The sequence below is a fragment of the Sarcophilus harrisii genome, chromosome 2 (genome assembly GCF_902635505.1).
Source record: "Sarcophilus harrisii chromosome 2, mSarHar1.11, whole genome shotgun sequence".
Lineage (NCBI taxonomy): Eukaryota > Metazoa > Chordata > Mammalia > Dasyuromorphia > Dasyuridae > Sarcophilus > Sarcophilus harrisii.
The window spans coordinates 659,090,065-659,234,243 of NC_045427.1; the positions used below are offsets into that span (position 1 = coordinate 659,090,065).

The window sequence follows — 144,179 nt, forward strand, 5'->3', positions numbered from 1 at the left end:
AGCTGTCTACCCGACGTGGGAAGCTAAACTATGGAGAAGAGGATAGAGATAAGGAATCAGTAATAGTCATCTGACTCAAAGCCAACATCTGAGACATCTGTCTCACATCTGCTTCCTGTGCCAAACCCACCGTGCCATCTACTAATGGTCAAAGCACAGGAAAGGGGAAAACATCATGTAACGCGTTCCCTTTATTTCTTAGTTTGGCAATGGGAAAAGGTGAGATTTGGTCCTTAGTTTGAGAACAAAAGTGCTTACGTTCAAAATGCTGCGACTTAAATCATATAACTAGCTGCAAGGAATTTGAATTATGAAACTGACTTCATATTGTCTCATTGCCTGAAGCTGAGAACAGCAAATATTCCAACCCAATGAATTTTATCTTTTTGAAGAACCAGATAGAAGTTCAAAGCCTCCTTCACAAGATACATCACTGTAATTAATGCAGGAAGCATAAAATTGTAGCCCCATCATACACTGGAAAACTGTCAGGTAAGACTTAATTAAATGGGAGAGTGAAGTGCAAGTGATTCTATAAAAGATATTAATTATCACATTTAATTCATTAGGTCGTATTATCAGACTCGGTCCCACTGGGATTCCTTACACTCGTCTATAATTATTTTCAGAAATAACAGTCTATATCATAGCTTGTTAATAACTTTATAATAAAAATTAAAAATAAATAAAGCAAACTTTGAACTAGCTGAAGTTTATCTGAATATTTTAAGGGATTTCATGGTGTATGACGAGACATCTGAGAAATCATTCCATGTGTGAAAAACTTAACCTCATTCCAAATACCCTCAAAAAAAAAAGATATATCACTTCCTTCTCTAAGAAAAGATATGACAATGGAGTCAGAATGAAAGTCACAAAAACTTTTCTCTATAATGGGAAAAGAAGTCTATAAATTCTCATATTTTCTTCCAAACTTAAAAATGATGAGTGCAAATAAAACATTCTATTCAAGCCAAAAATATATTTGTTTTTACTATATGGAAGAGACCATCCTAATGGCTGGGAATACAGAAATGAACAGAGTGTCTGTAAGATCTTACATTCTACTTGGGTATGGGTGTTAGTGATATGTCTGTTCAACTCCCAACATAGAAGCCTGGGCAGCGACCACGTAATAATGCAACCACATAATTGAGTTACATGGTCACTCATATGAACATATGCCACAAAGAAGATAGAAATTTGGCTGGAGTTCATGGAGAGAGGCCAGAGAAACAAAAGGAAGGAAAAGAGTATTTATAGAAGGCATGAGGTAACAGAGGTAAACATTTCCTCAGCCAACCTCTTCATTCCTCATCACAAGAGTAGGTCATAAGTACTTATATGTCATGGAAGAGGGGCCACTGGAGTCAGTGATAACTGAAATAGAAGTCTTCCCTCCAAAACAAAACAATCAGCTGAGAAGAGAGGTTCATGGCTTGGGGATGAAAAACTGTGAGACAACAGGCAAGTCCCTTAATTTCCCTGGATCTCATGTTTAAATAATGAGATTATAGTAGATAGCTTTTGAAGTCTTTTCCATCTCTGAGTCTATGAATTGACCAGATCAGATCTTTACTATGACATTAATTAGAAGAGATTGTTCTTGTACAAATCACATCAGTGCAGTCCTCAAATGTGTTTACCCCTTCAAACCATTTGACATTCTTTCCTGCACCCGTCTCTATATTCCCCTTAGGTTTTCATTTTTCCAACATACTGGAGCCATTTTACATTATGTGAATACCAGGGAAATTCTCCGTGTGCTCGTCTCTTGTTCTCCCCTTTCTATCAAGGACTGCTCAGTTGCCCTCTGCACTCATGGTCATACTCCTAGTTCAGTTCAGTCTCTTTGACTCCCCAGTTCCCCTCAAAGAATAGTTCTGGTGCCAATCCCTGCATGAAGCCAATCCCCCCAGATAAGTTGGATGCTCTACAGTTTGAGAACCACTTGAAATTATTGTGTATCCTTTATTCATCTGTCAACAAGTATCTTCTGTAAGTCCCTGGAAGGCAGCTATTCTTGTATTTGGGTCTTTGGCACCTAGAGAAATGATCTTCACCAAACATACAATTAACACACATGTATTGACTTGAATTGATTGCCAAAGTAGCTGATATCTTTTGCTCTATTTTTCATACTAAACATCTCTACTCATTTTTGATTCCTACTTAAATCTATCCTGACTTTTCTATTGTCCATTGGATTCCCTGTAGTTGGATTTTTTTCAAAAATAAAGTATTGGATAATTTGGAATCATCAGGCTCTGGTATTGGGCAGCTGTTTGAGATAGTTTTAAAAAAGAAATACGTAGTATTCATTATATGGATTTTCTTGAAATGGAAATTTATTTGATTGTGTCCACTTAATAGTATTTTATTTTTCCAATTGTATGTAAAGATAATCTTCAATATTCATTTTATAAGATTTTGAGTTCCAGATTTTTCTCCCTTACTCTTCCCAGTCCTCCTCCCCAAGAAAGCAAGCAATCTAATATAGGGTATACATATAGAGTCATGTTAAATACATTCCCACTTAATCATGTTGTGGAAAAAAAAATCACAACAATAACAAAGAAAACAGAGAAAAAAAAGGTTAAAAAAGTTTGTTTCAATGAGCATTCAGAATCCATAGTTCTTTCTGGGGATGTGGTCAGCATTTTCCATCATGAGCTTTTTGGAATTGTCTTGTATCATTACATTGCTGAGCATAAGTAAATCTTTCCTAGTTCATCATCATACGATGTTGTTTTCATTGTGTACAATGTTCTTCTGATTTTGCTCACATCACTCACCAATCAGTTCATGAAAATCTTTCCAGGTCATTCTTAAATTTTCCTGGTCATCATTTCTTATAGCACAATAATATTCCATTACATTCAGATACTCATTCAGTCATCCCTCAATTGATGGACATTCTCTAAATTTTCCATTATTTGCCAGCACAAAAGAATACTACAAATATTTGCGTGCATGCATAGCTTTTCCCTCTTTTTATGATCTCTTCAGAATACAGTAGTAGTTTGCTGGATCAGTGGTACACACAGTTTGATTGCTTTAGGGCATAGTTCCAAATTGCTTTCCAGAAGAATATTGGGTCTCAACACCACCACCAACATATCAATATTCTATTCTCACCACATTTCCTCCAATATTTGTCATTTTTCTTTTCTGTCATATTAGTCACTCTGATAAATATGAAATGGTACCTCAGAATTATTTTAATTTTCATTTCTCCAATTAACAGTGACAGAGCATTTTATAGAAAGCTTTATTTCTTCATCTGAAATCTGCTCATGTTATCATTATCAATTGGGAAATGACTAGTATTCTTATAAATTTGACTCAGTTCTTTATCTAGTTTAGAAATAAAGCAATTTTCAGAAACATTGGCTTAAAAAAAAACAGCTGATTTTCTTCTTACCTTGGTTGCACTGCTTTTGTTTGTTCAATAGCTTTTTTGTTTTAATTTAATGAAATCAAAATTATCCATTTGGGATTTCATAATGTTCTCTATCTCTTGTCATAGATTCTTCCCTTCTCCATAGACCTGACAGGGAAATTATTCCTTGTTTTCTTAATTTACTAATGGCTTCACTTTTTATGTGTAAATCATGTTCCCATTTTTATCTCATCTTTGTAGCTGGTTGAGATGAATTTAAAAAGTATTTCTGAAACGTAACCCAAGTCATGGCAATCTTTATTCATTACAAGTACAATTCATAATCCAGCTATTGTACATTAACAACTACACAAGATAATTTTACTGGACAAAAAGATTATGGAACTTGGGCATGGAGTTTTGAGAGAGAGGGCCTCGCACTGAATTTACAGAAATCAACAGTTCAAGATTTAGATGGCTTTAGAAAAGGCACTTTTAAATTTAAAGTGATTATTGCCAAGTATAATTTTAACTTAATTGTGTATATTTCACTCACTATTTGAGAGAGAATCTTACAACTTTATGGATCAGTTCAGGATTCATTGGTCTCTCAGACTCTGTTCAGATTCATAGTGTATGGATAGTATATTCTGTGACCATGAGCTGCATTGGAGAGCTGATGCTTGGGGAAGTCTTGTGGGAAAATGTAAAATGAAAAGCCTATAACCCTAAAACAAGACTCTAAAGACAATAAATACCTAGTTCTCTGATTAGGACAGTAACAAACATCAAAGAGTCTTCCTTTTAGGGTACTCTGACCTATTTTCAGAACAAGCAATAAGACAAAAACCACAGCAGACTGATGAACATGGACTGTCATTGATGTTGTATAGTAATTGAAGTGAGTCATTATAGCTTCAGAATTTTTCTTTTCAAAGTATTTAAAATTAAAGCATCTGAACACTATTCACTATATTGTTATCAGTTCAACCACACTAATTTCTTCCAAATAATGTAGATTTTTTTTAATGCAGATACAATTAGATAGATAGAGATGTTAATGATGTAAACATTAGTCAATTGATTGTGATAAACAGCTGGTGACTCCAAACCCTTCATATTTTATCACCCTATATGTAGAAAGCATACCCAATTAATGAACTGCTTGTTAAAAGTCATCGAGTCCAGTGGAGCCCTTGACCTATCTCTATGATAAACTATTTCTTAATTCTATTCCTAGACCACCATCTTTACTTGTCAAATTTATAATGCAAAATGTATTTTTATGTTACTCATACTACAAAAAAGCACAATAAAATAAAGTGAGAAAATCATAATTTAATTCGTACTGCGTTCTACCTTAGTTCTCTCTCTGGAGATAGATGGCATATTTCATCATGAGTTCTTTGGAATTATATCATTGTATTGATGATCACAGTAGTCAAATCTTTCACAATTCATCATCATTACCACGTTGCTATTACTGTGCATAATGATCTCCCAGTTCTTCTCACTTCACTTTGTATCAATTCATATAGGTTTCAGATCGTGTCTAAAATCATTCCCTTGGTCATTTCTTATAGCACAATAGTAACTCATCATAATCGTAATCCACAGCTTGTTCAGCCATTCACCAACTACCAATTCTTTTCGACGTCAAGAAAAGCTGCTTATACATACTTGTATGTATAAGTTCTTTCCTCTTTTCTTTTATCACATTACCTTACAGACCTAATAGCAATATTGTTGAGTCAAAAGAAGTACAAAGTTTTATAGCCTTTTAAACCTAGCTCCAAATTTTTCTCCAGAAGGGTTGGAACAGTTCACAACTGTACCAACAGTGCATTAATATACCTAATTTCCCTATCTCCTCTAAAATTTGTCATTTCTGATAGGTGTGAAACAATATCTCAAAGTTAATTTAATTTATATTCCTTAATTAATAGTGATTTAAAGCATTCTTTTATATGACTAGATAAATTTGATTTTTCTCTTTCATATATTTTGAACATTTATCAACTAAGGAATAGCTCTTATTTTTCTTAATTTGGCTCACATCTCTATTCATTTGAGAGATGAGATTTTTATTAGAGAAAATTACTTTTAAAAATGTTTATGTTACTTCATTGCCAATGGTACCTATTAACAAAATGAAAATTCTCCGATTATGTTTTTGTCATTAGGTCAACTTTTGCTTTGTCTGAATATAATTGCTACGCATATATATATATATATATATATATATATATATATATATATATATATATATATATTTTTTTTTTTACTTCAGCCAAAACATTAGATCCTGCTCCAGTGCTTCATTGTCACTCTGTGTTTTTTTTTCTTTTACAATGGTATCTCTTGTGAAGAACATATTGCTGGATTCTAATTTCTAATTCATTCTGTTATCCATTTTCATTTTATGGGTGAGGCTATCCCATTCATATTTATAATAATGATTATTGTGTATTTCCCTCCATCCCATCCATTTATTTCTCTCCCTTTTGTTTTATCCTGTCCCTCCTCAAAAATCTGTTTGACTTCTGCTTCAGGTAAATTACCCTTTCTTTTGTCACCCCATCTTTTTTCTCTTAACTGACAATAAAACAGAGAGAAAGGGGGTAAGACAGAAATTTTATACACACTTAGGTGTGTATAAAAATCATTTCTCAATCTATTCATTTCTCAATCAATTCATAGTCATGTCCTCTGTTTGTGAGGCCTCCATTCTAATGGTCCTTAATTGATAAAGTTCTTAAGAATTAAAATTAAATAAGTAAATTGTCTATTAATATATTTAATATTATTATTAATATATTATTATATATATTATATTAAATATATCATGCAATCCCATTTGGAATAGAAACAATTTTAATCTATTGAGTCTCATATTGATGACTCTCTTGTTTATGTTTTTATGCTCAATTATTGTTTGAATAACAAATTTTCTTTTTAGCTTTGATCTTTTCAGCAAGAATGCTTCAAAAGCCCTCTTTTTTTGTTAAATATCCATTTCCCTCTTAAATGATTACAAGGAAGAATTACCTATTTAGTAAAACAGATTATAATGCTAAGTCTTTTGCTTTCATATTCCAAGGTCTTCACTTTTATAATGTGGAAGCAACTAAATTTTATATATCCTGTACCTCTTTCTTTATACATTGTTGTCCAAGTTCATGATTTGGTCTTCCTTGCCATCATAATATCTGTTTTTGGTCATATTCCTTGAGACAGGTAGGTAGTGCTGTGCAATAAAGTGCCCAGACTGGAGTCAGGTAGACTCCTCCTCTTGAATTTTAATTCACCTTCAGATACTTACTGTGTGACCATGGACATACTTAACGTTTTTTGCCTTAGTTTCCTAATCTGTAAAATGAACTGGAAAAGGAAGTGGGGATCACAAAGAGTTGAATAAGACTGAAGAACAAATGAAAAACAACATTTTTTTGTTATTTGCCTTCTTTTCTATTCTGGTTCTTGACTTTAAACTTTGGGTTAAAGATGGGTTTTCCTTAACAAAGGATGGGAACGTCTAGTTAATAGCCCCAGCCTTTCTCATGCTACTGTTTTCTGGAGTTCTACAAGATTTCAGTGTATCCAAGGTGGTGCGATCTGGAGATAAGTGTGACCACTCTCCTAGTCTGGTCTTTGACCAGGAAGGGCCCCTGCTCCTCTGCAGCCACAAACAGCAGCACTTCTTTTGGACTTAGAGCTGTATCCAGGTCCTCTTGTGGACACAAGCACCAGTATTCCTCTCTGTCTTGAAACTGGGACTGGGACCCTGCCCCTGTGACCCATCTTAAGTACTCATCCCTTCATGGAATCGTGATCCAGAGCACCTCTGGACTGAGGCCCTCAAAGCTGCCATTGCTGCCACGATAGCAAACATCTCCAATGCCCACCATAGGCTTACCCTGCTTAGGCTCTGAATTAGCCTCATTTTCTCCTCACCCAGGTTTGATTGGGCTGGAATAATGTGTCACCTGGGCCTTTTTTTTTTAAACTCTGCCCTTAAAAAAATTGATGAGGCATTATTTTAAAGTTTGGAGGACAATGCCATCTTGGCTTTACCTCTCTGGTGTACTTTGAATCACTGCAATTTGATTTCTTCATGGATCATGGTGTCTCCATATTTGGAGCCATAATAAAATCACAGGAGAAACTAATGTTTAAAAAGATTCATTTTTTGCAGCAGTGAGTAGCTTACACTCATTTCTAAGTCTGCAAGCTTTCCCAAATACCATCTAGCCTCCTGACAGCTTTCTCCTGCTCCACTGTGGGCCCAGCTCGATGTCCATCTGCAGATCCTGTCTAGGAGGATCTAGTGATATAGAATCTCAGTGGACCCATCCAGCTGAAGCTGGCAATCTGTGCAAGACACACTATCCGCCTGCCTCAACTTGTTCTCCACTGATACGGATGGTAAAAATGGATGTCTTTTTAATAATGTATGGATTTCTCTGAAGAGGCTTTTCAATGTGCAAGGGCTCAATGAAATTAATAAATCATATATAAATAGAAGCATTTTGGAAAATCTTGGCGTTGAAAAGGAAACCTCCTATTTAGATCCCAGGAAAAAAAAATCTAGAAGCAAAATAATATCCTTTGGTTGTGGTCTAGATATGTGGTTTTGGTGAGGTAAGGAACTTCCACTGTGGGATTCTTTCCATTGAGGTAAATCATCATCTTTGCTGGAGATGATATGTCTTCAATATGTTTGTTCTTAACTTTCCCAAAATTAATGTACGATTGATGGGTACCCATTACACAGAATTTTATGATTTCCTGATTGATATTCCAGCCATAAATTTATATTCTTTAATTTATTTAATCCATCTTTAATCCAGCAGACTACTTCTCTTCAGCCATGTCTTTGGACATGACAGACCCTTTTGCCAACTGGCACGGCTTCCTATTGTCTATGAGGCCCAATACAGAGTCCTTAATATGGCCTTGTGGACTCTTTCCCAACTGGTGCCAACCTCTTCAATGGGACTTTGCCTTTGATTGTTGTCCTACTGATGTTCTGTTTCACTCGGGCTTCTGACTTCATTGTTCCAAGAAATCCTAATGTAGAAGCCCCTTTTACCAAAGCAAAATTTGTCCAAGTTCAACAAAACATTAGATAATATATATCAGAGACAGGACTTGAATCCAGGTCTTCCAGACTCTAAGATGAGGACCTCTACGTACTATAGCAGGATGCTTCTCAGTGAACGCTTTAGAAAGCAGAATTCTTCCTATTTTAGAATAAATGCTTTCAATATGTCATAGCAATTAGATTTTTCAGGACAAGGAAAGAATCACAATGAAAAATGTAACTTAACTAGTACTATGATACACATATATTTTCATACAAATAAGAGAGGTTGATGGCTAAGGCAAAAACAGAGATTGAGACAAACAGAAAAAGATATAGAGTGGAAGGAGACAGAGAAAAAGAGAGAGAAACAAAAGGAGAAAATGGAGATAGAAACAGAAGGAGAGGTAGGAGAGAAAACAGAGATAGAGAAGAGAGAGATCCATCTTCAAGTGAAAAGGACCTGGATTTGTTTTTGTTTTGTTTTATTTTGTTTTCTGACATGCTCACTGGAACAACTACTTATGGACTTTAGCAAGAAGATTTTTCTTAGTGAAACGCTCTTGTACAAGAAAATCATATTTATACCAACACACACACATTTTTTATCTTTATATTCCCTCTACACAGTGCAATGCCTGACACAAACTTAGTACTTAATAAGTCCTTATTTACTGACTCAATTACAGATACAGAAAAAATATATCTTTGTGTGGAAATTGTTGTGAAGGCAATATGTCACTATGCTTTACCTCTGGTAGACCTTTTCTGCTCTTTTTATGAGAGGATGATAGTGATTCAAGGAGACTGAGAGGCAGTTGCTATTCTCTGACCTCCCCACTGAGGGGCCATAGAGTTGTCTGACCTCTCTCCTCTCCCCTCTGCCTCCGATTTATTTTCCCAGTCCACAAGCAACACCTGTGTCAGTAAAGGCTGCTTTGTATCTCCTTCAGATGTTACGATTCACAGTTGTGGAGGATCTCAGAGAATTGACCTGCCCCTTACAGTACACTTAGGCATGGTCCTTAACAAGAAATGATGGAACCAATTGGAAAAATATTAAATGCTCTTGGATAGGGCGAGCAAATATAATAAAGATGACAATATTACCTAAACTAATCTATTTATTTAGCGCTATACCAATCAGACTCCCAAAAAACTATTTTAATGACCTAGAAAAAATAACAACAAAGTTCATGTGGAAAAACAAAAGGTCAAGAATTTCAAGGGAATTAATGAAAAAAAAATCAAATGATGGTGGCTTAGCTGTACCAGATCTAAAATTATATTATAGAGCAGCAGTTACCAAAACTATTTGGTATTGGCTAAGGAATAGATTAGTTGATCAGTGGAATAGATTAGGTTCAAGGGATAAAACAGTCAACAAATATAGCAACCTAGTCTTTGACAAACCCAAAGATCCCAGCTTTTGGGATAAGAACTTACTGTTTGATAAAAATTGCTGGGAAAATTGGAAACTAATATGGCAGAAACTAGGCATTGATCCATACTTAACGCTGTACACCAAGATAAGGTCAAAATGGGTTCATGACCTAGGCATAAAGAATGAAATTATTAATAAATTAGAGGAACATAGGATAATTTACCTCTCAGACCTGTGGAAGGGGAAGGTCTTTATGACCAAAGCAGAACTAGAGATCATTACTGATCACAAAATAGAAAATTTCGATTATACCAAACTGAAAAGTTTTTGTACAAACAAAACTAATGCAGACAAGATTAGAGAATTGACTCAAATTTATAACAATACAAGCCATTCCCCAATTGATAAATGGTCAAAGGATATAAACAGACAATTTTCAGATGAAGAAATTAAAGCCATTTCTAGTCGTGGGGGAAAAAGGCTCTAAATAACCATTGATAAAAGAAATAGAAATTAATCCAATTCTGAAGTACTACTTCATTTCTCTCAGGTTAGCTAAGATGTTAGTAAAAGATAATAATAAATGTTGGAGAGGATTTGGGAAAATTGTGACATTAATACAATTGTTGGTGGAGTTGTGAACTGATCCAACCATTCTGAAGAGCAATTTGTAACTATGCCCAAAGTGCTATCAAACTGTGCATACTCTTTGATCCAGCAGCATTTCTATTGAACCTGTATCACAAAGAGATAATAAAGGAGGGAAAGAGAACCACGTGTGCAAAAATGCTTGTAGCAGCCCTTTTTGTGGTGGCAAGAAACTGGCAACTGAGTGGATGCCCATCAATGGGAGAATGGCTGGATAGGTTATGATACATGAATGTTAGGGAATATTATTGTTCTATAAGAAATGATCATGAGGATGATTTCAGAGAAGCCTGGGGAGATCTATATGAATGGATGCTAAGTAAACTGAGTAGAAGCAAGAGAACACTCTATATTACAACAAAAGGTTATGTGATGATCAACTCTGATGGACATGACTCTTTTCAACAATGAAGTGATTCAGGCCAATTCCAATAGATTTGTGATAGAGAGAGCATCTGCACCCAGAGAGAGGTCAATTGGAACTGAATGTGGATCACAATCTAGTATTTTCACTTTTTGTTGTTGTTGTTGTTGTTGTTTGATTGGTTTTTTCCTCTCATTTTTTTCTCTTTTGATCTAATTTTATTTGTGCAGCATAATAAATGTGGGAATATGTTTAGAATTGGACACGTTTAACCTCTATTGGATTAGTTGCTGTCTAAGGGAGGAGAGGGAGGGAGGGAAGGAGAAAAATCTGGAATATTTTACAAGGGTGGATGTTGAAAACTGTCTTTCCATGTATTTTTGGGAAAAATCTATTATTATTTAAAAAAAAGAAATGATGGAATTCTTGGGAAGAAATAGTTATTCCACTTTAGAATTTTTGATTGAGAAATAAAGGAAAGACAGTTAATCAGTCATACATGCTATATTTTAGGACAACTGTAAGCAAAAGATGCAAAAAAAAGTAGTAAGAATTTCATGACCTTATGTTTTACAGGAGAAGCCTTTTCTCCAAGTAGTAGAAACCTTTTTTAAGTGAATATTAATAGTACAAAAAAAGACAATTCTGATGAGTAGAAAAAGAGAAAATGGGCAAGTGGTCCAAAGACCCATCAAAAAAACTTGCTAACAGACTTAGATTTTTTTTAAATACAGGAGATGGAATGAGGTAATGGAGCATGAGGAGAAAAAATCCTATAGGAGTGGTTCCAAGAAAGCTATGGCTGGTGAAGTCATTGAAGAAGGAAGTCGTATAGACAGATGATTAATTGATACGTATATCAATTAATATATATATATATTAGTATTTATATATATATATATATATGTGCATGCACATGCATATCTGTGTGTATATTTTATGTATGATAAGTGTACATATTTAATATATTTTAGATATATACATAAATATACAGATACAAATGTATATGCATGTGTGGTACTCTCTTAGGAAGTGCTTCAAACCTATTAAATTGGCTAATGGATCAGAAAATGAAAATGACAAATGGAAGGAAAGTGGGGAAAATGAGATAGTAATGCATTGTTATTGGAATTATAAACTGAATCAACTATTATGTCTGAGACCTATAAATTTATGCTTATCCTTTGACTTAAAAAATAGCACTACTAAGTATGTCTCCCAAAAGAGATTGCTTATAAAAGGAAAAGGACCTATATATACAAAAATAATTTTAGCAGCTCTTTTCTCAGGGCAAAGAACTGGAAATTGAGGGGATGCTCATCAATTGGGGGAATTTGTAGAAAAATGGTGATATGTGATTATGTTGGAATACAATTGTGGCCTCTTATCAATATTTCATTTCTAAAAGGTTTCTATTATTTGGAGAAAAGACCTCCTATAGAACTATATTATCTTATAATATGCATATTCTGTCTATGGTAAGTATATATACTTAATGTTTTACAGATACAGATACAGATACAGATAGATGCAAATGTGAATCAGGGAGAATAAAAGAAATGAATTAAAAGACAGAGACTGATTCTTATAGGAAGAGACAAAGATATGCCATATGACAATAAAAAGGCTCAAATTTTCATGCTTCTATTTTCTCTACTAAGGAATAGAATCTTTGAATTGGACCTTGGAACAGAACAAAATAACTAAGAGGGAATTGAGAGTAAGTTAATCAGAGATAACAAAGACTTTCTAGCTGACCTTGTCTGTCTGAGTCAATAACCCAAGATGAGCCAAATCCAAGGGTACTGCAGGAGCTGTCCAAGTTAATTGCTGAACCATTAAAAGACCATGTCCTAGTGGAGAGGCAAGGCGAGACTGTACATGAAAACTGTCACCATGAGCCTTTTTTAAAAATAAATAAAATAAAATAAAGAGAGAAGAAAATAGATTCTATAGTCTCACGTCCTGTACATGGCATTCAGATCACAATGTAGGCATGCAAAAGAACCTGATTGAAATGTGACCCTCAAGACCTAAAAATGTTTTTGCTGCTTTCAGAATTCCCCATTTAGTTGTCTGAGTGACAAGCAAACTTCTGGCTCATCAATCAGAGATTCGCAAGTTCAGAACAGACAGGTAAACGTGTGCAGTGCCTAAAGTGCTGACCTTGCTGAACTTGGATTCAAAAAGACCCATATTAAAGTCCTTCTGGCATCCCAAGTCACCTGCATGGGGAAGGATTATCTGTTAGAGATCCCTGAGGGTTCAATATCCTCTGTTACAAAAAAAGAGGAGATTACAAAGGGTTGGCTGCTGACTATATCTTAGTGAAAACAATCTCTCTTTGGCCATAAAATCACTGGAATCATTGCACTTCAAAATTTATAAAGCACTTCTTATGTATCAGTTAATATCCAGAAACTATAGTTCTAGGGGAATATGTTTTTGTTTTGTGTTTTGGTTTCTTTGTTTGTTTTTGTTTGCTTTTATTTATTTTTTTTAGCCTGCATCTCCATTATTGGAAGAGGCAGCTACAACAAAGAGAGTAAAACAATCTACACAGGTGATGATTTTCTTCTTTAGTCTTTTATCTAACGAGTTCAGCATAACCACAGGCAATGTTCAGTGCTTCAAAATGGTCTGAAATTAGGTTAATGGTTTGTAGCAAGCAAGTTCTAGGGCAGACACTTCTGTCCTCCTCCCTAACTGCTTCATAGTGATAATTCTGCTACCACACCCTGAGTCACCTGGCTAGTATTTAGTCTAGAAAAAATTTGTACCCTAAGATACATATTTGATCATCAGTCAATAATTAATCTTGATATTTAAAATTAATAAAAGTCCAATTCATCCCAAACTATTAAACCAAGCAAAGAACTAGATGCGATAACAAACTCTGACAAGAACAACAGTTACAAAGACATCTACTAGGTTAAGAGCAAATATATCAACAAAGGTACCATCAAACTTCACTCCTATGGATAAATCAGCAAATAACCAGATCTCCTTTCTGCAACATTTTAAAATTTACAAAACCTTACATCCGCCTGATAGTCTGGGTACTGATCTCTGAAGAACATAGGACTGTATACTTAAGGCCATGGAATCCATTATCTTCTCTTTTTTATTTGTCCAGCCAAATGCATGCATTTACCTGTGTATCCTTACCCATAAGTCTTTATGTTTGTTTGTACCTCTTCCCTGACTTGATGGGTTGAGTTATTAGGACATCTGTGGTGATGTGCATTTTTTTGTCTTTAATTCTAAGACCGATGGAAGGGAATGGAGAATACTCGAGTTCTTATTCATGGCTGAAATGATTCATTTCATGATGAATGATTTAATAAGTATCTCCAAACAGCTGGTTTCACCATTTATCCTAATCAGAGAAAATTCCTTATGAACATTTTAAAATCAGGTTGTTTCTGCTAACATTTCACAAAGTAAATAAATACTTTTTCTAGGAAGCTTCTTGGGTGACTTTCTGGTCAATTTTATTAGACTCTGATTCACACATAACCATTTGGGAAAACAGATGCAGCCATGTGACACAGAGTGTGGCAGCAGAATTACTAATACAAACAATATAGGGAAGAGGACAGGTATTTTCCTAGAAAGTGTCTGCCTACTGCTTGCTTGCCACAAACTCATTAACTAATTTCAGGCCAGTCTGAAGCATAGTTATGCTGAGTTATTAGATGAAAGATTGAAGAAGGAGGAAATCACAACCTCTGTGGATTATTTTACTCTCTTGATTGTTAGCTCCCTCTTCCAATAACTGAGTTGCATGATGAAAAAAATAAATAAATAAAAGCAAACAAACAAAAACAAAACACAAAAAAACAAACACACACACTAAACAAAATACAAACTGCCTAAGTTGTTCAGGAAGGACAGATATTAAGAATTCACAGGTATTTATTCTGCGAGAGAACCTAAAAAAGCACATAGCAATAAAAATGGACAGTGGGCATATGTTTTAGAAAAACAGGTCAATATCTGGCAAAAAAAAAAAATAGTGAGAACTAATGAATATAAAGAGTGAGTAGAAATTCTTCTGAGAAGGCAAAAGCCCACACTAGAGAAATCCTAATGAAGACCAATGCCTTCCCCAAAGATAAAATATGTTCATTTTTATAGTTTCTTCTTGAAAAGGGACCCAATAACATGGGAATCTGGTCTTTGATTGTTAGAGATTTTAGATTGACTTTGCTCATTTGCAGAGCTGAGCATAGCATTAGACACGAATAAAGTTGCTTTTGAACTTTGTCATGTTGAGAAAGCAATGGGAGAAAGTAAGTTAGGAATTTCCATTTGTGTCTCTGTCATATATCTAGCAAAGGATGGCATACATAAAAAGTGTTTACTAAATGCTTGTTGGGTTGGATTGGCAACAATCATAAGAAAACAAAAAATAAAGAACTTTTTAAAGTCAAAGTTGGTCGAAATCCAGCCAAAATATCCAGTTATGGGTTTGGATGAATTTAAATCTTGATTTGAGGTATGTAACTTAAGACAAATATAAATGTCAGTTTATTTAACACAACTCTTAAAAGTCTAACTTTAATAGATAATAATGTTTCTGCCTTAGTTTTTCTTCCCATCTCCAATCATCCAGTCAGGCCATCACAGCATCTTCTTGTTCTCATTCACCTACTCTTCCCCATCCTGGACCAGTCAGTCTAACACTTCCCTGAGATTCAGACCACTCTAATCAGGTCTCCCAAAATCCAGACCTCAGGTTCTGAAAAAAGAAGGAATTGTTCTCTAGGGCCCACCCTAGTTGACTGGCACCTATTTCAAAGCTAAGCTGTTTAACCCCCTGTATTTCTTGGCTGACCCAAGACAACACTTCATCTTCACATTTCATGCATCAACCGTATCACTGACCTGGGAGTATTGACTTAATAGCACCCTAGATATACGATCCAATTACAATTACACTTTCCACCTCTCAAGAACCAAACTTCCTTCTAGGTGCATATCTCCCCTGTATACCAAATGAAGAGATGAGTTCAGAGATGCCTTACAGTTCTAACATGAATCTGCCCATGATACCATTGCCCTTGCTGTTATTTTATTTAATTTGTTAAATATGTCCCAATTACACATTTTAATAGGGTTCCTATGACACAGTGGACTGTTGCAGGCTTGTGTTTGACCCCTTTGGGTTAAATAATAACATATTTAGATAGACTTAAAATTGGAGAGAGACCACACTCAAAGACTAGTGATTGATAGATTAATGTCAGTCTGGAGGGGTTTTTAATGGAGTCCAATAGGTACTCCATCTCTAAGTCTATTCTGGTCCTAATGATTACTGGCATAATTCCTCATCATGGGAGATTTATGGAGCTCTGAGGGGAGAGATAATATATTGTCTCAATATTTTGTGTGTATGTGTGTAGGTATGTATGCATGCATGTATATTAATAGGCTAGACATCTGAACTTGAAAATATAAAATTGATCAGGAGTAAAATACCTTGTCTAGCTGAAAGGTTCTAAGCTTATTTGCAAATAGAATATATGACAAAACAGAAACCTGGGGTTTTAACGATCAGTGGGTTCAATATGAGAAAACAATGGGCCATGGGAGTCAGAAAAGATTATGGCATTTTAGGTAAGAAAGGGAGGATACTGAGTGAGGGATGTAATAACTCTATTGGATTATCAGAACACTACTAGCTTAGTGGATTCTATTCTGTACACCACAACATCCATATGAAAGTCGGAGATACCTAAGGTCTTTGATTATTGTACCTACAGTGTTGGGGATCACACTTGAGGTTTTTGTTGTTTTATGACCTGCTTAGCTTCTGAGGGAAGGGCTTGGAGCAAAGCATGGAAGTTGAAGCCAAAAGATTTGGACGTATTTGGAATAAAATTATCATGAATTTAAACTGTCCTAAATATGTTCATAATGCATGTGGAATTAGTTGGCCCTACAGAAAAGATCATCAGCCTCAAAGGAAGTCTTTCAGAAGTGTCATAACCTTTTGTTAATCATGTCTTCTTTGTTTTAGAGAGTTGTAAAGGGAGAATCTGATATTCCTCTCTATTTGGGGATTCTAGGTACCATTTTCTTTAGCAATTTCAACGCCTGGTCCATGGGAGCTACATAATATATGTCTGCAGAAGAACCATTTGTCTAAGAACCTGTGATTTTAATGTCAGTACCTGACTATAAGAATAATGGCTGGTAGGTGACATTGTCTATACTGAGCACTTTAAAGTTAGCCAAGGGTTTTAATATAGTAGCTCATTAAATTAACACAAATCCCACAGGAGATAAAAGTGATAGAATTATCCCAATGAATAGGTGAATAAACAGAGTCTTATAGAGCTCCTGAAATTTGTCAATGATTTCCAGCTGGTAGCAGAATTGGGATATCTGGTTTGTTTCTGTGTGTGTGTGTATGTGTGTATGTGTGTGTGTGTGTATGTATGTGTAGTTTTTATTTCTGTTTTTTTCCTGATTCTAGGTCTCAACCTCTCTCCACAGCAACAGGAAGCCAAAGGAAAGTTTGGTCAAAGCTCATAATATATGTGCAACCTGGTTTTCTATCTTATGCATGGTTAGAATTTAACTGTTAGAAGTTCACCAGGAATATTATTGTTCTGTAAGAAATGACCAGCAGGATGATTTCAGAAAGGCCTGGAGAGACTTACACGAACTGATGCTGAGTGAAATGAGCAGGACCAGGAGATCATTATATACTTCAACAACAATGCTATATGATGATCAATTCTGATGGACATGGCCCTCTTCAACAATGAGATGAACCAAATCAGTTCCAATAGAGCAGTAATGAACTGAACCAGCTCTGCCCAGCGAAAGAACTCTGGGAGATGACAAAGAACCATTACACTGAATTCCCAATCCCTCTATTTTTGTCTGCCTGCATTTTTGATTTCCTTCACAGGTTAATTGTACACTGTTTCAAAGTCTGATTCTTTTTGTACAGCAAAATAACTGTATAGATGTGTATACATATATTGTATTTAACTTATACTGTAACACAATATTGGTCAACCTGCTATCTGGGGTAGGGGATGGGGGGAAGGAGGGAAAAATTGGAACAAAAAGTCTTGCAGTTGTCAATGCTGAAAAATTACCCATGCACATATCTTGTAAATAAAAAGCTATAATAAAAAATAAATAAACAAATTAGAAGAACATAAAAAAAGTTCACCAGGTTTACATGTTAATTGCATTTCATGAGGAATACAACATATTTGGAACAATATTGAAATTGTGTTCAAAGATCACAATCATAAACAATAGCTGCGTTTACAAGGAAGGGAAGCCTAACAGTATACAACATTCAGGAGTCCCCATGTGCCAGATGCAAGTTGTCCATCTCATAGTGATCTACATTTGAATGTGGTTCCTTTAGTAGAAGAAAATAGCTTGGAAGAAGATAGATCTAGATTTGAAAGATTCCATCAAGTCCAATCCCTTCTTAGTTGATAGAAGAGAAATCTGAAGTTTAAAGAGAAGTGTCTTGACCAACGTCATACAGATAAAATCTGAGGAAATATCAGAATTCAGCCCTTCGTAAAGATAAGTCCAGCATTTTCTCCATGCTTCCTAAAATAGGCATATCAAGTACTCAAAGATTGCCCAGAAAAACGTTTTTTTGAAATATTTTCCCCATAAAACCTTATTTTTGTTTCTAAAATTATGTCTTATTTCTTATTGCTTGCTCCTAAAATTCATCTTTCACTCAGCTCCTCATGTTAACTTTCCAGTGCACAGATATGAACATACTATCCTTCTATTCAAAGACATTTGATGCTCCCTATTGCCAAGCAGGTAAACCACAAAGATCTCGTTCCCATGTTCTGTCTCAAATCAACCTTGACATTGTAAAGGAAACTTAACTCCCTTTGTGGGTCTTACCTTGGTGCCCACCTGGATGTTTGCCTAACATACTCTCTACATTTGCACTGTCTTCTCTCCGTGTCCTCACCTACTGAGAATTTTTTCTTCCTTTATTGGCCAAATCCGCTGTCATATCCTCCAGGGAATTATTGATGTACACAAAAGCTGGCAGTACCTCAACTCCCCCAGTTCCATCTCTCATCCCTTCTGTTAATCTCTCTTAAGAACTGGTCACACTCTAACTCTTAATGTGCAGTTTTGTGAGCATTTTATATTCGCCTAATTAGATTGTCATATGCTTGAGTACAGAAATTGTTCCATTTTCCCCTTTATATCTTCATGGCCTAGCAGAGTATCTTACACTTAGTAGATAGGTGTCAAAATATGTATTTGCATGTCAATTTTTAGAGAAGAAAGAGCGTTCAACATATGGACCCAAGGGATAGAAATGCACTTAACTTCTCCAACAAATCTTTACTTTGTCACCATGAACACTCTTCGTTTCCAAAGGAATTCTCACAGCCCAGGGATCATAGGTAGTTTTAAGCTGTCAAATAATGTGTCATGTTCATATTGAACTTGAGGCCTATCAGAACATCAAACTGACAAGTCTCCATTCTCCCATCCTGAATTTACAAAGTCGATTTTGAACTTGAGATTCTATCATCATATTTATCCACATTTTATTTTATTGGTTTCAGCCTAATGTTCTTGTTCCTTAAGATCATTTTCAAATCTTAATCCTTCTATCAAAGAAGAGAATGAAGCAATAGAAAGATTTTATAGAAAAAGATTATAAAGATAGAAATAGTGAAAATTAAATAATTAGATAAGAAATGAGAAAGCATGAGGAGTTGGAGATAATAGGTTGTGGCTGGAAGGCTAGTAGTGTCCTAGAGATTTGTAGATACAGTAGGAAGAAAGGATGATTTGGGGCAGGGGGAAGGCAATGACTTCAGGTTTTGACAAGCTGAATTTAAAATGTTGGTGAGATATCCATTTCTAGGTGCCCAATAGATGGCGAAATGAATCTGAAGCTTTGGAAAGAAGTTAGTGATGGATGAGTAGATCTGAGAATCATTGACACAAATATGATAATTGAACACATTCAAGGATATTCCTTTTATAGGGATGTCATGAGAAGAGTGAAAATTTTAAAATAGTCCTAATTGTCTTGAGAAATAAGCAATTTTCTTGAATAAGATATAAAAAGGGAGTGTCATTGAAGAAAACATTGGGATAGTAGATTGGCACCAGAGTATAAAGGCATAATGAAGTGTTTGAATTTTATTTAATCGTCAACAGGGAGCTATGCAAAGTTCTTACATATGGCAGAATCAAAAGCACGGCAGCGTTTAAGAAATGGTAATTTGCTGATATAAAAAAGTATAAAAGGGAGGCAAGAGAGACTAAAGGTGACATAATTTACAAGGCTTAGAGTTACAATTCCATGTGGGAGGAGAAAAGGACTGAAAGTTGTACATAGTAGGAATCATAAAAATGATTAGAAGTGAAAAAGATGGCAAAGAAAACATTGACAGAACTTGAGGATGCAGGAGAGTTGCTGAGTCAGGGAGAAGTGAAGATTCAACTCAAGCGCAAAGATTGGATACTTGACAGAATAGTGGGGGAATAAGGAGCAAGTGAAAGATGGAAGATGGAAGGAGAGATTGGTTAGGGCATGTGGAGATGGAAATATGGTTTGAGATATGGCTTGTTTTCTCAACTGGGTTCCCTACAGAATGCATTTAAAGAGTGCACCAGCAGGCAGCACACTTAAAATCCATTCATCCACAAAAATGAGAACAGGGCTTTTAATCTTGCATCTGTCAGAGATGAACAACAGAACAGTGATGGCTCCATGTTATTTATGGAATCTCCCTACGATAGTGGGAACAAATTCCCTCTTGACATTCTATAGATTTAATGCCTTCAAATGCAGTAGTTTGCTACCAATTTAATCTAAAGGTTAACAAAAGAGTATAGAGTTATAAATTACTCACTTAGACTTTGTTTCCAAACTAAATACTGACAAGGTATTAGTGTCATCCTCAAACCTTCCACCTAACAAAGAAAAAGCCCCATCGCCATCTTATAGCCCCAGCAGCTTTAAACTCAGGTATTTCAGCTTGTTATATGTTCAGCATTTTCCCAAGTGATCATCCACTACAGGAAGCAATGGTATTTCTTGTTATCAATCTTACATAATTGATGACTCTAGTTCTTCATTTTAGCATTATCCAGTCTTACTGACACACACACACACGGAAGTCGGCTTGTGCATTGGTAGTCATCAGTGTCTGAATAACTAGATGACATTTTGTTTTTCTGCTATGAGCTAAAGAAGGAAAGTCAGCTCCCAATGATCTGTTGGAGCAGAAGCCTCATTGATGCACTGCAGCATTTGAACTTCTTGGAAATTGTTGACCATGGATTTTTCCCTTGACCTAAATCACTTCTGGTCCCAAAATGCGGGGAAGAAGGGGATGGGAGGAAGGGCAGATTCAATGATTCTGAAGGTGATGTTCTTGTCAAATGAGTGAAAAAAATATCCAAACAAAGATTGTAAATACTCAAGCACCGATGATGTTCAGTACTTCTTATTTAATCTACCTAACAGAAAATTCCATCCTTTCCCCTTTGTAAAAGCAATTCAGATGAATTAAGTGGTTTTGGTTATGGTAGTATTGTTAAGTGGTATTTCTTATTATTATAATGTCATGTCTGAGACTTGTGGTCTGTTCCGAGGTCATATTTCATAAAACATCTCGATAAAATATAAAATGCTCCCATAGGAAGGCAGTTGGGATTGGGAAGAGGCTGAAGTCCATGACCCAGGAAAATTATGTGAAATAATGACAAGACAAGACTTAGAACACAACATGATCTGTCTTCAAATGCAGGAAGGAAGGGGAAGGACTGTGAAAATAAGTATGGTAGATGGTATAGGGTGCTAAACGTGAAGTAATGAGGATCTGGATTAAAATCTTGCCTTAGACACTTACTAGCTGGGTGACATCTTGGACAAGTCACTCAATCTTCTGTGCCTCAGTTTCCTCCCATGTAACATGAGTGACTTAACTTTTTGAACCCAAATCTTCCCTTCAATATCATTGTATAATTTAAGATAATACTTGTTTGATTCAGCCTCAGACTACATAATGTGGAGAAAGAGAGGGGGAAAAAAGATGAATAGGATTTATTATAAGAAAACACTAAAAATGCAGCAATTCTAAATAGAATGGGATACTTTGGGTAATAGTCTCATTCCATGGGAGTTTTCAAGCATAGCCAGATGATCATAAGCCAGCTATGGAGTAGATACGATTTTGGGGGTGGGAGGGAGGGCAGATTAAAGAAGACGGTCACTGAGGTCCTGGCTAACTCTGTGATACAGGGACATAAGTGATTGCAGAATTTATCATGTAGCACCACAGAATAACCCAGGTTGATGTCATCCCACTGCTCAACTCTGAGTTCCATGAGGGTTTGGCCATCATTCATGACTGTCCTTTTCGGCCATCATTCATGTCCTTGGGGCAGGACCTGGCTCAGCAATTCATGCTGGATTAATATACTGTTGATTTTAGTTGGTTTTTCTTTAAACTAAGCATTTTAAGGCAATTGAAGGAACACCAGATTGTGCAGCCTATGGCCGGTTCTCAGTGCTTCACAAGAGAAATAATTACCTCCCTTCAGATTTAGGGGGAAGCTGAGGCATCATCGGACCCCAGGAGTCTGAATAAGATTCTCTCTTACAATGTGCCTGAAGGAAACTAGCCTTCAGCAGTCAGATGTGTGTGTGCTTGTGCATATGTGTGTGTGTGAAAGAAACTGAGACACAATACACACACCTACTAAATATAGATATATTTATGCATATGTGTGTTTGTTTATATACATAACTATGAATTCACATATAAACATATATAAACAAATGTCAAATATTTATGTACATACACATACCTCTAAATATATGAATATGCATAGAAATATAGATATGTCATGTCATGTGTGTATGTAGTTTTCAATGAATAAATTGATTTTATTCAATGAAGAAATATTGATTTTCTCTCTCACATAGTCCAGAAATAATTATTCCCACTACTAATAATTTAAGGTACAAACCAACTCAAGGACACTCCAATCCAGCTCTGCCCAGGCTCAGCCATCTTAGCATGGCTTCTAGCACACTACACCAGTGATAATGCAGAAACATCGAGCCATCTGGCCAAGGGGGAGTCAGAGCTTTGGGGAGGCAAGGAAGGGATTCCAGACTCCAGGAAAGCACAGACTTGGGTTCACCAACCAGGAAAGAAAAGGCCAACCAGCCCAGGCAGGAAAATGGCGGACTGTATGATGGCTCACTGTGCTGACATGGGGATGGGCAATAAGAATGCTCGGGCAGCCCCTTGCTAAAAGCTGGATAGGAAGCACAGGATGAGAAGAAGAGATGGGGATCTCCTTTGGGGCGGAAGAAGCTAACTGTCCCAGCCCCCCCAAACTGCAGAAGGTCATAAGCACCTAATTCGAGCAAAATGGACAATTCTTGCTCCTGATTTTGCCACTTTCCATCTCTTTCATGAAGAATGGGAGCTCCATCGCTGCTTTGCTGAATTTAAAATGTAAGACCGTGTTGTTATCAAAGGCTGTAGGTGTTTGATAAACCAATAGGACGCTGTTCAAGTTATCACTTACAGTCTGACCATGATGCGTGTTTGACTGCAGGTCCTGTGGAAAACCTTTTTCCTCAGGCTGAGGCTTCTAATGAGGGGCAGACTGCCATCACCAGGCCAGGGGCGTCAGATCCAATCTGTCACTTGATCCTGATGGCCAGGATGGACATTTGGAAGGCTCCTTTAGTCAGAGAAGGCAGCGTCTCTTGGCTCTCCATGCCTTGCCCCAGTTCCAGGCCACAGAACACTAGCTATAACTCTCCTGGAAGATCTGAAAGGCCAGCCATGTCCCTGATCTGCTGGGAGCTGCCCAACAGCCCTGTAAAGTAAGCCCTAACAGTATTATCATCCCCTTACAAATATGACCTGTGAGTCCCGGAGATTTTGAGTCCTGCCAGTGATTGCACAGTCATTAAGCATCAGTGAATGAATCTGAATCCAGATTCCTCTTGCTCTCAAGCTCAGTGTGAATACAACTATCTATAATAAGCTGCCTTCCTAGCACAGTGTTAGTTAGGGGAAAGGTGCTGGGAAAGTGCTCACTGCACTACCTCCCCACCCAGATCTTAGCCTCCTCCATCCTTCAGGAGTCTTGTTGAATGACTGCTTTGATGCCATTTTCCTGCCTGGGCTGGTTGGCCTTTTCTTTCCTGGTTGATGAACCCAAGGCTGTGCTTTCCTTGCCTCCCCAGAGCTCTGACTCCCCCTTGGCCAGACGGCACCATCTGCACTGTCATTTGCTGTGCTACAGTCTGGCTCTGGGGCTCACTTCTTGCTACATCCCTATTTCAATTAGTTCTGTGGACTTCACACACACACACACACGGACTGAAAGCCAAGGAAGTTGTTCCATTTTTCAGGGATGAGACGCTTCTCTCTGTGAGAGGAAGGATCACATTGTTCTGAACCTGTTTCCCGCTGTGAGCCCTTTTTCAGATTTTAAGTCTCCCCTAAGGACACATCAACAAACTAGAATAATATAACGCAAAAAATAATACAAGAAACTGCCCAGAAGTTCTGAACATATTAAAAATGGGATCCAATTTAAAAAATCCATTAATCCCTTCCAAAAGCAGAGAGGGGGAGAGACCTGAAAAGTTCAAGGCAAACAGAGGTCAACTTTGGTAATTCCAATGACAAACAATAAAATTATGCAAATTAGCAGAAAAAATATTTTCAAAGAGTAAATGAAAGGAAATTTTAATTTGGCAGCCACCAGAAACCATGGAAAGTGATGAATAATACCTTTCAAAGAGCCAAAGTGTTTACTATTCCCTAAAAGAGCCTTACCCTATTGTCCTGATCTCAATGAAAAATTATGTACATTCAGTGAAAAAAGATGTTTGATGTTTTCAAAAATAATCAATAGAAATATAACTACAGTGAACAAATACAGCAAGCATGGTCAACAACAACATTAAAAAAGGAAAAAGGGAGGGATAATTAGGTTTCTTTCTCAAAGTACAAGGAATCAAGGTTTAAAGGCAAAGGCAAATACAGACAACAGAGGGAAAAGGTAAGAAACATCATGAGCTCAATCTCACATCATTCTCCTTCAGATGAATGCAAAATATGGGGTCATATAAAAGGGAGAGGGAAGGAAGACCATAGAAAAGAAAAGGAAAATAATTCCCAAAGCCTCTAGGAATGGGCAGGTAGGTGGCAGTTTTCTTGAATTCAAAGGTGGCCTCAACCTTTATTAGCTGTGTAATTGTGGACAAGTCACTTCACCTTATTTAACTCAGTTTCCTCAACTGTAAGATGAGCTGGAGAAGGAAATGACAAACCAGGCCAGGATCTCGACCAATGAAACCCCTTTGGGATCAAGAAGAGATGCATAAGACTGAAATGACTGAACAACAACAAATCTCTTAGGGAAAAGAGAATATGATAGACAATGGGTTTTGAGGCAAAAAAAATGATATTGAAAAGGGGGGAATGGAAAGGGAAAGTTATTTTCTGCGGTGAGCATGGAGACCACTAAAGAATTTCTCTAAGAGAGATGGGATCCTTTTAATGGGTACAATCAGAAGGGCTTTGGTTCCTCTTCAGGAAAAGAGGAATCAGAACTCGTAGAGGAAATTTGTGTACTAAACAAGTGGGACAGCATGGACCCAGAAAGAGAATTGGATAGCAAATTAAGGAAAATGGCTTTAGAGAGAACAAAGACTTATAATAAACTACAAATCAAGAATGTAGGAAATGTCCTACCAGGGACAGGAAAATCCTCTACCTCATTCAAAGCTCTCAGTTTGTCTAAGAGATCTACAAGGCTATAAAATGGAAACTGTTGGAAAACAACCCCAGAGGGGGCATTACTTGACTTGGAGAAAAAATGAGGGAAAATGGAGGTAAGTAGATTAAACAAGAACAAAAAAGTGATTGAGTGAACCTCCCCAACTTCAGAAGAGGAACCAGCTGGACAGGTGTGCTTAAGAGGAGGAAAAGACTTTTTTTTCCCAAATAGATGAAGCTAAATAGCAAAAAAGACCTGGACTTGTGTCCTTGTCTTTTAAATATTAACTTTTGGATAGGATTGGGAGAAACCAAAACTTATTTTTGTCAAAACTTAGCTTTATATGCATCTAGACCTGAACAATATGTGATAAGTGAGTGCAGAAGCATCCAGCAAGCAGACCTTCTTGGGAACCTTGCACACTTATTCAGGAACATGCACACACACATATACACACACACTCACATATACAAACACACACACTCACACATACAACGTGCACACACACGTATACACACACACACACACACACACACATACACACATACACACAATCTAGCCTAGGAACGGGACTTACTAGGTGAATCACCACGGAACACCTGCAAAGATGATGAGGGGGGAGGTCCGGCAGGCCGGCCCTTTTCACTTCTGCTAGAGTTGCCACTATGTTCAATGAGTAGAGTCCGCCTTGGACTTGCTCTTCCAACCAGCCCATCTGCACCCAGAGGAGGCCCAGGCTTGGTAAGTTTGGGAGAACATTCTTATATTCTTCTGGGACACCATTCCTCTAGGAAATTTTGATGCTATATGGGTGCATAGTGGGGGGGGTCTCAGCACCACAGGTAGAAACCCAGCAGGAAGCTGAAAGTGAAAAAGAAGGCAAGTCCTTGCGACTCCCCTTTGTTCCCTGAGGGAGCTCCCGAGATCCTTTCACAGTGATCTGGGGACAGAGCTCGGATTATCTTGGGAGGGCGCTCACACAGTCAATTGTGTAATTTCATGGCCGTTTTGGGGGCTCTGCCCTTCCCTAACTCATCACCCTCCCCTTGCCCTCTGAGGCCCCAGTCACAATCTAAGGGGTCTTGGGCCCACTGGAAAGCCGTAAGAAGTTCTAGTGGGCTGTCCTATGATTTCAGCAAACCAGTATTATCATAAAACCTGTCAACAGCCAGGGCATTTTCAAAGCTAACCCGGAAACGCAGTAAACCCTGAAAGCCGTCTTCCTGAAAGAGTTCTTTCATGCCGGTCTGGTTTTGAAAATCAGCAATTTCGAGATCATCCGTGACCTCGGGGTGCTTTACCCCAAAGTGTTTTGGACAAACTAGAGAGTGGAGCCAGAGCCATGCAGAGCAGCCTTCCCCAGCAGGTGGTCCCTACTCTTGCATATTTTCCCATAAAATAAACTTGCTCTTATCTCAAGTTCTTATTTTATCCTTTTTCTCCAAGAAAGAGAGAGGACAAGTAATCTTTGCTTCCATTTCCATGAATTACACGATGCCACGGAACCACAGTAACATGTTTAATTAATTTATTCACACAATGTCTCTTCCCATTATGGGATAGGGGAGCGAGGAAGGCTTGTTAGCAGCAAAAACGCATGTGAAAAATAAAACGCTAAATTGTTCTATAGCGAGTAGCAAACGGTGTTCTCTCCAGCCTTTGGAAAAGAATACAGATACCATGAGCCCAGAGCCCAGCAAAGAAGCTTGAACAAGAAAACATTATGCTAATTCACAGAATAATTCAGGCCCTAGGATTTTTCCAATAACATAAGCTTTGCTTACAGTCAACAGCACACACCTGCAAAAGATAATAAAAAGAACAACTCCAAAGTCAAACAATACATGAGGGTGAGACAAAATGTAACTTCCACAGGAGGAGAGCAAGTGTATTCTTGTGGATGGCGAAAAATAGAGCCCTTTTAAGAGTCCTCATTACAAAGTGGGAAGGGGACTGGGGAGTCAAATTAATATACTCAGAACAAGGTTTCTAATCTCAACTCCACTTTTCAAAAAGTCATTAAAATAAAACATTGATGTTAATATATACCCAGATTGGGAGTGGTTTTTTACTTTTAGTCCATTTCCCCCCCATTACTGTAACTGGTTTTTAAAATGAATGTCTTTAAAATATAAAATATAGGAGGAAAAACATCCAAGACAATCAGTCAAGTGACCTGTTGACAGGAGAACAGGTGGGGAACAATGATTTCTATTCTTCGCTCCCAAATAAAAGAAGCACCTGGAGACTGGTGAGTCTGGTGGAGAGTACAGTCTCTATGGTAGTGTCAGAGGCTCTAGTAGATCCAGAAGAGATCAAACAGCTTTAGAGGAACAACTAGAGCCGCAGTGGAAATGGTGGCCATGAGGCCTGCGTGGGGATGGGGCAGGGTAAGGAATGGGAGGCAAATGGAGGCCATAAATTCCCATTCACTGCAACCAAGTGAATTCAGAAGGGGAGAAGGCACAGCTGAGATAAAGGATGGATGACCACATCATCTTGAATTAGCGACAAGCTCTGCTCCGGCTTTATTCAAAGAGAAGGATCTGGCGCAAATCCTGAAGACTAAGTGATCACTTCTTTTACAAGGAGAGAAAAAAATCACTTTCTTTGCAGTTTTCATAACCCTGCAGGAGAGAATGCCTCCCCTTTACTTTCCCTAGCTTTTAGGGAATCTCTGAGCATTTTTCCCCTTCAATTTACTATTCTGTTTGTCACAAAAATAAAATCTCCCTCAAACAGCTGTGAATAAAGAAAAAAGCAAAAATATGAGGGGTGATAAAAGACCATCGCATGTGACTGATCTTGAAATCATAAGTCATTTATTACATCCCAAACCTAGTGATTCCAGAGACTGTCAGACTTGCCAATGACCCAATGTGTCATCCAACACCTATTTAAATTTCTTCAGAAGACTCAAATTTATGCCCGTGGGACTTCTCAACAGCCCTTAGGTCCCAGTTCAATTGTCACTTCCATCATGAAGCCAACCAAGAAGACTCAAAACCAAGCCATTTATGCCTCCTCTGACTACTTCAGAGTAGTATTTTCTCTCATCCTAGGGACACACAATACAGCACCTTATGTTAGAGTTAACCAGAAATCAGAAATTGCATATTCAGTGATCTTTCTGTATCAATTAGCAATTAAAAGTATTAGTAACTGACCTTTATCTGGTGATTCAAAATCTGCCCAGCACCTTGCACAGGTTAATTCATTTGTGTCTCATGACAAACTTCCGCAATATTATTATTTTCATTTTTGAAGTGAGTAAATTTAGGCTCAGCGAGCTTAAATGCTGTCCTGTGGTTATACAACCAAGAAGTGTCAGAGATGAAATTTGAACCTGAGCCTAACTGGCTCTGCTTTGAGCATTTTTTTTTTAATTTAATGCTGTCTCTCAGCAATTAACTGCCTCTAGTCATCAATACTCATCTCAAATGTTTTTAACTGGGTTAAGAGAAAGCAGAAGAGTACTTTACACCAAGTTCTACCCAGAAAAAAAAAATGAGTTTGGGAAAATGGGATCTAATAGGAGTCATATGTGAGGAGGACATATATTTCTCCTTGCTAATATGACAGGATTCTTTCAGGTCAAGATTGTTATCCCTTGCAAAAAACCATTACCTTCAGAGTTTTTTTCAGAGTCTATATACTCCTGTTGAATGCAGCCCTGAAAAGTTCTCTCTAATCCTTTTGTTCTTCTCCCACCTTTTTTCCTCCTTGTCTTTTACCTTCACTTACTGACTCTGGTGACATCTGAAGACTTATTGCCCATTGCCAAAAATGTGCCAAGAACATTGGTACTTAACACATTTTGGGAATTGTATTATCACTAATATCATATTAAGTCACTGCTCATAATTTGAATTAATATAGTAAAAGTGATAATATTCCTCAAATTAATTTACAAATTTATTATCATATAAAAAATAAACCAATGAGGATTTTTGGAGAGTTAGACACTAACAGTATTTATTTGGGGAAAAAGGAAAATCTAGAATTTCAAGGGGAAATAATGGGGGGGAAATGGACTAAAAGTAAAAAGGAATATTCAGACCTCAAGTTTATTATAAATGACTAAACATCCAAATTATTTGATAGTATTTCAAAATAGAATAGTTAAAGAGTGAAACTGAAAAATTAATGAGATTTTTAAAATACAAATTCAATAAGTCATGTTCCAATAAACCTAACAGCCTAAATTGTTAGCCAAAAAGAACTTCTTATTTAATGAGAACTGCTGGGAAAAACAATTATAGATGGCAAAAATAAACAAAAAAAGAAAAATATATAGATTCAGACCAACATCTTATACCAACTTCCATCAACTACAAGTTGATATACAAACAAGAATTTTGTTATCCCTGACTTTTTCTTCATTATCTTGCAGCTGATTATAGTTGAAACAGTAGAAGTTCATATAAGATAGTTGTTTGTAGAAGTCCCTTAAGCATCACACTGTCAACATATCCAATAAAAAAAAAGAGTATCTCTTCCCTCAAAATCTACCCAACCTTCCCTAATTTCCCTAATCCAGTGACCAGGGCTCTCAATGTTCAAGCCTTTGACTAAATATTCTTCCTTGGCTCATACTGAATCTATTGCAAGTCTTAGAATTTCTACCATCACTATATTTTCCATATCTATCCCTTATTCTCTACTTTAACAAGTCTGATCCAAGTTCAGATACTCATAGATGCTTCAACCCTAATAGAGCAATAGTTCCCTACTTGCTCTTCTTGCCTCCGGTAAGTTTTACATTGTGCGATTGTATGTATTTAAATGGAGAGAGTAGACATTATGGAATACCTCTGCTGAAAAAAAAATCCACAAAAATTCCCTTTTTCTTCAATGTAAAATAAAGTCACTCACACTAAGTTTCAAAGCCTGTGTCCCGCTTGCCTTTCCATTCTTTAATTACATTACTCACAACATGCTTCCCATTTTTATTCACCTTGTTCTTAAGTGCCTCCATGACTTTGTCCAGCCTAGACCCCATGGTTCAAATTATGTTGCTATGTCATGTTCACTTTGTTGTGGCTTATGTCCACACATACATATACATGCATATAGTCATTTTTCTTTTAATTTCATTTATTATTAAATTTTATTTCATGACCAAACATTAGTTGTTTGCTTGTTTATTTTTTCTTCCTGGCACTGGATATTTCTGATACTATATCTTCCATTATTTGTTTCAGCATGAGAGTATTCTAACACATACACACACACACACACACACACACCATATATATATATATATATATATATATATATATATATATATATGCCATAATTTGTCTAACTATCCTCCATTTGATCCAAGTTTCTAGTTCTTTGCCACCACATACACACACACACACACACACACACACACAAGCCTATATTAATAATAGTGTAAGTTTAATAAGATTTTTCCTTTGCCTTTATCTCTGGATTATAAACCTAGTAGACTAGTACTGAAACAAAGAACATAATGCAGTTTAGTAAATTTGGAGGCAGAGCTCCAAATGCTTTTCCCAATTGGCTGGTTCAGTTTATGGTTCCAACAATAGTGCAGCTATGTACCTATTTTGTTTAATTTGTTTGGGTATTGTGTGTTCCAATCTATTCTACTACTCAATTTTTCTATTTTATTTAACCACTAATAAGATGCTATCTGTATCCAGAGAAAGAATTGATAACTAGAAGTAAGCATGAAAAAAATTGTACATGTTTATACCTATTTGTGTCAAATAGTAGCCATCTTTAAGATAGGGGGATAGAAGGTAAAATTAAAAAAAAAAAGAAATTTACATGACAATTTTGTTGTATATTTGAAAGGAATAGGAAGCTGTGCATAGTACATTTTTAGTTAAATGTGCAATCATTTTTTATTGTACTATTTTTTTACAAAAAATGTTCGTTTTATTCCACAAATCTAAAATCAGATCTGATAATACTAATAGAAAACACCCAGGGTGTCTTCACAAGAGTTATCACAGGAGAATCTTAGGTGTCATGGCTGCACCTTCTCATTTGACCTGGGGTTTGTTTTTCACATTTATCTACAAAGAAGGCACGTGCTCTCCCCGGCTGCTATGTGGCCGATCTTTACCCAATTGTATTAGAGCCTCCGTGGTGCAGACTAAATCCCAGCCCATCATCTTTGCCCACAAAACCACTTCCACTCTCCACATTAACTCTACTGCGTTCACTTGAACAGTCCTGAATGTTGCAGCACCAAGGGCGCTTTTCTGCTTATATATTTTTAACTCTCTTTTATGTTGAGCAGCATAAGAACATTACCATTTCACTCCCCAATAAAAAGCAAATGAGATGTAACTGATCATGCTAACAGCCCCAGCAATGGCCACTGAGACTCCCCATTTCTTTAGCTGAATGCCGCCGTCTGTACATCCGTACACAGGACATGGAGCTATGGTTTCAGTAAATCTAATGTAAGCACAGTTTAAGAACATTAAGGAGCACCTTTATGAGGAAAATGTATTCCATAATAACTTTAGCTTTTTTTCTTAAGTCTACAATTTACTCCGTTAATAACACGAGGAGAATACATTCTCTGAACCTTATATAAACAATGAAATCCTAACGAGTATTATAAGGCAACAGACATTTTAACAATCTAGCCCGGTTTCATTTCAGTGACTTAGAGCTGCAATGAACCTTAGAGCTTTAGACCAAACACTTCATCTTCAGGTAAAGAAACTGAGACTCAAGAAAGGATTCTGCAATAATCCATACACTTAGTAAAAACAAACAAACAAACAAAATTTAAAAAGAAAAATAATAAAAAAAAAGCAATAACAGAGCTTAGGTTGAAATGTAGGTCCTCCGACTTTAAAACTTTATGCTTTTATGATTTCAGGCCATATGTTCCTTGGCTCAGGCTCAGATTCGTTCAACCAATAATTCAGTGAAGATCCGATGAGCAACCCTAAACATGTGTTTTGTGTAGGCTGTGTCACCAAGGGTGCTGACACTCCCAACTGTCACTCCTGCTCTACACATAGTATCACAGGATACAAAGAAAATTAAACCAAAAATGAGAACTCTAAGCTACATTTTATAGCTTTCATTCTGATTTGTGAAAAATATTTGCCAGGGACATTGAGATCTTTTTATGGAAAACTGGTAAAACATATTACAAAGGTGGCTCGTGAAAGCAGTCAGTCATCTGAGTGCCTACTATGTCCTAGGAACTATACTAATTACTGGCAATACAAAAAAAGGCAAAAACTGTCCCTGCTCTTAAAGATCTCACATTTGAATGGGAGAAAGAAACATTCATAATTGATTAGATAAATGAAGAAGATGGAATGGAAATAAAGATTAGTGGAGAAGATGGAAAATAACCTCAGAAGACATCTACAAGAGGTACTAGGGTGGGGCTTCATCTACAATGGGTCATTTCAAGCAAAGTCCATCTCCTCTTCTGACAGGGTTAGTAGACTCATAAATGTAGAAGCTATCACTTTCCTAAAATTCAGCAACACATTTGTTAAAGATTTTCATGATGTCCTTGCAGCCAAGGTGAAGAGATATGGGCTAAATGAGAGCACAGTCATGTACATTTAGAATAGTTTGATACTTTGCCCATAAACAGTCATCATTGTGCCAATGTCAAGTTCCAGAGAACTTCAATTGACTGCTCTAGTTCAGTGCCTAGGAAGCCAAAGGCTATTATTAGTCACTTGAATGGAGGCACATTTGGTATTTTAACACATTTGCAGATGCCTTAAAATAAAACTAGCAAAGCTGGCTACTGTTAGATGGGAGAATATCCAAAAAGGTCTCAAAAGAAGACAACATTCAGAAAAGCTAATCTCATCAATTTAGTGAAAATCAAAATACTGTCCAATTCATGAATTCAAAAATTAATTTCATTTAAGAAATTTTGGACCTTTCTATTTGAAAGGAGGTTATAGAACTGAAAAAGGTTTTGGCAGAAAACTGTGTAGACTAGCATCTTATACTATATAGAGTAATTAAACTTGACACAGATAATAACTCTACTATTTAATAAGCAAAGTAGAAAAAATAAAGCAGAACAGAAATGGAGTGAATCCTTTCAAACTTCAAGGCCAGAGGAAGAATTCATTATTCAACACAGAATAGAGAGCATAGGAAATGAGGGAAAACAGGTAAATTCAAATAGATAAAATGTATGTATTTGCACTAACTCAGTGGAACCATAAGAAGAAAAAATATCAGATAGTCGAAATGTTTCCTCTCTTACATCTCTTATACATAAATACACATATGCATACATGTAAGGATGTGTGTATATTATTATATGTATATGCATGTGTATAGATTACCTATGTGTGCAATAAAGACAAAGATTGATAGTTATTCATTAATACAAATATAGTCAAAGAAAATGGAAAACTTCAAAAAATAAGATAGAGGGGCAGCTAGATGGCACAGTGGATAGAGTACCGGCCCTGAAGTCAAGAGGACCTGAGTGCAAATTCACCCTCAAACACTTAATACTTGCTAACTGTGTAACCCTGGGCAAGTCACTTAATCCCAATATCCTCAGCAAAATAACAGTAATAATAAGATAGAAACTTTTAGTAGCATATAAAAATATTCCAAATTATTTACAATAAGAGAAATGCAAAATAAGGCAGTTATGGGGCATAGTGAATATAGCAAATGACTTAGAGCAAGGAAGTATGAGTTTGAATCTGATTCAGATGCTTCCTGGAAGTGTGACACTGGGCAAGTCATTATTGAACATTTATCTGGCTCAGGTTTCTTATTTGTAAAATGTGGTTAAAAAAATAGAATCCATGTCCCTTAAAGCTGTTATTTTTTCTTAAGGAAGACACATATAAACACGTATATATATATATATATATATATATATATATATATATGACTCTATATCCATTCACACAAATATATATGTATATACATACATATATATGTATATGTGTGTATATACATACATATATATGTATATGTGTGTATATATATACATATATATGTATATATATATACACATACATACACACATACACACATAGATATTAAATGCCAGCTATAAAATTTGGTTACTTCCAGAAATTATCTCATCCTCATCAACTTGGCAAACAATGTAAATACTAAAATAATTGGTGGTGGTGTATCTATAGATAAAACAGGCAAATTAATACAATGTGGGTCAAACTAAAGTTTAGTTCATCTATTCAATAAAACAATTGAGGATTATGGAAGAAAAGGCACAAAAGAAATTCACTCACTAGCACCTTGTAATAACACTACCTTACACAGAAGTTAAAGAGATAAATGACACAAAGTAAAATAATTTTTATTGGTAGTTGGTAGAGAGATAAATAAATAGATACACAGACAGACAGACCACAACCTTGTGTTTTTATTTTGTTTCTATTGTGTATGCATGCATTGCATATACACACATGCATACATATGTACATACTCATGCATGTTTTCTGGTATTAACAATAACTAGAAACAATGAAATGGTCTGTTAATTGAGTATCTGAGCAAATTGTAGAATGTGAATACTACAGACTATTCATTTTTTTTCCCACAAGGAACTTGGAAAGGAAGTAAGTTAGAGACACATAGGAAGAAATTTGTGAATTGGTATGTAGTGATGGCATGGAGAATGAAGAATGGTGTAAGCCAGAGCTTCTCCATTGTTTTATATATATCATGGACCCCTTGTGTAGTCATTCTAGTTGACCCAACTTCTTGGATGACATCTTTTTTTTTAAATAATTGAAATAAATTCTACATTTCTGTTAGAGGTTATTGGAAATCTCTTTTTATTTTTATTCCCTAACTTTACTCCACTTCTTCTATTCCCATAGTCCCCAAAATTATAATCTTTGTTCTAGATAATGACTATAAAATTTAAAAGTAGACATTAAAGGACAACAGAATTCAGATCAAGTATCAGGTAAACAAATACACTAATTTCCCCTGTAGAAAACTATGACTTATAGCTATGAAACAGACCATACCCTATTAACTTTAGAAAAACTACCAATTTTACTTAACTTTTTTGAGGGAAGGCAGTATAAGGAAGGATAATATTTTAAGGTAGTAGGAGGATGAGTTTATTAGTTCTCAACCCTTGTGTTAAACACAATTATTTAAATTAAACCCTAAAATGGAAATTGCAGTGAATGCTAATTGAGTCTAGCTCAACAGCACTAGGTAAGAAACAATAAATGCCAGGATTCCTGGGCTGCGTAAAGAGGCTTTCTGCCTCCAGAACATGTGCCAGGCAATTTTGGTTGTCTTCCTGGATTAAATTCTACTAAAGTTGCATCCCTTCTGTCTTTGCCTTCCCTCTTGATCAGTGCTTGTGTGTTGAACTGTTATTCCCATCAAGACGATTCCAATGCTATAATGTGCAACCCTAATCCGATTCTTTAGCTGTCTAATCCCATGTTATTTTTTATCTATCTTTGATCATCAAGTCTTTTAGATACATCCAACTCTGATGGGTAAGTGGACCTCTAAAACTTAATGTGTCACAGAAAAATTCACTATCTTCTTTAAAAACTTTCCATTATTTTAAGCTACCCTATCACAATTGAGGTACCACCATCTTACCAGTCACTCTCACTTACAAAATTGTGATCATCCTCAAATCCTTATTTGCAATGTATCATTCCATGCAACAAAAATTTTGGATAAGTTTCTCAAGATTTGTAGGTCCTGATCAAACTCATGTGCTAGGGGAACAGCAGGCTAGATATACATGGGGCTTGAAATTAAATTCTGAATCAAAGGAACAGAAAGAGTCTAACATGATAAAATGCATAATTTCAGTGCATGCTGTGGAAAAATATTTGCATGAATAAAAATCAAAGCACTTACTTTCAAAAGAGGAGATTTTCGACATCTTTGAAGTCCAGATTCTAGGTAACCACTATCAAAGTGAAAGAAGTCAGAAAGTGACCCATAGGACAAAAAGAAGGCAAAATGCTAAATTTACTAAATATCTCGAAATTAAGAAAATTCTGTCAAAAATCTTGAGCATTAGAAAGAACATCAAATACAAAGGAAGGAAAATTCAATAGTGCTGGATACTATTCTGTAACCACTCGGAAGCACAGAAGAGAAAGATCATTGTATTCCATAGAACAAAAGAGTTCAAGATACAGTCCATGGTGTTAACTGCAAAACTACCCATTACTAGGAATGGGGGAAAAGTAGGGATTCCAATAAGAGGCATTCCAAGCACATCCTACATGGAAAACCAGACCTGATCAAATGTTTTGCTTTAAAAATTCCAAGAAATACAAAAAGGTGTGCTTTTTGTTAAATGTGGCAATCAAAGAAAACCTCAATAAAAGAACAAGAAAGAGATCATAAAGAGATTCCTTTCTAAAAGTGTATAAGGAGACACGATCAAAGAAACAAAGCAAAGTCAAATAGGGAAGAAAATCATGGAAAAACAGGCATGGGACACCACAGTGTAAAATTCACACCCTGTCACTCCTATAAGTTAATAAATCTTTCATGATTGTGGTCATGATTATGGTTCCACTTGTGATTGTTGCTGTTGTGTGGAATTACATGGCAGAATTGGAAGGTACTAAAAAAAGGAAGAGAGGAGAGGAGAGAAAAGGAGAAGAAAGAAGAGGAGAGGATAGAATAACATTTGGAGAATAATACTTGTTTATAAAGTGAAAGCAAAGTCTGACACATTTTTTATTTCTTCCAAAAGAAAGGGATAACATGTAAAGGAAATAAATATCTTTCAATGAGTATCATCCACAGTAATATGGAGCTAATTAAAACAACTCCTCTTGCTTCAGGAGAAAAAGAATTGAAAATCCCAGGGGCTGCTGAGATCCAGAAGAGGGTAGGACTTAAGAATGGGATTTATCACATAAAGAGGAAGGAAATGGTCATGGAGAGGGCAAAAGGTAATAAGGAACTGCAATCAGAGACTGAAAATTCCCAATATGGGACAATATTCTATCCTCTCTGTACCTGGGAAGAAGTGATGTTTCTAAAAAATGAAACAATAGAAATAGGGCCAAATAGAGTAAGAGCTACCAGGCAATGGTATTAAAAACAGTTGATTTAAAAATTTTAATTCCACAGAGAGTCTAGATGCCAAAGAAGAAGAAAAAATATAATTATGAGGGTTATGACCGAAACAATTATTAATAATAATAACTAAGTCTAGAATAGATGAAGGAAGAGAAGTGATAGCAAGAACTAAGGAAGTATGCTTTTTAATAAAAGGCAAAGAAAATTAGCATCAGTAGCAGCAACAACAACAACCACATAAATAGAAAGGCAGTGCAGGAAGGGGGATTTTACTTGAATAATTAACTCAAAGGGAAAAGGAGGGAGAAATTGGATAAATATATTAAAGCAAGAAAGAAAAACAAAGGACCTAATTACCTAAGCAAATCCTCACAAATGAAGAAAAAGGGTAATCTAGGGGGAGGAGGTACTGTAAGTAAAAATAGAGCCAGAGGAAATAGAGGATAAGGGGTAGATAAAGTAAATTTAGCAAAAGTAACAGAGATAAGGTTCTAGCATTATAGAAGAAAAGAAAAAAATATGTGAATTCAAAAGGAAGCTATTTGAGGAAATTATAAAGCTAAATAATACCTTAAATGTGAATGAATTAAACAAGTCAATGAAATGGGGAGGGGGAATGGAGATTGTCACTATATAAAAAAATAAACTTTTACAGTCTATTGCTTACAAGAAACTCACCTAAAAACCCAAAAGACATAGTAACGTGAGGGGATGAAATAAAATTCACTATATATCTGGCAAATCTGAAAAAGAATTTCCAATCACATGATCAAACAAAGGAAAAAATAGCAATAGGAAAAAGTCACAAATAGGAAAGCTACATTATGTTCAAACAAATTGTGGGAAACAGAATAGTATAAATATTAAACTTAAAGGCCTTATCATCTAAATTCCTAAAGGAAAAAATAACTTATTTACAAAGATATAGAGGATAGTACATTAGGGGCAAGAAATATCAATGACCCTTTTTCATTTCTAAATATTTCTGGAGAAATTAGGCCTGTTATAGATAAGAAGATGGTAGATATTTAGACAGATAGATAGATAGATACATACTATTCACATACATATATTACTCTAAATGAACTGAAAAATAATATATGTATTTCTAAGGTCCACATACAACTAAAAATTGACCTTATATCAGGGCAAAGACATATTTCAAATACGTATTAAAAAGGAAGAAATTATAAATGCATCCTTTACAGATTCAATAAAAATAAAAGTCATTTCAGAGTATATAAGAAATGGATATAGGTCCAAATGGATACTTTACAATGAAATCCTAAGTAATTCATGGGTAAATAACAAGTTGTGGAAATAATTGAAAATTTTATGAAAGAAAATAATATGGAAGCAACATCACAAAGTTTATGATTACAGTTATGTATTTCTCAATGGAACATTATATGCCCTTAAACATATATTAATAAAATAGAAAAAGGAGTAAATTAATAAATGGAATATACATTTTAAAAATTAGAAATTTAACATATATATTATGCATAAACATAAAATAAGCACAAAAGAGTAGATATAAAAATTAGAAAAGAAATAAGTAAGCTAGAAACAAATTTTAAAAAGTACACAGTATGACTGGTTCAAGACTGCAAAAAGATCTTGAAAGAATGAAGCATTATTCAATGTAATAAGATGCAATTTATTTGAAAAAGGTAAAGCATTAAATTCAATTTTTAAAAAATGAATTTTATGACTCTTAGAAGGAAAGAATGTCCAGTTCCTCCCAGAGCATTAGTTGGTCTGAAAAAAAAAAAAAAACAAAAAAACAAGATGTAAGGATTGCAAAGTCATTGTGAGTCAACAGTGGGATATGGTGAGTCAACAGTGGGATAAGAAAGTCAACAAAATTTTGAAATTTATGAAAACAGATAACATGTAACAGATTAAGGAGGTCATTGCTACTCAGTACACTGGCCTCATGAGACCCCAACAAGAATACACTCTCTGAGCTTTGTTTCCTTTTTGAGGAAAGAATAAAGAAGTCTAAAGGGCAGATGATGTTGAGGAGGGCAGAAAGTATGGTGAAGAACATGGTGTCTAGGTCCCTTGGGGCAATCTCAAAGGAACAGGAGATATTTCACTGGAGCAGAGAAGCCATGGAGAGAGGGGAATGTTAGGTGCTTACTGTAAATTGAGCATGGAAGAGATAAAGTTGGAGAGAAGATTGTTCTTTGATTTGCAATTGTCTAATGGAAAATAGGAGATAATGTCTATTTTCAGAGCCAATACACTCATCTTTGGGGTAGAATTTTATGGAACAAAGAAACTGCACGTAGTAGTAGGAAAAGCACTGGTCAGAAGGGAATCTGGGTGGAAGTCATGGATTTGCTACTTAAGACCCTTAAATTACTTCTCTATGTTCTTCAGGGTTCAATTTTTACCTAGAAACTGTATGATCTCTCGATCTCTATATCTCTTTCAGTTTTAAAATTATGATTAATTAATGCTCCAGCCCCATGTGTTTCTTTCATAGATCATCCAGAGCTTCTGTTTGCTTTGTGTTGTTTCAAAAGGAACATCTGTTCTTTAAAAGTCTCACTGGACAGCCCATTTCCACTAGTCAAGACTAATGATTTCCCATTGATTGTCTTCTATCTAATGGTTCTGCTACTCAGCCGGCCATGTTGTGACACATCCTAACATGAGGTAGATTTATAGAATCAGGGTGTCAACTATCCTATGGAGAACTGCTCAGCCATGTTGTAGCCCCAGTCGGTAGATTTGGGGAACATGGAAGAAGGTCCCACCAGAAAGTTACTCCATCTATACTAAACCTGAGAAAAGGTCACAAGAAGGTAAAATATTGTCTACAGGAGCTAAACAGCAGTGGCGTTAAGTTCAACAGCAAAATGTCTAGCAATGGGGTCTCGGTGACATTTAGAAGACACAGGGCTCTGTGTATTTTGGAAACCTATCTCTGCTCATCTACAGAAGAGACATTTAGTACTTAGCAGAACTGAGAGTGGATCACTGCAGCTAGCTAAATCCGCAGGAACTGTCCAGGGTTCCTGTACTGGCAGTTACAGTTCCACCAGAGGATGCATGTGACTTAAGAGATGCATCTAGAATAAGCAAAGGGTTCTGTTACCTTTGTGAATATTCTGGCTTGAGTATCCTAATAATTAGCACCAGAGATGCTCCAGAATGAAGGGATTGGTTGAGAAATTATGACTGGCATGAGAGTGGACTAAGGAAAGTGGCTCAGTGATCCAACTGTGATCTGGACAAAACACATCAATTTTGCACATTGAAACCCCTCTAGGTCTTTACAAAGATGATTAGAGAGGTTTTATCATTCGTTCACTCCTTCATTGTGTGATTAATTTTTTTAAAGGTTTTATTTGCAGCCATTTGTTTTTTGAATGGATTGAATATAAAACAAAGTTTTAAAAAAATCAACAATTGCCTGAAACTGGCTCAATTCCTCTGTTAGGATCCCACATCTATCTTTTGCACAGAAGTCAGCTGATTTTCTGGCATTTTGGTTGTTGATAATTATTTTGCTATAATTTTTCCTTTGAGAGATGGTTGAAATTTTAATATGTATTATGACAATTTTGATTACAGTGGAGGAGGAAACTAAGAAAGAGAAGATTTCCACCCCACATGGCTAGATTATTGTCGTTATAAAACTCATTCTACCATCAGCAGCCTTTGCTAATGAGACAGGCTGACAGACACAGGGAAGGCTGGCTTGCAGAATCCTGGCATCAAGATGCAGTTTTCATATGCCATGCTGCTTGGCTCTTACTTTACAGATAGGAGAAAGCCTTAGTCACTTCCCAGCTGTTCTGTGGCAGGATAAAATGTTAAATTTAAACCATTAAATAATTCTGAAAGCAAAGGAACAGGTGGCAAATGGTTTATATGGCAGATGGTGCCTTTTTTAATATTTGTATTTGATAGTAATTCACACTATGAAGGTCCAGAATGGCTCACACCGATTTTTACCTTTTTCACTCGAATGCTTATGGAATTTTGGGAGAAGAAATAAAAATGAATTCAGCATTTTTTAAAGCTTCACCTCATCTGCTTTTCTGAAAGTAGGAAAGAATTAAATAAGTTAGTCCCATCCTTAGCTGAATTAATTTTGCTTTCCCTTTGATTCTAACGTGATTTCTGAAAAATGTAAGCAATTCAGATATTAACTGGTAAAGTTTTGACTACAAACCAATATATCTTCATTGAAAAAAAGTGATTTTTGGTTGTTGTTTTTTTAAATAGATTCCTTTTTTCCTACCAAGAGATATATTTTCTCTTCCAATAGACTTCTTTTTCCCTCAAAATGAAGGGTAAGTATGATGCAAATTGTTTGATGTTTTAACTATCTTTCTCATCATTTGCATTCCATCCTACAATTTGGGCAGCTTCCCAAAGATTAGTTGGAGATGTGTGAACTAATTAATTTAAAGTTATCTAATGAAAAGGGAAAAGAAGTATGATCATACAGTTTTCACATCACTTTTCTTGTTTTTTCCACAAAACTTTGGCAAAATCTTATCTTAAGGGAAGTGTGGCTGCTGATAGCCTTGGGAGAATAGATTTTAAGGTATGTGTATATTCATGTATGTGCACATGTATGACATATGTAGAAATAAACACATATACTGCTGTTCCTCCATTGATGCCCTCTAAAGCCTCAGTGTAACATGAAGATGGCCATGGAGTTTTGGAAGTCTGTATTCATGGAAATGAAGATCAGGGGCTTCCACCAAAAGGAAAAGCTTTAAATAAAAGTGGAAATTTGAAGTTTTTATGCAGAATCCAAGCAACAACCTAAAAAAGTGGTTTCAAAAAGGTACAATGATGGATGAGTTTTGGGGAGATGAATTATAGTAACTAGTACTTGCCAACCTGAAGACATGAGTTGATAGCCAGAGTGAGTGGAGAGAGTGACCACACTTATGGACTTAGAGGCACACGTGTCTCCCACAGGTCCTCGTACCCACAGAGAGAGGGGAGTGCATTATAAGTTGGGAGTGGCAGATTTGCAGTTAACAAGCCCTATCTCCAACATGTGCAGGAGAGACACCAGGAGTTGCCATGGTTCATAGAGCACTGACTTATAATAATAAAGACCCATGGATGTTTACTAGTTGTTTGTGTGGATAAAACGTTAGCATCTCTTAGCCCCTCTTTCATCATCTGCAAAATGAACATTATAATCAAACTCACATCCAAGAATTTTTGTAAACCTTAATGTGCTAATCCATTTAAGGTGTTCTGAAGATCTTAAAGCAGGACAGAAATACTATTACTACTGTTGGTTTGATGACTGCTATTTTATTTGAGTTTCCTTCTAAATCTTTTATTTTATAGCAGTATGAGGAGATATATGTCACATCAACTTCTTGACCCTCCATTTTCTTACCCCACAAAAATAAAGGTTGGCACATCACTGGACTGCTATGAGGATTGAAGGAAAGAGTGTGTCAAAAGCTTAATTTAAAACAAAAGTACCAAATGAGAGCCCCCTATTATTCAAGAGATATATTTCTTGCCATAATATGTCTAAGCATTGGCTGTGATGTGACATGTTCTCTAATTTGATGTTCACTCATTGAATAGATATTTGATTATGTCATATTGAAACCAAAATCATTTTAAAGCTATAAGACTAAGAGAAAAGTCAACTGATAACTTAAGGGCATTCAACATGCTGCAAAATATTCCTGAGGATTCATTAAAGCTTGGGAACTTTTGTCTAGAAGCTGCTGTGACTTGCTTAGTTTGTTGTACAATGTCTTGTGTCCGATTCTTTGTGACCCCATTTTGGGGTTTCTTGGAAAAGATACTGAAGCAGTTTGCCATTTTTTTCTAGCTCATTTTACAGATGAGGAAACAGAGATAAGCAGGTTAAATGGCTTGTGCAGGATCACAGACAGCTAGTAAATGTCTGAGGCCAAATTTGCCTCAGGAAGATGAGTCTTCTTTCCTTCATACCAAGCACTCCATCCCCTGGTCCATCTTACTGCCCAATGTGCCACTCCTTTCCTTGAAGACCTGATAGATAAAAGGGAAATCCCTTAAAATTGCTCCCTGGTCTCAAACCCAGCACTTCTCTTTCTTGACCAGCAGAGGGTCTAATTCAGTAACCTATGGAATATACCTGGTATGAAAGCCAGAAAAGTCCAGGCTAAAAATCCCAGTCTATGATTTATATTAACTATGTGACCTTGAGCAGGTTCCTTAACCTCTCAGTTCCATGGACAAATTTCTAAGAACATAACAAGTTGGGAAGATGCTGAGCTGTAAGGTGATAAGGGACTTTTATCACTCAGGAGTTCTTTATCAATGATCTAAACACAATTCCTATCCCTAAAGTTAGAATCGAAAGGCTGCAGGGTATTGGAGAGGAGGCTGGCTTTGGAGCATCCATGCCCTATGTCTGAGATATTCTAGTTGTGTGGCTTTTGTCAAGGCTTTTTAACTCACAAAGTCCCAAGCAACTCTCTGAGACTCTTTGAGTTATAAATAAACTGCTGATCACTCTACTGATGCACAGTGTCTCTAAGCTGGGAAACCACTGCCCCCACTCCTATACCAAAGTGATACTGTTCAGCCCAAGAAGGATCATTTCATTTCTGGACAAATGACCTCTTCCCCTCTCCTCTTTCTTTCTCCCCTTCTCATGCATTTTGAGTGAAGCAATTCCTTGCATGACTGACTTGATTCTTTAATGAGATTCCAACCGAAAGCAGCTCAATCATTTTTGGGTTGATATTTGCTACTGATGGACTGAAGGAAATCTATAGATCTGCCTGCTCTTAATTTTTCATATATCGTTTGAAAACTGCTTATGTAAAGCACTTTCAAACCTTCATCTACTACAAAAAATATTAACTTTTGTTAATACAGATGCATGTTTCTGCATCATATCCATAAAAGCATTGGCAGAGGGCTACATATATGCTCAAACTTGGTGCTTGGACTTCCCAAAAGAAGGACATATAAGGCATGAAAAGTACCCAGTCTGGCCAGTTCTTTGGTCCATAGCAGATAGCAGTGATGACATTGGATGGGCCAAAAGGATTACAGCTTTTCTCAGTTTCCTAATTTATTGTTTCCTTTTCCCCCAGAAGACTCAAAGATATCCTCTGTGGTGGAGCAGCCCTTCCACATCGAATCAAGCTTATTAACACAAATGATTGCAACAGTAAAGCTGGGAGATCCTGTTTTAATATTGCCCTTTATGTCTTGTTGACAGTACGTCCTGACAGTTATCGCTAAGATGGATAACATTGGTGCTCATCTTTCTAACTGAATGCACATTATGGCAAATTGGATTATGGAAACCTTATGAAATTCAAACATGGAAAGTTGCCTAATTATTATATGACTTTATAAATCATAAAAGAAGCACAGAAAATGAAATTCTCCCACCCTTATTGTCAGGGTACACACAGTTTTTGCTCATTCAGAGATTTATTTCCTTGGGAAATCATATGTCATCTTTAATAAGTGTAGATGGACGGATGTTTTTAACCAAAAGCCTGACATGGTCATAAATATTTCCCACAAGGGATTATCTGTGTATTTTATAAATAGTTCTTGCTTCTCAAGACCATTCATTTCTCCCCCGCGAAATATACTCATCAGGCCATACTTGACTGCCCAAGGCTAGGTTCTCAAGTTGAACAACTGACCAATTAATCTTGCCCCTAGAAAAATATCAAATGGAATAGAAAATAACCAAAATAGCAAATGATTTAATTTACTCCTCTCCTACTGCAAATTATTTTTTAAATCAAATTTAAAACTGTTAACCTAATTAAGTTTACATCTTCCAGAAGAGAGTGAGAATGAGAGAGAGAGAGAAAAAGGAAGAATTAAGATGCTTTTCATAAAGCTACATTGGGACCACCTGATAAAAGTTTCAGGTTTAATAACCCTTGTTTTCAATCAATTTCTCCCCTCCTGATTTATTCCTTCAATGACTACTTCTATCTTGTCATGCATTTTTCTTGAGATTTATTTTTCAAAAATTAAAAAGAGAATGAAATGGAAACTATATGAAAAGGAGATAACATCTAGATGTTAACATATAAATATGAATGAAAATATAAATTTTCATATATAAATATGAAAACATATAAAAAGGAGATAACGTAGATGTTATCTCCATAAAAACGTGATTCTTGGGCATAAACACTGTTTGTTTTGTACTGTTTTCTTTTCTGAAAGCACTCTTAGTGGAAGATTTATTTACAAGCTGAATCTTGAAGAACTCAGTTTTTGAAACACATCATGATCTGCTTTCTCTCTTTCTCTTTCCTTTGCACATTCATGCCCAGAGCCATTCCATCTGCCACTCTCTTCTCTTTGACAGCAGCTCCTAGCACATCATTTATGAACAGAACAAGCTCTTGGGTCAACTTGCTCACATTGAGCTGAACTCTTCTGCCCATTGGCACATGGATCACATATGTATGTGCCAGTGGATTTACAAACAGTGGAGAAGATTAGTGACCATATGTTTCAGCCTGACTTTAACTGCCAAGTGTTCATAGAGTATGGAAAGGACAACTATTTCAGCTAAGTTCCAAATTCTCTTTTCTGCATTTATTACTTTGAGCCTGAATTTTGCTTTAGATGTTACCCTCACTTCCCATCATTTTCACTGATTATCATTGAAAACCTCCTTTACTGTGTCCTCCTCAAATATTACTATTATATTTGTTCAATCATATACTCTTAACAACAAGAGGCCATTTAAAATTTCTATAAAACTTAAAGTCAAAACAGTGCTTCAGGGAACATAATCCTTCCCATATGGAGAGCTCATCCTTGGGTGGGAATCAGCTGGGGAACTTTATATAAAATAAGATTTCACTTCAATGCAAAGCGAAATTTGACCCTTACCTGAGAAGGGGGCTGTCAGTAGGGGGATTTTGATGGGAGCCAGAGTCAGCAAATGGCATGGTTGCACAGTGGAAACCGAAGGTCCCCGAAGTCCCTCAGGTTCTACAGAGACCATGGCTGTAGATGTGATGGCAATGGCCGGATGCCTGCCAACTTGCTTAAGGCCATTTGGACATCCCACTGCAGGAAATGAACAAGCAGAAGAAGCTTAGTTTCCATTGGTGATAGAAAAACAAACAAGCAAATAACATTTCTCTAAGAATGTGAGGGAGGAAGCCCTTAAACAAAAGAAGCTACCAGGATCATGTCTGGGATTGTACACATAGTTAATAGCCTCACCCTGGGAGAACACTTAAAGGGACATCAAGAGGAAAGCTCTGATTTTTCAGATGGAATGATCTGTCCATGGTCAAACAGGAAAGACTGACAGGAATGGGATTTAAACCCTACTCTTCTGACAATCAAGCCAGTGCTCTAGTCAATGTGCTCTGCCTCCTATCCAGGAATATTAATTATTCAATCAACAAAAACATTCATCAGAATGTAAATAAATGTAAAATGAAATTTTTACCTAAAGGAACACTCATGAATTGGGCACAAAGAACAGTCACAAAATCACATGTTTTTAATGGCAATCAAAACAATGATAACACATTTCTATGACAAGGTTTTCATAGCATATCATTCTTAACTATCAACCATTTCCTCTCTCTAGCCCAGATACTGTTAACGCCATTTTATATATGAGAAAACTTATTGTCATGTGGAGTTACTTCCCAGGTTTTTATATCAAGTAAGTGTCAAAATTAAGATTTTAATGATGTTGAGACCTGTATTCTTGCTTTTAACCAAGACATCATAAAATAAATGCCAAAAACATTAAAAGAAGCCCAAGGATGGAGAGATCAGGGTAGCTGAGGAGAACAGGAAAAACATTCAGAGAAGATAAAACTTGATTGACCAAAGCCCAGAAAGCTGAGAATAATAATGGGTATAAAAGTTTATGGAAAGAATTCCACTGTATCCAGAAGAAGGGCAAATGATCAAGAGAATCAGATACCCTTTCTCACATCAAAGTGACAAGAAGCTATGTTCCCACTCTGTCACATAATAACCATCAATCAATGAATCAGTCACTCAGATGTTGGAAGGATGAACAAAGCCTGGATACCTTTATTGAAACAATCAATAAGTCCATTAAAATCTTTCAACTGGGTTAAAAAATATCCTTGATTCCTATATATGTTTTTTTTAAATCATTGGGTAACATGGAGTGACATCGTACACGAAGTATGTTCAGTTGAACACACAGATAATAAGTATCTGATCTCTCATGTACAAGACGTATGTAGGAGACACAACCATGTAAATTGTGGCTATATATAATCTCTGCATTCAAAGGTTTAAGTTGATAAGAATCAATAGATTCATATGTAAACAATATGAAGTAGTGACTGAAAAGGCATGAGAGAGAATTTCAGTTTGTTACCTCAGACAGTTTATGAGAACTTGTTATATGTTAGACTCTTCCATGTGTGAAGATAATTATGAGGAGGAGGAAGAGAAGAAAGAAGAGGAGGAAAAGTAACAGTTATGTAGCTAATTTAAGTCTGTAATGTACTTAAAGGAATGAATAGGAAGATGTATGAAAAATAATTTTTTTTTTTTACATTCTAGATCCCTTGTTAAGCACAGGAATACAAATATAAGGAAAAACAAACCAGCAAAAAAGAAAACCCACAGTTCTTTCTCTTAAGGGCATTGCTTTCTTTTATTAAATATATGTATATATGTATACACATAGACATAAATTTCATACATATCTATATAATTTATGCCCATGAGTATTTCCCTATTACTAGTAAATATTTTAGCATTAGCTTTTTTACAATTTGAGTTCCAAATTATTTCCTTCTCTCCCAAGCCTCCATCTCTCGCTGAGAAGGCAAGCAATATGATATGGATTATACAAATGAAGTCACACAAAACATATTAGCTCCCCTGCAAAAGAAAATACATACCAAAAAAAGAAGAAAAATGAAAGTTAAAAAGTATTCTTCAGTCTGCACTCATTATTGTTCATTCTGAATGTAATTAGTATTTTCTATCATGGATCTTTTGGGATTGTCTTGGATCATTGTATTAATGAGAGTAGATGTCATTCAGAGTAGACTGTCCTCAAAATATTGCTGTTATTGTGTATAATGTTCTTTACTTTGAATTAATTCATGTAAGTTTTCCAATGCAGTCTCCTCAAAGGAATAATAAAATAATATACTTATTTCATAGCATAACAAGGAACTTTTACAAGAAAAAAAAAAGAAAAGAAAACTTCTTATTAGGACACAGAGTCATTGTAGACAAATATAAAAAGACAGGGAAGGAAAGTCAATTAATATGCCCTTTAGAAACTATAATGCAATAAAAATAATTGTCCATTTAGGAATCCTCTCAAAAAATAAAAACTCAAACAGAAATTTTTCAAAGAAATCTTAAATAATGAGTTAAAGAACAAATCATAATAAATGAATGATTATGTGAAATAAAATTATAATGATGAAACGAGATACCAAAATTTCTAGGATGAAGACATTTATTCATTTTCATTCACTCAATAAATTTTTCATTTATGTTTAGATTAATGTGGAATTTTAGAGTAGGGATTCTTCATGCAATTAACTTTCCCTGTGTGGTTTGTTAGGCTTACATCTTTGGAATTATCCAGGATTTCTGTATGGAGGCATGTGATGTGTAGAGGCTTAATGCCATTAAGAAAATGTCTAGACTTTCAGTGCCAAAATGGTGAAGTAAAGAAGGAACCCTCTGAAAATCTGCCAAGTTCCCTTCCAAACAGCTAAAAAAAATACTTCAGAATTTACCTAGGAGCAGGAAAGCAGCCTAAAAACTTGGCAAGAAAATTCTGTCTTCCTACGGTGGAAAAGGGGTGAGATTGTTAGTTCCAGAGTTCCCCGACCAAGGGAATTCTGAACCACTCCTACCCCCAAACAAAGGGCATGCATCTCCCAAACGGACAAAATGATATCAAAGAAAGAGGATGCTCCAGGAGCTCCAGGATGATTATAAAAGTCCTTTAGGAACCATCTGGGTTACTTACATAGGGACTGTCTAGGGCAGCTGTCAGAAAAGGCAGTGGATCTCCAATTCCCACCATGCACTCTGGGTCAGGGATCAGAATATTTAGTGGATCCCCACAAAAAAAAAAAAAAAAAAAAAAGCCCATGGTAACTATAGAAATCAGACCAAAGGAGGAGCAATTATAGAGTTCCATGGATATATTAATGTGATTTGGCTAATGTTTTGATTTACTGCTTGAATACTGAGTCTGATTTCAGAACCTGGGTCCAAGGCCAGTGCAGGTGATTAGATGTTCAGACAAACCAGGCTGTGGGTTTGAGTAAGTTCCAAATTATACACAGCATTATTTGCTGGATGCTGTGTCCTTGTAATGATTTTCACCTTTTTTTGTATTGACTTTAACCACTTTAGCATGGCTTTGTGCAAACCAGCAGCCTTCTAGTCAAATGAGGTATCTGTTTAGGACAGCTAACACCCCCCCACACACACACAATGACCCCAAACACAAGAAACCAAAAAGACCTTAATCCCATTGCTAAGCAGTAGTGAAGCCCTCCGAAGAAGAAGAAGAAGAAGACAAAGAAGAAGAAGAGGAGAAATTTCTCATTGGAAAAACAAGTGATCTAGAAAATAAAATACTGGACTAAAGAAAGAAAAAGAAAGAAAGAGACAAAGAAAGAAACAAAGAAACAAGGAAAGAAAGAGACAAAGAGACAAAGAAAGAAACAAAGAAACAAGGAAAGAAAGAAAGAAACAAGGAAAGAAAGAAACAAGAAAGAAAGAAAGAAAGAAAGAAAGAAAGAAAGAAGAAAGAAAGAAAGAAAGAAAGAAAGAAAGAAAGAAAGAAAGAAAGAAAGAAAGAAAAGAAAGGAAGGAAGGAAGAAGGAAGGAAGGGAAGAAGGAAGGAAGGAAGGAAGGAAGGAAGGAAGGAAGGAAGGAAGAAAGAAAGAAAGAAAGAAAGAAAGAAAGAAAGAAAGAAAGAAAGAAAGAAAGAAAGAAAGAAAGAAAGAAAAAAAAAGAAAGAAAGAAAGAAAGAAAGAAAAAAGAAAGAAAGAAAGAAAAAAGAAAGAAAGAAAGGAAAGGAAGGAAGGAAGGAAGGAAGGAAGGAAGGAAGGAAGGAAGGAAGGAAAGAAAAGGAAAGCCTGAACAACATCTTTCAAAAAACCATCAAAGAATATTGTTCTGATGTTTTAAAACCAGGGGGCAAAAAAGGAATTTAAAGAATCTATTAATTACCATCTGAAAGAGATCTTAAAATGAAAGCTCCCAGAACATCATAGCCAAATTACAAAACTCACAGATTTAGGAAAGATTGTAAGCAGCAAAACAACAAAATAATAAACAAAAACAAAACCCAACAAGTCAAATATCATAAATTTACAAGCAGGATTACAAAGTATTCGGCAGCTTCCATATAGAACTAAAAGGATTAAGATAAGATATACTGGAAAACAAAGGGGTTTATTATGACAATCAAGAACGAATCACCTAACCAGCAAAATTGAATATCCTCTCTAAGAAGAATAAAAAAAGTTATTTAATGAAACAGAACACTTTCAAACCTTTCTAATTAAAAGAATAGAGATGAATCATATACATAAACTGTTTATATTTCTACACCCAAGATAATAGTTGTTACTTAAAAATGTTATTACTATAAAGTGATTTAGAAGGATTATGTATAGACAAAGAGTGTGGCTATAAGGTGACATTGATGGAAGATACTACCTCCCCCCAAAAATGAAATAATGGAGCAAGAAAGAAAATTGCACTAAAAGAAAGGGGGAAATGGAATGAAGCAAATCATCCCACATAAAAAAAGAATGAAAGAGCCATTATAATGCATTATAATGAAAGGGTTGGAGCTCAGTTTACACTCAATCTTAAACCTTATTCTCATCAAAATTGACTCAAGGAGGGGATAACATAAATTCAATTGGATGAAAAAAAATTCTATCTTATGTTATTAGGAAACAAAAAGAAATAATAGCAGTGGGGGGGGGATTGATAAAAAAAAGAAGGTGATGATCAGAAGTAAAACACTTTTGAGGAAGGACATGGTGGAGGGTGTAAGAGATATGGAGACAAGATGAAAATAGCATGTAGAAAAATGCAGTGAATCATCATAACTGTAAATATGAATGGGATGAATTGTCCCATAAAACTGAAGCAGATAGCAGCATGAATTAAAAAGCAAAATCCTACAGTATATTATTAATAAGAAACACATTTGAAGTAAAGAGATACATATTGGGTAAAGGTGAGCAGAATTTATTATGTTTCAGCTGAAAGAAAGAAATCAGGGATAACAATCATAATTTCAGTAAAAAGCAAAGGCAAAAATTGATCTAATTAAAAGAGATAAGGAAAGAAACAAATCCTGCTGAAAGGTACTTTAGACAATGAAGTCATATCATAGGAATACTAAATATATACACTAAATAGTATAGCATCTAAATTTTTAAAGGAGAAGTTGAATGAGTTGCAGAAGGAAAAAGAAAATGAAACTATACTAATAGAGATTCAACTTTTCCCCTCTTGGAACTAAATAAATGTTTAAAAAAAAAAAAAAACTAGAAACATGTTAAGGAGGTGAATAAAATTCTGGAAATCTTAGATATGATAGATTTCTAAGAAAATTGAATGGGAATGGAAAGAAAACTGCCTTTTTCTCAGAAGGACATGGTTTCCTCCCAAAAAAATATGGCCATATATTATTACATTAAAAATTTCACAACCAAGTGCAGAGATAAGAAATGCATCATTTTCAGATCATAATGCATTAAAACATATTAAATAATGGATAATAGAAAGATTAAAAATCAATTGGAAATTAAATAATCTAATAAGTGATTCAAGAAAAAAATTATAGAAACAATTAATAATTCCATTTCTAAAAATGGCTACAATGAGAGAAACAACTGACAAAAATTCATGGGATGTACTCAGGGTGGTACTTTAGGGAAGAATTATATTTCTAATTACTTACATCATAAAATAGAAAAAGGCAGATCAATGAATTAGGCATGTAAGTGAAAAAAAAAAAAAGAAAAAACCTAGAAAAAGAACAAATTAAAAATCTTCAATTAAACATTAAATCTGGAACATCAAAGGAGAGATTAATAAAACAAACAAAATCAATGCAACGAAAATTATGAGAAAAACAGAATTTCTGATTTAGAAATGTATTTGCAACAAGTTTATATCTGATAAAATGTTCATTTTCCATATCTATATCTATATATATGTAAAACTGAGTCAAATCTATAAAAAATACAAATCATTTCCCAATAGATAACTGGTCAAATGATATGAACAGACAGTTTTTGGACAAAGAAATCAAAGCTAGCTATAATCATATAAAATCCTCTAAAACATGACTGATTAAAAAAAATTCAAATTAAAACAACTCAACTACCACCACATAATAATAAAATTGGCTAATATGCAAAGAAAAGGAAAATAATAAATGTAGGAGTGGAAATGGGTAAAATTAATATAAATACTTATGCATTGTTGGTGAAATTGTGTACAGATTCAACCATTCTGGGGAACAATTTGGAATTGTATACAAAGGGTTATAAAACCATCCATAGCCTTTGACCAAGCAATACCACAATTAGGTTTGCACCACAAAGTGAGTTTTTAAAAAAAGGAAAAGAACCTATGTATACAATGATAATCAAATCAACTCTTTTACTGGTAGCAATGAATTGGAAATTGGGGAAATGTTCATCAATTGGGAAATGGCTGAACAAATTATTATATATGATTGATTAAATGCTGTTTTTCTTTAAGAAATGACAAACAGGATCATCTCATAAAAGTTTGGAAAAACTTACATGAACTGATGTATAGTGAAGTGAACATAACCAGGTGAATGTTGTACACAGTTACAGCAATATAGTTTGATGAAGAACTGTGAAAGGCTTAGCTATTCTCACTAATACAATGATCCAAGACAATCTCAAAAGACAAATGATGAATGAAGCATGCTATCTGCTTCCAGAGACAAAATTGATTTTGCTCGAATACAGACTGAAGCATGCTATTTTCTCTTTCTTTCTTTCTTTCTTTCTTTCATTTTTATAATTTTCTTTAAATATTCTTGTACAAAATGACTAATAGGAAAATCTTTTGGATCATTTTTCATTTATATAATCTATGTATATAACATATATTTGCTGTATATAACCTATATCTGATTGCTTTCCATATCAGGGAGGGGGAGGGAAGAATTGGAGGGATAAAATCTGGAACTCAAAATCAGTTAAAATAAATAGGAAAAACATTTTAAAAATTAAAAGAATGGAGATGACCAAAAAAAGTCATCCATTGTTTTCAGTACAACTGTGAAGACATATTAAATGATACAAAATGAAGTGAGTAGAATCAGGAAAATATTGTACAAAGAAACAGCAATATTTTACAATGGCCAAATGTGAAAGCCTTAGTTATTATGATCAAGATAATGATCCAAGACAATTCTGAAGAATCTATGATGGAAAATAAATCCTATTATATTTATATCCAGCATTAATATATGATTAATAATGAGTGAATATTTAAGCAGGTCATTTTTCACTTTTTGTGTTTGTTTTTATTTTTATTTCATCAACATGGCTCAAACAGAAATGTGTTTTGCATCACATGTATAATCAGTATTATATTGCTTGGCTTCCCAGTGGGTAGGAGAGGAGCACAAGGCAGTGAAAGAATTTAGCCATCAAAATATTTTAAATGAATGTTTAAAATATATAAGTAGGTGCATTAATTTTTTTAAATATCATTCTCAAATGTAAGCATATAAAAAAGTTAACCTTCATGGAAAAGATCCCACTAGAGTAGAGTCTTGAAAATAACCAGGGATTATAATAGATGAACATGAGGAGGAAGATGATTCCTGGCTTGGGAAACAGCAAGTACAAAGAAATATAGATGGGAGATTGAGGGTCAAATATGAGAAGCAGTAATCAGGTCAATTTTCCTGTATCACAGGATATGAGAAGAAGAAGAATATATGTATGGAAAAATATATTGGGTATAAATTGTGACAGATAAAATGAGAACAGAAGAGATTATATTTGATCCTAGAAAAATTAGGTAGTTATTGGATTAGGTGAATTGTTTAGGTGAATTATTTGGTCAAATATGCACTACAGGTTTTCCTTTTGCTAGTTTAAAATTTTTCATCCCTTCCAAGGCACTTTAATGTAATCTGATCTCCTTATTTATTCATTCCATTTTGGATTAGCTTTAGTTAATTAAGGCAAGCAGTAAATACAAATATAATACTTAATACCTGTCCCATACATATGTCTTGGACTATAGGCAAACAAAGTATTAGGCAAACAAAGACAAAAAATAAATAGCACTGTTTTAAGACCTTATTTTTCTTAGGAAACATCATCCACATTTATAAGTATAGGCAAAATACACACAAAATTCTTTGTAATAGAGCTACTATCAACCAATCATTAGTATCCATATATAAAGCTGAAAACTTTGACTTTATCACTTCCACCCATTGCTTTTATTTTTACGTGAAGGTGATACAAGTACATTAAAACTGCAATTATATGATTCTGTCTTCAAAACTTATATAGATGATAGGATTATAGATCTGTAGATGGAAAGTAATTTAGAAGTTCCCAGATCCCTTATTCTGCAGATGAAGAGAAAGAACTCCAGAGAAGAAATGTGATTAAGGTCACATAAATAGTGAGCTAACAGACCATTCCTCTCCATCCAATAAAAATTTGTCAAGAACCTATTGTGTCAGGCACTGTGATAAGTGATGAGATTGCCATTAATAAAAGAAATAATCTTAATTTTATTAATAAAAAGAAAGACAGTTTCTGTCCTCAAGGAGTTTACAATCTAAAGACAGAGACAATACATAAAAGGAGGAAGAAAATGGGGAAGTAGAGTGGGATGGGACACCAGTAGGACCCAAGATGGGGATATTTTGTATTATGGAGCTGGAACCAGGCAGGTGCCAAATCCTGAGACTCCAATTTTTGCTTGAACCAAAGGAAATTCTTGAGAGGAGTTTGGTACTCCATCCTCTAGCATTTCATACAGAAGGAAAAGGAGGAGCCAGAGTCAGTCACGGCTTGAGATAGTAACATACTGGGAGCTTGGAAGTGATGAACCTAACTAGGGAAGAGTATTTTGTCCTCAGAGTTGAAGCCAGCCAGGGCAACAAATGATAGATGAATCTGTATGTGAATGCTAATTATTTGGCTATTATTGTTAGCAAAAATCCATGCATTTTAATAATTCCAAGGGAGCTGATCATCTTTATAGTAAGAGACCATTTTAGTAAATGTTAGAGTAGGAATATAAATCCAAACCCTCAGACTTCAAGTACAATGCTTTTTCTTTTATACCATGATTTCCTCCTGATATTTCCAGATCCCATTTTTTTAATCATCCCGGTTACTTTCTTCTGAGCTCAATATATTGTTTCTATATTCCTTAAAAATTGGTTTCAGAGTTTGAATACAACACTGAAAAAGCAACCAGACCAAGGTCAAATATATAACAAAATGATTACTTCTCTTGTTTGGAATACAACATTTCTTTTAGGGTAATTTAGCATAAGATTGGCAGTGGTTTGAGTTGCAACGTCACAGAATTGACTCAAATTAAGCTTATTATATTCTATGAAAAAGCCAAAACATTTTACAGTAGATTGATTTTCAGCACATTTTTTCCTCTTTCTGAGGTTAATTTTTTTTAAGAAAACAAATATAAAACATTGTATTTAGTCTTATTAAACAGTATTCCACTTAGCCCAATCCTAGGCAAACTAAATTTAGCCCTCAATCAAAGAAAGGGGAATGTTTGTATATTTTAAAAGTAAAGATTTATTATATTTTAAAAAGAAAACAATACAACAATGATTTTAACTCCTAGGCTGATGAACCAGAGTTCTCCTTGTCTAGACTATTATAATCTATTTATATCCAGACTTTCATCCAAAGTATTATCTACATTTATTTGCTTTATCTGCAAATCTACCAAGTACTCATTACTTAATCTTTCATCAAAATCACATATAAAAAATTTAAACAGCACTGATTTCTTGGGCATGCTAATAAAGATGTCTTTGCAAATTATTATCCATATACTATTAATGAATAGTACCATATTTTACAAACATATACAGAAGCATATTCTGGAAGACCTTGTTAAACATGGGCCTAACTCAGGTCAACCAATTCCCTGGTTCTTTATGTGCAATAATGGAACAAATGAAATGCCTATAAGTCAGATAATCATTAACAAAATTATATTTACTGATAAGAAGGAATGCAAATGATGAATAGAAAGAAGCATGGGAAGATATATATGAATTGTTGCAGAACTTAATAAGAAGGACCAAGAAATTAATACATAGTTAGTATAATAAAGTAAATGGGAAGAATAAACGCAAAAAATCAAGAGTTAACACTCTCAAGATTTTAAATATCATGCATAACTCAAAGAACAAAACCTGATAAGACTCCCATAAATAATACCTTTGCAGAAATAGGAAGCCAATATCTTTTTAGACTTTATCAATGTTTTAATTGACATTTTTCCCTTTTATTTCTAAGAAAATATTCATTAAAAGAGATGGATTTGTAGAAGAATGGGGAGGGATGCTGGGGGAAATTATAATGATGTCTAAAATGATATCAATAAAAAACTTACTTTAAAATAAATTTATTTATGCATCATAGGAGAGAATATTTATCAAGGAAAAACATTGAGGAAATTGAAGTGGAATCAACTAAACAAAGGTCCTTTTTCTCAGTGTTCATTGTGATTATCCAAACAAAACACTGCTAGAGTTCCCTCTGTATACTTTGGACTTAGGTTACTAGGAAAAGGTTACTCAGGAAATTCTAAGCCTCAGGTCTAAATAAATAGGTCTATGTGATGAGTGATGTCAAATCATTGCAGTTCACATTGGCTCTCTCAATGAAAAAAATTGTGAATATAAACAAGAGTATTCATAATTGTAGTTTGTTCTTGTTCTAGTAGAGGACTATGACCTCAGGGAGGGGATGCCAGGACATGCAAGTGAACTGGATTGAAGTGAGGGTCTCTCTGCAGGGTCACCTGCCTCACTTTCCCGTCCAGAGGCCAAATGTTGATCAAGGTGAGTGGAGATGGCCCTGGCTGCAAAGGGAAACCTGAGCCTTATTAAGCTAAGGTCTTCAACAGGTATCAGCTTGACTGAGACAACACCCATTCAGTGATTAAAACCAACTAGTTAACAATTGAGGTAAAGAATCTCCCCTTTCACCCAGTATCCAAAAGTCCTATTAAATAAATAAATAAATAAATCTAAGAAGGAAAGACCCTCAGTTTCTGGCCAAAGCAGAAATGAGTGGTCTTTACAGTCAATCTAAATCAATTGGGACCCAGGTATCATATCCTTACCTACACATGCTCCTAAAAGCATCCCCCCCTTTTGCTCCTCTAAACCTTCCCAAGATATCTTGGGGTTTACCGGTTAGATTTTTGTCTTAAGGACAAGGCCTTAAACCAAAAGCAATCTGATTCTAACTGGCCTCCAAGCCCCATTTGCTCATCCTTTAATTCCTGATCAACTCAATCAGACTGAGACCTATTGAAGACTTAGAGAAAGCTGGTCTAATAATGGAACTCTGGTCATTATAAATCTATGTAGAAATGTATTTTTTGTTAGCAGTTTCAACCAGTGACGATGATGATGATGAGCATGAGGATGAAGATGACGATTTTGATAATGATGGTGATGAAGATGGTGATGGTTGTTCTGATGATAATGAAAACAATAACAAAAACAACTTGTCATTTATATTGTCACCTTCCCTCCACATAAAGAGGATCCTTTCAGTCGTAGCTCTCTCATGACTCGCATGTAAAGTGTCTGAAAGTATTATCTGATTGACAGATGTCAATCATTGTGGACCATATTTAAAAATGAATAAATTTCCCAAATTTTAAAGCATTTATTCTAAAAGTTCCTTGTCAGTTTTTGAGGAAACTGAGTGTGAAATGTGGAATGAAAGGTAAAGGTTCCAACTTCTCTTTCAAAAAAAAAACTGTTGCAAGAAGAGTCTTTAAGAAGTGATTGCTGGTAGATTTGGAAAACTTTGGCTTTGTTGATCAACTGATCTCCAGCTTCATTCAAAGGAGAAAAGCGAAAGGAGGAGGATGGAAAAGAAAGAAAAAGAAAGGAATACTATTATCTAGAGTCAGACTTAGTTCAAAGAGATTTAATTCTTTTCAGATTCTGACTCAAACAACATTAGTCTCTCCTAAATTATTTTCAATAAACATAACTTGTGGATCTCTCATTCTCAACAGAGAAGCCATTTGGAGAGTATCTAATTCATGTCTCTTTACTTTCCAGAATGAGACAGTGAAGTCTGTAGATCTGAAATTACCCATTTGAAGAGGTGATGGCCTTAACATTGGCAGAGCTCAGAGCAGTCTGCCGTGCTCCTGAGCCTCTGTGCTTGTTCTTTTTAATCTCACCATGCTCAAAAGTGTCATTCCTCCTTCATGGGAAGCTCAGAGGCCCCTGTTATAAACAGAGGCCCCGTTTCCGTTTCTATTAAAAATTAAAGTAGGATTTAAATCATTCTAATCATTCTTACTTTTTTTTTTCTCAAAGAAATGACCCTTATTTAATATTGAGTTTTTGCCCTTAACCTAAAGAGCAGGATCAAACTTTTAGTCTGCTGTATATAACTTTAGGAATAAATTTTTAATGGGGGAAAATCGTAGAGTTCAAAGATGGCATAGTATGTTAAATAAACAAGAGAATGACTGGTGAGAATCTTTCTATTAGGAAGAAAACCTAATTTGACAAACACCAGCTGTTGCTCTCTCTGTGCTGAGCTATGTATTCAAAAATATAAACAATCATTAGTTTATTATGTCTGTTTAGCAAATGCTTTCAGCTCATGTGGCATCCTTCAGGCAACACACACCAACTGGCGATCTTGCTGAAAAGATGCCTGTTTGATCACCAGAGCCCTGGAGTTTGTACAATTGGGTTTCACATAGCATCGCCTTATTGACTTAAAGGAACCTCTTGCCTGTCAAGAGCCCTTGAAACTTTTACAAGGAAAGGAATTGGGGAGAGGGCTATTGCCACTGGAGAGGGATGATCAGCAGCTCAGGACATTTCTGCATAGGCCTGATTTTATGCTCCTCTCTATCTGAACATGGCAGTGAGTTTAGGGGGATTAGTTCCCTGTGTATTTGTAGGTAATAGATTGTATACTTCACTACACTATTTTTAGAGATTACTGACATTTTAAAAATTTACACATACACGTGCACATGCAGATATAGATGTAGATTCAGAGAGACAGAGACAGACAGAGAGACAGAGAGACAGAGAGACAGAGAGAGAGAGAGACACAAAGAGAGAAAGGCAGAGAAAGAGAGAAAGAAAGAGAGAGAATGGTGTTTCAATATGGGCACATATATACATAGGTATACTCTTGACTTTTAGACTTGAACTTTTTCAAATTTTTAATAAAAGAAAACTAAAATTCTACATTAAAGGTCTATGCAAAAAGGATTTGATACAATGGTTATTTAGAAAATCGTCTGGTCTAAGATGTAGGTTTTAGAATATACTGAGTTTTCAATGAGAATATGCATATACACACATAGGTATATACATATGTATAAATGTGTGTGTGATTCTAATTACATATATATATAAATACTAAATACATATATATATATATATATATATATATATATGTGTGTGTGTGTGTGTGTGATTCTAAAATCTTAAGTAGATGAAAAAAAAAAATCTAGGTTATCCCTTCATTTTATAGATGAGGAAAATACTACAAAGAGATGATTTGACTTTTGTACAGCAGCTGAGCTAGTCTGATGACCCAGATCCTTTGACTCCAAGCTTCCAACTCCATTACACTGCCTCTATCCCAGCGAAGACTTTCCTGGAGGAAAGTCCTGCACCCAGCACAAAGGCCCTCTATAATATTCCCAGCCAGATGTCACTCAGCCTTTTCCTGAACCTCTATCAATGAATTCCTCAGGATCTTGTGAAGCAGCCCATGCCATGTTCATACAAGTTAAATTGAAAACCATTATTCCTTGTAGCTGAGTTGAAACCTTACTCACTCTAATTTCTCCACTGGCCCTGGCTGTCTTCTTGGAGAAGTCCACAATTAATCCATTTCAACTCTTTGAAATAACATCCCTTCATAATTTTTTTAAACTACCTTCCAGCCTTAGTCATTTGTTCAATAGTAATTTCTAAATTGACTACTATGCAATAAAGATGAAAGAGATAGTTAAAACACTATTCCTGCCTTCCTGAATCTTGTAATCTATCAGAACTTTATCTTCTTTTCTTTCTTTTTTTTTGTTTTATTTCTTATTTTAACTTTCAAATGTCACTTGATTGATAGATTCTTCAGGCTTAAAAAGGAAGGAGAGAGGGAAAGAGGAAGGGGGAGAAGGAGGGGAGGAAGAAAAGTAGGAAGGAAGAAAAGAAGGGAGGGAAAAAGGAAGGAGGAAGGAAGGAAGGAGGGAAGAAAGAAAGGGAGAAAGGGATGGAAGGAAGGGATGGAAGGAAGGAAGGAAAGAAGAAAGGAAGGGAGAAAGGGATGGAAGGAAGGAAGGAAGGAACAGCTGGGATGAACTTCATAAAATATACCTCTCTCTCTCTGAGGAGTTAAATCTTTGTCCTCATCTCCCTAGTATATCACATTCTACTTTATGAAGGAAAAAGAAGAGCTCTCTGGCCTCCACAAATTGAGTCAATGTAGTTCAAGTTTTCAATATTTTTCACTTCTGCTAACCATTTCCCAGTGAAGGATGTTTTCCAGCAAAATGAATATATTGGCAAACTTTGCTGCTAGTCATACATATTTGCAAGATAGAAAAAAAATGGGCTAAAGAAAAATCTGATGCTGGGGCTATAATAATTCAGTTCAAGATAAATAAAAGGGGAAAAAATCTACCCATGCCAAAGGGAAAACAAAATATTTTCCAGTGCTGACTTCAGACAATCAATCGTGCATAGGAGCAGGTGGTGAAGAGTTAGCTGAATGCCATGAACTCTTCACTCTTCTCAAGGCATATCTAGAGTGTTCTACTTCAATGTCTTTGGACTCAGATTTGTGTGAGGTTGATTTGTGTGACCACTGAACCTGTTTTATTGGAGTGTCGTCATAGTAACCTCCCAGTGTTTGGAGCTAAAAGAGACCTAAGTGATCAACTTGTCGAAACCCTTTATTTTATGGAAAAGGAAACTGGGCTCCAGAGAAGTGAAGTGTTTTGCATCAGGTCACGCAGCTCATAAGTAGAAAAGCCAGTTCTTGCACACCAAGTCCTCAGCTTTCATTTAATACCTCATGCTGCTTCTTCAATGTCATTTCATTCCACTTCATACCTATTGATAGAACATCTGTTTCACATTGTGCATCGTGCTGGGTCCTACATAAGATAGAAGGAAGTGACCCAATCAATCCCTCCTCCTAAGAAACTCCGTCTTCTTGGAGGAAGGAGAGAATTGCAAGCAGATGGCAAATCCACAATGTGATGGATTGATTATTATCTCGGAAAGTATTTCTCCTTGACATCTTTAGTACCCTTACCAACACACTTGTCATCTTCTGACACTTGCAACTAACTCCTGGGGACAATGCAACTCAAAGCAATCTCTTCCGTATTCCGTGTTCCTTCTCTCAACATCTCCTAGCCCGAACCATCCCCACAATGCAATGGCTCCTGGAAAATGAGGTATGACCCTGTGCATTCCTCACTGGTGCTTCAGATCCAGTACCTTGGTATCACAAGCCAAAGACCTCTTTCCCAAGGGGACCATTCTAACTGTACTTATCACCTGCCTCTAACCCTTGCTCCTGCAGCACTCTCCCCTCCACGTTATCCTTCTCTCTTTCTCAGCTTGCTCACAGTCTCAGTCTCTGTCTCAGCATTTCCTGTGCTTTTGGGGACTTCAATGTGCATGTCAGTGTCACCTGAAGTAAAGTGATCTCCCCTCCCAGATCATCAACCTCCTTAATCATCAGGCTTTACATCTTCCACACACACACCAAGCCCACGAGGGAGGTGTTCCCTTAGACCTCACTGGGTTTGAGCCATCTCTAGAATCTCAAACTCTAATTTCTCTCTCTTATCTTCCTTTCCTTCCATTATCTGCCTCGTTATATTAAAATCAACTCTATCATCACTGTGGGCAGTGATGGACCTTTGCCCTCTCGCTCTTCTCCAAATCCATCACATTCTAGGGAGAGATCATCCTTTTGATGTTTATTCAATAAAATCTTCTAGTTTTATTAAGCTAAAGAATTTTAGATTAGCACTAGACCTCAGTGACTCTACAAGTCTCTGACGATAGACCCAAGAGGACATCTAGCCTCTGCTTGAAGCCATCCAGGGAGAGGAAAACCTTTAGAGTATTGAGGTCAGTCACTCCTCTTTGGAAAACTTTCTTAGAGAGGAAGCTTTCCAAGTACTAAGCCCAAGTTTATCTTTGGTACTCCTTTCACTCCTTCCATTTCTGCCCTCCCTCCCACCCTGAGAGTCCCCAGACAAACACACTAAATTCAATCCCTCTTCCATGAGACTGACTTTCAAGGACTTTGTAGTTCCTACCTTGCTCAACTCCCAAGCCTCTTTTCCCATCCTGATCACTCTGAATTCCTTGGACTCAATAATATGGACTTTAAGACTCTCCACCAGCCTAACTACCCTTCTCTGCCCATCATCTAGTTTACCAATGCTTTCTTCCACTTCAACATTCAGCACTGAACAGTCATCTCAATGAGATCTGACTAGGAGATAGGGTAGCCAGATTCTTAGCTCATTAGTCCTGAAAAATGTCTTTTTCTTAACATAACCCAAGATATCTTTAACTGTTTTAATCTTTGGGATTTTCTGAATTCTCTCTCTTCATGCTTACCTCCTGATATCCTTTGAGTTGAGCTAATATCCCATTTCTAGTGGAATTGTTCCTTATCTCTCTTAACACTAGGGTTTTTCCTGGTATTATCTCCAGCATGTGTATGTGTGTGTGTGGGTGTGGGTGTGGGTGTGTGTGTTGCCCTGCACATGCATGCAGACATATTTGATGGTGGACAAATGACATTCTGTGAGTAGCAATAGTTCAAGGAGGAAGATATACCTTCCCCATTCTGATTCTAAATCTCTCCTTAATCTTGTATTTGCTTCTTCCATATTGCTTATAAATGAACCCAGCTCTCCACAGGATTTAAAAAACTTGAAATCTCCTCTTATTTTATCTCTTCTCCCTTTCTAATTCAAATGCCCAGCATAGGTCTCCTAAATCATTACCTGCATTTTATTACTTTCTTTTTCATTTTTAAGGAACTAGCAACATGGCTTGTGATGTGTTTACTTCACAAAATATTGCTCTTTAATGTTTGGAATATTCTAACTGCTAAATGTGATGACCCCCATTCTTCTTGCCCCCACTCTTCTTGCTCTTTTGTCACTTCTGACAACCCACCCTCTTGTATGTTTTCTCCTTTGTTAGATTCTGCGACATTGTTTTGCTGTCTTGTTTCTCCTCTTAATTGTCTGGTTCTTCTAAATGTCTTAAACTGAATCAATCACTGTTTCTTTCCCCAAAGGACAAGTCCCCTTCAAGGCTTTATTCTGAGCCATATTCTCTATTTTTCTCTTTATCTTGTCCCTATGATTTCATCAGTAACCATGGGCTTAGTCATCATTTATATATGACTTCTAAACTTAGCTATTCCTTTCAAACTTTTCCCCTTGATTCCAGGCTCTCATTGCCAACTTTCCCTGCATATCACTTGAAGCATATGTCAAATACAACATTATCATTTTTTCTGAAAATTATTCCCTTTTATAGAATCATCATTTTCTGAAGATAGCACTATCATCATTACTGTATCCTACGATTATATCTGTAGAATCCCTCAAGTTGAAAGAGGACTTGGCAACGATAATGTCTGGAACATGTTTTTTAAATTAAAATATCACTTTTAAAAGGGTGGTTCAATTTAACTTATTCAATCAAACTTTTAGCCTTATAAATTGAAATAAGAATTTCAAAATCAGTATAGTGACAGCAACAGAAATAGAAATTATTAACTGATTAATACATATATGTGTGTGTATTTATATATGCATATGTACATGTACATATAAATACATACATACAAATAATATTTACACCAATACAAATTACATGTGTGTGTGCATGAATGAAAAGAAAAAGAAGAAAATAAAGGAGGTAGGAAGACAGGGACTAATAAGGCAATATATCAAGCAACGCTATACAGTAAGAAACCTAGGAATAGAACCGAGATCTGCTGATTCTCGTCATTGTGTTCTTTCTACGGCACCATCTTTGTATGGCCATATACTTCTCTATGGTCATACTATGATATCTGTGCATAGAAAAGTATGATTCTGGAGAAGCACATGACACCTCTGCGTGCACATTGTTAAAAAACCCAACCCCCTCCAATCCCTACCATAAAGAAAAAAATATGATACTATAAAAGCAAAATAAAATTTTTAGATATTTCTTCAGAGTACATCAACCTTTGTCAATATTATTTCCTGATGTGTAACAAATAATTTCTACCACTCCAGCTGATTATTTTCTTGTTTCTTCCCTCTTCATTTCTTTCATTTTGACTCATAATCAACATGCCATGATTAATTTGGTTCCGATATGCCTGAAAATTGACCCCCAGTGTGTAGTTATAAAGTGTAATCTCATGGAAAGAGCTCCAGACTAGACTCTGCTACTCCCTAGCTAGATAACCTTGAAACTTCCATGTCACTTTTTAGCAAATCAGTTTTCTGACCTGCAAAATGCTGAAGTGGGATGAAAGAGATAGTAACAATGGTTCCCTTCTTTTTCTACTTTAAAGATAATCATATAATTGTCTGCAAAATTACCTCAATTAAATTCTATTGTTTTGCAGATGTAAGACCTCAGATCTCAAGTGGGGAAAGTACTCAACCAGGGAGACAAAGAGCATGCAGAAGAGCCTTGACTCCAAAGCTTTCTATTACTCCCTATTGATATGCTATGGAGCAAAGGCATAGAAACAGTTTTAACAGGATCTGAATGGTTCTGAGTGTAAACATTATTAAATACAATATATAAAGCTTTTGTTATTGTTTGTTTCATATTAGGGAAAATGACCCTTAAGTTCATTCATGATCATCAGTGGATAATCAAGCCATTGAAACATCTGACTGAATCATTAGGCATGGGTCTTCTGGCCTCATTGTCCTAACTATCCAGTCACTAAATTCTTAATAATCCAGAAGTCACAAGTCCAGTTAGAGGCAAAACAAAAGGCACTATACAAGAATCCAACAAAGCTTTTGACTTGAACAATTATTGGTCTTACAAAATCCAGTTCAGAATATCAACATCTCCAAAAGTCAAGAGGTGTCCACTGATGCCCAAACTTTGATGTGTTTATTCTTGTCCCAAATGGCATTCATTGTTTTGGTGGAATATGGGGTTTTCTCTTCAAAGTTGATTTTGACTTAAAATGTCCAAAGAGACAAAGCACACATATTTCCAGCAATACAGTAGCACCCTTCAGTTTTGGATACTCTCATCTCCTGTCTGTCAAGTTCTTCTACCAGGGGATTATTGAAAATGGACCATTTTTACAGCCCAAATTTGGAAATCAAGCCTCAGAATTTTTACTTTCAACTAGTAAACAATTATTTGGCTCTTCAATATCCTCTTCATCTTGTAATGAAGTATATACAAAGTGAGTGCTTTTATATTAGAGATAATTTCCATATTCTTTTACACTTCTTCTGTCTCACCTACCATCAAAAAAACTCTAGAATCGGTATTAAGATATTGGATCTGAGTCATCTTCTTGATTCCCTCAGTTCCTAGAAAAGTGTTTGGTACACAGCTGGTAATTAAGAAATTACTTTAAATACCTTAAATTAAATTACCTTAAATAAATTAATCAAATAAGTTTTTGATAAAAGAGAGGAGAACAAAACATAGTATAAACTTTATGCTTGATTTGGGAATAGACCAGAAATTTCTGGGGGAAAAAATGTCATAAAGAAAGTTCTGCAGGAAAGTCAAAGGGAAAAAAGGTTTTTAAAAAGGTGCTAACAGCAACTCTTTGAAAACAGAAACTATTGATTTTAATAAGGAAGAAAAAAGAAAAGTGTCTTGGAAGACCAAAATGGCTGCCCTGCAGAGTAATTCACTAACACAGAAAATGAACTTGCTTCAGTGACAGAATAGTAGCTAGGTTACTTCAAGATTTAGCAAAGAGGAGGATGTTAAAAAATTGTATGAAAACTAAAATCCTGGAATATCTGAAGCTAACTAATATTATTATGTACTCTGTAGTCATGTTCAGGTAAGATGGAAAGCAAAAAAAGATATGGAGCATACTCGGATGCAAGGGCTCAAGGAAGAAGACATATATCGGGCCTGATTATTCAATTCTTATGTTGTTTCTAGGTGGCACAGTGGCTAGAGCTCTGGACCTGAGTTCAAAATTAGCCTTAAATACTTACTACATATAGGACCTTGAGGATTTCACTTCACCTGTTTCCTTTAGTTTTCTTAACTGTAAAATGTGCGTGATGACAGCTCTTCCCTCTCAGGGCCATTTTGAGGATTGAATGAGATCTTATTTGTAAAGCACTTAGCAGAGGACCAGACACACACAGGTGAATGTTTCCTTCCTTTTTTCCTGCTTGCTCTTCCACAGCTCTTTGGGCTGACACGGGATGGAACACAAATAGGAGTTGAATCTGAAGTTCGAAATCTCTCACTGAAGACGAGCCCCTGGCAATCAATCAGTGGGTTTAAATCAGTCTTGAACTACATGATTCTGAAATAACTGTTAGCTCTTGTTGTTAAAATGCTATCGAGGTTAGGCTGGAAAAAGCAGGGCTAATGGGCAAGGTTTCACAGTAATAAAGAAAGACAAATGTTAGCCAAGTACTCAAGAGAAGAAAGAGGAGGAAGACCAAATTATATGTTGAAATGGCAATGATGATTTCTAAACAATTTCTAGAACATAAGACTTTTGACAAAAGAAGCCACAGTTATGAGTTAAACAGGGCTCATCTTAGATGGGTTACTTAGAAGAAAATAAGTCCCTTTCCTTTGTCACTAGGGAGATGAGATGTGCAGGTGAAGTATATGGCCTAAGATGAGAGTGAAGGGCACACTAGTTTCTCAACCTATGATTTTTTCAACAACGTGTCACAAGAGAGAAATGATGATACAATTAAATGGCTTTATAACTACTTGAAAACCTCTGAAGTCCTCCAATGGGCTGTTGTCAAACTGGAAAAAATAATATTATTATTCAACTTGAGGAAAACTTTTTGTTGAATGGACCCTAGGGATTAGTTTAACCTTTTTTTTTTGATCAATTATTGAGCTACAAGGCTAAAAGGGGCTCTCATCAGATGTGTTTCTGTCCCAAAATGCAAATGAAGAATTTAGCATGCTGGATGAATCAGGAAACAACAGGCCCAAAACAAACTAGAATGATGGATGTGTTGGATTGCATAACATGAAGTTAAGCAGAAATTAATTGCAAATAAAAGCTCTTATTCTGGAATTCAAATCATTAGTTTCCCAGGTAAAGCATATGGAGGTATGGCTAAATAGGAGGGGAAAATTCTGAATTTTGGTTTTTTTAATCTGATTGTGGCTATGTATGTATGTGCACTATAAGCTCAGTGTGAATCAAGAGTGTGATGGAGCAGTCTAAATGTGATAGAGCAAGCTAAATTCAGAAAGGAGTAAAATCTGGGCTGGGGACATGACAACAGGGCCAGAAAGAGATAATGAAGAAGGCTGGAATAAGTGAACTTCCATCCCACCTCAGGCATTTGCTAGATGCATGACCCTGGTCAAGTCACTTGATTTCTCTGAATGCCAATTTCCCCATTGAGAGTCTTATACCTGATGAGAATCCTGAGTCAGACCTATATAGTCCCTATGCTTACTTTGGGATGCCATCTGTTTCAAAGCTTTTCAATAAACTCTAGAGCATTAAAGGAATGATACAATGGTTGTAATGGAACATAAATCCATTAAATGGGGAGACAGGCAAAAACAATTTGGGATTTATAGAATGAAAGGAAAAATTTCATTTTCAGTTCCAGAGTTTTTGAGGGCAGGGTGGGATTGGCTGATGAGAGACACTCTCAAATATTTGAAGACTTGACAGGGAAAAAGAAAAACAGACTTTTTTTTCCTTGTCTCCAGAAGTCAGAATTAAGGTGGTCAATAGGTAGGTTTCAGTTTGATATCAGGGGAAAAGATTTTTGTAATAATTTTGTCTTTTCTAAAATAAATTTTTCTGCTTTGGATGGTGGAGCGTCCCCCAAAACTGAACTTTTTAAGCAGGATGTTATTGGGGATGAGTAGAAAGGATTGGGGTTCCCAGAAGGGGTGGAACTGGGGCCTGTCAGATTTCTTCTGAATCTTACATTCTGTAAAGGAATAAATACAGAGTATGGAGCCTGATATGATTCCATGATTCCCCAAACCCATCCAGTGAACAGAACTACACAGGGAGGACAAAAAAAAAAAAGGTTGACCTGCTTCATTTGCTCAAATCTAATCTTATTACAGTCCCAGCCCTGCTGTACAGTATCACCTTGGACAAGTCACAAACATCTCAATTCCTTCAAGATTTCCCCATTTTAAACCATCTCCTACTTTCCTCAAAATTATTGCAACTGCAATACAGATTATTAACTGCAAAAAAGAAGCTCAGAAATAGATGTTAGATTGTACATTCCATCATTTTCCATTGACCAGCTCCAAGGGGGCTTTCTACCATTGACATCCCTGTGCGTGAACAGAGGTCACTTTTGGAAGGTCACTGCAAGCTAGACCTCATTGACAAAGCTCCCAAGACCTCCCACGACTGTAGAATCTGACCTGACCTTGATTTTTTCCCATGTTCTTGACCTACAAATTGTAAGCAGAACCTGTTGCTCTCTTTGTGTGCTGGTAAAAAGCAAGTGCATGGAGGGAATGGGGAAGGAGGGATTTATGATTTTTAAAAGAATAAGTACAAGAGAGATTGGATATTTCCTCAATAAAGGAGTTCCACATTGAAAGAGAATTTTCAGTCAGTGAAATTTGTGGAAAAGGCATAGCTAAAACCTTACTTCTTTGCCATTTGGTTGAGAGAATAAAATTGGATGATGGGAAAGTCAGGGTTGACTCAAAATTTATTCATAATCATAGAGATTAAAATTTTCCATCACTTTCCAGGTTGCCCTATAATTTCAGATAGATATTGTCCCTTTATGAAGCCAGAAATTGAAAGGAGAAAAAAAACACAATTCTGAGAATATTCTGCATTTCAGAAAGGACCTAACTTTCATGTTCCCCAAAGAGCATTCCATTTCCCAGAAATGAAATTTAATACTAAAAATTCAGACTCAGAGAAATTAAACACCCAATACAAAGCCAATCTTTCAAAAGACTTTTTGGTCAAAGTAAAAACATTCTGATACAATGCCAAGTTTTATATGTGCACTTTAGAAGACAGGCATTGTAATAAAATCATTTCTGAAGTTTTGTGAACTTTAATGGTTCGAGCTTTTGCTTACCCTCCATTTAAAATATAAGAAAAGTGATTTCCAATGGACGTTAATTTTCATTTTTCTACATAGAATATCTCTTTGCTTTTTTCCTATTCAAATACACAGTCAATTTAAATTTCTAAGTTTACATTCAAAAGCAGCTTTTTAAAGAAAGACTAATTCTTATTGGTTTGAATTCAGGCCACCAATTGGCTTTGCTCTCAGTTATTCCCCACATAGTTACCTTCTATTTTGTGCAGCCTCTTCTAAACCTTAGCAGTGGTACTTATGAGAGCATCACCACTCCGACCCTTCTCTATCAAATCTTTGGGCTTTTAACATTTTAGCCATGTATCATGTTCAAATACCATTTATTCCCTGAAGACTCTCTTGAATGTGCCCAGGATACTAAGATGCAGATTTCCCCCATGTTACAGACTATTTTATATTATATCCTAATTGACTTTCATATTTATCTGTTAAAAAAAAAGAAAAAAAAGGAAAAATATCATAATTATACTAGACTGGAAGTCTCATGAAGTCATAGAACTGTCTCCTCTCAACAAGTCTAAGTCTTTCTTCCGTTACCTGCATGTAAAATTCAATTTAAGAAATCATGAGAATGAATATATGAAAACTTAACCCATTGTTTTCAATATCACTTACAGGTGGACTAGATTCAATCATTTATTTCTTCTCCCTCTGAATGCTCCCAGTTTATGGGAGCAGACTAAGGAATGTTTTCCCGAAGGAGGCTGGGATGCCTTTGAGATGGATACAGAAACAAGATTTATCTCCCTTCCAAATTCTAAACAAGAGGCGAGGAAGCTCCATTTTAAAAAGTACTGAATGAAACAAGTATAGCTTTTTGTTCTCATGCATGTTTGCAAGGAAGGGACATTGAAAGTCCATCTCAATTGTTCTGTTTTCCCCACAATGAACAAAGGCTCCAGAGTCTTGGGGTTTTTGATAGAGTTGCATCTCCTCCCAAGCTTTTGCTTTGATGACACTTACTGTAGTGTCACCTGCCAGTGGAATGGACCCATCTGTCACAGCTCTTAGGCAAAGAACATGGAGTCAGCGGGAATCTCCCAGACTGGCCACGGAGATCCTCACTGGGAGATCAGGCTCCATCCTGGGCATCAGTGCAATGAGTGATGCCAAAGGCATCAAGTTTGGGCATCTATGGGTCCCCTGGCTCCTAATCCCCCAAAACATCCATTTAGGGAGATAGTAGACTCCACAGCACTTCTGCATGTAGACTGTGCCTTTACATTAAAAGCTCAATTTGTAAACATTAAAATGCACACACACAATTCTCTGTGTAGGCTCCATGGCTGGGTAGAAATTGCATCACTCCTTTGTTTTGAGTGCACCATTTCATGTGTCATCTAGACTAGAAGAGAAACAAATGCTACTTTGGTCTCCTAAGATGCGAGCTGCCGTATTGTTACATATCACTCCGGTGTTGTTCATTTCTATCAGGCATTTTTAATCTCAGATCACTTAATATGCAGTAAAATGAGCATTCGTTTTATTAAAAATTAACAAGCAATTGCCTTATTCCAATGAACAAATTGTTCATAATGCTGAGTATTCTGCATTTTTTGATTACTATAATGAACCGAGTCAGGGAAAGAGAAGAAAAAAATGGGCAGACTTCAGAAAAGTCCCAATTAAGATCGCAGTCCAGACCCCACTCGTGGCCATATTGGGTTCTTCCACATTTGCCTGGAGGCTTCATGCACAGGAAGGTAAAGAATTAAAGGTCTTGCATCCCCACTTGGCAGAGGGCTCAAGACAAGAAGATTCAAATTATATACAGCTGTGATCAAATGATGAAGCATGAGAAAAACCCATCCCTAGAGAGTCACTGTCCAAGAGGATTCACAAATGACATCTCCAGGTGAAGATGCTATCTCCTTGTTGGAAGGTCCCTGACATCATCCACCCCTGGATCTCCTCTTCTCATCGCTATACTAACGTCACCCTCTCCCTGCAGACCAGTTACTTCTGTGACTGCCTTCCCCTTCTGTAAATCAGGAGATCCTCAGGGTTTGAGTGCCATTTATCCTTGTCTTCTGAATGTCTGGCAAAATCCATTATCTACAGTGAGTGTGCGTGTGTGTGTGTGTCTGTGTGTATAATGAACTTGTGTGTTAATTAAAGGCAGGAACTTTTCCTCCTTTCTTTTTATTTCTATGATATTTAACATTGTATTAAGTATACTGTAGATGCATAATTATTACTTCATGAGAACATTTTAAATATGAAATCTTTGCATTCAGGATGGATACCCTACAGACTACAAGCTCTGTGAGTCAGAGATCTCGTTCTTGCACTCCTCACTGCCAAGTCCATTGAAATCTGTAGTAAAGGAAGGAAAGGACTTTAAAAAAGGGGAACTCTTGGGAAATTGTGTGTGAAATGTAAGTACTTTATCTGTCTACACAAGGGCGCACCTAGCCAAAGCAGAAGTGAGGCAGTGAGGACGCTGATTCTCTTCAGCTCTGACCTACTTCTCACGAGACAATGAGTTCTTTAGAGAAACTGTGTCCCCCCTTTGGGCTTCAGCTTCTTTTTTTATAAAATGATGATGATAAAATGTATGAAATGTCCTGGAAGTTTCCTTCCAGCTCTGTTATTTCTAAAATACAATAGATGGCCCAGAGGATGGACGCCTGTATTTGAAATACAAATCTAGCCCACTTTTTAACTGTGTGACCAGAAGCAAGTCATCTGAGCTCTCTCCGCCTTCCTTTCTCATCTATAAAATAGAAATAATAATAGCATTGACCTACCTGGTTGTTGTGAGGACAAAATGTGTAAATAGCCTGGCAAAATGTAAAATGCCACATAAATGTCTGCTATTATTGGATATTTCTCTGTGTACCTGTTTCTGCTTTTGTGACTCTCTCGGTGTCTCTTTTTTTCTCACTCTCAATCTCTCTCTATTTCTCTCCTGACCATTTACTCTTTCCAACACTATGGTCCAGAAGGGAATATATCTGAGGTTCCCCAGGGGGCTCAACTTATCCCTTTAAAGTAGTTTCACTGCTGAGAGAATCTGACTGAATTTGTGAGGCTGTCAAAACCAGCAAAACCATAACTCAAAGAAGTACTTTCTGCAGTCCAAAATGTGTATCCTTGTGTACCCAGAAGAATAACCCAAACACTTCAAATCGGCTTCTTAACCCAGTAGGAGCTGCCAGAGGCCTGTTCTTTTCCAAACAGGTTACCCAAGGTTTCAATGACCTTGGAAGGCTTCTGGGATGTTGCTTGTTTAAATAAGTGCCAAAGTTTCCAGAATGCTTTCTCAAATGCATTAAGCCAAACTCTGCTGTTTATCATCAGACAGCTGTTTGGAAACCATTTCATAATATAATGCATCAAATATATGATGCACACACAATTCATATACGCCTCATACCTGTCTCATCATATCCCATGGCAGTATGGGGAATAGGACATCCATCTGAAATCCAGGTTTTTGCTTGGGAGACACATTGAGAAACTCGGTACAACTGCATAGCTAATGATTTTTAGAAATCCCCTTGTTTCTATATTTCTCATATGTAATAAGATGAGCGAATACCTTATAATCAGGAGACAAAATATGGCGTTTAGCATTATGACCTGCCAAACTGTATGGCTCAAAAGAACATGTCAGGGAAGTTACTGCAATACATGTCTAATCAAGGTTACAGATTCCTATTTCTTCTCTAGAAAAAAAAATAGCTATGTCTGGTTCTGTCTGGACAGAAAGTTCAAGGATAGTTGACAAGGTAAGAGCAGGACCACCAGCTCTCGGGTACTGATCCATCTTTGATGCCTTTCTGAGATGTCAATCCAGACTCAGGTTTTGCTGGGTAAGAATTGGAGTGCCTCAATCTGTCTTTTGTCATTGTTTGTTTTTCTTTTGTACCCAACTCTTTGTCACCACATTTGGGATTTTGGGGGCTTTTGTCATTTGCTTTTCCAGTTCATTTTACAGATAAGAAAAATGAGGCAGCAGGATGAAGTCACTTGCCCAGAGACACACTAATCAGTGTCTGAAGCTGGATTCAAACTCAGGAAGATAAGTCCTCTTGACTCTTGGGCTGGTGATCCATCCATTGAACCCCTTAGCTGCCCCTTGGGATCTCTCAAGAGGACTGATATTCCCTATTCTGAGCACCTTGATTATGAAGGATTTGAATTCAGGGACTTGGTTATAAATGCACATTTTTCCTTATTATTAGTTGTTCATTGTTGCTAATAGCTAAGTAATGTCATGGATGGAGTGCTAGGACTGAAGTCAGAGAGACCTATTCAAGCCTCAAGGACATTCATCAACTTGGTGATCTTGGACAAATCTATCTGAGTTCCTAATATGTATAATGGAGATCATAATAGCACCTACTTTCAAGAATCTTTGTAAAGATAAAATGTGATAATATTCCTAAAGCACTTTGCAAATTTTAAAATATCTAAATGGTAATTAATGGCCATTTGTTTTTGTGTTCTATTTGTGGTCAGAGACAAAATTGCACCATGGTTAGATAGCTGGTCTCAGAGCCAGGAAGACCTGGTTTCAAGGCCACGGGCCAAGACATTTCACTTCTTGGGCCCTTGTTGGAGAGAAGTTGCCGGCCAATGAGGGCACTTCCTCTCCTTTGCCAATGAAATCCACAGGCAGTCTCATTCTTTGTAATGAGAACAATAATAACTCATATTTTCATACCATTTTTGAGGTTTATAAGACATTTTCCCATCAATTTTTAGGGAGGAATGGAGCAGATATTATCCCTAAATATAACAAACATAGATACCATGCACATTTTATATATAAAGAAACTGAAGTAGAAAGAAATGAGTTGACTGATTAGTTAAGAGGTGTTAGACCTGAGGACTGAAATCAGATTTCCTAGAAAAACACCTCTGACTTCACTCCTTAATGATACATTGAATTATAAGCATTTCCCTTTGCCTTCATTGTGCTCAGAAGGCCAAGTTCATGGCTGCCAAGAAGGCTGGTGTTCATGACACTAGAGACCTGATTGGAACTCATCTAACAAATGTGAACAGAGACCACATCTGAGGAAAGCTACAGCAATGCTACTGAACATTATTTGTTCCACAGTGACCTGAGAGCCCAGATGCCAGGAGCTATGGTGGTTCCAAGGGTCCTTCTTCATGCATATTCTTGGAACAAGTCTGTTCACTAGGGTTATAGAAGTTTCAATTGACTTACATGTCTCACTATCTAGATTGGGTTCCTTGAGAACAGTCTGAGTTTGTCTCTCTGTCTCTTTGTCTGTCTGTCTCTGTCTCAGTCCGTCTCTCTCTGTATCTGTTTCTCTGTCTCTCTGTTACTTTCCTTAACTTTTTTCAATTTGTCTTCCAGTCTCATAACACAATTGAAGATCTTCTCCAATATTTTCAATGATCTCTTAATTGGCAAAATCGATGGCCTTTCAGAACCCCAAAACTTCTTGTCCTTTTCAACCTTTGATATTATGGTCAGCATCCTCTCCCCTGATGTACTTTCTTGTTTCTGGCTCTTCATTTCACTGTTTCCTCTTGTTTTCTACCTATCTACCTACGAACTACTTCTTGTCAATTATCTTTGCTGACTTATTCATATCACAGCTCCTAACTGCTTCATCCTGGTCCTTTTATTATTTTTTATATTATTCCTTGATTACTGCATCAGATGCCATGGATTTAATTATCATTTCTATGCATTTGCTTTCTATATATATATATATTAAGCTCAAGTCTCTCTCTTGAGCTCCTGTCACAACATCATCAAATGCCTATTGGATATTTCCAACAAGATGTCATTTGGACATCTCACAATAATTGAGCTCATTATCTTTTCTTCCAAAATGCTTTCCAAAAGTCCTTCTTCCAAATATTCTTATATATCTTGAGGGAACTACCAATATCCCAAATCTAGGTTTAAAACCTAGGTTCCCACTCTCCCTCATCCAAATATCTAATCCAGTAAATTAATCAATCAACAAATATTTTTAAAATATTTATGATGTGTCAGTACTATGCTAAATGGTGTACATAAAAAAGCCACAAAAAAAAGTCCAGTTCCTATTCTCAAAGATTAACATTCTAGTGGAGGAGGAGGAGGAGGAGAAGAAAGAACAGAGAGAGGGAGGAGAGAGAGAGAGAGAGAGAGAGAGAGAGAGAGAGAGAGAGAGAGAGAGAGGAGAGAACAGAGAGACAACAGAGAGAGAGACAGAGAGAGGAGAGAACAGAAAAAGAGAGGAGAGAGAGAACAGAGAGAGACAGAGAACACACACACACAGAGAGAGAGAGAGAGAGAGCAATATAAAGGCTAAATAGGAAGTAATTAGAAGAGAGAAGGCATTAAAATTAAGACGGTTTAGGAATGGCTTCTTGTAGGAGACAGAATTTTAACTAGGACTTAAAGAAAACCAGGGAAATCAATAGGTAGGATGAAAAGGGAGAACATTTCAAGCATGGAGGATGACTAAATAAATTCCCAAGAGTGGAGAAATGCAGTGTCTTATTTGTAGAACAGAAAAGAGGCCATTGCTATCGGATCAATGATTTTGTGGCAGCAGAGAATAACAGGCAAATTGGCTGCAGAGTAGGAGAGGGTTATTTCAAGAAGCGCTTTGAATGTCAATCTTGGAAGTCTGCATTTGATCTTGGAGAGAATATGAAGCTCCTGTTTATGGAATTGGAGAATGGGGTGTTTTTTTTTTTTTTGGAAAATTACTTTGGGGGCAGAATGAAGGCTAGAGTAGGAAGAAGAATGTAGAAAGCAGACCCATTAGCAGGCTATCAGAATAATCTAAGTATGAGGCAGCAGAGGTCTCTACCTCAGTGGGAGCAGTGTTAGAAGAGAGAAAATGTGTATATTTGAGAAATATTGCAAAGGTGAAACCGACAGACAACAGAATGAATATGGAGGCTGAGAGATGCTGAAGAGTTAAGTGTAACACCTAGGTAAGTTTGAGGGACTGGAAACACACTACTGCCTTCTGCAGTAATAGAGAAGGCAAGAGGTAGGGAGGGTTTAGGGGAAACATAATGAATTCAATTTTGGACATGTTGAATTTAAGATGTCAGAATCTAGTTCCAGTTTCTGAAATGGAGTTGGAAATGTTTTGGATAGATAGAGATTGGAGGATAGCAAAGAGGTTAGGGCAGGGTAGGAAAATCATCATAATAGAGATGATAATTCAATATGGAAGCTGAAGAGATCACTAAATGAAATAATATAGAGGAAGAAGAGAAAAAGCCCAAGGACAGAACTCTAAGGGACACCTACAGTTAGAGACATGATCTGCATGAGGATCCATTAAATAGACTGAGAAGAATCGATCTGGTGGTAGATAGGAGGAAAATCAGGAGATAGTAGTATCTTGAAAATGGAGAGAGTAGTAGGATTAACAGAGTCCAAGGCTGTGAGAGATTCAAAAAAAAATGAGGACTGAGGAAAAGTCATTAGGTTCTATAATTAAGGGATCACTGATGACTCTGGAGTTTCAGTAGAATGATTAAGTTAGAATTCTAATTGTAAAAGGTTAAAAAGTGAGTGAGATGAGAGAGTGTGGAAGCATCTATTATAGTCAGATTTTCAAGGAGTTTAGCTGCAAAGTACAGAAGAGATACAAGACAAGAATTATAGAGTATAAAAGGAATAAGTGAAGCTTAATTATAGGTAGTAGGAAATGAATCTGAAGATAGGAAGAAATTGAAAATAAGTGATAGAGTAGAGATGAAAGAGATTATAACCCACTGGAGGAGACAGGATAAAATGGGTCACTTGAGCAGGTAGAGGGGATAACCTTGATATGAAATAAGGTCATTTAATCATGTGAGACAGGGATTATGGAGTAGACAGTGGCAGAAGGTAACTGAGTAATGAAAGATAAGAAAGAAGGAAGAAAAGGGAATTCTCAGCAACTGGCCTCTATTTTTATTATTATAATTATTTATAAAATATGAGGCAAAGTTTTCAGCTGCAGAAGGTAGGACTCATAGAAGGTATGAGGAGGGATGAGGAAGTTTGGAAGAGCTATGGTGAATAGTATAATACTTTTATAATATGGGTATAAAAGGATTTCCTAGCAGAAGTAAGGGTTGATTTGAAGTTGTATAACTTAATTTTTTATTGGATCCCATCAGAAAAGTCGTATGATTTTTCCTAGCTTTGTTCACTAGCAAGCATGTGAGAGAGAAGGTAGATGGTATGAGAGGTCCAAGGCTGAGGGTTGGCAGGGAATAAGTGGTAAAGTGATAAAGAAGATAGAGGTTCAAAAGAAGATAATATATAGTTGAATGGGTTTACTAACAGGTCAAGATGAGGAGAAAGAGGAGAAGGTGACTAAGACACAGGGGATGACCTAGGAAAGAATGAGGATTCATAGATTTGGGAGTCAGGTGTCAAAACTCGTCCTATATATCAGCATATTATCTCTTGAATTGCTTCCCTTCTCTCTCCTAAATGTCTGCTTCAAGACCACATGAACTCTCTATTGGCAAACGAGAAAAGCTGCCAAAAGAGCTTTCTTTCCTCATCTCCTTTCATTCAAATTTCTATTCCATAGAGCTGTAACTGGGTTTTTTTCCTAAAACGGAGGTCTCACCATGTCAAGTCCCTATTCAACAACTTCTAAGTTGCCCCTAATGCATTGGCTCTTAATGTGTTTTGTGTTATAGATTCCTTTGGCAAGTCAGTGAAATCTATTGATTCTTTCTTTGAAGAATGATTCTGTTAATGAATAAAATAAACAACATTTGTTTATAAAGGAAATTGATGGTATTGAGATAAAGATGCATTTTTCTTATCCAAGTTCACGAAGGAGTAAATGAAAGAGGAGGAGGAGGAGGAAAAAGAGGAAAAATGATGAAGAAGAAATAGGAGGAGAAGAAAGAAAAGGAGAAAAAGGAAGAAGAGGAGGAGGAGGAGAAAGAGGAGGAAGAAGAAGAAAGAAAAGGAAAAGAAGGAAGAGGAGGAGGAGAAAAAGAAGAGATTCTTCCTGCCCCAACTCCATTTGCAGGTATATGGCTAAATGAAATTAAAGAGTAGGTAACTGAGTAGGAAAGTTCTCACATAAGTACTTAACAAAATACAGATTTTCTATCTCATCATCCAAATCACTACTCTAACATATCCTTATAAATTCTTATTAAGTTTTTCTAAATCAAACTTAATAACAATAATAACTACCATTACTATGATGATGATTATTATTATTTTATAAATGAGGAAACAAGCTAACATTGATTTGCCCATCACCCAACTGTGGAGTGTTAAAGGCAGGATATGAGTTCAGGTCTTTCTGATTCCATGTTCAAAGGTCCATGTCTCCTGGGATTGCCCAACTTCTGACATTCTCCATGATTAAGAAACACTTTATGATCTTTCTTTCAGGGACATCAGTTCCACCATTGGTTTTCTGCTATTTTTACTTCTCTTCCTACAAAGCCATCAAGTTAACATACATTTATTAAGCACCTATTATATATCAATCCCTGTGGGCAAGTGCTGATGACAAAAAGTTCTTGAGAAGATTAAGTGATGACATCAGCTCTGATGGATGTAGCTCTTTTCACAATGTGGTGATTCAGGCCAATTTCAAAAGACTTGTGATAAGAGAGTCATCTGCATCCAAAGACAGGACTACAGAGACTGAATTTGGATCACAACATAGTATTTTCACTTTTTTGTTTTGTTTTTTCTTTCATATTTTTTTCCTTTTTGATCTGATTTTTCTTGTGCAGAATGATAATTGTGGAAATATGTTTAGAAAAATTGCACATGTTTAAACTATATTGGATTGCTTGCTATCTAGGGAAGAAGATGGGAGAAGGGAGGGAGAAAAATTTGGAACACAAGGATTTGTAAGGATGAATGTTAAAAATTATCTATGTATTTTGAAAATAAAAAGCTACTGTAATTTAAAAAAAAAGAAAAAAGTTTTTGGGATCCCATTAAGGTCATCTGTTTGGCAAAATGTAGAGTTTATATCATCTACCTCTTGATTTTGCTAGGAGTGCATGGGGCATTCTGGCTCACCCATTTCTGGCTTCAAAAAAAATTACCAAACACCAAATAATGTTCTCTTGGAGGATGCTTATAGCTATCACTTTATTTTGGAAAGTAGTGGTTCACTTTTCCTGTTCTTTTTCCTGTAGAATTTATCCAAATCATATTCATAAAAGCAAGCTTCACTTTTGTAGTATCTTTTAAATTCTTATACCCCATTTCCCATAATTTCTCAATAGTCTTCCAATAGTGGACAGTCTGGATGAGAATCCATTAATTCAATTGTCAATGCAACTGAATATCAAATTCCAAGAAAAAGCCAGGATATGAGGGAAGGGAGGGGAGGTTCCCTTGGCCAAGCAAATCTACTTGGATAAGTCTAATGATATGTCTATCTGGATATTTCTACTGGATTGAGCAATTGATATACTCAAAAAACATTGGAATCATCTATTCATATAGTCTCAAGAGATGTTTCTGATCCCATACTTATATATTTAGTGTCCATTTTCACCAACTTAAATGAATAGCTATGAACATAGTGAGACTTAGGCACAAAGTTCATAGAATATTGGACTTAAGATCCAAAAAGTTATTGGACTTATTATGCCAAATCCTGCATTAGGTACTTAATAGCTGCATGAACTCAGGTACATCACATAATCTCTCTCAGCCTATTTCCTACTCTGTAAAATATCTACCTAACAAGATAAAGACAAAATGCAATGATATTTGAAAAGAGCTTTGTAAATATTAAAATGTTATATGAATACTCAGTAGTAGTAGTTATTGCCATCATTGTCTTCATCATCATTGTCATTGTAGCAGGAGCAGGAGTAATAGAAGTAGTAGCAGCAGCAGTAGTATAAAAAGAGGAGAAGGAGCAGCAGCAGAAGAAATTGTAGGAATATAATAAAGTTCAATGAATTCAGAAGCCAGTCAATATATAAAATAATGGGAATAATTATTATTAAGATACGATTAAATAAAATCTCTTGAAATATCATCATTCATCTCTAAATTCCAGATATAACATTGATTTTTAAAATGTTAATAATAAAACTTGTCATAGATTTTGTATTCCAATACTCATCATTTCCAAGCTACATGGAACAAAAGGCTTTCAAAATATAAAGACCTAGAGAAAGAAATTAAACTTATATTAAAAAAAAGAATGATGTAGATATTAATTTCATCATTCTGACAGTTATTTTAAAGAAGTTTGTCATAAGCCTACTGAGTGAAAAGTTACCTCCAAATACTTTTACTCAATGATTAATAAAACAGAATAGTAATTTTAAATCCCATCTCCATTGTCCATGGAATGTTTACTAAAAGAAAACCAGTAGGCTAACAACTTCTCCTATTTCTTTCTAAATGTCATCAAGCAAGATAAAAAGAAAGAAAACATTGTTAATACAATAAAACACTAGCAATCAATGACATTTCTTTACTGATTTCTGGTTTAAAAAATTCAGTCTTTAGGAAAAGCTGAGGAAATGACATACCACTTTTAATTCAAACAAATTAGCCAATTCCTTCACTTTGTGATGGACAGCATTTGGATAATTCTTCTGCCTAGAATCATGTGATTCAAGAGAATGAGTTCTTTTTAAAAAAAAATCAATCATCCTATGTCCATATATACCATGGCTTCAGATTCTAAAATCTATACTATTTATACTATTTTTCCACATTTACAGTCACTGATAATTGAGTTCAAAATACAATTATATCTCAAAGCTAGCATGGTTTTAATTGACACTTATTTAAAATATTTGGGATGATTTCATCCATTATTTTACGAAAGCATTGGCCCCATTAAGGGCTCATTATGATGTTTCTAGAAATAATCTAAATCATAGGATAAAATTAATCCCTTTTCTTTGCTAATCTACCATGGTTTCAAATACCATGTTTATAAATGTTTATATCATCTAATACTGGATTAGATAGTAGGGGGGAAGGAAAAAAGCATTAATTAAGCAATTACTATGAACTAGTCTTTCTGCTGTGTTGTATAAATATTATCACATTTGTCCTCACAACAATGCTGTGAGGAAAGTGCTATTAATAGCATCATTTCATAATTGGGGAAACTGAGTCAGACTGCCATTAAGCTTGCCCAGGATCACATAGCTAGCAAGAGTCTGAGGCTAGTTTGAATTCAGACGTTCTTGACTTTCTGACAAAAACAATTTCATTTCACAAAAATCCTTATAAATGCAACTGTGAAAAGACATGAGAATTTGTAACACACTGTACACGCATGATTTTATTTGGTTCTCATCATGATTCTGAATATTGAAATACATAGTTTACAAAGAAGGAATGTCTTTGGCTGAACCTACTTGATTTGATAGTTTTCACAGCTAATGTATGTATGAAGTAAAATTCAAATCACTTCACAATCAGCCAGTCAGCAAGTATTTGTGAGATGAATTCTCTCTCAGCCCTAAGTGATGAACGTAACGGGAAAAAAAAAGCAGCAATAATCATCCTCACAAGGAGATCACAATCTAGTTGGGTGGAAGAGACAACGTGCAAATGATTATGAAAAAACAAAATATATACAAGATAAGGCATCATATAAGGAAGGCATTGGCACTATGGAGCCTAAAGAAAGACTTTCTGTACAAGGTGAATTTTATATATTTGATCCTGGACGTAATAGGATTTTTAAAAATTGGCTGGGACTTTTTGTGAGTTTTTTTTTTTTTTTTGCTTTGGAGGGGAGAAGGAAACTTATATGAAATACATTCCAAGAAGGAATCAGTAGGTCTTTGTGATGGATTGAATGGAAGGGGGATAGAGGTGGTAAAAGACAATGAGGAGTTGAGAATTTAGGTGAGAAAGAAATGACGCTGTCCCCAGCTCCTTAACACCCCATATCTTTTGGCCTTTTTGGCAAAAGTTGATCTCCAAAAGATCTGACCACTTGACTTCTCCTCTTCCAAACTCTCTGCAATTTGGATTCTGAGCTCATTATCATTTAACAAAAACTGCCTTCTTCAAAGTTACCAATCATCTCTTTTTGCAATAATCTCTTAATTGCCTGAGCTAAAGATCTGTTCAAAACCTGCATCCATCTAAATTTTCACATCTTCTTGTCTTTCTTGTCTTCTTCCTTCTAAGATTTCAGGACACTGCTCTTTCTTTGTTCTCCTATTTATATAACCATTCCTTCTCTGTCTCCTTTGCTGGATCCTCACCCAGGGCTGAGAATTAGAAGGACATAATTGGTGACAGAATAAAAGGGAAAGGGACTCCAGAGGAAAAGATAGTTGAGCTGGTTCCCCAAAGTGTCAAGATGGGAAAAAAGAGAAGAGTGTAATCAGTGCATTGGTGAGAGCCTGAGAATATTTGAATAGTACAAGGAATTACAAATCAGTAAGATTTTAAAATATAAAGTCTGGTGGAAGTGTCTAAGGGCAGAGACATAGACACACACACATGTATGCATGTACACACAGAAATATGAGATGGTTTGGGTAACTACAAGTAGCTCAATAGCATAATCAAGTCAGGTGTGGAAGGATGATAACTGCATTGGTCGAAGGAGTGCATTATACACATTGACAATATCACAGATCTGAAATATTACCATTTGGGTCTACACATATGTTATTTGCTTATCACATACTTCTCTATTATTAAATTGAAAGATTAAAGCTCTTTTGATATCTTCAGATACCTAATTTTTTCATAACCCGAACACTCATCATATCATATTTCTAAAAAAAAAAAAAAACAGTTGTCCAAAAAGGAGGAAATTTCCTTCAGGTTTTTTTTTTAGTAATTGGGTCTTTGTCTATAGGATCAACTTTTACTCTATGCTATTGTAGACATAATTTTCTAATAATTAACCTAAACACTTGTCTTTTAGTTTTATAATTATTCTTAGATTGTCATGAAAAATAAAATCATCTCTTTCCAAAACTTGGATATACTCCAGCAAAAATAAAAAATTGGCATCTTTCCCAACCCTTTGCTCACATACTCCATTTTTCCTGAATACATAGGTGAATGATCCTTTTTTTCTTCCTCAGTGTTGTGTTAACCCATATAGCTGATAGTCACAGGCAGTGGTCTGGTATTTATAACAGGTAGAAGAATAAAGGGATGGGAATGAAACATTCTGGTGCTTTTATGAAGGAGTCAATAACCACTAATGATATTCAATAGCTTATTTAGCTAGAAATGATCATATTTTCCTGAATGCATAATTGAGATACAAGCATATAACTGGCTCAGACATCAGAGCTGATCACAGGCAGAAGAGACAATAGAAAAACCAGTCCTACATTCTCTTTGCTATTTCTATGACTACACAACTGATGGAAAAAGAGATTACCAATCACTTGACCAACCTTGATATTAAATTGCTCATTATGAAAAAAAATAATATCACATTAGTTTCAAAACTAAAAATCTTCTGGATCAAATTTAGGAATATGAGACATCTGATTCCAAATTCCCTGAAGTGTGTTCAGTGCTTTCTGACTTCATTGCTATATAAAGAGCATAAAATAAGTTCTTCAGATCATTGATTAAAAATGAGAGGATGAAGTCTGAAAAAATTAATGGATCCTCAAGTCTCTTCTTCTCTTCTAAGTATTATATTCACCAGCATTGGCCCGATACTGTCATCTACAACTTCTGTACAACCTACTGTTGAAGCAATACAAAGTTTCTCTCCTTAAATGTATAACTATAAATTGAACGCATGATGTGATATACATGAAGGTTATTTGAAACAAGGTTATTTGACTAAATCTATCATCTAATTGATGAGGAAAAGTGTCTATCTGTCTCATTTAAACCTACATCATCTAAATGTTAAATGAACTGCCTAGGAAGGTAGTGAATCCCTTAACACAAGGTCTTTTGAGCTAAAACTGAGTAAAAGATGAGGATTTTGTAAAGATGAGATTGCTTGGTTATATGGTGAATTCTATACCCTCTGAATTTTTTTTTTAACTCTAGTGTTTGTAACTACAACAACATGGGTGGGACCCAACTTTAGAACCAGAAAAATCTGGATTCAAATCTTGCTGTTTAACATACTGCCTTTGTAACCCTAGAAAAGTCACTTAGCATTTTAGCTCTCTAGACAAAACTCTAAGATGATAATTTGTAGGAAAAATCCTAACCTTCATTGATAAAAGGACTTCCTTCACCCACAAGTTCCATACTCAAATGCAATCATAAGTCTAATCCCTTTCCTATTATGTGACTTTTCCCTTTCCTATTTTTAAATCCCCAGTGGCTCTAAAACTCATTATTTAAATTTCATCTGCAGTCATAATGGACTTTCCACAAGATAAGTATTCTGGAAAAGCTGCATGTCAAGCATGGTAGGAAGGAAGGGGGACTCGTAGGGGCTCTGTCATATCTATTAATTCAAAGTCTTTTTATTGTTACTACCTGATCTGCAGTTAGACCTACCCGTATAATCATTGAAAGGTAATTCAAAGGTCTATGACCGATTTGTTCTTCTAGACAATGGCAATGGTGTCTTGCTAGATGACCATCAATAGTCATCACTACAGATCTCTTTTTATCCTAAAATCCGATAATCTGCTCCTTTTTAATATTTTCTTACTTGTCTAACCTATCTGATCTATTAGTAATTAAGTGACATATAAATAGATACTTTCATGCTTTTGAGATTCATTAGTATTCAAAGGAACATTTTATAATTATGAATAAAAGCTTTGATTTTAAATATTGCTTTGAAATTGGGAGGAGGAGGAATGCTTTACAAATAACTTATTTTATCTTTACAACTTTGGGAGGAAGGTATTATTATTTTCTCCTTTACAGATGAGAACAAGTGGTTAATGAACATGCCCAGAATCCAACAGATTATAAGTATTTGAAACCAGATTTGAAATCAGATCTTCACAAACCTGCTCAGCCTTTTATGTACTGTATTGTGATGTTTCCACTAAAGGCCCCCTAGTGGTCTGACAGAGAGTAAAAATCTTTCTCAGTGATTAAGGGATTGTACTTGACTCAGCCACAGATAATATCCAACATTATCTGAGACCAAATTGGTCCTGACAGCATTATCTCCATTTCCACAGTATTTACTGAGTCAAAGTAAGTGCATTGTCCTTGAAATTTCTGTTGGATCAAGTACATTTCCTTTAAAAACAGAATATGTAAACCTGTCAAAGTCCACATTATCTCATGGTTTTTGAATTAAGAAAAAGACAGAGTAGAAAGAAATTTCCCCAAATGATAGACAAAGAAAGGCAATAGGACATGGTACTTTATGATTTTTTTTCTTTTTCAATATTTCATATTTATATGTCTATATATGCACATATATGTGCATATACCTATAAATGCATATATATATTTTTAACAAGAAAGTTAAAGCCATGAGAGTATTCTTTAAATAGACATCATAAAATATTTATCATAGAATAGTGTTGAGAAATTCACATTTGTCATCAGGTTTTTGCAAAAAGTAGCCTCATATACATTCATATTTGAATGTACAAAAGCATGATAGCACTGATTTCAAAACAAACAAACAAAAAACAACAAAACATTGAATTTAGATTGTTCCTAATATACAATTGATAACCAATTCACCCAATGAAAACTGGACAGAACAGTCAAAAAGATAAGTTATAGAGTTAATAGAACAAAAAAGGGCTAAGTCGACTGAATATTTTTCATTGAATAAATTGGTTGTGTTCATTCATTCACCTATTCTATCAACAACTACTATTAAGCACCTGCTATGCAAAGATACTGTGCTAAGATGCCTGGACAGACTAGGGCATTGACTCTACCATCATTATGTCAAAGTACCACAGTCACAGTCATATTAATTTGAAAGAATTCCATGAATTAGGGGAAATAATTCATATTTACTCAGATGCTTGGACTACAAGTTAAAAACAAATAAATAATATAAACTGAGGAGTTAAATAAGCAATCCCTTCTTCCCTGAATGAAAATCAAATAGGCAGCATTATTGTAAACATATTTACAAACGTATAACTATGTGATGTTGATCTAATTTACAGTTGATCAATAATTTAAGAAAGGCAAGAACAGAATACAACAGTTCCCTGGCAAGTATCATTACAACAACCTCTGAAAATTAGAAAACATTTGAATTGTTCTTTAAGACTCAGTGCTAAGTAAGATTCATTGTTCATTAGCATAAGGGATGCTTGGAAACAATAAGAAAATGATTTTTTTTCCCTTAACAGAACTCTCTGTGATCCAAAGGAAATTTTCCTTGTTACTATATTTTAAAAATATATGGCAATGGTATGATATGAAAGAAAAAGAGAAAAAAAACATAATACAATTGTGAAATATTGAAACCAATTATATAACAGAAGAGGGCTTGGAAGAATGTTGATGGAACCACTTTTTATTTATTTATATGATATAAATCATGAGTCCAGGATATATTAAAATGATTTTTTAAAAGGATTTCATCATTTCTCCATCATTACATGGTTAACATGAAATCTTCTAACCAAGAAGGCAGTCACTTTTTAACTAAGGCAAATGATATCTTAAATTACTGAAACTTAAAAGTATGAATAAAATTAATCTTCAAAACAATTAAATTTTATTTCATTTCCATCCTGCTTATAAAGAAAGGCAGAATGAAAATGGTAGGAATTTTAAAATATTTAACATTTAGTGGCTTATTCAGTTTAATGATTTTTTTTCGGGCTTCTCATCCTGTTTAAATATTTTTTTTAACTTGGTTGAGTAAAGAGTTAGTATCCTATATTATTAGCAACCAACAGAGAATCAGATAAAATTCTAAAAATAGATTAGTGATTAAACAATTCTTTATATGCTTGTCCATATATTTCCAACTTTTCCATCATCTTGCTAACACATCTTATCACCTAAACAGAGGTGAATAATGAAAATAACATCTATTTCCCTTACATCAGCTTATCTCCTGTCCACTTAAATAGGGAAAAAATGCCAAAATGATATTTCCATGAAAGTGAGTTATATACTATTCACAATGAATACCATATGATAAATCATTGGTGAAAATAAAATATAATGAATAGAAGTAATCACCATCATTTTTACCAACCTGGTATAGGCTGAGGTGCTAACACCACTGTGGGGAGATGCCTGGAGGCAGGAGCTGGCCTAGATACAGCCATGGCCACTTGGTTTGTCATTAAATGTGGTTTCTCATGTTCATGAAAGAATCCTGATTCCTCAGGATGTATCCAAGTAGAGTCCAGAGCAAATGTGTTATTTAAATATATCTGTCCAAGATAAAGTAAAAGGAATCTCTTAAGAAAATTGTCATAATATGCAAAATAGACACTTTCAGAGACATGTATTCAGTCCTGCCATGTAGTGGTTCAAAATAATGGCATTTCCAAGCATTACAAATCATGTAATTTTTGTAAAGATGTAGTTCTGGATGTAGTTAGAAAAAAGAATTGCTGTTTAATTACTGTAAATACATTATCTCCTACTGAGGATCTGTTAGACTTATCTATTCATTGAACAGCGAACAGAATTATGATAAATGGTCCCCACAAGTAATAGGTAGATACCTTTTTAAAGCAAGTACGGTTGAATATAGAAATCAAAGAAATAGGAAGTCAAAGAAATCTAAAAGTGATAAGCAACATTCCCAGTTGATAAAAAGGGATCCCACTGTAGCCAATTCACTATTTTCAGTGGTGTTATGAAGTCCTATGAGACATCAACAAGGAGATTCAGCCTGGCCATGAATTGGAATGAATTATTGAGATCTTTAGAGCTGTCCTTTCAGACTTTTGATTGTAGAAACAAAAATGGCTCTGCTATCCAGTCAAAATGGAAGTCAAGACATTAGGAAAAGTCTGGTATTTTTAGGCAAAACAGGTTAACAAAAGGCAAAATTCAGTTCCAAATATTCCTTTGCCACTGTGCTTTGTACACTGTCCAAGATAATAATCAATTTATGGCCTTACTTGTCATTGTCTAAACATAAACAACATCTGAATTTATTTGGGGGTGGCAGTGATTTTATTAATTACATGTAGAGAGTCACAAAAAGCTAATGAAGAAGGTGCTAGATGAAGATGCCAGAACCCTTGTCTGGATTCAAATTTTACATTTGGTTCTTATATTTGGGAGCATGGACACTTAGCCTATCACAGACCCTAGTGGCATCTAAAGGCATACAGTAAATTAGAGTTGATTTCTGTTTTGGTGGGAAAAGTCCCATACTTTAATATGTACACACATACATATATGCATATATGCATTCATGTGGGCATTATAGACAAGTAATGTTCCCTGATACTGACCCAGTCATTTTAAGTATTCTACAACATAAGACATTCAAATTCATACTTTCCAAAGAAGGAAAGAAGAAAAATCATAAAAGAGCAAATTCAAAATCTAGGAAAATGAAATGCCAATGAAAATAATGCAGTCATTGCCTTGAATTAAAAAAGTGAAACTTTGGGCTTTAATCCCTACAAAATATTAGTATTTTTAATAAGATATTCTTACTTTGCAAGGGTTTAAGTAGATGGTTGCTATGTTGCAATGATATATATATATATATATATACATATATTTATATGTACAATTAAAATTTATTGATCCAATTAAATTATTGGCATTTTTACCTTACAGTTGGGCATCCTCTTCTCTAGCCAACTTTTCCCTACTGGAGGTGGAAGAGCAGAAGTGTATACATGGGGAAAAATGGGGATCAAATCCAGATTAGAAGAGGGAGAAAATCCTATCACAGGTGATTGAGCTCCAAACATCCACTAAAAAACAAAATGACAGAAAAGGGAAATTGAAGTTTTTGTTTATTCTGACATAAATCCACAATGCTTGAGACTAAATAACTGCTGATTTATCTAGGGATCTTTGAGTCCAAAGACTATTTTTAAACTAAAAAGACATTTATATTTCAAAAGGTGATTGAAATATCAAATACATTTTCCCATTCTGCAGTGCTAAATGAGTACCACAATTCATGAACAGGGAGCATGGTGGTAAATATATTGGTTTAGTAACATTGCAAATAGATGTTGAGTAGTGCATACTTGAGTACTGATGAAAAACTAACTTCCAAGAATAAAGAAATCAGTACATAAATGATGAGGTTATGAACTACCCACCCTCTCCCAAAAAAGGATCATCAACTATAAGGAAAAGAGATGGTTAAATGCATTTTTCATTGTTGGATTGGCTTGATAAACATGAAAAAAACACTATATTTCATGACATTTCAAGATTAGTGACCGATTTCTCCCAATTTAAGGTAATAAAAGATCATCTTCTACCAAGTGAACTCTTCCCTTAATGACTCTTTTTTTCTCATTAAAAATAAGCTTAAGTGTTAAGGCTTAAAGTTTCTAAAGAAAGAGGCTTGCAAATATAACTACATTATCGAGTCTAGAATGACTATTAAGACCTAGAGCATATAACACAATGGTAAAAACAATTGGATATGAATAGCTCAAGGTGTTCAAAAAAGACTCTTATAAATACATAATTAAATCCTTTTTAGTAATTAACAAGAGGTGTGGTTTAATGCTTGAGAAAATCTCACAATATCTATTTGAGTTTTAAGATCATACATACACACATATGTATTTAAAGATATATTAGTATATATGAGCTATTCTTCAGTGTCAACACTGTTCTTTTGATGTTAAAACTTAATATTTTGTATTAAATTCAAATGCCAAAAAAACTGTGCATTCTAATGTTTTCCTCTTTTCCTTCTTCCATTTACACACACACACACACACACACACACACACACACACAAATGCAGCTTTCTAAACAGAAAATGTTAGTTCCTTGGTATTATATACCTCTAGTGGTAGCATTCGGACATGGCAAGCTTGAAAATGTTGCAATGGCTAGAGGTTTATTTAATAAATCCAAAAAGAAACCGAAGACATATGAAAATATTACAGAAAGCCAAATCCATGTTTTGCTACATGCTAGTTCATTTTTTTACATATTAGTTTTAGTTCTTGTGGTTTACTTTTAAAAGCTGCGTCGATTTCATAGGATTTAACTGGAAGGAGATCCATGAAAGTCTCCCATCCTTTTGCACAGCGTTTATTCAAATATGCTAATGAAGTTAATGATCAGAGTAAGGGGCAAGCTGCCTTAAAATGTATTCTCTGCATAGATATCCGGAAGACAACTGAGCTAGCATTTATGGAGAGGAGCCTCCTTTTCTGCCTTCTAATGGAAAGCAATCACAATTCAAACCATTCTCTTTTTTCTGTCTCCCTTCCTCGAAGTCCCAGTCTCTGCGTCTCTGTCTGCTTCTCTTTCTCCTCTTCTCTCTCCCTTCCTCCTTCCCTCCCTTCTTGATGGTTGCACCTCGCTTCTCCCTCCCTTTTCTTTCTGCTCTAGGCTTTTTCATCCTTTTATTGGAGACAAACTCTTTGGAAGTGCAGTAGATGGGGAGAGAATGTATGGCATCAGGAGGACAAGGGAAGAGGATTCAGAAACATTGTTACCAGTTCATTAGCCTAAATATCTTATTTTTCCCCCATCCGCTTCTATGGAATAAGATTAATTTTTGTGAATGCCTTCGGTCTGATTTTAAAGGGGGGAGGAAGAATGCCCCCCCAGGGAAGAACGAAGACTCGATGCGCAGCCCCCCCCCCCCGCTCCCCGATTTGCTTTTGAAGTCTGCCAGGGATTGTAAAAGTATTAACTTCTGCGTGTCTAACTCGGCCATGGTGGGTGCATGGCTGCAGCCCACGGTTTTACAGGCTGCAACTTCAGCACCACCGCCTCCTGGACAGCGGAAGCAGGAGGGGAGAACAAAGTTCGGCCCCGCTCCTTGGTTCTCGCTCCAAGGGGACCATCCGCCTCGGTGAGTCCCCCAGTAGCCCCGGGAGCGTCCCTAGCACCCCGGGGACCCCCCGCCGGGGCTGCCAGCACGAACTTTAGGGGGTGGGGACGGAGGGCTCCCTGCCAGGCTGCACACTGATGCTTCTGCTAGTCCGAGAACCCCGAGAATGAAAGCCAGGAAGGGGCGACCTGAGGGAAGAGGAGGCTGCCCCGCTCCAGCCCAGGCAGACCCGGGGGGCCTGGCGGCGGCGGGGGGACAGCCCCGAGGGAGCCCGGGGAGGCGGGGGGGGGGGGATCGGGTGCCGAGGCTTACCTGCTCGCTCAGCAAGGGGTACGGAGGCGCCGGGGGGTCGGGCGCCGCCGAGGGCACGGGGACCAGCGGCAGGAAGGAGGGCTCGCAGGGCACCTGCCAGCCGGGCACCCCGGGAAGCAGCGGCGGCGGCGGCGGCCGGGGGGAGGAGGGCAGCAGCAGCGGCGGGGGCGCGACCCCCGTTGCCAGCCGCAGGAGCCCCCCGGAGCTGGGCACCATCCACAGGCAGGGCGGCGGCGGCGGCCGCGGGGAGAGCTCGGCGTTCATCTGCCAGAGCAGCTGAGGGGGCGGCGGCGGGGGCCGGCGGGGCCGCCGCCGCGGGAGACTCGCACCCGGGAGCATCCTACATGCCCCGGCCGGCCGGCCTGCCCCCGGCCACCCGCCGGGCCGGCCCGGGGACTCGCGGCCAGGAGCGCCGCTCAGCCGGACGGGCGACCCTGCGCAGGGGCGGCGGCGGCGGCGGCAGAGGGGCGAGGGCGCTGCCCGCTGCCCATCGGGGCCGCTTCTGGCCGCCTCCGGGCGCCCACCCGCTGGTGGCGGGCGCCGGGCACCGCGCGCGGCTGCGGGGGCAAGGGCAGGCCTGGCGGCGGCACCTGCACGGGAGGCGGCGGCGGCGGGAGCCCAGCAGTCCCAGGCAGGGGCAGCTCGGCGCGCGAGCGAGCCGGGCACCGGGAGCCGCGGTGGCAGCGGCCGCGGAGTGGGAGCTCCACTTCATTCAGAAGCGACGTGTGACGTCGCCCCGCCCCCGGCCCCGCCCCTCCCGCTTGGCTCCGCCCTCACCTAGCTCTGTCCCCTCCCTCAACCCCTTCCCCTCCCGCTTCTTCCTGGCGGGGAGGGGGCGAGGCGGCCGCCGCAGTCCCCGGCCCCAGCCCCCGGCCCCAGCCCCCGGGTCCCAGCCCCCGGCCCCAGCCCCCGGGTCCCAGCCCCCGGGTCCCAGCCCCTGACCCAGCCCCTGGTCCCAGCCCCTGGACCCAGCCCCTGGGTCCCAGCCCCTGGCCCCAGCCCCCGGCCCCAGCCCCTGGGTCCCAGCCCCCCTGGTCCCAGCCCCCTGGTCCCAGCCCCCGGGTCCCAGCCCCCGGGTCCCAGCCCCCGGACCCAGCCCCCGGTCCCAGCCCCCGGCCCCAGCCCCCGGCCCCAGCGCGTCTCCCCCGGGCGCGGGAGCGGAGAGGTGCCAAGATGGGGGGGACGGGCGGCTCTGTCTGAACCTGCCCGTTACCTCGGGTCAGCTCAGGGGGTCAGGCACGGGAGCCCTGCCGGCCGCGGAGCCAGAGGCGCCGAGGCGGACGCTACCTTCGCTCCCGGGCAGGGGCCGTGGCCTGCGCCCGGGAAGAGCCTGGCACGGTCACGTCTGGGAGGCAGAAGGTCTCGGGGGAGGGGGCGCTCAGCTACCCCCTCCCTAGAATCAGGCGCTGTGAGTCTGGGGGTGATAGGACTTCTCACTAGGGTTGCTCCAGTCCAGCCGCACTCCCCCCTGCTCCCCCCCCCCAAGCAGGGAGAAAAGTGAACCTGGGGAAGAGAGGGCACAGGCAAGGGCCGCCAGCCGCTGGACTGCTCTCTCCCGCTTCCTCCCCAGCCTCAGACCCAGGAAAGGCCGGGGGGGGGGGCAGCCCTGCCCTAATCCCTCCTAATGCCCCCGCCGCGCCTCCGTTAATGATTCCCTGTTTGTAGCTTGTCTTCTATATATTTAATTCACTGTTGCCTTCCCCGTTAACTATCAGCTCCCTGAGGGAGCTTGTCTTTCTCTCTTTTTGGATTCCTGGTTCTTAGTTTTCCGGTCTCTCAGTTCTGCCCAAGTCTTCCTGGTTTCCGTTTGTGGTTGTTGTTGTTTGTTTGGGGGGTGGCGTGGGGAAGGGAGGCTTGGCAAAGCTTTTGGGGTGTTCGCCATGTCCTCCCGGGGACTGAAACCAAGGTTACGGCAATTGCCCAGGCTCCCCAGCTAGAGAGCGCCTGAGACCTGATGGACAACAATTTGCCACGAATCGGATGCGGGACACTGGGGAAAGTGGCCAGCCATGACTCAGAGGGGGCCCTCCTGCCTCGAGGGTGACGCTGTTTAGTTTCGGGCTTGTTGGATCCCCAAACTGTGTTGCTGTTATGCGTGAGCAGCTCGAGTTGTCTCAAAGAATGTCGCCAGCCTCCAAATCAAGGGACAGAGATTCGACTGCGTTGCTAATATTGGGCTCGATTCCAAGAGAAGTTAGCAAGGAAGGGATTTTAACAAATCACGGGGAAGTTCCTAGTGGAGCTTACAATTAGCCAGGAGGGAGACACCGTCATAGTGTGACAAGTGGGGGGCTGTGCGGCTAACCCTAAAAGGAGTTTAGAGTTTCAATAGATTTTAGCTATTGTGCTCATGCTAATCCCAATAAGAAGATACCCATAACAAGGAGAATAGGATGAGGCAGAAGTAGACCACAAGGAGATAAACCTAAAAAAGTTTAGCAAATTGGTGGGAGTACAGTTAAGGCTTTTTATAGGGGAAATAGAATAGGGGTGTGTGACATAATCATTTGGCTTTCTGATGGGATACTGTGAGGATGGGTTTTCCAGAAACTTCCACCTGAGATGGGGCAGTTAAACACTTGAACAAAAGGTTCTTAAGTAAGATTTAAGAATAAAAAGCTCATTTCAGTCAGAGGTTGGTGTTCTTCCCTCCTATCCTCAGGGAGCATTAGTGCTTCAGGATTTCTCGGCTATTGCCCACCTGAATACCCAGCACTTCCTCCCTGCCTTTAACAAAACAATGAATATGGAGGTCTACTTTAGACATATTGAATTTGAAATGACTTAGAGCTATCCAAATGGAAATGTCCGGCAAGCATTTGGGAAAAGGGGGACTGGGATTCTGATGGAATATTAGAGATGAATATAAAGGTTTGAAAATCATCTTCATGGAGATCATCACTGAATACACTGGATTTGATGAAATCACATAATGGGTAAAGTGAATAGATAGTCCTGAGACACACCAACAAGGGGATATGTCGCACAAGAAGGGGAAAGAACAATCAAATTGTCAAATAAAAGGAGATGAGAAAAAAAGTTTTAAATAAACTTAGGGACCAAAGACAGTCCAATAAGTAGCAGTGGGTATCAATGTCCACACCTGCAGAGATAAAGAAAGAAAAGACCTCAGAATTTAATCATTAACAATTCTTTAATGCCCTAGAAGAGGACAATTCCATTGAAGCGATGAGATCAGAAACCGTATTTCAAGAACTAAAAAGTGAGTGAAAAGAAAGAAAATAGAGGCAATCAGCTTGGAGAGAGATGGGGCTTTTGAAGAATTTGGCTATTAAAAGTAGAAATGGCAGCATCCAGCATTTGTGGTCCTTGGTCTTACTGATGTTGGTCATGGTGGTGGTGTTTGAGTTCAGATTTTTGTTTACTTGTTTTTATAATGGGGGAAATCTATAAATATGTGACTATACTGGAGAAGCCTGAGGCTAAGGAAAAATCTAAGAGAAGGGGTAGAAAAGGGATGACAAATTCCCAGAAGAGACAGAAGGAAGTGATAATGAGAACAATTTTATGTAAACTTGTCAAAGAGAAGGATCACATTTTCCACAGAAATAGGGAAAAAGGAACAGAAAATGAGAATAATCATGAACACTTCTGAGGTAAGGAAAGAGGTAGTGGAGAAATTGGTAACAGCTGGCCTCTCTGCTCAGAAGGCAAAGCTCTCCGCTGAAAGAGAGAAAAGTAGCAGTAGATTATGCGGAAAGCAGACAACGGAAATAGTCACTGTGGAGACAATGACGGAAGAATAATCAAAGATAAAAAAAAATCCATAAGCATTTATTAAGTGTCTCCTGTTTGTCAGTCATTGTATCAACAAGTGGTTATAAAAAGACCAAAAAGTATCTGTTCTCAAGGAGTTTATTATATTCTATCAATGGAAGATAAGTAAGGAACACATACAAAGCATACATTTAGCCACTAGGGGGGCACAGTGGATAAAGTGCTGGGTCTCCAGTCAGGAGACTCGTTTTCTTGAGTTCAAATCTGACCTCAGACATTTACTGACATTAAGCAAGTCACTTAACCTCATTTCCTCATTCATAAAATGAGCTGCAGAAGGAAATGCCAAATCCCTCCAGTATCTTGGCAATATATCATATTAGGACTTTTCTACTTCCATCCTGGAGATAACAGACCTCTGAATTTAGTCCCTTCTCCCTAGAAGCTTCTTCCAATCTAAACCTTTTCAATGTTCCTTTGCTGAGAAAATACATTAACATCAAAATATAGGACATCTGAAAAGAGACTGAGAGAGACTGTAGCTTCTCATAAAATAATAGAAACAGGTTGTCTAAATAGATGAACACTTCCAGATAAAGCATCCTGTGACCCAGTGGCTGGGCTTCCTACATGGAAAGTCCAGTAACAGCCTGCTGACTGTTTTCTGGTCAGCTTTTGCCTAGCAGCAGCAGCAGTGACCAGTAGTCAGGCAACCAAATAATATTCTTGGCAGGATATCAACCCATCCATTTCAAATGCTAGGTGTTGTATGGAGGAGGCAGGTCCGCCTCCAAGGGAGAGACACTTTCATCACCAAAACTGACTCACAATCAGTAAGGTTTTAAAGATAAACAGAGGATTTTATATTTGTTCCTGAAAGTAATAGGAGAAAAAAGGATAAAATAAAATAAAATGAATGTCAGGAAAGAATGTGCATATCAATTTGAATTGGTAAGAGTCTACACATAGGCTCAAGCTTATGAAGAGAAAATAAATCAGAATGGGAGTGGGGGATTAGAGAGCACAATGAAGATAAATTTTAGGGAGGGATAATCCACAGGGAGATTTGGGAGTAGAAGAAATTATGATCCTAGAGAATAATATCAAACCTATGGATCATGGAAGGATCCTGGATATGGGGTGATGGTCATATTAAGATTGTGACCATCTCTGTGTGTGACTGAATCAACGAATCAACTATTTTTCTAGAAAGTACACTTTCATCTCCCAAGTGTCCAGGCCAGCCAGATTTCCATTTGGTATCTCCCTAGGCTCCTTTGGGCTTTACCATCATGTCCAAGGTACTTCATTATCAAAACTACATCTCCCTCTCTCTGATTTTCAGCTTTCTTTTCTGGGATATCTCTTCCTCTTTGACTGAAAATTCTTTCAAGGCAATGGTTGTCTTTCTTTTTATATTTGTTATTCCAGCACTTAGTCAGTGCCTGGAACATAGTAGGTGCTGCATAAATATTTACTGATTGAGTGCCTAATATATTTCAGTCATTCTACTCGGTATTAGGGCTATAAGAAACAAGTACAGTGACTTTAATACTACAATTAGAGCAAAAAAGACCTGAGTTTAAAACCTACCTTAGATTCTTACGAGGCTATTACCTTGAACAACAAATGACTTGACTTCTCTCAACTTCAGTTCCCTCATCAGTAAAATGGGAATAATAATAAAATCTATTTCACAGAGTTCTTATAATTATCCAAACTGATGATGAGGATGATGGTTATTTTTGTCTAATAGAGGAGAACAACGTATACATATATGAATCCCTACATATATGTATGTATAACATACACACACATACACATTTCCCTTTATGCTGTTAAGACTTAATTATAGGCAATTAAAGTTCAAAACTATACTAAGACTTTATCATACCACATATATAGCTTTAGAAAAAGGGAAATTCCTATAATTGACTGGTATTTGTAACCATGGAAGCTCCTTTAATTGGCTAAGGGCACCATCCATCAACTATAACCTATCACAAATCATGAACTTCAGGCCTTCAATTACAGATCATCACCTATAACCTATCTCATCAAGGGCTTTCCATATGCCATCCCAATGGAGACTTTGCACAGGCCATGAGAAATCAGTGTTTGGCCATCAGGATTCTAGGGAACCAAGGAAGTTGTGATTTTGAAACAAAAGGAGTAGACAGTAGTAATCCATAACAGGCCTAATTAATATTGTATAAATATATCTAGTAGATCAAATAAAATTAATATAATCATTAACACAAAATGGATTAATCATAACTCTTACCATTAAGTCACCTAACTCACTCAAACGATTCTATTCTGCTTAAATCACTAATACAATCATTGACATTTATCAGATCACAGTGAATGACTTGAGTACAGATGAAATTAAAAAGGGCTATCAAATTGTCTTCACATATATTTATATAGATAAACAAAAATATAGAGAAGGGATGGATATATATCTATATACATGAAGAGATATGGATATAGATATATACGCTTTATATTTCATTAGGTAGGTAGATAAAAGTATTTATCTGGAGATAAATAGATACGGCCAGACATATAAATATAGATATAGGTAGATATAGATTTCCGTAGAAATATCTATCTACACACAAAATTGAATCAAAGGATTTTAGAAGGAAGGCACAAGTCACTTAGAAGATCAGTAAAAGTTGGAGTTCAGCCTTGAAGGAATTTGGAGATTATGACAGAGATGAAAAGGGAGTGCATTCCACGAGAAGAGAACTTAGAAGCTTGAAGGCAAGAGATAGATGGCCATGGATGTCATCCAGGTCAATTTGATTGTATTATAGTGTGCACATAGTGGATAAGGCTGGAATGGTAACCTGAGGCCCATTGTGAAGGGCTCCTATGGAAAATTTGCTTTCTATTGTTCTGAAAAGATTCATGTCAAGGAATATCTTTTGCAAATGGTCAAACTGCTGTAGAAATGGGAACTATTATCATCACCCACCCATCACCCTCATCTTCATCTTTTTCACTCCCCAACCATTCTCTTCCATCACTCAGTGCACTCTGCATCCAATATGTTATAAGGAAAACAGGCGTGTAGAGGTGGAATGAGGGAACATCCCAAAGGAGGTGCTCCTTATCCCTGAGAGTTTCAGGTTTCCAAGAGGTTTTTATAATCATTAGAAACACCGATAGTACAAAGAACTCATCTCCATGGTACTTTATGGTTTAGAATGTGCTTTCCTCAAGGAGAACTTGGAGGACAAATTAAACTGTTCTCAGTCTCACTGTACAAATGAGCAGATTGGAGCTCAAAGAGTTCTCTACTTAGATGGATTATATGCGACAGGATCCAGGTTCTAAGCCCACCACTTTTTTCAATGCACAGACCCAAATTAAGTGCTTCCCTAATGCCTGATGGGTCACTTGATAGACTAGGCCAGTGTCTTTTCTATTAGATATTCCTTGGTTCTGTGAGGTAGGAACAGATGTCAAAGAAACAATGGCAGTGTTTTGTTGTTTTTGTTATTGTTTTGGGACAAAGATTCTACTTTTGCTTCCATCGCATAAAAGATGTGTGGCTAAAATCTGCGTGTCAGTGTGTTTTATGAAGTCCTTATGACATCAGAAAGGAATCAATCTAATGCCTTATCCCTTATACTGAATTATACATAGAAAGATCAGCTTTGCCATTCATGGCCAGATCTATGTTGTAACCAAATGTATGGGAAATTATTTAGAGAATTCAGATAATCTAAGCAATCATTAAAATGTGAAAACCTTGAGGCTCCTACTTCCCTAGCAATAAGCTAATAAACTCTCAGCCTGACCAGACACACACTCAAAGTCACATAAGAACTAAATAAAGCTTCTCATCTCTGTTCTCTGCCTCTTCTCCAAACCACCTTCATCCTGTAAAATAAATTGGAATTATGAGGAATTTCTCCAATTGGGTGAACATCACTGGTCTAATTTTCTTGATTTGTTTAATTTCCTCTTGGCCTGGCATGACTTCCCTTAGATCTGGGCAACATGCTAATTTACAGAACTGTGATTTCCATATATTTCCTCCATGTGAAACTTTCATTTAACAAGTTTTTATTTTACTTTGATTTGAGGATATTGGAAAGGTTATTCTCACCCACAGCTGGACTAGGAAATCAGTATCCTGTTACTCTCGCTTGACCACAATCTTGTTTGACTGTGCTCTATTACAAAGGATGAAAAGAAATGTCCCAGGACAGTGGGTGACAAATTTACAGGGGAACAGAAAGAAGAGTTATACATTATGAGCAGCTTTTGATGAGTGATAATCTGCAAAATTTCAGATTACCTGTCCTTTGCAGTGTTAGATATTGGAACAGAGCATGGAAATAGAAAATCACACGTGATTTGGATTACTTTTTTCAGGTTCCCTGGATAAATGGAAAGAAAGGAAGGAAGAGAGAAGCAAATGGACAGAGATAGGGGGAAGGAGAGAGAGAAGAGAGAAAAAATGAAAGACAGAGCGAAAGAAAGAGAGAAAGAAAGAAAGAAAGAAAGAAAGAAAGAAAGAAAGAAAGAAAGAAAGAAAGAAAGAAAAAGAAATGGGGGAGGGAGGAAGGAAGGAAGGAAGGAAGAAGGGAGAAAGGGAGAGAGGGAGGGAAAGAGGTAAAAAGGGAGGAAAGGAAGGAAAGGAAGAAGGGAAAAAAGGAAAAAAAGAAGGGAAAGAAGGAGGAAGGAGAGGTACTTCATTAGGGCTTATTATTTGTGCACCCGTGCTATGCACTTGAAGTGTGTATTTAAGGGTAAAGCCTCTTAAGGGGTTTGTGTCCTAAAAAGGGAAGAAAACACAATGAAAGGGATGGAATGAAAGGAGGCATATTGAATGGAGATGGCTGGGAAGAGTCATAGAGGTCTCTTTTGGTTCAAGATGAGGAGAAAGTTCTCCTGTCCAAGTCTAGAACCTCAGGGGCACACGTGGGCTGGGAGGCACATTACATTTGATGGCCAAATAAAAATGGCATGGTATAGATATGGCCAGGAAAAGATTTAAGGTAAAACCTTGCATACAGAACCTGTGTGCATCCCATAATTCCCTATGGGATGTAGAAAGGCTCCCAAGTCCTAGTGCAGATGGACTGTTAGTGGCTAGGGAGGTCAGGAAAGCTTCATGAAACTCATTATTTGATTTGAAGATTAAAGGGTCGAGCCTCTGCAACTGAATATGACAGTGATTCCAACCAAATGTTACTTCATTTGTATTGAATCAAGTGAAAAGAAAAAAAAAAAGTCCAAGCTAGCAAGGTAGTAAGCAATTCAATAGTTTGCTATATTGAATCTTCAGAAAGATGAAAAAGATGGTGGGGGCCCAATTTTGGAAGGCCTCCATACTTGTAAAGCTCAGGAACTGGGACTTTATCTGATGAGATAAATAGTATACTTTTTAAATAATAGCTTTTTTTTTTTTTTTATTTTCAAAACATCTACACAGATAGTTTTCAAGGTTCACCCTTGTAAAACCTTGTGTTCCAAATTTTTCTCCCTCCCTTCCTCCCACCTCTCTTGTAGATGTCAGGTAATATGAATATGTTAAACATGTGCAATTTTCTTCTATGCATATTTCCAAAATTATCCTGTTGCACAAGAAAAATCAGATCAAAAAGAAAGAAAATGATAAAGAAAACAAACAAGCAAACAACAAAAAAGTGAAAACACTATTGTTGTGATCCATACTCAGTTCCCACAGTCCTCTCTCTGGGTACAAATGGCTCTCTTTATCACAAGACCATGGGAACTTTCCTGAGTCACCTCATTGTTGGAAAGAGCCACGTCCATTGAAACTGATCATCATATAACCTTGTTGTTGCTGTGTATAAAGATCTCCTGGTTCTCCTCACTTCCCACAGCATCAGTTCCTATAAGTCTCTCCAGGCCTCTCTGAAATCCTCCTTTTGGTCATTTCTTATAGAACCATAATATTCCATAACACTCACATACCATAACTTATTCAGCCATTCTCCAATTGATGGGCATCCACTCAGTTTCCAGTTCCTTGCCACTACAAAAAGGGCTGCCACAAACATTTTTGCATGTATGGATGCTTTTCCATTTATGACCTCTTTGGGATACAGGCTCAGTAGAGACACTGCTGCATCAAAGACAATTTGGTAACCTTTGGGCATAGTTCCTCATTGTTCTCCAGAATGGTTAGATCAGTTCACAGCTCCACTAGCAATGTATTAGTGTCCCAGTTTTTCCACATTCCCTTCAAAATTAATCATTATCGATGATTGTTGGAGAGGATGCGGGAAAACTGGGACATTGATGCACTGTTGGTGGAGTTGTGAACGAATCCAACCATTCTGGAGAGTAGTTTGGAACTATGCTCAAGAAGTGATCAAACTGTGCATACCCTTTGATCCAGCAGTGTTTCTACTGGGTTTATATCCCAAAGAGATACTAAAGAAGGGAAAGGGACCTGTATGTGCACAAATGTTTGTGGCAGTCCTTTTTGTAGTGGCTAGAAACTGGAAACTGAATGATGCCCATCAGTTGGAGAATGGCTGAATAAATATTGTATATGAATATTATGGAATATTATTGTTCTGTAAGAAATGGCCAACAGGATGATTTCAGAAAGGCCTGGAGAGACTCACACGAACTGATACTGAGTGAAATGAGCAGAACCAGGAGATCATTATATACTTCAACAACAATACTATATGATGACCAGTTCTGATGGACCTGGCTATCCTCAGCAAGGAGATCAACCAAATCATTTCCAATGGAGCAGTAATGAACTGAATCAGCTACACCCCGAGAAAGAACTCTGGGTGATGACTAAGAACCATTACATTGAATTCCCAATCCCTATATTTTTGCCCACCTGCATTTTCGATTTCCTTCACAAGCTAATTGTACAATATTTCAGAGTCTGATTCTTTTGACTCTTTTTGTACAGCAAAATAATGGTTTGGTCATGTATACTTATTGTGTATCTAATTTATATTTTAATATATTTCACATCTACTGATCATCCTGCCATCTGGGGGAGGGGGTGGGGGGTAAGAGGTGAAAAATTGGAACAAGAGGTTTGGCAATTGTTAATGCTGTAAAGTTACCCATGCATATAATCTGTAAATAAAAGGCTATTAAATAAATAAAAAAAAAATTAATCATTATCTTTTCCTATCATCTTAACCAATCAGAGAGGTGTGTAATGGTACCTCAGAGTTGAAAGATACTTTTTTCTTTATCTTGTCTCCATATAAATACATAATACATATTAAATGAATACAAGGTAATTTGATGCAAGGAATGCAAATCAGGATTTAGAATTAGAAGGTCTTCATGAGGGAGGAAACACTCAAGTTCACTCTTGGAGGAAACCAAAGATTAGACAGAAGTTATGTACTATTCTTATTCTCAAAGAAAGAGGTAGAAGGGAGGAGTGAATAAGAAGGTGGGAGGAGGGTTACTCAGCCCTTGAAATTGCAGAGTCCTTTGCTTATCTCTTCTCCACATGGACTCTGGTATTCTGAATTGTGGGGTAGAGTGGGAGTAGTGGTTGAAAGAGCAGAAAATAATGAAGAGCTTGAAGAGATTTAAGTTAAGTCTGTGCTAATGACTCTCAATTCCATGCCTTCTCCTTTCTGATTCATGCCACCTCCCTCACACAGCTCCCCATGCCCACACTCTAGACCAAGCCATGCTCATTGCATAATAGTCCTTTTTGCACCCTCTCCTGCTCCAGTAAAGTTTTCATGCAACTGCCCCACTAGTCCTTCTTAGCCAAGTCATCCTGCCACTTTTCCATTGTGTTTCCTCCCAGGGGCTCCCTGTTACCTTCTGCATCAATTTTAAAGGCTTTGCCCAAGCAACTGCCCACCTAGATGCAGCCTGCTCTCCAGCTTTGCATCATGTCTCCTGCCCTCTACAGGGGGGACTTTGATGGCTTCATCATCCAAAGACCACAGGAGTTCCATGATCTTCCTCACAATGCCCCATGTACCCAATAACTAATTATTAAGCTCCTAATATATTCAAGGTGCTGCGCAACAAATGCTAGCCTGTCAAAAATTATGTGATGTCATATATATTTGTGTACATGCATGTAATATGTAACTTTGCATCCAATACACATGTGCATGTTTATAAATTTGTGTATGTATGTAGCATGTGCACATTTAATATACAATACAACTGTTAGGACAAATAATATATTATATATAAGAATATGCCATAATGCTTATAAAGAATACAACTCTAACCTTCCTGTGGGAGGCAATTATGGGCTCTCTGGAATTGTCCATAGGAGAAAAATGAAGACCCTCAGTATAATGGACAAAAAGACTGGACCTAGAGTCAGGAACCTGAGTTCAAATCCAGACTCAGACACTTTTTATCATGTGAAGCAGTAAGTGATTGCACCTCTGCTTGCCTGCATTTCCTCATCTGTAAAATGAGAATAATGATTGTACCTACCTCATGACTGTTGTAAAGATCCATTGACACAATTATAGACCATTTAGCACAGTGCCTGACACATTAAGTGTTAGTTATTAGCTAGATATTATTATGTGAGAGGACAAGCTGGATGTGTTTTTATTTATTTTTTTAACTACCAATTGATAGGAGTTCATGGTCTAAAAATTGTTGTTAGATATTGGAAAAGAGCATGGGAATAAAAAACACATGTTTTCATTTTCTTTCTTTTTCAAGTCCTCTGAAAAGAAAGAAAGAAAAGAAAGAAAGAAAGAAAGAAAGAAAGAAAGAAAGAAAGAAAGAAAGAAAGAAAGAAAGAAAGAAGAAAGAAAGAAGGAAAGAAAGGAAGGAAGGAAGAAGGAAGGGAAGAAAGGAAGAAAAGAAAGAAAGAAAGAAAGAAAGAAAGAAAGAAAGAAAGAAAGAAAGAAAGAAAGAAAGAAAGAAAGAAAGAAAGAAAGAAAGAAAGAAGAAAGAAAGAAAGAAAGAAAGAAAGAAAGAAAGAAAGGAAGGAAGGAAGGAAGGAAGGGAAGAAAGGAAGGGAAGAAAGGAAGAAAAGAAAGAAAGAAAGAAAGAAAGAAAGAAAGAAAGAAAGAAAGAAAGAAAGAAAGAAAGAAAGAAAGAAAGAAAGAAAGAAAGCGAAAAAAGAAAGAAAGAAAGAAAGGAAGGAGGGAGGGAAGAAGGGAAGCTAAGGAAAGAGGGAGGGAAGAAGGGAAGCTAAGGAAAGAGGGAGGGAGAGAGGAAGGAAAAGAAGAAGGACATTTAATTTGTATTCAGGCTCTACCAATTCTTTTTCTGGAGCTGGACAACATTTTTGATCATAGCCCTTTGGATTATCTTAGATCCTGGTATTGCTGAGATTAGCTAAGTTACTAGCTTCTTAAGGCCACAAGAGAGAGTTGGGTGGCAGGGGAACATACCAGAAATGAAAAGCAGCCCTGGAAGGGCTCAGCTGCCTTAATACCAGAGATACTACAAAGTTCTCCCTGAACACTTCTATTAATTAAACCTCAGCTAATCAAGTAATTTCCTAACAAGGGCCATCTATATTGTCCTTCTTATTCAGTCCATCCCTTTTATTGCTTCCAAGATACTTTTTTAACATGAAAATATTGTTCATTTAATTTCTCTGGTTAGCATTGATTTAAAAAAATGTCACTGTCAATGCAAACAAGATTAAAAGAAAAGCAGTAAACTTAGAAAAAAATCATCCAACTTTCTGATAAAGGCCTCATTTCTAAAATATATGAAGAATTGACTCAAATTTATAAGAATACAAATCATTCTCCAACTGATAAATGATCAGACGTTATGGACAATTTTCAGATGAAGAAATTAAAACCATTTCTAGTCATATAAAAAATGCTCTAAATCATTATTGATCAGAAAAATGCAAATTAAGAAAACTCTGAGTTTCCACTACACACCTCTCAGATTGGCTAAGATAATGAGGAATCTTGGAGGGGATGTAGGAAAACTAGGACACTAATATATTGTTGGTAGAGTTGTGAACTGATCCTACCATTCTGGAGAGCAATATGAAATTATGCCCAAAGAATTATCAAACTGTGCATACAATTTGATCCAGTAATGTCTCTACTAGTTCTGTATCCCAAAGAGATCATAAAAAAGGGAAACGGGACCCAAATATGCAAAAAAAAAAAATGTTTGTGGCAGCCCTTTTTGTAGTGGCAAGGAACTGGAAACTGAGTGGATGCCCTTAAGTTGGGAAAAGACTGAATAAGTTATGAATGTTATGGAATATTATTGTTCTATAAGAAATGACCAGCAGGATGATTTCAGAGAGGCCTGGAGAGACTGACATGAACTGATGCTGAATGAAGTGAGTAGAACCAGGAGATCATTATATATGGCAATAAGATTATATGATAATTAATTCTGATGGCCGTGGCTCTTTTCAACAATGAAATGATTTAGACCAGTTCCAATGATCTTGTGGTGGAGAGAGCCATCTGCACCCAGAGAGAGGACTGTGGGAGCTAAGGGTGGATCACAACATAACATTTTCACCTTTTTATTGTAGTTTGCTTGCTTTTTTGTTTTCTATCTCATTTTTTCCCTTTTTCATCTGATTTTTCTTATGTAGCATGATAATTGTGGAAATATGTATAGAAGAACTGCATATATTTAACATATATTGGATTACTTACTGTCTAAGGGAGGGATCTGGGAAGAGAGGAAGAAAATTTTAAAACAAGATTTTACCAAGGTGAATGTTGAAAACTCTATGCATATATTTTGAAAATCAAAAGTTTTAAAAATAAAAAAAAAAGTTTACTCCTTCTTCTCTCCCTTCTTTTTTCTCCCTCACCCACTTCCTTCCTTCTTTCCTTCCTTCCTTCCTTCCTTCCTTCCTTCCTTCCTTCCTTCCTTCCTTCCCTCCTTTCTTCCTTCCTTCTTTCCTTCCTTCTTTCCCCCTTGCCTGCCTTCCTTCCTTCCTTCCTTTTTCCTCCCTCCTTCCTTCCCTCCTTTCTTCCTTGTCTATATCATATGGCTTCTGTTTATCATTTTCTTTCCCCCCAGATTTATTTTATTTGAACCAACAGAATAAGCAAAAAAGAAAAACAGAAAAGTAATACAAAAAAGAGAACATTATCATTTGCCCAGAACAATATCAGGGAGGATTCAAAATATGTAACAACAAATTAACAGATAAAAAAGTATATATGTTAGTAGAAGAAATTATATTTGTGTCCTTTTTTTCTCACTTCCTTGTAAAGTATTCTTTTATTCTCTGCTGTGCATCTTATTAACTTTATTCTTTTTTCCTGTTATCCTTTTCCCAATCTCAAGAAGGCTATAGATTAGAAAGAATATATTTATATATACAAATGTAGGGCCAGATGAGCCCTTTGCTGACTTTGTGGGACGTTTGCAGACTGCTATCACAAGAACTAATGGGGAAAAGCCACAGGTAACCCTAGAGAACTTCTAAATCTAGCTCTTTATACTATTAACTTCTTGATTTTTGACAAAGATGCACTGGCTCCGGCTGACAGGTTTTATAACCCACCGGAAGGTCAGTGTCCAGTGCGAAACAGCTCCACTATCTTTAGATAATCGCCAGGTGATGTGAGAGACCCAGAAAGTGGTGAATGGAAAGGACCAGATAGGCTAACTGCTTTGGGAGAGGGGTTTGCTTGTATCTCTACAGGTGGAGAAGGAATCAGATGGGTGCCAACGAGCCATATTCGCCTTGTCCATCGCAGAGAGACGGAGCAGACCTTTGAAACAAAGGAGAAGACCAAGAAATATCAGGTGGTGCTGTTACTGATTGTGCTCACCATTGAAAGAGCGTGGCAGTTATGGCGTTTGACTCATGGACATCAAAGATTGTCGGACTTCAAAACCCTCAGGAATCATTGGATTCTCTGAGCCATAGGACTCAAAAACCCTCAGGAATCATTGATTCTCTGAGCTCATAGAACTGAAAACTCTCAGGAATCATTGGATTCTCTGAGACATAGGACTTGAAAACCCTCAGGAATCATTGGATTCTCTGAGCCATGGATTTGAAAACTCTCAGGAATCATTGATTCTCGAGGCATAGGACTTGAAAACCCTCAGGAATCATTGGATTCTCTGAGCCATAGGACTTGAAAACTCTCAGGAATCATTGGATTCTCTGAGCCATAGGACTTGAAAACTCTCAGGAATCATTGGATTCTCTGAGCCATAGGACTTGAAAACTCTCAGGAATCATTGGATTCTCTGAGACATAGGACTTGAAAACCCTCAGGAATCATTGGATTCTCTGAGACATAGGATTTGAAAACTCTCATGAATCATTGGATTCTCTGAGAAATGATAAGACTGTTACAACACTTCAAAATCTGCTGGAATCATTGGATTCCCTAACACATAAAAAGACTTTTGCAGGACTTCAAAAACTCAGGGGGATCATTGGATTCCCTGACATGTGAAACAATGGACAATAGATTGGTTTTGGACTATCTCTTGGCTGCTGAAGAAGGTGTATGTGTGACTGTTGTTTACATACCCACCTTCTAGGACTTCTGGCGATCTTTTCCAACACCATGTTGATTTATATTGTTTGCTATTCCGCTACTTGCGTGTACAATTCATGTTTGTTACACCACATCGAGCCTGCACTGACTGAGGGGAGGGTCATCCCTAATAGCCTCTGCGTTATTGCTATGTGCTTGTGTAATACCTCCATGCTGATGGGTTTGTGCATAATAAAACCCTTCAGCCCAGAAACTCCATAGCAACCCCCATTTCCCTTTGGTGCTTTTCATCTCCCTTCCTGAGAAGTCAGGGAGGGCGTGATCATCTCCTTTTAGTGCTTTCACTGCCTTTTCTGAGAAGTTAGGGAGGCTGTGATCACCTCCCCTTGGGGGCTCTGACCTCCCTGAGGAGTCAGGGATGGCATGACCACCGGTGTTCTAAAATAAAAGAAAGCGGGAAATGTAATGGGCTGAGGTTTGAGCTGATGCACTGAGGTCCCAAGTACATGAGGCTAGATAGTAATTGGGCTATACTCTTATTAATATACATGATTGGATTAAGAATGGTCCCTGCCCACTCTCCTTGCAAGTCCTGATGTGTTGTATAGGAAATGACGATTTTGGTGGGTGGAGGCAGAGAGAGAGGGAGGAAGACAAGTGGGGAGAGATTGGGCTGGGTTCGAGACTCCAAGCTGCTGGAGCTGCACACATTGCTATCGCTGATTCTCTTCCACCTCCGATCCTTCTTCACTGAGAATAAAGACTGACGATTTTCCCCTAACCTGAATTCCTGTCTCGTGCTGATCTTAAAATATACGATCTTAACACCTTCTTCTCTCCCTTCTTTTTTCTCCCTCACCCACTTCCTTCCTTCTTTCCTTCCTTCCTTCCTTCCTTCCTTCCTTCCTTCCTTCCTTCCTTCCTTCCCTCCTTTCTTCCTTCCTTCTTTCCTTCCTTCTTTCCCCCTTGCCTGCCTTCCTTCCTTCCTTCCTTTTTCCTCCCTCCTTCCTTCCCTCCTTTCTTCCTTGTCTATATCATATGGCTTCTGTTTATCATTTTCTTTCCCCCCAGATTTATTTTATTTGAACCAACAGAATAAGCAAAAAAGAAAAACAGAAAAGTAATACAAAAAAGAGAACATTATCATTTGCCCAGAACAATATCAGGGAGGATTCAAAATATGTAACAACAAATTAACAGATAAAAAAGTACATATGTTAGTAGAAGAAATTATATTTGTGTCCTTTTTTTCTCACTTCCTTGTAAAGTATTCTTTTATTCTCTGCTGTGCATCTTATTAACTTTATTCTTTTTTCCTGTTATCCTTTTCCCAATCTCAAGAAGGCTATAGATTAGAAAGAATATATTTATATATACAAATGTAGATATATACATACACATACATACATACACACATAGATACACACATATCTTCCTTTCATTCCCTCTCACTACTCCCAAGTAAACTACAGTTAAGAAAAGACATATTTATGTATAGATATATGGATATATATAAACATACACACATATACCCCATATACACATGCCTTTTCTATCTCTGCTGATTCTTTCATTAAATTCTATTCCATAACTTGGATTACTATTACTTAACTGCTCCCCCATTCAAGGATCCCTCCCTTGTCTTCTTCCCTCATCCTTTGGTTCCCCATCCACCTATCACTGTCCCCTTATTTATAGATTTTGGAGGGTGCCACACCCTTCCTAGTACATATTTATTGTTGTCTATTGAACCCATTCTTGATGTGAGTAGGTTTTCAAAACTATGAGCCCTTCTCCCCCCTCTAATGCCTTGGAGTCTATTCTTCCTCTGACCTCACTTGTATAACATGATTACTAGTTTTACCTTTATTCTGCAAATCTTTCTTTTGAGCTTATCCTATTGTTTATGTAAAACTTAAAGATAAAGTACATCTTTCCCATGTAAAAAAAATTAACAATTTGTCCATGTTTAAACAGTTTGTGCATTTTGAGTTCCTTAAAATTGCTCTTTGATTTTGTTTCTTACATGTTACATTTTCTGCTAAGTTCATGTTTGGTTGATAGAAAGTCCTGAAAAAATGCAAGTTTGTTGAATGTCCATTTTTTTCTCATTCAAAATTATGGATAATTTTGCTGGCTATGATATTTTTTGGCCACAGGTCTAGTTCTTTTGTTTGTCTGTACATATGATCCCAAGACCTGTGGTCTGTTATTGTAGCTGCAAATACGTCTTGTACAATTCTAATTGCAGCTCCAGCATATTTGAGGTTTTTTTCCTTGTTTCATATAAAACTTTCTCTTTGATCTGGGGATTTCAAAATTTGGCAATAATATTCCCAAGTATTTTCCACAAAGGATTTCTTTGAGTTGGTGATCAGTAGAATTTTTAAAATTTCTACCTTCCCCTCATGTTCTATCACAACAGGACAATTTTCTAGGATTATTTCCTACATTATTATGTCAAGATTCTCTTTTTGGTCACAACTTTCTGGAAGTCCAATTATTCTTATATTTTCTCTTTTTGATCTTTTGATAGATATGTGGTTCCTGTTGAGATTTCAGCCACACCTAGCTAGCCTAACCCGTCCCCACTTTATTTTTCTGCAGAACTAGCCAGAAGGTATTTGGACTTCAAAAAGGTTAATTCTGACGTGAGATCTTTCTTCAAATCTTGATGGGTTGTATCAGGAGGACCCTTGTTCTGCCCCCCAAGTTTTCTTGTTTTTTTTTTCATCAATATGTTTGTCCTGGGGTGCAAATTGATTCTATTTGGGGGAGAAATCAGGAGAGCTTAAAATTCTTCCCAGGATCTTCTGGTGTTCTTATTTTTATATTCATATGAGTTCATGTGATTGCTTTACTTTATAAGCAAAACAAAAAAAGAAAAGAAAAAAAAACAATTTTAAGGGAGAGAAGGACTTGCCCAAAGTCATATCCATGCCATGTGGAAGAAAGGAGTTTGGAATTGGATTCTTTCAATCCAAATCCAATTCTACTTTTATGGCACAAAAGTACTTGATATTTAAGAAGTTATCTTTGGTTCACTTGATTAGATAGATAGATAGATAGATAGACAGATGGATAGATAGATAGGTAGATAGATACATAGATAGATAGATGGAGATACAGAAGTAGAAGAAATGGGGTGAGGCTTGGGTAGGGCAATGTTTTATTTCTGATTTGTTTGCGTACAGTTCTTTTCAAATTGGCTCCTTATTAGGGAGTGAGCTCCTCGAGAGGAATTGTGAAGGGTTTTTGTTTATTTTGTTATTTTTATACTTAAAATCCACATTAAGCACAGATGGGTAGAAAGTGCTCAAAAAAAAAGCAACAAACTTGGGATTTGAGGGAATTAGGACAGCAATAGTTAATTGTAAGAGTTGAGTGAATCATAGAAATTCCATCTTGTGCCTCAATTCTGGAGCTATCTCAGTTCCCTTTCTAGTCAATTATAGGTCTAGTCTAAACTTTGTCTTGTAAGAAAACTTTATTCAATTATTGGGATTGGGAGAAGACTTTACTGTACAATTTGAATCAAGCTGGTACGGTTGGGATTGTGGACCAGTTCTCCCTGCATCTCAGAGACCCTAAACCAAGGACCTTGATTATATTGTCCAAAAAACCTGGCTAGATCCAAAGACTGATCCAAGGAGTATTCTCACAATTGTACATCTCCAGCATCCCTCATATGTTATCTGAAAGCTGGCCCTGTACCAGTCAATCAGTTATTGTTTCCATGTTCCTTTGATCACATGGAGTGGGGTGGGGGGGACAGGGGAGTTTCTGATTTCTCTTTCTCATCTGCACCTGTTCAACTTCCTCCTCCTAACTTGGAAAATCCTTAATCTTTCTGCCAATTAGAATCATGATTACCCAATATATATTGTACCTTTTCTTAATTAGCCTCATTTCAAGAACAGCTTTTAATGTTTAAAAATCGTCTCCCCCTAGATTCAGGGTCCAGACCTACATTGAGAAGATCTGGTCCCAGTTTGTTGAGCAATTAGCATGCATTGATTAATAAATCAATATGCTCAGAAGATCAAAGCTCCGTTTTCTCACTTCTTCCCTTTCTTCATTTCATCTTTCATCTTCCACATAAGCTCCAAGAAACATTCATGTTCTGTCTCACCTTAGCTGTCAAAATCGGGATAGAATCTTCCCTTTTGGCCACCCATGCTCACTCTCATTGGGATCCTCATACCCCATGGAACTTTGGCCTGAAAGTTGAAAAAGCCAGAAGTAGTGCATAGGACTCAGACTTAGAGCCAAGGAGATTTGGATTGAAATCCTTCCTCAGACTTGGATTACTTTATAAAATTGGGAAAATCATTAAGTCTCTCTGCGATTCAATGTTCTTTTCTTTAAAATGGGGATATTAGATGCATTTACTTTTGATGTCCCCCTCAATATCTATTATCCTATGATATTGCTTACCAAAGAAAGCCGAGGGAAACAAAGCCTGAGATAGATTTGAGGATTGTACGTTGCCTCAAGGAGAATCCAAAGGTAGTTGGCAAGGATGGTGAAAGGTCTCTAATTCATGACACTGGGAATCTCTGAAAAGACCATGGACTATTTACCCTGAAAAAGAAACTATTAGAAGGGTGTGAGCTGGGGGAAGTGTAAACATGAGGAGCAGTTGATGGGCAGTGAGAATTAGACTACTGTTGTACACATAAGAGCAAGTTTCCAGTATTTGAAGGGCTATTAGACAGAAGAGGATTAGGGCAGATCAGTTTGGCCCCTGAAAGCAAAAGAAGGAGTGATGATGGGAAGTTGTAAAGAGGCTGACAGTTCATCTAAGGGACTGATCTCATCAGCAAAAAACATGTTGATGGTGTTTTGGGGAGAGCCTGAACACACCATCAAAATAATAACCCTGAAAACTTCTTGATCAACCAAATACAGTGCATGCATTGGAATCCCTATTCTAATACAGATTGGAATCTGGTCAATATTTTCTTTCAATTCACAAGCTTCTACACTCAAAGCATAAGCCTGGAAAAGCCCAGAGCAGTATATTTAACCTTCAGATTTGCTGCCTCCTTTTTGTTCTTGAACGCTGAGAAGAGAAAAAGACTAATTCATGAAGACTCTTGGGGAATTACTTCTGAGGCTGAGGCTGTCCCCCAGCCTCCACTGCTCCTTGTTTACTGACTTCCTGGTCCTCTGTAAATGTCTCCTCTTCACAGAACTTAAAAGAAATGATTTATTGGATCAATGGGTCAAATATAAGGAAACCTGGCTCCTCAGTTCCATATCATTTCTTCCAGAAACCTGCCCTCTCTGGGACAAAGGGTTAACAGTTAACCCAATCTCCTGGCAAATAAAGGAGCACATCTGGCAGGATTGGATTCAAGTTCAAGTCCCAGCTCAGCCTCTTCTTCCCTGAGTGAAGCCATTTCATCAGGGACTACATGTTGAATTTGGATTCCACTCCCAACTCTGTGACCTTAGATTCAAGTGAGAACTTCTGGACCTGTAGTCAGAGCACACAGATTTGAATTCTGATCGTCACATACTATCTGTGTGAACATGACCAAGTCACTTATGCTCTCTGAGTCTTGGTTTCCTAAAATATTAAATGATGGATTTGTGGCTACTCCTACCTCTAAATGGATTAACCACTGATTTCCAAGCACCCTTCCACCTCTGACATTCCGGTTTCCATTCTATTTGCACTAACAATGGTGGGATCAATCGATAAGTTTACTGTTTGTTAGAAAGAATGGGGTGTTTTTGAATTGACCAGAATAACCACCAGTATAGAGGCACAATGGTTAAGAGTACAATGCCTGAAGTCAGGGAAATCCGAGTTCATATCTGCCAGACACTAAATATGTGACCCTGGGCAAGTCATTAAATCCTATTTGTCTCAGTTTCCTTATCTGTACAATGAACTGGAAAAATATATGTCAAACCATTCCAGTATTTTTGCCAAAAAAAACTCCAAATAGGATCATCAAGAGTCAAACATGACTGAAAATGGACTGAAAAACAAAAAGTATAAATGTTAGAAAAAAGATGGAATTTTATCACAATACAAAGCACTAGATTCTTAAAAACCAAAATTTTAATAGATTCAGCATAAGCCACTATCAACTCCCCCAAGACCTGACCAAACTTTCCCAGGCCTCTGCTTAAGAATGTTTCTTTGAGATTGCTGTATCTGACCTAATAAAATCTTGAGGCTAAGTTTGGGGCCCAATGTTGAGAGTTCTGAAACAGTTGAACCAATTTCCTTCTAAGCCCCATTCACCCATCTGCTAATTTGAAGCACTGCAACTCTTCTTAATCACCAGAAATTGAGATTCCTGCCTGGAGATGTACTCTGCAGCTTGAAAATCTGCCTCACTGGATGACTTCTCAAACTAATTAGATGGGCTCATTTTACATGCCCATTGCCACTCATTTCCAGGGCTGTTCATACCCTTTTATTGAGGCAACAAGTCCACCAATAAGTGGATTTTAGTCTAAGTCTCTATAACAAGATTGTGTGATCAAGATTTTTTTCAATCATCTTCCTTAGCGGAGGCTCATGGTCCAGCCAGAACCTGCTGCTGCAAAAGGGACTCAACAAAGATTGCTGCCTCTTCTCCAACCTGCATTTTGCATTCTCATCCCTTCCAAACAACAGGCTTTTTGTGAGATCCTACGGGATTTACTAGAATGAGCCATGATGTCACAAGTCAGAATGAGTCCATTCCAAGAAGTGGAAGCTTCAGGAGGACTGATTTTGAGCCAGATCCAGAAAAAACTTCTTAGCGATTTGAGTAGAAATCTGAAAATGGCACATCCAGTAAGTTTCCTGTCACTGGAAATAATCAAAAAGTCATTTATTAGGAATAACAGAGCACATGTTCAAATATCGTTCTAAGAATTGCATTAGGTAACTTTCATATTCTCTTTCAATCCTAAGATTCATGCAAGTAAACTGGAGGAAAAAATTAAAAGGGAGAAGGAAGCATTTCTCTATTTTTCACCCCACCCCAAGTGCTACTTTGTAGAAGTTCTGTCTGCATTTAGTTCTTTATTTTTTGTCCCTCTTGAGGGCAAGTGATTTTTCTGGTATCTTTAGTTCTTAGCAGAGAACCCAGGACAGACTGGAGGATGTACTTTCAATAACAGTTTGTTGACTGACAATGCAAAATATACAATTGGAGAATTTTTATAGCTGCTTTTCTGTAGTTTCTAGACTGGGATGTTGGAAGGCTCATGTGAGATAATGGATGGAAAGCATTTTGCAAACATTAAAGTGCCAGATAAATGCCAGTGATGCTGCTTCTTCTGTTTATGTCCTCTAGTTACTATCCCTTCAGCCTAGTAATGACTTGGTTTCCTAAGCCTTCAATTCCACTTCCCTCCTATTGAGTTCAAGCTATCTTTCTAGAGGATGAAGAAGCTTGAGGATCAATTTTTAACCACTAGACTCTTTTCCTTGAAGAAAGAAATGGCAAATTCAGGTAGCATCTTTACAAGGAAAACTCCCAATGGCTCACAAAGTCAGCACTAAAATTACTGAACAACAGCAACAGATTTCATTTTTTGTTGTTGTTTAACCATCTTTATTTATTTTTTATTGTTACTAAAGCTTTTTAATTTTCAAAAAATATGCATGGATAATTTTTCAATATTAACCCTTGCAAAATCTTGTGTTCTAATTTTTGTCCTGTTTGCCCCCACTTCCTCCCCTAAATAGCAACTAATCCAACATGTGTTAAAAATGGTAAAAATATATATTAAATGAAATATACATATACATATTTATACAATTATCTTACTGCACAAAGAAAATCAAGTCACAAAGGAAAAAAATGAGAGAGAAAATAAAATTCAAGCAAACAACAACAGAAAGAGTGCAAATAGTATGTTGTGGTCCACACTTAGTTTCCACAGTCCTCTCTCTGGGTGCAGAGGCTCTCTTCATCACTGAACAATTAGAACTGGTTTGAATCATCTCATTGCTGAAAAAACCCACATCTATCAAAATTGATTGTCAGATAGTCTTGTTGCCATGTACAATGATTTCCTGGTTCTGCTCACTTCACTCAGCATCAGTTCATGTAAGTCTCTCCAGGTCTCTCCGAAATCCTCCTGCTGGTCATTTCTTACAGAACAATAATAGTCCATAATATTCACATGCCATTACTTATTTATCTATTCCCCCACTGATGGGTATCCATTCAATTTCCAATTTCTTGCTATTACAACAACGACTGCCACAAACATATTTGCACACGTGGGTCCCTTTCTCTCCTTTAAGATTTCTTTGAAATATAAGTCCAGAAGAGACACTGCTGGGTCAGAGGGTATGCACAGTTTGAGAGCCCTTTGGGAATAGTTCCAAATTGCTCTCCAGAATGGTTGTATCACTTCACAACTCCACCAACAATGTATTAGTGTTCCAGTTTTCCAAAATCTCCTCCAACATTTATCATTGTGTTTTCCTTTCATCTTAGCCAATCTGAGAGGTATGTAGTGGTAACAACAACAAGTTTTAATAGATAGTTATAAATATGTATATATTTATGTATATATGTGTATATTGCAAGCAGGTTAGAACTGGCCCCAGTACCCCCTTGATTTTAAATACTGTCCTATTTCTTTTTTTCCTTTTATAGTCAAGCTCCCTCAAAAAACAGTAATTGCATTCTCTTGCCTTCATTCCCCTCTTACTTTCCTAGTTCTGTGGAGTGAGCCACCATCTTTCAACTCTCCCAGATTTAAAAGAGAATAATCCTGATAGCTCATTCCTTCTTACCCCAATATTCAATCAGGGCTAAAGAATTCTTTGTTGGTTCTCCAAAGCCTCTTACATCTATGCCCTTCTGTCCCCTGACAACAGCATCCCAGGTCAGCAACACTTCTTACCTGAATTCTTGAACTATGGTCTAAATCCGAGCATCTTAAACTGTGAGTTGTGACCCTCTTGGGGTCCGAATATGGAGGCTGTGAAATTGTGATTTATTATCAATATTATTATCAGTAAATTTTTTATTTGGATACACATGCTCTGGCTTCAGTCTCCCTTTGGAATCTTTCTCGTCATGTGGGGCCTCCTGTGCTTGGATCATCCATCCTTCCTTGTTGCTGTCTCACTCTGACACATCCCTCTGCTACTCTGGTCCACTTCTGCCTTTTCTCACTGGTGGATTCCTTCTAGTTCCTTTATTTGGGAGTGACACAATGGTATGATTTATTTGAATTTTCTGTCTAAATTTTTATTTCATTTTGTTCCTGTTGCTGTTTAAATAGCTTTCCAGATTTGAACACCATTCCCCAACTGACTTTTTTGCTTTTATTTGTATCCCCAGCACTTTGCATAGTGCTTGACAAATAGTTCTTCAGAAATGATGCTTGCCTACTTTGTCTCTTTCTGAGGGGATAAATGCATTTTCCTCTGTAGGCCTTCAAAGACCCACTGGCTTCAGCTGACCTAACCATGTTTACTGTATGTTATTCTTCTGCATGAATTCTACATGAACATCAAACTATAATTTCCACAATTCTCTCCATTTCCCACCTCCATGTCACTAATCAGGCTGTCTTTCTTCCCTGTAATATACTACTCTCTGCCCTCTGTTGCTCAGAACACTGAACTTGCCATAAGACTCAGCACCTGAAACATCTCAAGAAAAATCTTTTCTGCAACTCCTCAGATGTCAGAACTTTCTCCCTTCTCCTCAGACTATCCTGTATAAACTGATTTTTCTATGGTCCCTCCTTGTCCAGCCACAGGAGAATGAGAGGTCTTTCAAGGCTGAGAATATTTGTCATTGCCTCTTATTTTCAGTAGTAGACTTACTGATTCCTTTTGGTGGCCACACTATTGATAAAAGATGGTTTTCATTCTGGAGAGCAATTAGGAACTGCCCAAAGGGCTCTCAAACTCTGTGTACCCTTTGATCCAGCAGTGTCTCTACTGGGTTAAAGAGATCATAAAGAGACCAAGAGATCATAAAAAAGGGAAAAGGACTGACAGGTTCAAAAATGTCTGTGGGCAGTCCTTTTTATAGTGGCAAAGAACTGGAAACTGAGTGGATGCCCATCAGTTGGACTCTGACTGAGTAAGTTGTCGTATATGAATGTTATGGAATATTATTGTTCTATAAGAAATGACCAGCAGAATAATTTCAGAGAGGCCTAGAGAGATTTACGTGAACTGATGCTGAGTGAAATGAGCAGAACCAGGAGATCATTATACATGGCAACAAGATTATGCAATGATCAATTCTGCTGGACAGGGCTTTCTTCAACAATGAGATGATTCATGCCAGTTTCAATGGTTTTGTGAGGGAAAGAGCCATCTGTACCCAAAGAGAGGACTGTGGGGACTGAGTGTGGATCAAAGCATAATATTTTCACTTCTTCTTCTTTTCTTCTTCTTCTTCTTGTTTGTTTTCTTTTTTCTCATTGTTTTCTTTCTTTTGCCTTTTGATTTAATTTTTCTTGTGCACCATGATGTATATAGAATGTGTTTAGAATAATCACACATGTTTAACCTCTATCAGATTGCTTGATGTGTATGGGAGAGGGTGGAAAGAAGGGAGGGAGAAAAATTTGGAACACAAGATTTTGCAAAGGTGAAAGTTGAAAACTATCTTTTTATGTATTTGTAAAAATAAAAAGCTATTTTTAATAATATATGAAGAAAACCAAAAAATATGCACACGAAATCTATACCTATACCTATATCTATATCTAGAAATATAGCTATAAGTCCCATGTAGGTAGAGATTTTTAAAAAGAAGAAAAAGAACAGAGATGGTGTGAGTTGTGAAATATTTTCTTTTTTGTGGTTCTGCTCCCTAATGTTCCCAGTCATCTTCTTTCATCAGATATGTATTGCATCCCTACTATGGGCCAGACCAAGAGTTAGTCACTGAAAGTACAAAAACAAATAAGGAAGGAGATTCTGCCCTTGAGGATTTAAGAAATGAATGGATTAATAACCAAGAGATCATTGAGCGCTCAGTATGTGTGAAACATAGGAGACAGACCTTTATAGATGCAGTCATCAGGGAGTTTACACTCTAATAACCAGAGGTGAATCTTGGAGCTGGGAGGGAACAGAATACCAGAGCAGACTGATTCCAGAAACAATATACTTGGGTTGAATCCCGGCTCCATAACGGAGGGAAATGATGGTAGTTGTGGTGGTGGGAAGGTTACACGGTTGTGTAGCAGTATGGCTGTAGTCAAAGCTGTGGAGCAGATGTCTGACAGGCAGGGCTGGGGGAAGGGTGGGACAAGTTTTCAGAGCAAGGTTTTGCAAAGGAAAGGGTTAAAAATTCAAGATCCTGACTTGGGCTGATAGTAAACAGACCATAGCAACTGTGGCTGAAAATGTCTAGAAGAAGGCTGGGGGCAAAGGCACTCCACACTGATTCCTCAAGGGATGATAAGTATTTTCTATTAGGTAGATGAGAGGATCTGAGGGATCTGGCACAGGAGCCTGAACACAGGGAAAGATGGATGGGAGCCAGAGTGCCCTCAGGCAAAAGTACCAGTGATGATCAAAGAGGGAGAGGACACTGAGCAGAACAGGCAAGGTGCAGGCAAGGGGTTATATACTGGTGGATCTTTAATTAATATGTATTTAATTGAATTAAAACCCATTGAGAACTCAAAGACTGAACACGAGCAAGTATTTTATTTTTTCCTGAGACATGACAAATGAAATCTAAAAGTATAGGTCATATCTCTCTATTCTCTATGCCATTTAATCACTCAATCAATGAGTCAACAATAATAGCAATAAGTTATAACCAATAAGTCAATAAGTGTTTCAGTCACATTGGCAATCACAAAACAAAACAAAACCTTACTCTTTTTTTTCTCAATAGTATTTTATTTTTTCAAATACATGTAAAGAGTTTTGAACGTTCATTTTTGTAAGAGTTTGTGTTGCAGATTTTTCTCCCTACCTCCTTCACCTCTCCCCTCCCTAAGACAGCAAGCAATTAAACCTAGGTTAAACGTGTGCAATTCTTCTAATTTCCATATTTCCATATTTGCCATGTTGTACAAGAAAAATCAGACCATAAGGGAGAAAAATAAAACATAATAAAAAAGCAAACAAACTAACAATAAAAGGTGAAAATACTTTGCTTTGATCCATATTGAGTTCTCCATGCCATAGAGGGGCATTTTCCATCCCAAGTCTATTGGATTGTATTGAATCACTACATTGCTGAGAAGAGCAGGTCCATAATCTTACTGTGTATAATGTTCTCTTGGTTCTGTTTACTTCCCTTAGCATCAGTTTAGTAAATATTTCCAAAATTTTCTGGAATGATGCTGCTGATCCTTTCTTATCAAATAATAATATTCTGCTGCATTTATAGACCACAACATATTCAGCCATTCCCCCAACCGGTGGCCATCCGCTCAACTTCCAGTTCCTCCCCATACAAAAAGGGCTGCCACAAACATGATCTCTTTGGGACAGAGACCCAGGAGTGACCTGCTGGACCTGAACAGCAAAACCTTACTCTTAAGGAGTCCAAAGCCTCAGCAGAGAAACAATATGCAGATAGTCACGCCCAAACAAAGTGTGATCAGGAGACGCTAATCTGAGAGGGAAGGCCCTAGGAGGATTGCTGGGGGCTTCCTGCAGAAGGTGGGTTTTCTGCTGAGACCAGAAGGAAGACTAAGAATAAAACTGGTGATTCAAAGACAAAAATAAAATAATCCTTGCCCTAGAAAAGGGTACATTCTACTAGGGGAGGGACACAATGTATATGTGTGTATATGTGTCTATAGACAAAAATTGCAAGCAGTTGGTGGGATCTGGCAAGGCTTCACTTAAAATATGGTGCTTGTGTGGAGAGGTTTGGGAAAAAATAAGGATTCTGTGAGTGAATTAGAGAGGAAGAAGTAGAAATTTGCTAGAATGGTGTTAGCTGGTGCAAAAGGAAAGGGGCAGGAGTGTAAGCCATAGCAGGAAGGCCAGCACGACTCAGCCCCCAGCATTTGGGAATGTCCACACCCACACAGGGAGATCTATAGTCTGGGCTAGCTTTTCATAAGGATAAAGCCCAAGAACTTTGTTTTTAATGAATATGGAATTTTTCAACCATTTTTTCTTTCCAGAAACAGTCTAAATTATTTATATTGTCAGCAAATGATGTTACTTAATCTTCTACGCCATTAATAAATATATTGCAATTTTTTTTTATTTTGGCACTGTTCCTGGGCTGTCCAAGCTCTGACCTTTTATTAGGCTCAGAATTTGTGATAGTAAAAATGTCTATTCTTAATTTTCAGGCCAGATTCTTGGTGGAAAGGCTGCCATAATTGATTTTTTTTTTATTCTCTGCTCAAGGACCAGAGTGAAGGTATCCTAACTCAGAAGCCCATCTCCTCCTCAGGCTGATCTCCTTTAAAGGTTAGGGCTCTTAGTCTGACCAGGCTTTCAGTGTATCAGCTATAAGGTATCTCATTTCCTGTAGGCTAATCCAGGCCTATCAGAATCAATCTCTTTTTTTGTTTCATTGGATGGATGCTACTTGTGATGTACTATCCCAGTCTAGGCCATACCTTCCAGTGGTAAAATATCAATTAATGCAATTGGGCTGGAGATGAGTGAAGGAAAGGATGGGACAGATGCGTCCTTCCTCAAGGACAACTGGAAGAGGAAATGGTATAAGCAGCCATTCACCAAAAAATAGAAAAGACAGAATAAAAGGAAATGTATTCAAGAGTTAGACTTCAAGACAAAGACAGAAACAGGCAGGGACAAGAAACTGAGGACAGAAAGGCAATTCCATGCAAGCAAGCATGTGTTAAACTGTTACCTTGGTGCAGGAATGGTGCCCAGGGCCTCAAATATGAGCAAAAAGAAAGACATTTTCTGCCCTCAAGAAGCTTACATTCTTGAGAGGGAAAACAACACACAAAAGACAGTGAAAGGGGGTTGGGAAATTGAAGATACCTTTGTAAGACTCAGAGAGACATAGAGAAGCAGAGAGAGAAGATGGAGAAAGCCCGTAATGTGCCAAGCAAATGGCTTTTGTAACAGATGACTGGATCAATGATCCAAATCAGCAGCTACCCAAAAATAGAGGGTTTAAGGTCTAAGAACCCCAGGATGAGATGGAGAGCAGAGACAGAGAGAAGTGATACAGAGAGGGAAACTAGGCTAGCAGGGACAGGGATTGTGGCACAATGGATGGAACAACAGTCTTGGAGTCAGGAGGTTCAAATATGACCTCAGACACCAATCAGGCACTTGAAGCCTACTAGCTGTGTGGTCCTGAGAAGTCACTTAAGCTCAATTTCCTTGGGAGAAAAAAATAAACCTAGGCTAGCATAAATGAACAAAGGTTCTACTCATCAGCAAAGCAATTTTCATGATGCATAAAGTGAGAAGACAAAATGCATAATTGCTATGTTCCTCCAAAAAAGGATAAATAAAGCAACTACTTTGTGTTCATCTAAAAAAAAACATTCAAATGAAATGATTGTTGCCCTCAAGGAGCTTACATGTTCAAAGGACTCTAAAGAATATGCAAATGTTCTGTTTGACTCAAACTTTCGTGGAATTTTAAAATGTTGATCATCTAACACTAAAGATTGGATTCCCAGGTTTCAGCACCTGGTTCTTGTCCTTCACTCTCAAAGAGGACCAAATGATGTCACTGTGTGAGTGTAGAGTTAAGTGGGATTGACTATGACTGATCAGACCAATGGGGGCTCGGAATGCTCTGCCACAGGTTGGACACAAATAGTCCATGGACATTTGGGGTGGATTCTCTAACTTTGCACATCTCACGTTTCTTCTGAGCTACTTCAATTCTGCTTTGCTCCACGAGCATGACCCCTTTTCTGATGAGGGTAGGTTGGTGGTCCTGTGCCAGTGTCTCCCATGTCACAAGTCAATTCTAACATTCTAAAGGGAGATCTTGAGAGTGTTCTTGAACCCCTTTTTCTGACCACCTTGTGAGCGCTTGCCCTGTGTGAGTTCTCCATAAAATCATCTTTTTGACAAACGTACATTTGGCGTTCGAACAACGTGGCCAGCCAATGGAGCTGTGCCCTCTTCAGTAGAGTTGGGATGCTGGGAAACTCAGTTTGAGAAAGGACCTCAGGGTCTGATACCTCAACCCGCCAGGTGATCTTTAGACTCTTTCTTACACAATACAAATGGAAACGGTTCAGTTTCTGGTATGGTACTGGTAGACTGTCAATACAATAACTTTGATGGTCAATCTAATACCTCTTCTCTCCCACATTTTCCTTCAGAGCCTCCCAAGCACTGAGCTAGCTCTGGCAATGTTTGGGTCAACCACATTTTCACGTGGACATCCCTGGAAAACATACTGCCTAGGTAAGTGACCGTATCCACATCATTCTATCTGTTGTAACTCCCCATTTGTTGTAACTGATGCTCCACATATGGATGACATATGCATCCACATGTTAATTGTTGGGCCAAAATTATCACAAGCAGCAAAGAATCTCTCAGCACCCAAAGATACCAGAAAAGATAACCAGCCAGAGAGGCAGCATGGTTCACTAGACTGGACATCATAAATCGTAAATTTGATCTTCCCAATGCTCCCTTGTGCCATTGTGATCTTGAATGAGCTCCCTTTTCTCTGGACTGAGGATTTTTTTTAAATCTTTTAAAAAAGATGAGGTTCCCAAGAAAACATCGTACACAGCAACAAGATTATGTCATGATCAACTCTGATCCATGTGGCTCTTTTCAATAATGAGATGATTCAGACCAATTTCAGTAGACTTGTGATAGAGAGAGCCATGTACATTCAGAGAGAAAATGATGGGGATTGAAGGTAGATCACAACATAGGGTTTTTAACCTTTAAGCTTTTTTTCTTCCTCATTTTTTTCCTTTTTCATATGATTTTTTCTTGTGCAGCATGATAAATGTAGAAATATGTTTAGAAGAATCAAACATGAATTGGATTAATTGCTATCTGAGAGAGAGGGTGGGAGGAAGAGAGAGAGAAAAATTTGGAACACAAAGTTTTGCAAGGTGAATGTTGAAAATTATCTTTGCATGTATTTTGAAAATGAAATGCTATTATTTAAAAAATTGAATTAAATTTTTAAAAAAGGTGAAGTTTCAATAGTTGTTTTCTCAGAGCTTCTTCTAGGTAAAAATCCATGTTTCTCTATAGTGCGTTAGAAAATGAGGTGCTCCCAATCTAGAAGTTGTCAGGCAATTTATGCTCCCCACACCTGTATACCTCTAGCTCCTTTTATTGAGGATGATCAGGAATCTCCAGTCAATTTTATGGGACTTTAGGTTGGTTTAGAAAGAGCAATGTGTGGCAAGAGAAAAAAAAAGTCCACTTCTCAGCTCCACTATCCTTCCCTCAACATGTAGTATTTGCCTTTTTTTGTTTGGACAAACACTTATTGAGAGACTATTGTGTAAACGCAAGTTAGGAGCAGCACACTAGTATGATTTATTTAAATAGTCCATGTGGATTTTCATTTCACTTAGTTCCTATGGCCATTTAAACTACTTTCACATTTAAAACAAGATATCTCACTCATATAGAGTTAGAAAAAGCATTCTTCTGGTTTTATTTTTAATATAAAATCAGTTTTAAACAAACGAGTATAATTCTGTTTCTCTGGGATATCTATGGGAATGTGGAGACAATTCTGTAATCCAGAGCCCAGCTTTGTAAGATCAATCAATTCATTAATAAAACTTGAAGCATGTCTTAAATGCCTACTGACTGCCAGGCACTGTTCCTAGCCAGATTTCCCATTGGACTGAATTTTTTTTGGTAGTAAACATTGAAACCTCTGATTCCAAATGATCTTGAATTGACATGTGTGATGATGAAAGATGAGATGATGTCATTCACCTCCCTCTTAAAAGGGAAAATTTTTACTAGTCCTTGAAATATAGTGTGATTACTTCTCCCACTTATTTGGGATATAGAAGTTAAATATATCCTACTTGGCTATCAAATAAACATTTGACTTTCCCAGAAAAGAGAAATCAGGTGAAGAAACTCATCTTAGAGGTATCTTACAGGGGCATTTTTAAAAATCCCAGGCCTCAAGCTAATCAAATTGAATGAACAAGTGGAGACATTGTTTGCTTCAAGAATATGTCCTTAATTAAGGATCCCTTCCCCAACAAGAAATCACACTGTTTCCATATCAGAAATATCCCTAGGTGTTAAATAGCAAAGTAGTTTTTAAAAGCCATAGGAACTATGGTTAGGGAAACGAGCATTAAAACAAAAAATAAAAAATATCCATGCGTTAATAAGATGTTTGCACATGATAGTCTTTGTCATATATATCTTTGTCAATATCTGTTTTTATCTATACTCATCACTATATCATAGATCCCTATATCCATTCTTGTCTTTGTCAATATCTATTTTCTATATCAATCCCAAACCACCTATGGAGAAATGGAAATAAATCTTCCCATGTATTTAGGTGTGTGTATGTCTGTCTTTATATTTTTATTGTTCATAAAAACTTATGTATATATATATATATATGTATATTTATATATGTTCATATATTTCCAACTATCTATTCATCTCTGTATCTATTTCCAAAAATATCTGTTTGTGTACTAAAGGCTAAACAAATGCTATCTCCCTAGCAGCGTGCAGGACTGAGAGCTTAAATAAGCTCTATGAATAAGAGGAGCAAGGCAGGATTTTTTCTATGAACAATAAAATGCCTAATGGATGAAATATATAGACCACAAGACTTTAGGTTAGATATCAAGTATATTGGCCCCCAAAGATAGTAGATCCTTCAGTGGGAGTGAAGAAGGTACTGAGGAATATTGCTCTCTTGAACTCCTTAATAGCTAAATTGCTTAATTTTCTCTCCCTTCGGGATGCTTTAGTTTTCTTTTACCTCAATACTAATGACATCAGAAGATCCCAAAGGATAGGAACTTTTTCCTAATTTTTCCTGCTGTTCTGCAATCTTACTATCCTTCCTTCAGCAAAAGTGAACGGATCCTTGATCTCCAAGAGTTTCTTTTTAAGAGGAGAAATATCATGCAATAAATGAAGGTAAATGTAAAAGCTGAAGAAGTCTTAAGATGGAGGCAATGGGAGAAAAGGCAGTAGCAAAAAAAGATGTCCGAATATTTGGGTGGAATTATGAAGAGAAGAGAGATAATGGTGAAGAAAGACTATTTCAAGCATAAAGACATACTGAGCAAAGAGCACAGAGGTGGGAATTGCTTTATGCTGTGTTTGAGGGAAACTCGGAACTGGTGATCAGTCAAGCCTGAAACAAAAATTCATTATCTGTGAGGTGAGAGAGAGAGAGAGAGAGAGAGAAAGAGAGAGAGAGAGAGAGAGAGAGAGAGAGACATAGAGAAATTAATAAGGAATCTTATAAAAATGATGGTGTTATTGATGATGATGATATAGATAAAATTCAAAGAATGAATCAGACTCCATTCACTAGGAGTTTCCATTTTAATAAGAGCTAAGGTAGGGAGGATAAAGAGAATAAATGTAAAAATAATAATAAACACAATTTGATTAACCACAAGGCAGTTTGGAAGCAAGATCCCCAGCTATTGATAGAGAAATCCAAAATTCATCTAGAAGGTGTTGATTACTTTTTTTTCTGGAAAAAAAGAGAGATAATCAATGAGATGAAGATGAGGAAGATATTGATAGTAGAGACTGGTTACTTTCATACAGCACAGAGAGAATGACAGTTTGTCTGCATAAGAGAGCACAGGAACGGAAGAAATGTCCAGCAAGGCTGGAAAGATGAGTTGGGACCAAGTTGTGAGTGGCTTTCAAAGCTAGATGGCATGTGCAAATTATATGAATGGGAGTTATGTACACTTAACCAGGAAAGATAATTGTACGGTTTATTACATAGGTTCTAAATGCAAAACAGAGAAAATTAACCTGAAGTTTTGAAGTATCACTCTGATAGCAAGGTAGAAGATGGGCTTAAAATTAAGGGGAAAAGGTAAGGAGGCTAATTAGAAAATAACTGTGATCATCCATGGGAAACACAATAAGTTCCCAAAATTACATGGCAGTCCTATAAGTCAAAAAGGTGAAACAAATGCAACAGAAGTTTAGGAAATGGAAATGACAAAATCTGGCAATTTATGGGATATATGTCGGTAACTATGTGGAACAATGAAGAGAGTGCTAGGCAGGGAGCCAGATCTGTCTCAGACATTTACTAGCTGTGTGACACTGAGCAAGTCATGTAACCCCTGTATGCCTCAGTTTCCTCATTTGTTAAGTAAAGACAATAATAACATATACCTCCCAGGGTTGTTGTGAAGATCAAATGGCATAATAATCATAATATAGCAAGCATTATATAAGTATATATATATATATATATGTATATATTTTGTCATTTATTTTTGTTGTTGCTCTTTTTCCCCTCCTTCCCTCCTCCTCCTCTTTCTTCCCCTTCTATTCTCTCTCCTCTTCATCCTACTCCTCATTTTTTCTCAACCTTTTCCTCCCCCTCTTCCTTCTTCTTTTCTGTACCTGGGGTTGATGAGCACCACACTCATCAGAAATGATGGAGTCTGGAGGATAATAGGTTCTGTTTGGACATTTTTAGATTGAGATATTTCTGAAGTATACTGTGCAAAATTTCTTTTTTTAAGTTTAATAGTGTTTTAGTTTTCCAAATATGTATAAAAATAATTTTCAACATTTACTTTTGCAAAACCTTGTATCCCAAATATTTCTTCCTCTCCTTCCCTCTCTTCCACTCTCCTCCTCCCCAAGACATCAAGCAATCTGATCTAAGTTAAAACATGTTTCTTCTAAGCACATTTCCATATTTGTTATGCTATGCATATAAAAAAAATTAGATCAAAAGGGGAAAAAACATGAGAAAGGAAATAGAAATAAACAAACAACAACAACGATGAAAATACTATGCTCCATAGTTCTCTCTCTGAATTCGGCTGGCACTTTCCATCCTAAATCTCTTGGAATTGACCTGAATCACCACATTGTCGAGAAGAGCCAAGTCCATCACAGCTGTTCATCATATAATTTTGCTATTACTATGTACAATGTTCTCTTGGTTCTATTCACTTCACGTAGCATCAGTTTATGCAAATCTTTCCAGGCTTTTTTATTTTCTGAAATCAGGCTGCTCATCATTTTTTTTTATAGAACAATAATATTTCATTACATTCATATACCATAAATATATTCATCTGTTCCCCAACCGATGGGCATTCACTCAATTTAATTTCCTTGCGAATACAAAAAGAGCTGTTACAAATATTTGTGCACATATGAGCTCTTGTCTCTCCTTTATGATCTCTTTGGGATATAGGCCCAGTAGTGACACTGTGGGATCAAAGGGATCGTATACCCAGTTTTACAGCCCTTGGGGCACAGTTCCAATTTGTTCTCCAGAGTGGTTTGAACAGTTCGAACTCCATCAACAATGCATCAGTGTCCCAGTTTTCCCACATCCCCTTCAATATTCATCATTATCTTTTCCTGTCATCTTAGCCAATCTGAAAGATACAGAGTGGTATCTCAAAGTTGTCTTAATTTGCATTTCTCTAATCAATAGTGATTTGGAGTAAATATAAATTACTTCATTTGACTAGAAATGGCTTAAATTTCTTTATCTGAAAACTTCTGTTCATATCCTTTTACCATTTATCATTTGGTGAATGTCTTGTATTATTATAAATTATAAAATCAATTCCCTACATATTGAAAAATGAGACCTTTACCAGAAATACTGGATGTAAAGAAAATTTTTTCCAAGTTTTGTGTTTCCCCTCCAACCTTGGCTGCATTGGTTTTGTTTGTACCAAAACTTTTAAATTTTGTGTAATCAAAATTATTTATTTTTCATTTCATAACATTTGGTAATTCTTCTTTGTACATAAATTCCTTTCTTCTCCACAGATCTGAGAAATCAACCATCTCTTGTTCTTCTAATTTGCTTATAATATCACCTTTTATGTTCAAATCATGAATCCATTTCAAACTTATTTTGGTATAAGGTGTTAGATGTTAGTCAATGCCTAGTTTCTGCCATATTGTTTTTCAACTTTCCCAGCAATTTTTGTCAAATACTGAATTTTTATCCCAGAACCTGGGATCTTTGGGTTTATCAAACTATAGATTATTATTTTCATTGAAATTGTGTCTTGCAAACCTAACCTATTCCACTGATTGACCACTTTGTTTCTTAGGTAGTAACAGATAATTTTGATGACAGTTACTTTATAATATAATTTTAGGTCTACTATGGCTAAGTTACTTTATGTTGCTTTTTTTTTTTTTCATTAAATCCCTTGAAATTTTTGACCTTTTAATCTTCCAGATAAATTTTATTTTTTTTCTAGCTCTATAAGATAATTTCTTGGCAGTTTGATTGGCATAAGACTGAATAAGTAGATTAATTTAGGTAAAATTATCATTTTTATTATATTAATGGCCTATTTATGAGCACTTTATATTCTTCCAATTATTTAGATCTCATTTTATTTGTGTTTTGTAATTGTATTCATATAGTTCCTGGCTTTCTCTTGGCAAATAGATTCTGAAATATTTTATATTATCTACAATTTTTTTAATGGGATTTCTCTTTGTCTCTTGCTGCTCTCTTTTTTGGTAACATACAGAAATGCTGATGATTTATGTGGGTTTATTTTATATCTTAAAACTTTGCTAAAGTTGCAATATAGTTTTTCAGTAAATTCTCTAGGATTCTGAAAGTATACCATCATATCATCTGCAAAGAGCGATAGTTTTGTTTCTTCTTTGCCTACTCTAATTCCTTTGATTTCTTTTTCTTCTCTTATTGTGAAAGCTAACATTTCTAATACAATATTGAATAGGTAATTGTGATAACGAGCAACCATGTTTCATCCCTGATCTTATGGGGGATGCTTCTATCTTATCCTCATTAAATGTAATGATTGCTGTTGGTTTTATGTAGATGCTATTTATCTGCGGTACAAAATTCCAAGAGGTATTCAACATGAAAATTAGGAAAGAATCCACGGAAAGTTAAAGAGGTATGGAGGGAGGGAAATAGACTTGGGAGTCATCTGCACATAAGTGATAAACTAATGCAAACTGATAGAATTTCTGACTGAGTACAGAGAGGAAATAGAAGAACAAGAGAGCCTCTTGGTGGGCACCATGGTTAGTAGGTATAACTAGTATGACAATCCAGTAAAAGAAACTGAGCAGTAGCAGCAGGACAGATAGGAGGAGAATGAGGAGAGAACAGTGTCAAAAAAATCCAAAGATAAGATAGTATTTAGAAGAACCTCGTATGCAGCTCTAAGTTCTATAGACCGTTAAAGAACTGATGAGGCTAGAAAAGTCCATTAGATTAGCAATTACCTCACGGATAACTTCAGAAAGAACAGTTTTGTGGCCAAAAGCCAGTTTGTAAAGAGCTAAATAAAAAAAAAAATAAGTGAGTAGAGGAGCCAAGACAATGAGCATAGACAGCTGTTTCTACAAGTTTCTTCTGGGAAGGAAGGGGCATTTAAGAAAACAATATAAAGAAATGGTTTTATATTGGAACAAGAGGTTTGGCAATTGTTAATGCTGTAAAGTTTCCCATACATATAACATGTAAATAAAAAGCTATTAAATATATATATATATATATATATATATATATATAATATAATGGGAAAAAAAAGAAATGGTTTTATTCCATAGCCAGCAAAAAGGATTACAAAGTGAAGCTCTCAAATCATCACTAACACTTCCCACTGGGATATTCTCCCCTGCCATTTATGCAGAAGCATATTCCTTCTGTTACCATGGGTCTCAACCACTCGAAGACATGTCTCTTCCCCTGCCACAGGTCCCAGCCACTCCAAGATGTGTCTCTTCCCCTGTCACAGGACCCAACCACTCTAGAATGCTTTAACAGTAAGCTCAGTCTGAGGCAGCTATCCACAAGCCAATCAGTGAACCTCACCTGTCTTGCCTAAGCAAGACAGAAAGAGCAGAAACTACCCATCGAGGGTCACATGCAAACTGGATGACATATAAATACAGAACAGCGGTGCTCGTTTTGGTGTCTTTGTTTTTGCAAACTTTCTATCACCATCTGAGATGAAGTGAGAGAACAGAAATCACAGCAAATGTGAGCTGGGGCGACATAGACATCACCTCTCCATGGTTAGAGGGCTTTTACATCTCAAGAGGTTGTAGAAGAAGAAAAGGAGAAAACTTTGTGCTGCCTCAAGCCTGTTGTAGATGAAAGAACCAAGTTCTGGATAATTGGAATATTTTTTTTTTTTAAAGAGAGAAGTTTTTCCATGAAATGAACTACTGAAGATGCGAGGAGGAGGAAAAACAAAACAAAATTCCCCCAGAAAACAACAACCACCAATAAATCCTGAGGAAGTTAGAGTTGGCCCTTGTGAGAGATGGAGGATTCAGACAGAAATTCAAATAGTGGTTGAGTAGCTACTACAGGAATGGCTATTCTATTGTCCAAGAGAGATTTAATTTTATTTAATGAGAGAGGTTGGGCGATGTGCCCGTTCTCACACAGCCAGGAAGTGCCAGGGTAGGATCATGATTCAGGATGACAGCTCCTAGTAAAATGTTCCCTCTGATGGACCCTCTAGCTTTTAGGGTGTATTGAATAGAGATTGGTGAGATCTTAACTTCTTGTTTCATTGAATCAGTGACTCCCACAATACACAGCACATTCATGTCGAAACAATAACATCAGCTCTCACCTTGCAGTTGTGATGTGAAGAGAGGAACAAAGACCCCAATTTATTACCCTCAAATCCTAGCTAAAGAAGGTCGTGTTTCTATTACCATGATGGTCTATATCACCCTGAATGAATAGTGTACAATCTCTGTCTCCAAAGGGAGAGGTGAGGATGGTGACCCTTGATCGTAAGGCTGCCCGCAACCATCGGTGTAGGTCTTTGCAAACTAGACTTACATCTTTTAGTCCAAAGTAATACAATGAAACTACTTAGTGTTGCATAACACACTGAGAAAGTAGGAATCCAAATTGGAATCCTTGTTCTCCTATCCCAAGTTAAAGCTCCTCAGGTTTTACATCTAGCCTCAATGATAGCAAAATTATGTGAGTCAGAGCCCTTGGGTGGCAAAATCACAAACAAATTGATGGATCATTATTGAGATGGAGGGAGCTGTCAAGCAGAGTACCCCAGGGGCTGTACTTGGTTTAGCACCATCAGAATATAGATGTGTGAATAGATGACATTATTATGGCAGGATTGTGGGTGAAACAAAACTGAGCACAGGCAAAAAGGTGGATGAAAAAATTGGAGTACAATAAAAGATCGAGTATTCTTAATTGGTCCAATCCAATAAGATGCAATTCAATGGGGAAAAAAAATCTAAAATTCTACACTTGAGTTAAAAACAAATCTAGCTTTATAAGTGTTGTAAGTTCCCACTTTTCATGTGGAAAAAAATAAATCCAGAGGCAATCTGACTAGGTCAGAGGTGACATATGAATGATTGCTCTGAAAACTACATTTTAGGAAAGAAATTAAGCAAAACAAGACAATAAGGAGGTATAAATGCTTAAGTTCATACCATGTAAGGGAAATTCATGGGGAATATGGAAGCTGTTTTCAAGTATATGAAAGGTTCTTTACTAAAAAGGAATTCGATGCATGCTGCAGAAATAGAAGCAATGAATATCATTTGTTTTTATATCACCTACAATTCCACTGGAATTGTTTCCATTCCTGTCCCAGAGAATGATTATGTATCAAGAGGATTCGTCTTCTCAAAACAAAAAAAGGAAAAGGAAAAGGAAAGAAAAGCAAAAGAAGAAAAAATATTTTTCTGATTTGATTTTTTCTCTTTTTTTGTTCAATTGTCTTTCTGTTACCTTTGTCTTCTTAGTTGTCTATATATCTTAGATATCAGAATTTTATAAGAAAAATGCGATACAAAGATTTATTTTTCTCATTTGACTCTCTCCTTTCCTATTCATTATTTTAAGAAAAATCTTTTCAGCTTTATTTAATTGAAATTACCTATCTTAATAGTTTATATGCATCATATGATTAATAATTCATCATTTGAGCCCTCAAATCAAATGTTATCAGCTTCCTACTAGGTTCTCAGCCAGGCCCCAACTCAAACTCAAGAGAAAACTCACCTGTGGCCCTTAATTAGCTTCCCTTCTGATCCCTCAGAGGTCTGGTTCAATACCTGCTACTTTGCCTTGCTGACCTTGTGATCCTGACTTAATCACTTCCCTTTCCTCAGTATTCTTCTCTCTAAAATAAGACTTTTATTAAATGATCCTTGAGATCTCTAACTATTCACAAGGTGTAATCCTTTGCATTCCTCCCTCTTAAAATTGGAAAATAAAGAGATGTCCCCATGCGGGGAGAGAACAAAAATATTTCATCTGTCTATAGTCATGTAAGTTATATGGTCTCTCTTCTATGTTGATATTCAGGTTTATCTCCATTTGGATTTATTGTAAATATGGTGTAAAATGTTGGTCTAAGCCTAATTTCTGCCAAACTTATTTGCATTTTCCCTAGGTTGTATGTTCCCCACGCATAGGGATTTCTTTTCTATGTAATTTATTTTCTTACTTTTATCAAATACATAATTATTCAGTTATTCTTATTCTTCCTTATCTAATCTGTTTTATTGATCTACCATTCCACTTTTTAAACATTATTTCCCTTGATGTTTTGGATACTTTATTCCCTCAAATGAATTTCGTGGTCATTTTATTGAGTTCTGTAAGCACCCCTTTGGTAGTTTGATTGTTATAGCATTAGAAATGTAAATTAACTTGGGTAATATTGTCCTTTTGAAAATATTGGCACAGCGCAGCCATGAGCAGGAACTATTTCTCCAGCTATTTAAGTTGTTCTTTATCTCTTTAAGGACAGTTTCATAAATGAATATAAGTTGGCATTGACTGTAATTTTGAGAATGACTGCTGTAATATTTTACTGATTTTGAAATAATTTTATGGGATTTCCTGTCTATCACTGAGTGAGTCTTACTCTAGCTCTCAGGGGAAAAACAATAACAAAACAAAAAAGCAAAGACAAAGCAAACAAAAACTACTACTTTTTAATAATTAACATAGAATTCAGGATTAGACTAGTAATTTTATTTGATTTTATTGACCCACGGAACTTTTGGAGAATATAAGTCCCTGTCCAAACAAAAGTCATCATTTTCTCCATAACACAAAGTCTTTCAGTGTTGCTTAAAACACTTAAAACACTGAGCCTCATATTAATACATTTTAGAGGTCAAGGTCAGGATGAAGATGCTTCTGGCTTTATTCACTAGCAGCACTCCTGAGAATTAGAAACACTAAGTGAGATCACTAAGTGAGATCATCTGCCTTGGGAGGTTTGAAGGGCTCATCCCTTAGAGATCATGAGATTGAGGCTAAAAAATATTTCAATGGGAGAAGGAAGGTTGGTAAAGAATCTTGCACTAAGGCAGACTCTCTCCTCCTCATGGGATGTGGGGCAAACAAAACCTGCCTCGAATGGACTAATGCCACTTGGAAGAGAAGAAGTGATGGTGTGCTTGTTAAGGCTGTCATTGAACTACATGAGCTGTGAGGTCCCTTACCATTCTGACTTTAACCCCCAGGGATCCTCCCCATGGTGAGAAAGAATATGAATATTTAAACCCTCCAAGACTAGGAGAGAAAACTACTTCTACATGTGTGTGTGTGTGTGTGAGAGAGAGAGAGAGAGAGAGAGACAGAGAGAGAGACAAAGAGTCAGACAGAGAGACAAAAACAGAGATAGAGACAAAGAGAAATACAGAGAGAAAAAGAGACAGACAGAGACAGAGAGACAGAGAGAGCGAGCCACAGAAGTGTAAGATAGACAGACAGAAACAGAGACAGAACAAAGAGATAGAGAGACAGAGAGATAGAGAGACAGAGGGATAGAGACCCAGAGAGAGGAAGGATAAGGGAAGGAAAGAACGTTTACTAGGAAGAGATGGAACAGATGGGGACTTTTGGGGGCATTCTCTGATGGCTGATTGCTTTTTTGACTTAGGGGGTATACAGAGGGACATGTCTCAGACTGGAATCCAATCAAAATTTAATAGAAACTCATTAAAACAGAAGAACAATATCACCCTCACTTCTACTGTTCGCATTGCCAGTTTAGTTTGGACTGAAAGTCTTTATCATTGTCATTAAAGCCAGAGTCCAACGTCTCTGATTTAAGAGATTTTGGTCAATTTGGCTTTGAAAGCAGAGAACCAGACATCTCATGGTCAGTCAGGATCTGAGACCTTCAGCTTTTCCTCTCATCCTGGGCTAAGTAGGAGTAGAATGAGGAACCGATGGAAAATTGTTTAATTCTTTATAATATTATCCTCTTGATAGGTTGGACTTATGAATGAGAATAGTAGATTTTAATCATAGTACTCAATAATAATAGTTTAATATAAAAAAAACTTTCATGTTTTAAAAAAAATATTTTGATAGGAGAAGGAAGGTTGGTAAAGAATCTAGCACTAAGGCAGATTCTCTCCTCCTCATGGGATGTGGGGCAAATAGATCCTGCCTCGAATGGACTAATGCTATTAACATGATACGTATTCCTGTAAAATTAGTCTTAATGTGACAATTCAGGAAGAAAATTATTCCTGGTGAAAGACTACTTGCCAATATATCCAAGATGAGTTTTCAAATTTTATATTTTCAGGTAGACAGAAGATTCTAAAGACCATTCAATACTCATTTATTATTTATCCAAAGGTAAGAGTGAATTTAAGTTACAAATACTAGGCCCAGAAGGAGACCCGGCGAGCAAAGTCCTTGGAGTTAAAGCTAGAGAAAAGAGCACAGATCCAGGCTTAGTGAGATCTGAAAAAAATAAATATTCATTCATGACTTTCTGTGTGCCCTGGACACTGTGCTAGGATTTGAGGATGCCGACTATTCCCATCACTGCCCTCATGGAGCCAGCATTATATAGGGGAAAACAACATGAAAAGGTAGAATTTGACAAAAGCACGGGCAGCCAGGCCAGCCAAGTCTTCCCATTCCCATCTAAACTAGAGACATCTCGGGGCTTTTTGTTGCTGCAGAGAATGGCACAAAGTCTGACTTTGTTACTCCTCTACTCAAGAATTTCTTGTAGCCTTGAGCATCGATGAATTTCTTTATTTGGCTTTGAAAGGTTTTTGCAACTTGCACCTCATATAACTTACCAAACTTACTGTTTATTATTTATCTCACTACACTCTAGAATTTAAGTAGATCAGCCCTTTTGTTGCTCCTCCCACAGGGTACCCGATCTCCCATTTCTGGGCTTGTTTGTATATATATTCATTTCTATTCTGGTTGTCTTTTTTATCTCTTCTCTCTTACAAAACTTTTCAGTCAATACCTTCTACATTTAACTTCCCCCCAGTCCTCCTCTCCCTTCTCACTGAAACCAAATTTAAAATTGATTATCAGTAAATGAATATTTGCCCTTCCAGTCCAACTTAGATACTTCAGCTATTTTTATCTACCTAAAATGTGACTTTTATGAAGTCACCTGTTTCAATAAATACCAACAAATAATTTCAGTGACTCCACACTATCTTTGATAGAAGTGCTCATATTTCTTACTTTGGAATTCAATGTACTCTAACAGCCTGAGTTTAAGTCCAATCTGTGTGACATTGAGAAGGAAGAGGCTTGTCCCCACTGACCTTCTGAGTACTTCTCTAAAAGAAGAAGGAATTGACCTAAATGAGTTCAAATGTATTTTCTTGGTGTATATTCTATAGTCTAAAGAGCTGGTATTTTTATGCCAAGATAAGGTAAAAATAGGTACATGATTTAAACTTAAAGGGTGATACTATCAGAAAAGTAGAAGATCAAGGAATAGTCCGATCTATGGAGAAAGAAATAATTCATGATGATAAAAGAGTTAGCATTATGGGATGCAGAATGGATCATTTTTGTCATCTTAAAATAAAAAAGATTTTGTACAAACAAACCAAGATTAGAAGGAAAGCAGAAAGCTGTAAAATAATTTTTACAAGTGTTTCTGATAAAAAATAATTTGTCAAATCTATAGAGAACCTAATCAAATTTATAAAAATACAAACCGTCCCCCAATTGATAAATAAATGGTCAAAGGATATGAACAGGAAAGTTTCAGATGAAGAAATCAAAGCTATCTATAATCATATTAAAATGTTATAAATCACTATTGTTTACCGAAATGCAAATTATAACAGCTCTGAGTTAGCACTTCACACTTTTCAGATAGGGTGATTTGATAGAAAAGGAAAATGACAAGTATTGGAGAGAACATGAGAAAACAGACATCTAATAATGCACTGTTGGTAGAATTGTGAATTAATCCAACCATTCTGGAGTTCAGTTTGGAATTATGGCCAAAGGGTAATCAAATTTTGTATAACTTTTGATCCAGCAATATCACTACTACAGCTTTGTTTCCCAAAAGATTATAAAGGTTAGGATGTGCATAAACTATTTGTAACAGCTCTTTTTGTGTTGGCAAAATATTGGAAACTGAGGGGATACTCATCATTTGGGGAGTGGCTGAAGTTGTGGTATAGAAATGTAATGTGATACTATTGCATTATAAGAAATGACAAGCAAGCAGATTTCTGAAAAGCCTGAAAAGACTTATATGAACTTATGCAGAGTGAAGAGAGCAGAATCAATAGACGTAACAATATTATATGATGATCAACTATGAAAGACTTAGCTCTTCTCAGGAATACAACAATCCAAGATAATATCAAAATAAAATTCTATTAAATTTTTTACATTCAGAGAAAGAATTGATGGAGTCTGAATGTAGGTTGAAGAATCCTACTTTCACTTTCTTTGTTTTTGTTTCTATTTTTGTTTTCATTTTTTTTCTTTTGCCAACTGTATTTTGTTTTTCAACTATTTCTTCTTTCATCACATGAATGATATGGATATATTTTTACATGATTGAACATAAAAACCTAAATCAAATTTTAGACAATTTTCAGGTGAAGATATTAAAACCATTTCTAGTCATATGACAAGGTGTGGCAGCCCTTTCTGTAGTGGCTAGAAACTGGAACCTGAGTGGATGCCCATCAGCTGGGGAATGGCTGAATAAGTTGTGGTATATGAATATTATGGAATATTATTGTTCTGTAAGAAATGATCAGCAGGAGAATTTCAGAAAGGCCTGGAGAGACTGACAGGAACTGATGCTAAGTGAAATGGGCAGAACCAGGAGATCATTGTATATAGTGTATATGGCAATAACAAGATTATGCGATGATCAATTCTGATTCAACTGACTCTTTTCAACAATGAGACAATCCAGGCCAATGATCTTGTGATGAAGAGAGCCATCCACACCCAGAGAGAGGAGTGTAGTAACTGAGTGTGGATCACAACATAGAATTCTCACTCTTTTTTTGTTGTTTGCTTGCATTTTACTTTCTCATTTTTGTTCCTTTTTGATCTGATTTTTCTTGTGCAGCAAGATAATTGTAATATATGGATATAGTGGTCTAACATATATTTTAACATATTTAACATATATTGGATTACTTGGGGGGTGGGGAAAGGAGAGAAAATTTGGAACACAAGATTTTGCAAAGGTCAATGTTGAAAAATTATCCATGCATATGTTTTGAAAATAAAAAAGATTTAATTAAAAAAAACGTAAAATTCATTACTATCTCTTAGTGAAGGGGAAGGGGAAATAATGAAGAAGAAAATTTGGAGCTCAAAATTTCATTAAAAATGTGAAAATTGTATTTTATATGTAATTAGGAAAAATTATGTGTGTGCATATATATATATATATATATATATATATATATATATATGTATTGTGTGTATTACATATATTTAAAAGGTGGGTATTTCTGTAATCCTTCCAGACAGGGATTCTAATCCTGGTGTCTATGGACTGTAGACAGACTGTGATGGTGGCAGGAATCTCTGAATCCAGATGAAAAAAAATCCATCTTTATTTCACCAACCTCTAAATGAAATTTTATTGTTGTTTTTGTTCAGTTGTTTCATTTGCATTTGACTCCCTGGGACCTCATTTGGGATTTTCTTGCCAAAGATAAAGTGCTTTGCCAGTTTCTGCTCCATCTCATTTTACAGATAATGAACTCTGACAAACAGGTTTAAATGACTTTCAGGATCACGAAGTTAATCTGTCTGAAGCCAGATTTGAACTCAGGAAGACTTGAGATCTAGCACTCCATCCACTGTCCCATTGAGTTGTCCTGACAAATGAACTTTAATAATTTCTTTGCTGTTGGAAGAAAATATTCTAAGAAGTGCTTCCCAGACTTCACCAGACTGCCAAAGTGGTTCATAATATGCAAATGAATATTAATATTAAGTAGCATTTATAGAGAACACAAGGTTTCAGAAGCACTTTCCATATGTTATTTCATTACATCTCGGGAACTGTTTTCTGCTTTGCAAAACATTACACATATAAGATCTGTTTTCTTACTTCTGTCAGCTTGGGAGATAAGAAACTTGGAGAGCACAACAGTTCATTTATTTGCCCAAATCTTCTCCAGCAGAGAGGGCAGGAGGGAGGATGTGATTCCCGGCTTCTCTGGTTGCATCTCTCACCTTCCAAGTTTGCCACCCACTCCTTCAGTAGCTCTAGTCATAGTCTAGCCTGCTGTAGAAATCCCTTCCCCATCCTTACTCAGGGCTTTCCTACCTCTGTCTCCTACCAGAAATTCTCTCCACCTTGGCAATTTTCACCATGCCTCGAATACCAGGACAAGAGAGATGCTGAACCACCATTGATTTCCCCCCTCACCAGGTGGGAATTTTTCTCAATCACTTGAACACTAAGCACCTGATTGGTACCTGAAGCACTCAAGATCTCTGAGTCATCAATTTGGAAGAGACCATCAAAGTCATTTAGTTTAACTCCATTTCATAGATGAGATAACTGAGGGCTAAGGAGTTGTGACCTGAAAAAGATAATAAGATATCTTCTATTTCTCTATACCCATCATAGTGCCTGACTAATGACATCCACATATTCATTTTTTTGAATAAAAGAACTAGGGCCCCTTTCCCACCAGATTACCGTGACCTTGTTCTGTTAGTATCGCATTGTAGAATGTCCTTCTCAAGTATACCCCTCATCTTGTATGGGTGGGTTGATCTGTAGAGAGCGGCTGCTGTTTTCTAGGAATAAATATTTGCGTGGCTATTCATGACAACTCGAATACTTCCACCAGAGTATATTTCCCATTACCAATCAGCCCATCAACAATCATTTGTTTCAATTTCTTTGTCAAGTCATTTACTAAGATTGTAGAGTAAGTAGCTCACCTAGGATCAACTGGGCAGGAAGGGATGGCTTTGGGATCCCTTCTACCTCTGCTATCCTGGCCTTCTGGGATTCAGCAGGAAGGTTTCAGGGAAATAACTAGGGGTAGAACTCCATTCATTGTTGAGCCATCATGGCTTTTCTTCAATCTGATGAGAAAAGAATCAGAAATTGGTGAATTTGCTAAATTTTTGACTCCATATGAAACTCATTTGACTAAAATGCAAATTACCTCTTTCCACAGAAATGCTTCCAGTTGAAAACACAATACTCCATAATTAAATTATCTGGACACTTGCGCTGTGGTTCAGTTTGCTTAATTCTAGTGCGACAAGGGGCATGGCAGAGGAGGAGATTGGAAGGGTTCTTACTGTTTTTACTGTGTTGACCTAATGAAGAGTGTGTTTTTACTTTTAATAATGGGAACTTGTCATACTAACTTCTTTGAGTGTCTGTATTTGGAAAATAAAGGGGAGAAAGAGCAAATGCAAGTATGGTGAATACTGGTTTAATCTTCTCTTATTATTGTGCAAATGTTCCAATGGTCTACAAATGCATTTTAAAGGGTGCCATTTGTGCTGATTTACCACTTGCTAAGAAAAAGTGAATTTAGAAGAGTGTGTTGAAGATTGAATTTTCTCCTTCAAGGAGGCTCTTGTTTTCATTTTTTTCATTTAAATTGTATTAATTATAAGAATCTCAAAGTTGCAAAGATTCTCCCTGGGGACTCAGACTTTTTGGCAAAGAAATTGTCCATTTAGTGGCCGAAAGGATTGACTAATGATGTTCTTTCCGCGTGCAATTAGATTGCCTCAGTTGCTGTGAAGATTTAGCAATCTGTGTTTCTCACCAAGACTCTGAGTGACTAGTCTGGACCATTTTTCCATGTTGTCATCTGTTCCCAAGCCCATGCCCAGCAGAGACATCTGCCCTGTTCGGCATATTTAGAAATCTCATTAATGCAGGAATTAACAGTAAATTGAAGCAGTCCATTAGTGTCTTGTATGCAAGTCTCCTAATTGGGTCTCCCCCAGAATATAAGACTAGGATGGGGAGTTAGCCAGAGGGCCAAGCCTGCCTGACTTTCAGGTAACCCGGTCATGTAGAAAGCTGTTCGATGTCTCAAATGTTTAGTTATTAGCAACAGAATTGTGAAGGCTCTGGGAAATTAGAACAATATGTTACTTTAAAAGCATATTTTGCCTTTCCTCACTTGTGCATAAGAAATCATATAAATTCTATTTCAGTGCTTTGATAGTATGAACCAAGCAATCAAACAAAACTCCTATTTTGAACACATTGCCATCATTGCAAAAACTTTGCATCTTTAAGTACATTCAGATAAAAGTTCTGCATTTGCAAAGTACTATGCAAATGTGTATGAAAGACAGATTGAAGACAAATTGATTTACTAACATAAATATGGTAACAGAAGAGCTACTGCTAAATTGTATCTTAAAGAGTTAGTTGTTCCGAAGTTGTGAGGTCACGGTTAGGGTTAAATACAAGATGCTTCAAAATTGTTTGTTTGTTTTTTAAATAATTTGGGGAAAGGATTACAAATCAACCAAGTACAACTTTAATTTTGAGTATTAAAAAATTGTTGTATAGCAAGAGCAGTTGCCATAGAAATTTCCATCATAAACTTGTTGTGTCATCTCACAAATACACTGAGTGTCTGCCAGGTGAGGAGTCTGAGCTTAGAGTTCAATTATAGGGAAGCTGTGGTGGTTGTTATTGGTCCTTTGTTCTCCAAGAGACCATGACATTTAAGTGAGGGAGGACAAGATCGCCTGCCTCACTTTCCCCTCCAGAGCCACCCAGGTTGCACTCATATGCAAAATCTAAACGATACTTGGGAGGAGAAGAAAGAAGGATAAAATTTCACCGTCAAACCATGGAGAATCCAAAGGGAATTTGAACTCACTATCTCCAGGATGAGTCAAGGAAATTTTGAAAGGGAAAAATCGACTTGGAAAATTACCCCAAAGATGTATATCCCAAAAGGGATGAAGCACTTGGGACTGCTGGCTGAGAAATTTCTGGGCTAGCAGGCCAGCTTGTACCATAGGCCTACGGTTCACCAAATCTCATACAAGTTGTCTGGTCTCTTGTCACCATAAGGCAAACAGTTTCCTGCTTAGATACTAAAAGGGGGGAAAATGAAGATTAATGGAAACCTGGAGTGTGTTAAAGGTAAGTTGCTGGGTGGAGCCATTCTGGGGATACAAAATCCATTCCATTTGTGTTAACGTGCACATTTATAATAGGCCCAATCATACAACAGATAGGTACATAGGTGATTCCACAATGAAAAAGATATCTCAAAGGCATTGCTCTGACTTGTAAGGGAAATAGGCCAGAAAATTGGCTCGCAATTAGAATCTAAAACAGGAGGACAGGAAACATAAAAATACAAAGAGACTTTTTCTCTAGTGAATCCATGTAAAACTAGGACGGGAGAGAGACTCAGCTAACAAATCTCCCTAAGATTTGGCTGCATTCGCATGCAGGACCTAAACATTCCATGGATTTTACCTCTAGTGTCATGATGGTCCCCTGGGCTCCTCTGCTAACCTGCATTCACACCTGTGGACAATCAGTAGCTCTCGTGTGCACCTGCAAGTGTTGAGCATCAATATGGGAGGGAAGAGGGGAGAAGAGATGGGCTACATGCTTCTCCCCTGGTGGAATGGAAATACTTTGCTTTTGTCTTCCTCTACCAAGTGCCCTTCACACAGTATGGTGCATAATAAGTGCTAAATAAATGCTCGCTGGAGCATTGATACACTAAGTCATGAGATCTATGAATGATTCATTCTAATAGGCTACAGGAGCCCAGGATTCACAGTTGGGTTGAAAGTGAGGAACAATTTTGGAGCCTCAAATGCCTCAATTTGATTTGAGAGGAAGATGGCTGAAAATGGCTGGACTGTGGACTTATTTTTCCTAAAGCTCCAAAGGGCACCAAAGGATGTAAAAGGAGGATGATCATGAGGAGACCTCAGTCATGGCTATCAATGTGTGTCTCACTAGCGTAAAGAATGGCCGTCCCGCCTGCTCATGGCTCTGCAATGACTTAACATTCTCTTTTTCTAATCCAGGACTGATGAAAACAAACCTAGGAGAGGACAGTATTATTAGCTTCCCATTAGTGCTGCTTCCATAGTTCAGTTCTGAGTTGGTTTAATTAATCAA

At 37.0% G+C, this 144,179-nt stretch overlaps 1 protein-coding gene across 1 annotated transcript; it reads right to left on the minus strand.

The window, feature by feature from the left end:
• Positions 1 to 26,784: 26,784 nt before the first annotated feature.
• Positions 26,785 to 93,205, minus strand: LOC116421045 (transcription elongation regulator 1-like protein). The gene is made up of 5 exons (XM_031949395.1): positions 92,494 to 93,205; positions 89,972 to 90,118; positions 88,426 to 88,606; positions 46,595 to 46,774; positions 26,785 to 26,981 (listed from the first exon to the last, which is right to left on the minus strand). The coding sequence occupies exons 1-5, from the start codon at positions 92,830 to 92,832 to the stop codon at positions 26,785 to 26,787; spliced, it is 1,044 nt and encodes a 347-aa protein (XP_031805255.1). The 5' UTR covers positions 92,833 to 93,205.
• Between the last annotated feature and the right edge of the window lie 50,974 nt (positions 93,206 to 144,179).

Coding starts and splice junctions, on each gene's coding strand:
- LOC116421045 (XM_031949395.1), bottom strand. CDS start 92,832: ATGCTCCCGGGTGCGAGTCTCCCGCGGCGGCGGCCCCGCCGGCCCCCG. Junction 46,775..88,425: donor AGCACCTCAGCCTATACCAG/GTTGGTAAAAAT, acceptor CATTTCCTGCAG/TGGGATGTCCAAATGGCCTT. Junction 26,982..46,594: donor ACTGACAGCCCCCTTCTCAG/GTAAGGGTCAAA, acceptor TCCACTCTCTAG/TTTGTCCAAAACACTTTGGG.